Raw genomic sequence first — 140,022 nt, 5'->3', positions numbered from 1 at the left:
GCACTACACTTCTAGCCCTAATGAGATATAGGCTGAGCGGTGGGAAAAGCACCAAAAACAGAGAAAGTGAGAAAGAGAGAGAGCAAAACCACCACACCAGGATGTGGCCTGTTTTTCTTTCCTCCCTTTTCATGTGCTTTTTTTTTATTGGGCTTGAAGTTTTTTTTTCTTTTGTCATCATTTTTCTTCGTCTTATTTGTTCATGCTGTTCGCTTCTCTTTTATGATGTCCGGATGAGATGAGATGATATGAGCTCAGTCTCACCCTTATTATAATTTTTATATTGACTGACAAATGTACTCTGATATTAGATAAACAGGGGAATCCAAAGAAAGTTTTTGATAAGCGAATATGGACAAAACCGGTGACGCTAAAAGAGAGAAAAGTCCACACAAATGTTCCCATCTGCTCACTCGCTAAGCTGTTATTGGTATAAGTAAAAGAAATGGAAAGCTGAAAGCGGTTTTCCACCGCTGGTGATGTGTGTGCATAACATTAACCTCAAATCAAAACATATCACCGAAATAGTGTAAAACAACAACAGAGGGATCAAAAGCGTCACAGAACCAAATTCTTTTAGTTCAAAGTCTGCATCTTTCTGAAGTGAAAATGCTAGCCGTGGGGTTTTTACTAGCCCATGTAAAGATAAAAATGTCTTCCCTGAAACAAGTGTGAAAGTGTTTCTGTGGTTTGAGCCCACGTGCCAAAAGAAATTGTTGTCAACAACAAAACACATTGTTTGACAAGGGAGAAATGAAGGGGATTTACTGTGTTACATTTCTCTCTTTGTATCTCTGCCCACCCTTCTGCCTGTTTGGAAATTGGAAAATTAACCAGATAAAAATACGTTAACAGCTACTCTTTAAAAGGTAAAATCACATGAAAGTTCAGAGTCAGAATGAGCTTTATTTACCAAGTATCTGCAACACACAAGCCATTTTTTGTGGTTTACATGAGCATATTGACACGAGAGAACAGAAAAAAAACAATAAAAAAAAAATATATATATATATTTATATAATTGATATATATATATATATATATATATATATATATATATATATATATATATATATATATATATATATATATATATATAAATTTTTTGTTGTTATTATTATTTTAATTATAAATAATTAAAAATCGACCAAATTAATAGTGTAGAATTTTATAACAGCTTTGATGGGATTTGTATATATTTTTATTTTTTCAATATCAATAATAACTCAAAGTGAAAAGTGAATAATTTATCATTATTACTTACAAACATATACATATCGAGTATATTTTAAACACAGTTTACACAGTTATAAGCACTTGCATTTTCTCAATGAGTTATAAAGCTAACGATGATGTGCTAGAAAGGCATTATAATTGATACAGCCAGATGTGTTCAACACCTGTGTTATTAAGCTGTGTAATTCAAGTGAAGCATTTAGCTGGGGATAGTGAGGAAAAGGTGAGTGAAGGTGCATAGAGAGGAAACAGCGCTTGATTCCTGTTTGAGTTACATACGGGTGGATGTGCCGGAACATGAGGAGCAGGTATCTGCCTGTTCAGCTGCCTTAAAGACGGGATTCTGGAATCTTGGAACAGTGAGTTTGCCAAACGGCCCCATGTACAAGCTCTTCAGCAGCTGCCGGCTCTGTGAGTTTGGCGGTCAACCAGTGCACGACTCGGTCAGCGAGGTCAACAACTTTGCCTGAGGGTAGCTTTGAAAAGCTGCCAGAAAAGAGTGATTTTCCTTTTCACCTGTTTTTAACAGCTGTGGGAGAACTATGAAGATTGAAGCAAGTCCAAAAGATTAAAAAAAAAAAGTTTGACTAATTTAAAATACATTAGGAAAACACAAGGAAGAGGAGATCCTGAATCATTCTCAATGTAAACGTACTGTACACAGAGAACTGTCTACTGGGTAGACAGGCATTAGTCTATCAGATAACAAGATTAAATGAGTGATATTCTGTCCTGCAACAGTAATTGACGATTAGCTGATAACGATATATTAAGGCTTAATGGGCTGGAGCTATTTATATACCACCATTGACGATTAGGTGGGGGGATTCTGTAAGCATGCTGTAAACTGACCACCCTGATCTGTGCTGACTTACCATTCACAAGTAACAGTCTTCAGTTAGTTAGTATTAAATAAATAAATAAATATATATATATATATATATATATATATATATATATATATATATATATATATATATATATATATATATATATATATATATAATTAGTGTTTAGGAAATTAAATAAATATTAATTAATTAATAAACAAATATATATTAATTATGTTTATATTTGTATAAACAGACAGTTGTTAAGTAAAAATAAATAAATAAACAAATAAATAAATAAATAAAATGTTTGTATTTGTGTAAATAGACAATTACTTGATAAGTACATCAAATAAAAAAAATTGCCTTTATTTTTATAGAAAGACAGTTACTTTGCAAAATGTTTATATTATACAGCTTAGAGTTGTTTAGTAAATAAATAAATAAGAACCATGTTTGTATTTGTATAAATAGACAGCTGGTTAGTAAATAAATAAATACATAAATAAATTGGAACAATGTTTGTATTTGTATAAATAGACAGTTAGTAAGTAAATAAATAAATAAATTATTAAATGGTAATTAATAAATACACTTCACATACAGAAGCATTTAATTATAGGCAAAACAAATGTTTGGTTATTTTTTGTTTAAAGAAAATTGTATGTAAAAATTATATTTAAAAAAAAAAGAACATAAAATTTACATATCTGCCACATTACTACTAATATGGTACAGAAAAACATAAATGAATATACAGTATCTGTTCAGCTTAAAAGATTTAATATAACACTGAACAACATGAACTGATGTCATCATTTTTTTGCATAAGGAAAAATCATTAATCATCCATAATTTGTTTTGTAGCTTGTAAATAATTAATTCATTTGGAGAAAACCAAATGCCAAAACTGCTAGTGGTGGAAAAAGTACTGAAAATCATACTCAAGTAAAATTACCTTTACATGCCTCAAAATGTAGTGCATGTAGCGTAAAAGTACATATTGTAAAAATTACTCAAAGTATGAGTAAAAAGTAGCCCTTTTAAAAGTACTCAAGAGTAGATGAGTAGTGAGTTTTGCGCTGTAAAAAGCTGATGCATTTAAACTTAATTTGTAGGTGGGTGTAAACAGAACATACAATGTCATAAGACAATGTCATAAGACATTGTATGTAAACAGAACATACAATGTCATAAGTGTTGTCAATTCAGCCACATGTACAAGATTCTCTGTATGTCTTGTACATGTGGCTGAATTGACAATAAAGCTGACTTTGACTTTGACTTTTGACTTTGATAAGACACTAATATTAAGTCAGATTTAGGTTGTGACGTCAGGTGAACAAAATTAAATGTTCAATCAACATCTAAGGATATCATTTTGATGCACAATACACCTTCATGAAAAGACGTTGATATTTAGTTAATAATAGGTTGTTGGAAAGTGACCAAAATGCAACATCAAGCAAACATCTAAAATCAACGTCATACTGATGTCAAATACTGACATTTATTCATTAGGTATGGCAACCAAAATCTGATAGATCTCAGATAAGATCCACACAACCTCAAGCTGTAACATCATTAGATGTTGATTATTTGGTTGATTTTAGGTTGGATGTTTGCTTATCCACATAGAAAAGAAAAAATAAAGTAGTAACTGCGGGTTGAAGGAAAGTAGTGGAGTAAAAGTACTGATACAGCACTAAAATGTACTTAAGGGAAAGTAAAAGTACATATTTTTAAAACTACAAACTAAAGTACAATTCCTGAGAAAACTACTGAATTACAGTAATTTGGGTATTTGTAATTTGTGACTTTTCACCACTGGCTATATGCAACAAGTTTATGCAAAAAAATAAATAAATAAATAATAATAATAATGTTTCTGGCTCCAAATGACTTAATTACACATTTTAGATCAGATCAAACTGTGGTGCATTCATCGTCTTCTCATAGAATACATGTTCTACCTAATTAAATTTACTGTCTATTGACTTTTTTTCTATTTCTTGTCAGCTGTCACTTTCTGCACTCTCATTGGATGGCTTTGTGTGTTGTATAGTTTCAAATCTGTTTCATAAGGACAAGTAGGGTAACTGGTGGCCTTAAGTTGTTGCCATCTTGGTTAGGAGTTAGTCAAACCGATACTACTCATATGAGTTCTTGAGGGTTTTGAAGCAGTCGTTACTGAGCTCCATGAACATGAGTTGTGACACCCTCGTCCATTCATAATGCAAGTATCTGAATGAATCAGATATAGACTATGTCCATATATAGCTTAGAGGCACAGTCTAGTAGCAGGCACAATTGTAACTGTAATTTTAAGGAATGCAAATGTTTGTGAATTTAGGAAATATTCTATAATTGAATCTGATATTTTTATATTTATATGTTTTTGCTCCATTGACTTCCATTGTAACGTTTTTAATTTGCAAAGTCATGACACCAAATAATCATGTATTCTTGATTGTTGATGTTTTTCCATGTCAAACTTTTCATTTTTTAGTATATTGGATCATCAGTTGGCAGCATTAACCCTTTAGATAGGTCTGTGCACACATGTTTCTGGTTTTTATATAGAGTTCTATGGACTAAAACAGCAAATTATAGTGTTCGAGCCATAACTGCTTATTTTTTATTTTTTTCAAATATACAGTATCAAGGTAAGTGCGCAAAGATCCCTCTCACAATCTCGCACATGCCCACACACACACACATACTTCATATAACCCATAGACAGTAAAAGATACTGACGTAGTAGTATCCGTGACGTCAACCATAGGTTTCTAAAGAGAGCAAGTGAAGCTACAAGTAGGCGTGGCCAACCGTTGCCATTTTGTTTGCACGTCATTGCACCAACTGGGGGTAACCAAACAAGGGAAAAGAGGCAGAGTGTCAGTTGAGCTACAGCATTTTGCTTAGACAGGCTTTTCTTTAGGAGAGATGCTTAATACTTAATTACCTGGGATTCGTTTGTGTTCTGACCACATGTGCTTGGTTGTAAACTATCTCATTAAAGTGTTTAATTTTTTAAAAATACCTTTGTAATACACTGAGCCACTAAGCATTGTTCTTATGGCAGTTTTATACAGGAGGAAAATGCAAATGAAATACTTCATATATAGTCTGTGTTAGTAAATGCAAGACTATTTATGAAATCCAGGCATAAAACTGTATGACAACATTTCTGATGACTATTCTATAGCCAACAGCTAATCAGTCTGTCAGATTCTGGAGTGCTTTACAGGTCTAAAGAGAATTATAAATGATAAATTATCCCAAATAAAACAAATACATTTATAGATGGTATATAAGTATAAGAATTTCCCTCACCTGGGAAATGGAGGCCACTTGAATGGTTTGTGAGAACAAGTTAGTGCACATAGCATGCCATATCATCTGATAATTGTAGGAAACAATTCCAAAAGGCAATTGGCTGTGTAAAGCCAAATGAAACAAAAAAAAATAACTATGTATATGACAAGCTCAGCGGCTAATCAGCCGGAATCAGCTGAGGTGACATGACGGCGACTAGCGAGATCTGGCTGTCACTGAAGTTGCCACACCCACGCTTAATTATGCAGGCTTAATCAAGCCTAATATAAACGAAACAGATTGATTATAAAACATTTACCCCCTTCAGAGATGTCATGAAGGGTAATAATAGCTATAACCAAAACCATATTTTGTACCAAGCTGTAAACATGTATTTATCAGCTTTAAAATAGGCTAATTTAGCATGGTAGTCAGTAAACATCTGGTGTCCCTGGAGCCAGTCTCCATTGGCGAGTTGATGAAATGCAGTTCAGTTACTTCCACATTGGCTACACGAGGGAAAGTGAGAGGTTGCCGCTTGATATAACCATATTATGCAGAAACTTTTTTTGCACTGCAACTGATGATCAACAGTAAAAATTTGTAAATTATCCAACAGGCAATACCAGCAAAAATCAAGAATACATGATTATATGTCGGCATGAATTTGCAATCAAAAACTGTCACTATAATAGAAGTCAATGGGGCAAAAACAGCCACCAACATAATGAAAAGCCCCTTTCACACATACACACCTTTCCAGAAAATTACCGGCAATTTTCCAGAAAAGTGTGTATTTGTGAATAGGCCCTTTTTGAAAATACCGATAAATTTGTTCTGGCTATTTTCCGGAAAGAGAAGTTGTAACATTACCGGTAATTTGCCGGAATGCTGCGCTGGGTAAACGCAAAAGGAAGATTGCCGGAAAGAGCACGTGCATGTCTAGAACGTGCTGACATGAGACGTCTGCTTTGGCCAATCAGAACAGTCATTCACGTCCGCGTGGTTTATGAGAATAAAAGCTTTTGAATATTTTTCCAGACACATTTAGCTGCTAGAAATTAGTCAGATAACGTTTATATATTCATCTTAATGCCAACCGTGTAATTAATTATTGATAAGATGTTTATGATAAGCTGTTGTTTGTTTACTTTCAAGCTTTGCGTATGCCCATGAAACAGCCCATGAGTGCCAGCACACACCCATTTCATGTACATCTCGACATGCGAAAGTGTTTCTCTATATGTTTTCATCGAAGTTGTTCACAATACTAATCTATCCACAGAGTTTGTGATGTAGTTGAATGTTTACAAATACAATTGTAGCCATTTAGAGCTCCTTTCTGGTTAATGATGTCAGAATTTATCGGTATTTTGGAATGGATGTGTGAATGCTCTTTTCCAAAAAAATTCTGTAACGTCCTTGCCTGTATTAACAGCGTTTTTTTGAATCCACCGGTAAAGTCGTTCTGGAAATTTTCCATATATTTACCGGTATCACTGTGTGAAAGGGGCTAAAGTGTAGTCAATTTGCCCACAGTGAATTGTTGAATTTTTGAAAACCTACAAAGCATAATATGTGTCAAAATAAGATTTGTCACTCAAATAATTCCATTTGCTAACACATTGTTCTTTTCAATTGGTAACAGAACAAACTGTTGTCCAATGATTTTCCTAAATAACCTAACTCGTTAAACGAATTAACCTAATTAAACCGTTAAATATGGGAGACATAGTGGCGCAGTAGGTAGTGCGGTCGCCTTACAGCAAGAAGGTTGCTGGTTAGAGCCTCAGCTGGGTCAGTTGGAGTTCCTGTGTGAAGTTTGCATGTTCTCCCTGCGTACGCGTGAGTTTCCTCCGGGTGCTCCGGTTTCCCCCACAGTCCAAAGACATGCGGTACAGGTGAACTGGGTAGGCTAAATAGTCCATAATAAATTCCGATAATAAAATTGTTGCATTAAAAATCTGTTTTCTATATTAAACAGCCATTGGGAAATATATTTCATTTAAAAAGTTACCTTAAGGGAAATATTGGTAACACTTTATAATAACTAAACACTATAAATTATTTATTAAGCATTAGCAAATAGTGAACTCATTATCTGTTAAGCATTAACTCTACATTAATAAGTGTTAGTAAGCAGTTTACAACTGCAGCTACAAATGCTCCATTCTTGACTTATAAGCACCTATATAATGTGTTTAATGATTGTATTTTCATACTTAGTTAAGGATTTATTTTTCATTACTAAATTAAGTATTGAATTATTTACAAACTGTTTGTATTTAAGAGTAGTTGAGGGTTTTTAAGGATCATTCAGAATAAGTTAGTAAATGATTAATAAACTATTGAAATCAACATTTATATGTCTTATTATTCAGGCATATATTAATGGTTACTATATATTTTAATAAATGCTTTATTAACTCAACTTCATGCAGTTTTGTGACCTAATCTAAAGTGAGGACTATTCATGCTTTATAAATCCTTTATAAATGACAAAAATTTAATTCTAAACAGGAAAAAAATACATTATTAATTTCTCTTCATTTAAAGATACACAAATGAAACTGTACTTCAAATGAAAAATAGATATTTGCAACCTTATCTAAAATAGAATCACTGTAGAGTTTAAACATTACATCTTATTATATTGTCAAATTATAATATTGTTGTTGTTTTATCCAGTTGGATGTCGTATTTTGACTCTCCTGATATTTTGCAATGTTTAAACTTTACAGTAATTTTACTTTTTTAGAAAGATTGCATATATTATCGTTCATTTGATACTGAGCCTTTAATAGTAATTTATAAGGCATTTATAAAGCATGAATAGTCCTCAATTTAGATTAGGTCACAAAACTGCATAAAGTTGAGTTAATAAAGCATTTACTAACATATTAGTTAACTATTAGTATATGCCTGAATAATAAGACATATAAATGTTGATTTCAATAGTTTATTAATCATTTACTTACTCATTCTGAATGGTCCTGAAAACCCTCAACTACTCTTAAATACAAACGGTTTGTAAATAATTTGATTCTTAATTTAGTAATGAAAAATAAAGCATTAACAGAGCATGAAAATTAAACAAAAACAATTATTAAACACATTATATAGGTGCTTATAAGTCAAGAATAGAGCATTTGTAGCTGCAGTTATAAACTGCTTACTAACGTTTATTAATGTAGAGCTAATGCTTAACAGATAATTAATTCACTATTTGTTAATGCTTAATAAATGATTTATAGTGTGTAGTTATTATAAAGTGTTACCGAAATATTTAATATTTTTGCTCTCATGTATATCGAGTTAGCTCTTAATACACTTAGTTTGGCCCATTTTCCCAGAAAAAAAAATACTTTTTATAACATTTTGATTATCATAAAAATGTGTTTAGGTTAAAGAATACACTGTAAAACCCAACAGTCAACTGTGTTAGTTAATTCTACTCGTTCGAAAAGAGTTTTGAACTTAGTGTTGAAGGAAATACATTAAATAAATACCTCATTACTTCAACTTAAATGGAGCAAGTTCACAGTACTCATATAGATTTGTTTTTTTTTTTTAACCTAACTGGTTTGTAGCAGTTGGTTTCCTTAAAAGGTTTGCGTTGTCTTAGCTTAATGGGTTTTACAGAACTTGGTTTTTATCGGGTTTTACTGTGCTCAAATTGCAAAGTTCACAGTATTCATTAGCATTAGGTTTTAAATGGTTTGTTGCAATCGGTTTCCTCAAATGGTTTGAGTTAACTCAACTTTTGGGGTTTTTACAGTGTATTCAAATATTTGAACTGGAAAAAAGACAAAGTTTCAGTACAAAAGATTTGTCAGTGATAGTTTTAAAACACAGTAATGAGGAACTGACAAATTCTGAAGGTGATAAAAGTGACAGTTGATGAGCTGATGATGTGTGTAATCCACACCCTCCAGAGATACTGTAAACAACTAAAGAGCTATGACCATGACAAAGCAAATTCATATGAATAATTGTTCATGAAATGAGGCTGTTTGAGAATAATAAGATCATGGAAAACAAATGTATAATATATATGGCATAAAAACTTGAAAAAGAAAATCCCCATATATTCTTGCAATGGCTACAGGAGGTGCTATTTGAATCAGAGACCACTATGAGAATGATTCATCAAGTTCTGTTCCCAGCATAAGATAAGTCCTTATATTTATCTTGTTTTCACTTTCTCAAGAAATGTTTTTTATAATTTCTCACTTCATCGTATCAGCCCCTAAAATATGAGTTGAAATAACTTTTTGGAAATGAAGCTCAATAAGAAAGCATGTATCTGCATATCTATTGCAGGCTCAAGAACGGCATTCGGTTTATACAAAAATTATCTGCAGAATGATCAAGAACACACTGTACTTTAGTTCTGCTGTATTTCCTTATAAAGTGTTTGAAGGAATTACTGGATCTATAGAATTCAAAGTTGTGTGGTTTCACTTTATCACAGGCACAATACTTTAATCTCCCCTTGTGCAAGAAGATGGCTGTAACAACTTGTCGGTTGAACGTCAGGATCTAAATCAAAAGAGCTTTTTTGTAACATGTAGAGCAGGGGTGCCCAAACTTTTTCTTATGAGGATTATTTTCTTAATCACCAAACTTGATTAAGGTGGGGTAGGAAATTTATTAATTTATTAATTATGAAAAATAAATAGAAAAAAGACTTCAATTATATATATATATATATATATATATATATATATATATATATATATATATATATATATATATATATATATATATATATATATATATATATATATACTTTTTATAATGAACGTCTTACAATAAAAACATTAATAAACACATTTATAGCACAATGGTGTTCAATGCTAAATACATTAATTAAGCTGAACCTGCCTTTGCTTTGATTTGCTTGTCAATGTCTTTTGTATTGTCCTCTATCTTTGACAGACAGTATTTCATTTTTTAAAATCTAATTCATGCACAACATGTAAACAAATAAGCAAACAAAAGGTTACTTAAAATTAGAAATGACGATCTCTTTTGAAGGCATTTGCCGCAACCTTCATTCTAATTCTTCTCAGATGGGATGACTTTGGCTTGTGGGTCCTACTTTGGGCATCTCTGATGTGGAGGAATGACACCTTCCCAAGCAACATTGGTTTCTTTTCTTGTATCGATATAAATACTTTTTAGGTTTTTTAAATTATTTTATCTTTTAGCAAATGCTGAAGAACATTTTTGAACAAATGGCAATAGTGTAAAAAAAATAGGAAAATGTTGCATTTACGATGCTACATTTCACATCAAAATGTCCAAAATGAAGAAAGTGAAAGTTATTTTGAAGGACAGAAATTGTCACACAATATAAAGGTAGTTCATTTGTTAATGAGCTTATATTTTTCAGTTTTACGTGACAATTTTTACACTCTGACTTGTTAAATTGGTTTAAACGTTGCAATTAACAGTTAATAAGTAAATTGACATTTCTGTTCTTAAGTAGAATCTTTCAAATGATCCCTTTAGAGTAAGTCTCCAGTAAATAATTATTTAAATTTAAAATCTGATCCTAATGAGGTACATTTTGTTTGAAACTAATCACAATGTTGATGTAAAGTATTTTTATGATCATTAGGGGTGTGAACCTACTCTGGTCTTACGGTTCGGTTACGACAGCCGTGGTTACAGTCTATATGTGCACGATACTCAGTTATCATAGGTACAACCAGGTATAATCTATAATAGACACAGTGGAGAAAACTCGCACCTCAGCCACGCTTGTGTCTGGATCCACAAGTATCGCTTTAACAGCAAAAGAACAGGCGGAAAGGTTACCACTGTTACTCATAAACATGCCAGTGGGTCAAATGTCCAAAGTGAGAAAGAGAAAGAGAGAGAGAGAGAGAGAGAGAGAGAGAGAGGCAGAGATGGATTTTTACAGCATTTTTTCCTAGTAGTGAAGTAGCGGCTCGTGTGCTGTGCCTTCTTCAGTGTTAATGAAAGATTTTTCAGCAAACTCACAAGTGATTGAATTGTGTATAATTATCTACCTTTTACATTGTAGAAGTGTTTTATTTACTTGCCCTCGCTTCCTTCGCCATAGTTTTCTACTGCGATATTGCACATATGAGATGAATGTTGTCAGTATGTAATAACAGGTCATGATCTATTACTGAATTGATATCGAATTGTTCCCTTCTGCATCACGGTGCACCAAAGAAACAATTAATTTTGACACCCTAATAATGATGTATTTTTACTGCTGTAGACTGTAAAGAATATCTGTTTTTTTTTATTTAAGTTTGTGAATTACACTATGAGAACTTAATCTCTGCTTTGTCGAGTTTTGATGTGGAAAATTCCACTCTGCAGTTTAACAACTTGACTTTTGTTGACATTTTATTCATTCATTCTTCATCACTTTCTGTGAAGTGATGATGCCAACCATAGAGGTTCAGGTGTGTTTAATTGGGGTTGGAACTAAGGGTGCTTTCACACCTGTGAATTGATTCATTAGTTCCGAAACAGGTTTTAAAATTGTTACATTTTTGCTGTTTGTTCTTGGTGCGGCTTTCACGCAGCAAAGTTTCTAAACAGACCAAAATAGCGAAAACAAGTCATGTGTGAGTAAACTCTCTTCACGGTTTATTTTTTAGAGTCCCGCTCAGCTGTCAGGGGGGTGGTGGTTTGGTGGTGTTTGACAGGGTGCGCGCAATGTGTCTGAAGAGCGAGGAGAGATGCAGGGGGGAGGGGCTGAGAAGGGTGTGCGACGTATTTGAAGACCCGGAGCGGACAAACTTCACCAGAGAAATGTGCAATTTCCGGTAGATTATCTCTCGTTTGCTGGCTATCCAGAAGTCTTGGGATGTCTGGAATGACCTCCCACCCTACTCTTAATTCTCTCTTCATATAGCTGTATGACTATTACATGTCCACAAAACACTGTGATATAGCCAGGCTCGGATCGTATTGCTTTCCCTCTTCCTCTCCTCTCACTTTCCTCTCCAGAGTTCGTTTTAATCGAGCCGCGACCACCTCATTCAGACGATCTCGGAACAATTGTTTGGGTGCGGATCTGAATGCGATTGCTGGATTCACATATGTCAAACGAACCACACTAACTGGGCAAACGAGACGGGTTCCGAAAGAAAAGTCTAGGTGTGAAAGTACCCTAAAATATGCAGGACACCAGCCCGACAGGACCGAGTTTTGACACCCCTTTTTTAGAGGTATTCATAATCCTGGACCAGGCCGTATACTTAGCAGATGCTGTGGTGGTCATGGTGGAGTGGAGAGCATGAGACTGATTCCATGAAAGACCCCAGTGCCAGACGAGTCTCTGCATTGATCCCGTGGACCAATTGCCGGGGACCTATTCAAACTTGCAGCTTCTCCACGATGGACGTCCAGCATTCTCCAGCCTCTGCCGCCTAGACTGCAGCTCTGCACAAGAAGTTTGGGCAGAGGTGAAATGGTCATGCCCAGCTGAGCCTGGACTCTCAAGTCCAGGCTCTCAGTTCTTCTCTTTCGTCGATTAGTGAAGTTTGTTCCTCGCTACTGTCGCAACTGGCTTGCTTGGTGTGGTACTTGTGGAGCTGCTCATCAAGGGATTTCCACTTCAGTGTTTGGACTTTCAGCATCGAAAGTTAAACCACACTAAACTAAACTAAACCGAGCTTCAAACTGAAAACTGAACTGACACTTTTTCAATTTACTAGAACGTCCATGTTAAGCTGCTTCGACAAAATCTACATTCTAAAAGCGTTATATAAATAAAGATTAATGGAATTGAATTGAATTGAATTGAATATCCTGTTGTATTACATTTACATACTTGTTTATAACACTGATCAATACTGTACCTGAGTAAATAAATCTAGATAAATAGTAGATAAATCTCCCACAGATTTCCATTACTGTAAGCCTGTCTCTGTTATTGTGTTTGTGGTTTACAGGGGGAATGATTGTAAACTCATTGCCTTCTGCTTGTCATGTAAAGTAGTTATACATTACTTTAGGTCACGGTCACAAGAATGCTGACCTTGACATACCATATCATCAAACATACCGCCATAGGTCTTTAATCTGACAAGGAGAAACAATGGGAAAAACAAAATCAGATCTTACAGGGGATTGTTGCAATTTTACTAGGTAGTGATATTATACTGTATGAATGCATTCAATGTAAATACATTAAATATATAACCACCTGAATATAACCGTCAATGTAGCATGAGGAAATTGTACAAAAAATAAATTAACAAGATCATACAAATTCAATAAGTGTCATTTTGGCAAAATGTAAAACACTTACAAAATAAAAATTTATTTGTTTTGGGAAAACGTGGCATTAGTAAGAATAATTTTACTGTTACTCCACTGAACTGTAAAGTGAAATTCCAAACTGAGGAATGTCAAAGAGATCAATGAAAGACAATAGCTGGTTGGTGTAACATATCAAATCAGTATAATATATCAAATTGGTGTAATATATAATAGCATTACTTGTTTCATACTATAATGATTATATTTAATTACATATACCATATCAAACCTCAACATCCATTTTATGTACTTTCCGCTAGACACAGTAATAAACAGGTCATATAAAATACACACATATGCATGTCAGGAAATTAACAGTTTATCATATTTTGTGATTTGTTTTTTTATATATATGCTTTGAATTGCATTATGGGACTTTGATCTTTCCTTCAACAACTTTTGATGCTGATAAGTTTGTAAAAATGTATTTTATTAACATTGTAATACTTTAAAGTGATATATTACCTGGTGTTGTAAATTATCATACAAAAAGCTGATAATAAACTGCCTATACTTTTTCTGTTTTTTTTACAGACTTAATACTCAATGTTTTATTTATTATACAATGTATTGATTCAAAATACTAAAATGTTTAAAAGCACAGTTGAATTTTGAAACATCAAAAATTGACAGAGCACAGATCAAGACCACATAATTCAACACATAACTTTAAATAAACAGAAAAACCTGTAAATCACATATCATATATAAGTATTATATATTATATTATGTATAAATATTAGGGCTATAAAAATTTAACGCGTTGAAGCAAACAACGCAGTTGGAACTTTTTTTTATTTCCTGTTGTGGCCGATGTGTGTTCAGGGCCGGCGCGTCCATAGAGGCAACCTTGGCGGCTGCCTTGGACAGCAGAATAGCGAGCAAACCCCCGAGTTTCATGCAATTTCGGGTGTTTAATTTTTCATCTTTAGACTTTAACTGCAGTTCAGCAGTTCACTCTCATTCAGCATATTTTCATTCAGGATGATTTAATGGAATTTAATACCGCATGACAAACGGAAAGAAAAACCTCTGCATTCCGGGACTCGCGTGGTCATTTAAGATGATCAAAAATCGCCATTTACATGGTCAACTCTTGATCAGTATTATCTTAATCATCAAAGCTGAGTATTGGTGTCTATGTGAATGAAAGTGCCAGAAGAATTCACAAGCTGTCAAAACCTCTGCGCTTAAGCTGCATCCCTCAAATGTTTCAATAAGTTTTTATGTGTTTCCCCCCTTTTGTTAAGCGACTGCTTCACCTTCCTCTGTCAGAATCCTTGCTTGTTAAATACAGCCATACTTTAGAATGCTTCGTTTAAGCAAATTTGATGAACGCGATTGTGCGTGTTAATGAATCTGAAGGGATCCCTCTCGCTGACCAGCACTGCGCGCATTGTCTCTCTGTGTGTGTGTGTGTGTGTGTGTGCGTGCGTGCGTGTGTGTCCACTTAGTAATCCAACATGGAAAGCATTTTTGTTTGTTATTGGCATGGATTGTTTTGGAATTTAAATGGCACTTACATGCCTGTGTTTTTACTTCAGTAATAAATACGGCATTTTGTGATTAATCATGATTAATTGGAAAAAAGTGTGATTAATCACATAATTTTCTTAAGAATTTGACAGCCCTAATATATATACATACTGTATAGTATATATCGCCTCACAGCAAGAAGGTCGCTCATTCGAGCCTCGGCTGGGCCTATGTTAGGGATGTAACAATATTTTAAATACCGTCATACCGCAATAGTAATTTTTTTCAATATTACCGCAGTCGCATGACTCAATAAAACTATATTGCTGAGAAAAGTTTGCTTAGGCGAATGAAGCGAATGGGAACTACAATTCCCATCAGCCTAGGCGTGACCATCCTCATCATCCATCATCGTGACCAATGGAGTGTGTTCCTAGTAGCGGGGAAGAAAAAGAGCTAGAAATGATCGAACCTAAAGCGGGTTGTAAATCGGATGTGTGGAAGCATTTCGGTATCTTTCTAAAAAGATACGAAAAAGGAGAAAAGGTGACAGACAAAGAAAAAAACAGTATGCCGGCACTGCCAGACTGTGGTAAAATATAAGTCGGGGAATACGACTAAAAACAGTCATGGGGACAGCAGAACACAGCACACTTGTTAGACTAATGCAGACATTGACTAGTACCGCAAAGAGACCTCTATCTCACTCATGGCTTGTCCTCTCAAGTGGTGGAAAGACAATGCACAACGTCACCCGCTGCTGTCAACCTTGGCTAAATCATATCTCTCTGTTCCAGAAACCTCAGTCCCAAATGAGAGGGTTTTTTTTCTGTTGCAGGGGACATGCCCAGAGATCCCAGCTTTTACCAGATTATAGTTATGATAATTTTCCTTAAAAACCCCATCTCTATCTAAGTGAGTGAGTGATTAAATGTTGAATGTGATGAGTTTTCAACAATACTAAATTGAAACAATATATATATATATATATATATATATATATATATATATATATATATATATATATATATGGTTTAATAGTTTTTTGTTATTAAAATTGAAAAATTGAAGTTCCTGTTTCGAAACTTACAGATAGATGGCTAATTTGTATGTCATTGATATGTTCAGTGCTAAGGTAAAAAAAACTCTTTTGGCACTTTTTTCAAGTCTTTTCGTTAGTTTTGTTGTTTCCTGTAAATTATTCAATAAATACCGTACCGTGCCATTCATACCGAGGTATTATCGTACCGTGAAATTCTGATATATATTCTGATATATATATATATATATATATATATATATATATATATATATATATATATATATATATATATATATATATATATATATATATATATATATGAAGACAGAAGTAATTTTGGGCTGCTTATGAGAATTATGGTAATTATCTCCACTACAATTTTTTATTTTTTTTGTCTTATGCTTTACCCAGAGTATAAAAAAATAGAAATTTAGATAATTTAATCTATTCATTACTATTGGAATGTTGAGAGACTTTTAACCAGCACGACAAAAAATGTTTCTGAAGACAATCACCTACTGCACCTTTTAATAAACTTTAGTAGTGTGTACAGTATCTCATGGTCACTTTAAATCCAACTCCTTTGTAGAGTCATCATAGTGCAATTGACCTACCTGGCTTAATTCTGGGAAACGCGTTTTTTGGGTTCAGTAAGCTGGTAAGCTGCGGCTGAGTGCTGACTTTTGGCAGAATTCCAGTAAGGCTTCTTCTCCTTAATCCTTAAGCTTTCACAAAGAGTTTGAGGGGGGCAAAAGAACAAGAGGTGTCAGACGTGTAAACCTGCTGTCACTGCAGCACCTGTTTCATGTCACAGCTGTGTGACTGAGGGCAGCAAGGATTGAGAGTGCGGATTTCGGTTTCCCTTCAACCGGATCAGGGTTACTAAGACAAAGAGACTTCTTGCTTGTTTTTCTTTCATGTCTGACTCACTTTCTCTACCAACTGTTTTCAAACAAACCAGGACCTTGAGGGCAATTGACCGTTTCTCCGATTACATTCCCATTAGGCTGACAGGAGAAACCACTTTTCAGCTTCTGAACAGGATCTGTTTAGCATGTAATGGAACAGGTGTTTGATGTAAAGCAATGATGAGCTTTTTGAAGCTCCTTCAGGTGCTTTGACCCCAAGAGCTGAGGTGCCATTTACACTAATGCGTTTTCGTTTTAAAATGCATAAGTACTCCGGCATCTGACCTGCGAAAGCTGAACATTTAAAAAACTCGCTTTAAAAATACCCTGTTTTAGTTTGGAAACACTGCTGTGGTTCTATTTTAAAACAGAAACGCAGACTTTTGAAAACATAGGTGTAAATATATCTACAGTTGCTCAATGACTGGTCTTCAGGACTATTGCATATCGTTCCCTGATTCGTCAAGCCCCTTACATTTGACCGCTACACAATAAGCAAGCCACGGTCACACTAGTTGTTCAGCAAATGAAATTTTAACCACAATTTGATTTTTTTGATTTAGTGCACAGATTTCTTTACAATTTAATATGGCCTCTTTGGAGATCTTTTCTGCTGGAGATACTGTTGTCCTATAAAAAAACATAAAGTAAAATTTATTATCCAATTTATTGATTCAAAATACTAAAATGTCAATGAAACTGAAATTGTTAAACAACACAGTTGAGTTTTCAAACATCAAAAATTGACAGAGCACAGGTCAAGACTACATAATGCAATTCATAACTATAAATAAACAGAAAGACCTGTGATATTTTGACAAACTGAAATACTGTTAAGACTTTTTATCGATTTTCCATTCATTTCCATCTTAGACACAGTCTCCACTGTATGAACCACCATAGAAATAAAAATATGTTGATTTAGAAACATTTAAAAATATTTGTTATGCTGATCAATGAACAGAAAGTTCAAATTAGCAGAAAATATTCAATAACATTATGAATATCTTTACTGTCACTTTAGATCAATTCAGCATGTTAACTGATCTCTTGATATAATGTATATATATTTTGATTTGATTTATTAAATTTACAACAGTATTATCTCCAAATATTCCAACACAAACACATTTCATTATAATCAACAAAACTAAGTAAACTCAAAATTACAATTGATTTTAACCAGTTCGAAATAACCACTCCATCACTAGGACCAGACAGAATCTGTAGACATTTTTTGCTATTTCTACTGCTGTTAATTTTTATTTTTTATTTTTGTAAAAAAAAAAAAAATCTGTGGATTTATGCGGAATGAATTTAAGAGTATCATAGCTAAAACTTAATATGTGAAATAAAAAAGAATATATTTTTTACTTTTATTTAATGCTTACAATGCACTCCACTTGTTTAGCAAGCATAGTAAGACAGAAAATATTACTTTATAAACTGTATTGTAAATAAATGATATGAAGATTTTTTTGTTACTATTATTAATTATTGCTAATATTTATATTATTATTATTATTATTATTATTATTATTATTATTATTATTATTTAACAATAGTATTAGTGAAATATCTACAGTTGCTCACTGACTGGTCTTCAGGACTATTGCATATCATTCCCTGATTCGTCAAACCCCTTACGTGTGACCGCTACACAATCAGCAAGCCACATTCACACTATTGGTTAAGCATATGAAATTTTAACCACAATTTGTAACTTTTTTGATTTAGTGCACTGTCAACAATTCTCTGTAAAATCTACAGTAACTTACTGTAAATTAGATGCAGCAAAAACACAGTATTTACTTTCCAGCACTACTTATCTTGCTCTATGTGTATTTACAGAATTGTATGTATATTGTTATTGTAAAATATACATTATTGTCATAACGCCATTTTTTAAATACAGTAACATACTGCATAACAGTTCACATTACAGTTAAATTCTGTGTAGTTTACAAAAATCGTTAACAGTGTGGCTAATTCATATGAATTTGTTCAATCTCATTTGTACATTTTAGTACAATTTGCTCAAAAGGCAAAAGACCAGACAAAATCTGCGGACATTTTTTGCTATTTCTACGCAGAATTTTGTAAAAAAAATAAATAAATAAAATAAAAAAATCTGCAGATTTATGCAGAATGATTTTGGGATTATCATAACTAAAACTGGATATGTGAGCTTTAATTTAATGCAAATCCAGTTAGATCCACTTATTTGCTAAACAAAGCAAGTCTTTCATATAATATATATACTAAAAGACAGTAAAAATCATATGAACATTTTCAAATTAGTCAATAATATTACTGAAATTTACACACATTTACACAATAAATAGACTCAATAATGGCTAAAAATCTGTGGAAATTTGCCGATTTCTGAGCACATTGATTCCTTGTGCGGGCCTACTCATTCCCAATGAGGGGTAGGGTTAGGGATAGGGTTTGGGGACATGGCTCCTTTAATGCACATAAAATCGTATAAATTTGTCATATTTTCTTGTGAGATCGGCTTGGAAATTCCATCGGACAAGGCTATGAAACTAACCAGGTTAAAACAAGATGACGCAACACTGATAAAACAAGCTTTTGCTCCATATTTTGCCTTTCTGTACAGAGAGGTCACATTTTGATATTCCAATGATGCAAATTTGTAGATCAGAGTTCAAACGCTTAGCAACGCAATGTCATGTAAAACTTGTTAAACAAGTGGCATTTCCGGTCTGTCTCACTCGAATGTGTATGAATGGAAGTCGATTGGGCAAAAAAATGCAGCGTGACTGAGGCTTAAGTACAAATCTTAGCAAAACATACGTATGCCCAGGCAGAATGAATGGTCATGTATCATGCGTGTTATAATGTGGACAGAGATTGTTTTTCTGAAATGCTTTAAAAACATTAGTTTGGAAGAAACAACAGAGATTTTCTACCTAAAACACTGCTATCCTACACAATTGTGAAGTCCTTCCATTCACAATAAGTACTAATTCACATATTTAAACATTGTACAATCAAGAAGCATTCTTTTAGACAAGTGAAAATATTGTTTTGTTTTCTTAAATAATTATTTAACTTTTTTTTTTTTTAACAAGGAAAATTATGTGTCAATTCTGTAAGTAAAATAATATAATTTTGCCTGTTTTGACTTGTTAGGGCTTAGTGGCCACATACGTGGACAGCACATTTTAGCTCTTAAGTGGCTATTTAAAGTACTTTGAATGTTTTAAATTTTGTTACAGACATACAGTGTCATCCTGCAACTGTTTTGCAGCATATGAAATGTCCCAAACACTATTTTTAGCTGTCCAAAATGGGCAAAAAAATTATTTTTTTTATTCTCTGATAGTCAAAACATGTGCATTAAAAACTGTCAGGAAAAAAATGGTTTATGTAAATTCGGACCACAAGTCCACATATATGGACATAATTTTTCTCTAATCGTATCAAAAGATATAAACAATACATTTTTGATTAAGAAAGGTTTTTTTGTGTGTTCATCTGGTGAACAACCCTTTGTAATTTGTAATGTATTCAGTAAGTTTTTTTCCAGAAAATGTATTTTTATAATGAGGTAAATCAAATCAAATCACTTTTATTGTCACGTCATTAGCAGCACGTGAGGTATGAGTGAAAAGCTTAGGTGCTGGCTCTGGACAGTACAAAATACAGACAGCATACTCCTCAAAAAAAAAACAAAAAAAAAAAACAGGACAATGTGAAATTGACAGCGATATGTACAATGAATAGGTGTCCACATAGTTGTAGACAGTATTGTTTCAAGTATGGACTGGTTAAAGTTCAGTGCATGCTACATATTGATGGTGTGCAGTGAGCGGTATGGAAGTCTGTGTGGGGTGTGTTAAGTGTACATCAGCCTGAAAAGAAACTTTCCTTCAGCCGGCTAGTGCGTGACTGGATGCTTCGGAACCGACATTGCAGCGCAATGAAGGCTGTCTCATTAGAAAAAAAATTAAAGGCTCCTTCAAATGCAGCCTTAAACACATTCTTCGCCGGCACCAATAACCTAGTGGTTAAGTGTGCTAACATATAGCACCAATTCCCGGCTTGAGGCTTTTTGCCAACACTTCCCCTCTCTCTGTTTCAAATACTTTCCTGTCTGTAACCTCCACTATCCTATTCAAATTAAAGGTGAAAACCCCCTAAAATAACAATTATAAAACAAAATTTGTTCTTCGTTTCACAGGTAAGAAAGGACACAACAGGTGGATCCTTTGTGGCCTCGAATGTCCCAAGATACATTGCACACTGATAACAGCAGGATGTTTTTAAAACAGAACTCCGGTTTAAATGTATAAATTAAGTTTATTCCCCTTCCAATAACACATGTTAAATTACAAAAAGAGTCGACAGTTTACATTTTTATGTGTAAATTCATGGATCAAAGGAAATTTGCTTTGCCTTAAGATCGCTGAAAATAAGTTTTAAAATCACTTTGAAAAAAAAATGCATTACAATTTTTATTTCCGCTTATTATCAGCAGCTGTTATGGTTGCTTGGTGCTGAAATCTGTCCTCTCTTGGGTAGAAAACGCTCCGTTCAGCCTGTGTGGACTTCGAAGGACTCACCGTTGAAGTCCGCATCTTTCGGAGGATGCAGACTCTGAAATGAGACACAGCGAAAGTAAAGTTTAGAATAGATTGTTTGGTATTTTTAAAACGCAAATCAGCAGATATATTTTAGTGTCACTCATAGCCGTTTGATTTCCAATATTAAGTATTGGAATTAAACTTTGCTTTACATTTTTCTGATTCTCAAAAAAGTGACTATTTTTAACAGTATATTCAAATGATAAGACATAAATAGAGTATTATATATGGGTCCAAACAAACAAATAAATGCTAAAAATGTAACATTTACATACTGCAGACTATTTATAAAATGCAAATCTGACTGCATCACTCAAGAACATAGAATAACAATACACATTTCTTCTTATTAGTTTGAATTAGATATATCTGAGTATATTTATGTGCTACAAAATGTGGCAAAGACAAAGATCGCACTGGGCCACTCAAGCTGACAGCTGGTCCACCCAAAAGAATGGAAAGTAGAAAAGCCTGAATAGTAACATGCAAAAAATAAGTAATTAGATCCCGGTGGATGAGCACTGATCTTCCAGTTCTAGTTTATGGCCAATGGTAAGTGAAGACCTGCCAAGACCTGAGTGCTCAATCCAATCCCATCATATACACCCTCACTGTAAACCACTCATCTGAGATCCAGGTCCTATCCAGGTTAATCGCTGCATCATCATGACACGATCAGATGCTAATGAACTTTAGGAGAAATGTCTCAGTGTTGAGTTTCTGTTGTTTATAGGGACAGACAAGATTATTTACTCTAAATAAATACAGTAGTGAACATTTGAAGTGCAAATTTAAAACACTTTTTTTGGTTCACTTCAAATGTTGACTACTGTATATTCTGTTGTTGTCAAATTTCTGTTGTTTAAGGATAGCCAAGAACATTTGATATTAATATATACAGTAGTAAACATTCAACTAATTTCTAATAACTGATTTATTTTACTTTTATTTATTTACTTTGCCATGATGACAGTCAATAATATTTTACTAGATATTTTTCCAGACACTTCTATAGTGGCATTTAAAGGCTTAACTACAGTAAGTTATTTAGGTTAAGTAGGCAGGTTAGGGTAATAAGGCAAGTTATTGTATAATGATGGTTTGTTCTGTAGGAAAAACATGCTTTAAGGGGCTAATAATATTGACCTTAAAATGGATTTTAAAAATTAAAAACTGCTTTTATTCTAGCTGAAATAAAACAAATAAGACTTTCTCCAGAAGAAAAAATATTATCAGATATACTGTGGAAATTTCTTTGCACTGTTAAACATCATTTGGGAAATATTAAAGAAAAAGGGGGTGGCTAATAATGCTGACTTCAACTGTATAAACATATGACCATTGTAATTATCCACATTATTAGCCCCCTTAAGGAATATTTTGTTATAACAGGCTACAGAATAAAGCAATGTTATACAATAGCCCCTTTCACACAGAGATACCAGCAATTATTTTTTTTAAATTCTGAAATGACTTTACCAGTAAATTTAAAAAAGTGATGTTTACACAGGCATGGACGTTCCAGAATTTCCAGAAGAACATTCATACATCCATTCCAAAATGCAGGTGAATTCTGACATCATTAACCAAAAATGGTCTCTAAATGGCTGCACTTGTATTTGTAAACATTCAACTACATTTCAAACTCTGTGGATGGATAAGTATTCTAAACAACTTCGATAGAAACATATGAAGGAACACTTTCGCATGTCGAGATGTACATTTGTGTGTGTGCTGGGCCTCACTGGCTGCTTAACGTGTACATGCGTGAAGCAACTGAAGCATAGCTTGAAGGTAAACAAACAGCGGTTTATCATAAGCATTACGATGATCATTTTTAACACAGTTGGCATTAAGAGGGAACATAGAAACATTTTCTGACTAACATCTAGCAGCTAAATGTGTCTGGAAAAATATTTAAAGGCTTTTGTTTTCATAAACAGCGCAGATGTGAATGCATCTGAATGTTCTGATTGGCTGGTGTAGATGTCTCACTTCAGCGCCTTTTAAGGATGAATGCACTTTTTTCGGCAATTTTCCTTCTGCGTTCACCCAGAGCAGATTTCCAGCAAATTACCGGTAATGTTACAACTTCTCTTTTTGGAAAACTGCCAGAACGAATTTACCGATGTATTCAAAAAGGGCCTGTTCACACATACAGACCTTTCCGGAAAATTTCCGATAATTTTCCGGAAAGGTCAGTATGTGTGAAAGGGGTTATTGACTTGCCCTTTAAGTTGAATACTAGTTTCTTTAAAAAAAAACTACATTGTGTTCTGTCATCATGGCAAAGATAAAAGAAATCAGTTATTACAGATGAGTTATTAAAACTATTTTGTTTTAAAAATGTTTTGAAAAAATCTTATTTTTTGTTAAACAGAAATTGGATGAAAATTATTTTTATTAAATTATTATGTTATTGTTAAGTAGCTTTAAAGTTTAATAGCAACACAGTCTCATTGGAAATACATGCCTACGGCTACATTTTGTTTTTGTGAAACCACAAAAATGTGCTTCACTGTACGTTTGCCTGTAGTTTCTGGGTAAAACAAGCATTACAGGGCAGTACGACGGCAACAGCATTTGTTCCTTTTTGCACTACTGTTGTTTACAGGGACATATTATCAATTGATAAAGGATTGTTTTTGCATGGATCTTCACAAAAACAACTTATTTCCATTTGGATGATTTTTCCAGCACAGTCAGTTTGCTCGGTAACGCTAGGCATGTATTTGTAATGAGCCTGGGTTGTTTAAGAATAGAATAGGATTAAGAGATCTAACAGTCAGTGTGCTAGGTATGTGCATGCTAATAGGCAATTATTTAACAGTGACAACTGATCCCCAAACAAACAATAAATTAATATATACAGTGCTTAGCATAATTGAGTTTTTGAAAATGAATATTAGTATCCATTGAATATAGGCTGTATATTGGTGCATTTGAACAAAACAGATTTATTAAACAGATATATTTATTAAAATAATGTCATTCACTAAACATATTTAGAAATTGAAAGAGAATACAATTAATTTCAAGCTAAATATTGCAAAAAATATATAAACACAAAATTTCAACACATTCTTTCAATTTTTTGGCTTCTTTTGATTTTTCCTCTATTTTAAGATTTGTATTTAATATTTTTCTATAATATATACATTTGCCATTATCGTAACTTATTTTGTTAGATAAGCTCCAGATTTGGCTTCAGTGCTGACTAATCTAATGTATGTGCACAAATATAATATTGTATAGCTTCCTATTCAAAATTTTTATTTAAAAGATAGATTTGTGAGGGGTATATTCTGAGCCCGGGCGAGGCAGTGGCACAGTAGGTAATGCTGTCGCCTCACAGCAAGGATGTCGTTGGTTCGAACCTCGGCTGGTTCGAACCTCCTCCGGGTGCTCCGGTTTCCCCCACAGTCCAAAGACATGCGGTACAGGTAAATTGGGTAGGCTAAATTTTCTGTAGTGTATAAGTGTGTGTGTGAATGTGTGTGTTTCCCAGAGATGGGTTACGGCTGGAAGGGCATACGCTGTGTAAAAACTTGCTGAATAAGTTGGCGGTTTATTCTGCTGTGGCGACCCCGGATAAATAAAAGGGACTAAGCCGACAAGAAAAGGAAAGGAATATTCTGAGCCCTGTACATACCAACATGATAGATAAAAAAACAATGCATGCTCTAACACAATAATAAAGTTTCCTGAATTCTCAGTGTACCGTTGCATGCAGTACACTAACAGTTAATCTCACATCCTGAAACAGGTCTAACTGGCATGACTCACTCCAAAACGGCCTCCATACACCAACCGCTCAAACAGAAAAAAGTCAACTTCACTCATCTTCAATTATATCTTTCCGTTCAAGAAAATCCTTCTTCCTACACCTTTTCCCATATATGCAGTGATCCAGTGTCAATAGTTGTTTATGCGCACTGTAAAAATATCTGTTAATTCAATTGCATGATTAACAGTTTATTTTATTGATTTTCTTTTCGGCTTATTTCCTTCATTAATCAGAAGTCGCTACAGTGGAATGAACCGCCATCTTATTCAGCATATGTTCTAAGCAGCAGATGCCCTTCCAGCTGCAACCCATCTCTGGGAAACACCCATACGCATTCATTCAGACTCATACACTTCGGAAAATGTAGCTTATCTAATTCACCTGTACCGCATGTCTTTGGACTGTGGGGGAAACCAGAGCACCCAGAGGAAACACGGGGAGAACATGCAAACTCCACACAGAAACGGCAACTGACCCACCCAAGGCTCAAACCAGTGACTTTCTTGCTGTGAGGTGACAGCACTACCTATTGCACAACTGCATCGCCCCACAGTTTATGATTATGAATTGCAATATCGCTGGTTTGAATTCAGTCGAATTCGCTCGGCTCAGTTGGTGTTTCTGTGTGGATTTTGCATATTCCCTCTGCCTTCATGTAGGTTTCCTCCGGGTGCTCCAATTTCCCCCACAGTCCAAAGACATGTGGTACAGGTGAATTGGGTAGGCTAAATTGTCCGTAGTGTATGAGTGTGTGTGTGAATGTGTGTGTGGATGTTTCCCAGAGATGAGTTGCGGCTGGAAGGGCATCCACTGTGTAAAAACTTGCTGGATAAGTTGGCGGTTCATTCGGCTGTGGTGATCCCGGATTAATAAAGGGACTAAGCCGACAAGAAAATGAATGAATGAATGAATGAAAATAAAACATTATTCACAAAATGCAATCAAAATGCTATTAATTTTTGAGTCTCTTTTTTATAGTACATATTACAGGGCTGTTTACCAAAAACTGTATGCCTAACCCTCATTTGCAGTTATAAAGCATTAATATCGAGGTTTGTGGGTTGTTATTACACCTTTATTAAACAAGATTATGGGATTTGAGTATGCTGTTGCTGATTCCTCTTTATGCAACACAGGCACATTCTGAAAACATAGTCACATATACGTTTCTGGAGGCAGTGAAATACACCCCAGGAGGTACGTATTTTAGCAGTTTTTGTTTCGCGAATCTATTCACAAATTCAGCTGGTAAGGGCGAAATGGAACAGCATCATACCGCCCTGTAGCAGTCCTTTAAAAAATGAAATGCACCTATACGTACCTCTGGCTACATAATTCGTGGTGTCCAGAAACGTATATAGGACTACGTTTTCAGAATGAGCCTGTGTTGTTTTTATGACAGCATATAAAGCTAACCATGGTCATTGTAATTTAGTATTGAGCAGCATTTGTGGTAACAATTGTATATTGTTGTATAAAGAATCAATTGTATTTTGAATATATATACTTACTGTTGAAGTCAGAATGATTAGCCCCCCTGAATTATAACCCACTGTTTATTTGTTCCATGATTTCTGTTTAACGGAGAAGAGGTTTTCTTAACACATTTCTAATCATAATAGTTTTTATAACTCTTCTTTAATAGCTGATTTATTTTATCTTTGCCATGATGACAGTAAATAATATTTTACTAGATGTTTTTCAAGACACTTCTAAAAAGCTTAAAGTGACATTTAAAGGCTTAACTAGGTTAATTAGGTTAACTAGGCAGGTAAGGGTTATTAGGCAAGTTATTGTATAACGATGGTTTGACTGTAGACTATCGAAAAAAAAAAAAAACTTGCTTAAAGGGGCTAATAATTTTGTCCTTAAAATGGCTTTTTAAAAAATTAAAAACTGCTTTTATTCTAGCCAAAATAAAACATTTAAGACTTTCCCCGGAGGAAAAAAATATTATCAGACATACTGTGTAAATTTCCCTTCTCTGGAAAACATAATTCGGGAATTATTTAAAAAAAGAAATTAAAATTCAAAAGGGGGCTAATAATTCTGACTTAAACTGTATGTATTCTATTAAACTTTTTGCCAGATAATAATTACTCAACCATAGATAATAAAAAAAAAGTAAATATGAATGTTATCTTTAATCTATTAAGCTTTACTACAGGGATCTCAATCTCAAAATGACACGGGGCCATTTCAGTGACTGACATTTCATGGGAGGGTCATTTAACCATTCAAGCACAAGAAAAAAAGTGGAAACCTGACGTAATTGATGGATATTAGGACAACAGACATGACGTTTATCTTTCAAGCATTACCTGTCACCAGTGATCATGCAGCATATTTATCGTGTCACTCATCAGCTGCAGAAATATGTGGTTTTTGTGGGTACGGCTAAGCATTAAACACACATCAACAGTCATTCTTCAACAGACTATATGCAGTCAAAACTCCAGCTTTTTTCTTTGTTTTATATATTGCAGAATAGTTAAAATTACTATGAAAATGCCACAAATAATTGGCATGATTATTATTATTCTGTCCCAACCAGTTGTCCCAATAGCGCAAAAACAGCAGAAAGCAGTTTAGGTAACTTGAGTGTCTACAACTCTTCTTGTCAACATCTTTCTTTTGTTGTAAAACTACATCAAAGATTGGGAAAGTATGTACATATTCACATTTACTTTAACAAGTTAAACTCAACCAGCAGTACAATTTTACTAATGTACATAGTTTTTATGCAAACCTTAGTAAGCATTTGAGAAAAATCTAAATGAGACATTTTGAATCAAATATTAGTAAAATTATCATATTTGTTACACTACTAGCATAACGTGTAAGCCCTGAAGAGGTGTTTGTACAACAAAATAGAAGTGATATGTAATCAAACGACCCTTGAATATTTACAAAAATAAAGCTTTAGTTAAAATAAAACACTTACAAACATATACATTACATTTAAATCATCCCCAGAATTAAATGAAATGAAAGTAAAACTATACCGAATGCAGCACTATAAATAAACTAGGTGGCGGGTCAAAAGTGGCTAGATGCGACTGCACAACAATAATAGTGGTTCAAAAATCGATGTTTTGGCGAGCCGAATCGCATTGTATTTTTGGCGTCAGTTGCGGGCCAGAGGGAGGAGGAGGGTGGGTCGTAAATGACCCACAGGCAGGTAGTTTGAGACCCCTGCTTTACTGGAATGTCAGCGTGCAAAAGCAATTACATTAGTTCAAAGTAACTATCTTTATATAATATGACAACGCATCTGACTAACATGCCTGCCAACACTCCCGGGAGTCTCCCATATTTTAGACCCATTTCCCGCCACCCTCCCGTTTTGTTATTTCTCCCGGAAATTTCCCATAATTTCACCCTGCCCCCGGTCCTCAGCTTTTTAGGTCCTAGGTCGCCAACTTTACTATATTATCCGATTACAGCAGCCGCCCATAATCCAGTCCTTAGTACAATTACTAAAACCACAGTACAGTTATTAACCCGGTTTTCAAAAACAAATGTTGGCAGGTATGCTGACAAACTATCTATCTATCTATATAGAAAATGTCTTGATCTTAAAGGGGCGTTGTACCCAAAAATTAAAAATCTTTTTTTTTTTCAATTTTATTTATTTTAATTTTTAATGTAATGTCATTCTAATCCCCAGAGAACTTTGTTAATCCTCCTGACACAATTATTCAATTATTTTGGATAAATTCCAAGAGCTCCCTGACTTCACTGTGACCATACGAAGCTCCAAGAACACTTTTGTGCACCACAAAAAAAAAATGTAACTATAACCTTTTTTGGTCAATATATTCTCTCCAATGTCAGGTTGGTGTGCTACAGAGTGTACAACATAATGCCTTTAAAGTCAGCAGTACATCAAACAAATGTAGTATTGACCATAGTACTCCAATCTGATGCAAAAGACATTGGTAGACAAAGTTGGGTTTTGAGATTTTTTTGGTGCACAAAAGTGTTGTTGGAGCTTCGTATGACTAGAGTTGAACCACTGAATTCACATGAAATGTAGGGATTCCCCCACAGTCCAAAGACACACAGTATAGATAGATTGAATTAACTAAATTGGCTTAGTGTACACTGTAAAAAAAGCTAGGGTGCTGGAAAAAAATGTAAAACAATGACCGTTAAATTACAGAAATTTACCGCAGAATAACATATGGTAAATTACTGAAACGTACCGAAAATTTCAATTTAAGGAAATTTCTGTAACTTAAAGTCCGTTATTTTACGATAAATGTCTGTAATTTAGCAACATATTTTAGATTTTTTCCAGACACCCTAGCTGTCGAAAAAAAGTTAAATAACGGATATTTTTTACAATGTATGAATGCAAGAGTGTGTTTTATGATAATGGATTATGGCTGAAACGGCATTTGCTATGTAAAACATGCTAGAATAGATGGTGGTTTATTCCGCTGTGGCAACCCCTGTTAAATAAGTGGAAGGAAAATAAATGAATACATACTCTTTAAATCTATACTCTAAACATTTAGAACCGTTGTAATGTGTGGAGGATCAGAGAGCTCAGATTTCATCTAAAACATTACGTTTTTCATCTTTAGGTAATAATAACTTTAATAACTTTAATTTTAACCCGAAAATCAAAAAAAAAATTTGATGACAGTAATGCATTAGTTTGTGCCAGGAGTTCACTTTTATTTTATACACTTTTTTTGTTTATAGTCTACCTTCATTAATTATGAAAACATGAAGTCCAAATACAGTTTCATTTTTGAGTCCTAAAATTTCTGTTAACCTATAAACTCTATGTGTGCAAAATAAGTGTATAATCAGCAATTGACTGTACAGTAAGTTGAAATGACTGGGTTTTTAAAAAAAAAATTTATTTACTATTGAGCTCAGTTTTAGTTTTTACTTTAATTCCACTGACATGGGACATCCCCAAAGCTAAATAGAAAGACATCTACACACAAAGACAAGTATCGAACAATCTGAGTAATCGCCAGTCAAACAGAGAAGAAGGGGAGAGCCCTTTGCATTACAGATTACAGAGAAGAAACCTTGCTGAGAAACCTTGTAAGAACCAACTGGGAATCTGAATGAGTGTTTGCTGCTCTATTTTCTGTTTACGGAATATTTTTAGTCTGCAAAGTGTTTTCATTTTCTCACTTATGACTCTTGTTTCATGAACATTTATAATTAAACACATAGCTGTGTCTGGTTTCAGTTAAATGGAAGTTTACTGTTCTACATCTGAGGATCATCTACTTAAGATCACCTGATTCAGGCAATTTACATGTTTGTGATGTATCTCCGGAGGTGCAGTGTATATCGCAGCCATCCGTGGGTTGTACTATTCTTCAAACGGTTGGGATGGTGTGCAGGGGATGGTGGGAAAATCAGTCACCCAGTTCCACACTCCCTATCAGGTACACTGTAAACCCTAATGCTGTAACTAATTAATTGAATTGAGTACTATTAACTTAAATCATTAAAATTCGTTTATCTTAATTAACCTTGATAAGTATTTAGAACTTTTTCTTATTTTTGAGTTTGAAAAAATTTAATCTTTCAAGTAAGGTGAACAATTCTGCTGGGTTTAATTTATACAAAATGTCTCTTTAAAGTTTCATTAACTCAAAATCTGTCAGCCCAGTGATTTTGCGTCTGACGTCATCCAGGTTCACGTACGTGCTCATGCTTCATTCGTTTTTTTCAAGATGGCGGATCGGCCTCGTTTCACACTACAGTAGGTAAAATATTTACAAATCCAAGAAATATTAAATGTATGTTTTAATTAATATAATCACAGTAACAGTTCAATGTAATGTAGAGTTAATCAGGGTGCGTTTACATGTCGTACATTACAGAAAACATGTTTAGCCTCACTTGTTGCTAACTAACGTTAACATTGCTGTTTAAAAAGTTAGAATCAGTGCAACGTTAGCGTTAGTTGTTACGTGTTAACTCTGAATTTTAACAGAGTGTGATAAAGACAAAAATATTTAAAATCGGCAGATTACATTTTTCAAAAAAATTTAAATCTTGGCGCGAGTATGCCATTTCTCAGCCTGTGCTGAAGTTGTCATGGAGACGCGCGCTCTCACAACCGCATGTCATGGCGCTGCGCTGAACTCCATCCAGTCTGTGAATGTGGTATTATCTTTGCAATCTGTAGGCACTTCGGAAACGAAAGGCGCAAGAAACATAACGTTAATCATAACTCAAATGATCTCCGCCTAAACACTTAACGGTATTTTCTGATGACGCGCAAAAACGTAGTCTCAAAACTTAACTCTGTCACACGCAGCTTGTTGCTTGCTGATCCATGTATGAGGATAGCCTGACGGAGAACATTTAAGCTGCGCTCCTCACCTGAGCAGGTACAGAGCAGAGCTTCAATTTACACTACCACATTGAGATAAAGTTGGTTTTATATTCATACATTCATTTAGTAACAACTTGTGACTCGCTCCATAAATTGTTTACCATGGTACTTTGTCTATTCGTTCTGAAATCACATGCAAGTATGACATGAAAACAACATTACACTAAATGCACTATTTTTTTTGACTGAACAATGTTGTACTTTGAAAGTCATTGGCTGCTAATATGATTTCACCATTAAGAATATGCAAAAATTACCTTTCTGAAATTATATTATTAAGGAGAAAGTCTGAATGTGTAAATATAAAACTAACTTTACCTCAATCACCAGCACTGATCAACACTTAATATTTCCTCGCGCTTAAGACGACATCTCTGCATATCAATGATTACCTGATTAATGCGATCAGTTAAATGAGTTTAAATGTCATTTAGGTCAAATGTATTTTAAAGGTATGATAAAAGTTTTTTTTTTTTTTCAATCTATTTTTTAAAATGTTTACTCTGGAGAGAATATAAACAGCCTAAAAAACAAAGTATGCATATCTATAACACATTAATACAAAATTATGTTATTAAATAAAATAATAACAAAACAAAATATTCAAGATGTGGTAAACAAGACATAGTTTTCTGATGTGCAAATTTTGTAGCTTAAAATATATTTATATCTTAAAAATATAAATATTTTAGTCTATATATTTTTACATCATTAGACAATAAGGTACGTTTTGTTATTTCTAGCTTTTAAAATCAGGCCTTAAATTTCTTTGTCGTCCTATTCAGTTTTAGAAATTTCAATACTGTTTAAATTAAATCTGTGTTCATCGAATCAAAGCAACTAACATGATAATCAGCTCTATTGCTAACCGTTTTGGAGGTTAACGTTAGACATCATGCAATTGTACTACTTCCACTCTCAGCTAAATGACACTGTGACTTTGTGTACATACAGAATTGAAGGTCGGGTGTTGCTGACTACAGATAGGAACTACAAGGAAAGTGAAACTTCAGCTAGACCTTGAGTTCAGTTTACAACATGAAGATCCTGCTTTCAACATCTGATCAACACCTGATTTTCATCTGAGGTAAAAAATAGATAAGTAAATGAAACATAATAATAATATTAATACATTTTTTTCTAGAATTGTATATTTTGTGGTGTGGGTTTGTTTTATGAAATTCTCTCTTGTTTCTTTTTGCTGTTTGCAGAGTACCAACATGTTACAAATGAGAATTTTCCCCACAAATTCTTTGCACAACTGGACCACCACCTATTTCATTTGATGACAATTTCAAGGCAAACAGCATCCAAAACTGGCAAGACAGCAGATACCCTGGCTAATCTTTTAAAGGCTTATGATGAGCAGGTATGTTTGGGGTCACGTGTTAAAGTATACATTAAAATATAATTTGAATTTTTTTTTATTTTTTTTATTGATTTAAAATCATTTATTCATCATTTATTATACTTGATTTCCAGGAACTGCATGATGTCAGTTCATGACGGATTACTCTTATCAGAGGTCTTTTGGTCTTGCTGCGTGAGCGTGACTTAAGATTCTTTAGGAACACCCTGGTAAGACTTCATTCATTCTTTTCACAATTAGGCATGTTTAATAAAAAGATGAAAGTTTTGAAAACTTTTACTTAATAACATATTTGTAATCACGAATAGTTGATGAATCATATAATATTGGCTCAGTCATTTTGATACTGTCCTTACATTAATATCCTTGAATTATATTTTTAGATTGATAATCCTGCTGACTGAAGATGCTTTATTGGCCCTGCATTCACTGAGGGTCTCTGTTGTCCTGAAGAATGAATTGGACACCACCCACAGCACACTTCCAGACCTTTCTTGTCTTGTATGGATTAATGTATGCTCTTCACATAATATATAGTAAAGGACTTTGAACTTGTGCAAAAAGTTTTGCTTGGCATGGATGATGGAAAATAAAAAGTCTCGTAGCATGGAAACCTTAAAGAATGAGTTGATTTTTTTTTTTTTTTTACTTAATAAAGACTGTCTCTGGGGTAGTAACTTTAAAACATTTATTTACCTTTAATTCGTAAGGGTGCATTTTATTATATATAGGGATAGTTTGTCCAAATGTAAAATTCTGTCAGTTACTAACTCTTCACTTGTCCCAAACCTGCTTGAATTTCTTGTTTCTGTTGAACACAAAAGTTAAGTAAAGCTGACAACCTGTAACCACTGACTTTCTAATAGGAAAACAAATACTGTGGAAATCGGTGGTTACAGGTCTCAGCTTTTTTTTTTTTTGGTCAAAAATAACCTTTTAAGTGTTCAACAGAAGAAAGAAACTTAAACAGGTTTGGAATAAGTAAATGACAGAATCATAGTTCAACCAAGACTGAATATATATATATATATATATATATGCTCTCCGTCAAACAGAAATTGGGGGAAAAAATAAATGGGGGCGAATAATTCTGACTTCAACGATATATATATATATATATATATATATATATATATATATATATATACAGTTTCTGTGTAGTTTACACTAAACGAGTCACTTCACAGAATGTACACTTATTATTTTTTTAACGAATGCCTTATTTTATTTGTGAAACTGACGATGGAGAAGTTAATTTTAAAAAATGCTATCAAAATGTATGAGCTGGGTGATTTAAGTATTTAAAGTTTGGAAAAATTAAAACAATTAAGTTAATTGGTATTAAAATGTATGAGCTGGGTGACTAAGTATTTAAAGTTTGGAAAAATTAAAACAATTAAGTTAATTGCAATTAAAACGTATAAGCTGAGTAACTTGGGTATTTTAAGTTAGGTGAAGTGTCTTGCATGAGTACAACAAACTCAAAACTTAATGTTTCTGTTTACTTAAAATAGATAATTTCATAACTTAAAAAATTTGACGTAACTGATTACCTCAAATTTTTTGAGTTTTGTCAACTTATTCGGGATTACAGTGTAGGCAGGTTACTCTTGAGTGGCCATCACTCAGTTACCCATATCCTTTACCCCCCTGATATTATCTCGCAGATACACATTACTGAACAGCACCATACACACACACACACACGCACACACACTCCAGCTTGACTGTGTGGGAAGCACATTTTTGTCATTTTGGGAATAGATTTTTTCTTTATTCTTTGCGTGTGAGCGTTGTGAACAAAACAGATAAAGGCAGAAAGTAAGACGTGACAGAATGACGTTAGAAGACTTGAGGTAAAGTAAAAGAGAGACGAGCAAGACATTCAGCAAACACTCTATAAGCAGAAACCACTTCAAAAACCAGAACAGTAAAGATGCTTCTTGACCACAATAGGGGAAGTTCAGATGAGCTCTGCGAGTAATGAATCGCATTTACCTTTATAGCGCAACTTCTTCAACTTTCTTAGGAGGGCAGTGTCCATCCATGGCATGTTGTTTGAGTATTTATTTTTTTAAAGGGCACCTATGATGAAAATCATCTTTTGGGAACTGTTTGGACAGAACCATATGTAGGTAAAGTGTGTCCACAGCCATATTAGGGTGATATAAAGACAATACGTCTGTTTTTTTTTTTAATTTCCTGATATTAAAATAGGATCCAAATCCTTCCCATTTTAAGTCCCACCACAATGTGACATAATTGATTGGCAGCCCCCTATTAACATGTCTCTCTAGTAACACGTTTAATCAATCCACAAGACAGTACTTGGAGTAAAGCAACTGGGATTAAAAAAAAAAGATCTGCTCAGCTCTCTGTGATCATCAGTCATCATCAAATGCATACCTGCCAACACTCCGCGAGTCTCCCGTATTTCAGACCCATCTCCCGCCCATCTCCTGTATTGTTCTGTCTACCGAAAAACTCCCGGGATCTCTTGGATTGTATGATCAAATCAAGAATGAGTTTAAAACGTTTTCAAAACAGTGCTTGTTTCTCATGAATTACAGGGATTTTACTGTCTTTACTTCATCACCACAGTAGAGTAATCATTAGAGTAAATTTCTAGTTCAGTTGTTTTTTCATAACGTATAATTTACTGATATTTGTTAACACGTATAAATGGTGGTGATTTAGGTAGCAATAAATTCCAATAGTGCTATAATTGTTGTCACTTTTACAAATGTGTTAATTTCACAAGTTAAAAAGGAGTAAGTACACAAGCTGTGATTGTTTAAAAAAAGTTCATTTTCAGTTTTACATTTAAAAATAAAAAATTCTTATCAAAAAGTGTAAAAACTGGGTTTGTAGTACTTTTTTAAATAGTCAACTATATTTTTCATACAAATCTAAATGGACATATTTCAAATAACTTTTTGCTGACATGGCCAGTCAATTTGAGAAAACAATAATTATTTTGTATACTGCATAAAGATGTAGTTTTGAGTTGTGATTACGCAATGATGTCAGCACACAAAGTAATATGTTAATAAGAGCCTATTTATTATGCATCTGGATGTAATGTTTTAATATAATATAATATACGCCGCCTGAGAGAGTAGAGACATGACAGGCTTAAGCTTGTCAGAAACTACATGAAATTAGTGCGCGAAGTCATCTGGCAACATTTAGCTACTTGTCGGTCAGGCTTTAGCTACTTTGATTGGAAATACTTGGCAACAGGTGCATGCATGCGGACAAGCGCTGTGAAAGCTGAAGAACGCGACGGCTGCAATAATAAACACTCGCGATTGCATGCATAAAGTTTAAAGCTGCGGTGAGTGAGAATAGGGAAACACATTAGCACATCTCAGGCACACTGATGGTATGAGAAATGACTTTTTCTAAATACAAAGGACTGTCACTTACATCGCCTTATTCCTAATTATGAGCAATATAGGAGACAGCTGCTATTTTATTGCACTGTGGTTGATTATATTTGTGCATTATATTATTTTGTGCACAATATTCAGTTAATTATACAGTTCATTTATATAAATAGTTTGTGTAAAGTAAAATGCTTGCATTAATACTAGAAAAAATTATGCAAATTAACAAACACAGACAAAGTTTGTGAAGGAAATGTCTTTATTTACATTATATTGTGTTTTGTTTAAGTCAGTATTGTAAATAATGTATGTTTTATATATTTTGTTCCTTTTCTAAGGTTATTAACCTACTCCTGCTAATACTACTACTACTGTTACAACGCTACAGTATTGTATTAGTGGACAAACTGAATGCTTGTCAAATGTGACAGAATTTAAAAATACAAATGTTGAAATAAAAAAAAAAATTAATGATAAAAAAAAAATTCTTGTGTTGATAGAAGAAAAAAATATCGAATTGATATCATATTGAACTGAATTTATTTAATATAAATAAATATATATATATATATATATATATATATATATATATATATATATATATATATATATATATATATATATATATATTAGTATCCGCTGCATAAAAACTTCCTGGATAAGTTGGCGGTTCATTACGCTGTGTCGACCCCGGATTAATAAAGGGACTAAGCCAACAAGAAAATGTTTGTGTGTGTGTATATGTGTGTACATATATATATATATATATATATATATATATATATATATATATATATATATATATATATATATATATATATATATATATATTAGGGATGTAACGGTATCAGAATTTCACGGTACGGTAATACCTCGGTATGAATGTCACGGTACGGTATTTATTGAATCATTTACAGGAAAAAACAAAACTTATGAAAATACTCCAAAAAAGTGCCAAAAGTGTCAATGACATACAAATTAGTCATCTATCTGTAAGCTTTGAAACAGGAACTTCAATTTTAATAACAAAAAAATATTAAACCATGTAAAAAAATTAAGTTTCAATTTAGTAGTGTTGAAAACTCATCACATTCAACATTTAATCACTCACTCACTTAGATAGAGATGGCTTTAAAGGAAAATTATCATATAAATATAATCTGGTAAAAGCTGGTATCTCTGGGTATTTACAATGTCCCCTGCAACAGAAAAAACCCCTCTCATTTGGGACTGAGGTTTCAGGGACAACAGAGATATGACTTGGCCCAGGTTGACAGCAGTGGGTATAGTGCATTGTCTTTCCCCCACTTGAGAGGATAAACCATGAGTGAGATAGAGATCTCATGTCTGCATCAATCTGAACAGTGTGCTGTGTTTCTGCAGTCCCCATGACTGATTATTAGTCGTATTCCCCAACTTGCAGGCACGTGCACACACAGTGCTCAACCTGTGCAGTGCACATGCCCTTTTTAGTCTTGGATAGAAAGTTCCCTTCCAAAATGATCAAAAGTGCCCCCGCGACGCGACAAACCCTCCGTCCCGCTTTACAGTACGCTTTACTTTACAGTTTATCTGTAGCGACAACAGACCGCAAGGGATGATGGTCAAGCATGGGCTGATGGGAATTGTAGTTTCCGGTACCTCCCATTCGCTTCATTCGCCTGAGCAAATTTTCTCAGAAGAACTATAGTTTTACCGAGTCATGCGACTACGGTAATATCGAAAAAAATTAATATTGCGGTATGACGGTATTTACAATACTGTTACATCCCTAATATATATATATATATATATATATATATATATATATATATATATATATATATATATATATATATATATATATATATATATATATGTCTATGTATTTATAAATAGTCAATGTTACGGATGTCAAGAGGATGAGAGTTCCAGAGTTTGGGAGCAAAGCGACTGAAAGCTCTGCTCCCGGGACAGAGAGGTGGATGGAGGAAGAGGATCTAAGGGAGTGGGAATGAATAGTGAAATGAAGGTGTGAGGTTATGAATGGCCTTGAATGTATGTGAAAGGATTTTATATTCGACTCTGGGTTGGATTGGAGGCCAGTGCAGATCTTGTAAAATGGAGGTGATATGGTGAAAAGAAGGAGTTTTGGTGATGATGTGAGCAGCTGACTTCTGGACCAGTTAAAGCTTATAAAAGGATTTCTGTGGGATACCATAAAGGAGAGAATTGCAATAATCAATGTATGAAGTGACGAGTACGAGGAAAGAGGTAGAGTGGTGAGAAAGGTAAATTTATGTTAGAGATGAAAATATGCAGACTTGGTTATATTACGGTGTAAAACCCATCAGTCAACTTTATCAACTGAAATGAGTGTAGTAAATTCAAAATTGACTAAAAGTTAATTCTACTCATTTGAAAAGAGTTTTGACCTCAGTGTTGAAGGTAATGAGTTAATTAAATACCTCAATACGTCAACTTAAATGGAGTAAGTTCGCAGTACTCATCTAGATTAGTTTTTAACTCAAATGGTTTGTTGCAATCAGGTTCCTCAAACAGTTTGAGTTGGCATAACTTATTGGGTTTTACAGTACTCAGGTGGTTTGAGTTCTCTTCATTTATTGGGTTATACTGTGCTCAAGTGGCGTCGTTTACTCAAATGGATTAAGTTCACCGTAATCATTAGGTTTATTAACTTAAATGGTTTGTTGAAATCGGTTTTCTCAAATGGTCTGAGTTACCTTAAATTTTTGGGTTATACAGTGTAATATGAAACTGGGAAGAGAGTGAGGTGTGGAGGATGACACCCAAACTCTTAACCAGAGGAGAGGGGGAGACTGAAGTGCCATCTATAGTAAGGTAGTCAAATTTAGAGAGTGTAAATTTGGTGCTAACAAGAAGAATTTTAGTTTTATCACTGCTAAGGTTTAGGAAATTTGAAGTGAGCCAGCATTTTCACCGTGCCTCCCTCAATGTTTGTTTATTTTAATTTAAGCTTGAAAATAAAACTAGAAGAGAAAGAGAAATTGCCTTTTAAAGTTGCACTGAAAAAACAAATCTTGCTGCCTTATTTTTTAGTTGAATAAAACTTTTTAAGTCATCTCAACTCACACCAATTAAATTGACTAAAAATATTAAGTTAAACTTTGTATAATTTAAAAAAAAAACTGTGAACCTGATTAACTCAACAAAATGAGCGAAAAATACTATAAAATATTTGTTGTCTTGATTTTTGTCAATACATTTTTTTACAGTTTTACAGTAAAAAAAACAATAATAAACTATGTTTTTACTGAAATACAGAATAAATCAAAATACCTCAGAACGTTTTGTTCAGTTGTTTAATATGATCAGTTATTAACAGAAAAAACGAACTCCAACTCCAATTTTTTATTGTTATTATTTACTAGAGTCAATAAATCAAATAAATCAGAATTTCCAAAATCAACCAAATGAGAGACGACTATCTGATTCAGAAACTGGTTCACTGGAAAGAATCTTTGACTAAGACAGTCAAATACAGTCACAGAGGTTTTAGGATGAATTTAATTCACAATAATTTTTTATTCACTATATACTGATCTAGCATTTATCGTTCATTTTCTTTAAAGCTAAGTCCCTTGTCATTCACACTCATACACTATGGACAATTTAGCCAACCCGATTCACCTATACCGCATGCCTTTGAACTATGGGGTAAACAGGAACACCTGGAGGAAACCCACGCGAATGCAAGAAGAACATGCAAACTCCACACAGAAACGCCAACTGACCCAGCCGAGGCTCGAACCAGCGACCTTCTTGCTGTGAGATGAGCAAGATTAGGTTAACTAGGCAGGTTATTGTAATTAGGCATGCTGTTGTATAACAATGGTTTGCTCTGTAGACTATCAAAAAATATAGAGCTTCAAGGGGCTAATAATTTTGACCTTAAAATGGTATTTCAAAACTGCTTTTATCATAGCCAAAATAAAACAAATAAGAATTTCTTCAGAAGAACAAATATTATCAGACATACTGTGAAAATGTTCTTGCTCTGTTAAACACCATTTAAGAAATATTTAAAAAAGAAAAAAAATCAAAGGGGGGATAATAATTTTGACATCAACTGTATATAAAGTTGATCTTGACAATAATGAATGTGACTTTTCAACTGTTCAAGATAATTAATCACATCAGTAATTACGCTCCATCGGTGTTTAATATGGAAAAGAGAGAGTGAGAACTGTTCATTACAACCCAGTTTGTTAGAATGAATCAGACTTTCCATAAAAATACATGAAAGATGACCAATAAGTTCAAACGGTTCACTAGAACAAATTGGACTTTCCCTGCAGTGTTTACTTTTAAGCAGTTTTACTCAATTCTTCCCCAACTTAGACATGTGAAAGCAAGCATACACACTGATAAAACCCTGTGTGGGGGTTTGAGAAACAGAAAATAATTTCTTCATTTGAGAAGAGTCAAATAGAAATCAAGAATCATTTATTTAATTGATTTTATTTTGATATAACAAATACGATTGTTCATGATTCACAAATATGATGTCATTTGAAAAATTCCAAGAGTCACTAAACCTGCTGGCGGCAAATGACACATGGTATACAAAACACTTCAGATGAACACCAAAAGAAAACAGAAAAAAATGGCAACTGCACACTATAAGATTTAACATTTGCAAATACACTGAAAAGAGCAATGCAATGGCGCAGTAGGTAGTGCTGTCGCCTCACAGCAAGAAGGTCGCTGAGTCCAGCCTCGGCTCAGTTGGCGTTTCTGTTTGGATATTTTCCCTGCGTTCGCATGGGTTTCCTTCTGGTGCTCCGATTGTCCAAAGTCCAAAGACATGCAGTACAGGTGAATTGGGTAGGCTAAATTGTCCGTAGTGTATGAGTGTGTGTGAAAGAGGATGTCCGATCAAGTCCGCTCTGCACCTCAAGTCCGCCAATGTACGTGTCTAGTCTAGTTACCGGACAAACTGAGTGGTAAGCTGGTTAGCGTGAAAAAAAACGTCGTCATTACGCCCCGTAGCATTCGTTTTAAAGAAAAATTGTAGCCATTTGTACCTAACTTATAAAGTTACTAAAGGTAATTTGTTTGTTTAAATTCAACACATTTCCCAGTGACGGGTTGCGGCTGGAAGGGCATCCGCTGTGTAAAATTGTGCTGGATAAGTTGGTTGTTCATTCCCCTGTGGCGACCCCGGATTAATAAAGGGACTAACCCGAAAAGAAAATAAATGAATGAATGAAATTCAACACATTTAAATTGTTAGCAACAATTTTGCAGACATAATTTTTTTCCGTTTTCAAACTGAGCCAATGTTGACTTTTAAAGGGGTAAGTTAGCTTGTTAAAATGTTTTCTTAAAATTATTAAGTAAATTAATTATGTCCATAATTGAATTAATTAATTTGATAAAATTAAAGCCGTTTCAAGTTACAACCGATTTTCTCAATTTTTAAACTAACGTCAACTTGTTGCTTTAAAGGCAACAGGTTTACTCTTTTAAGGATAGTTAATAATCACCTTTTACAGTGTACACTGTAAAAAGTGATTCATTACCTAAAGCGAGTAAACCAATTGCCTTAAAAGCAACAAGTTGACTTTACAAAAATAATGTAGGTAAACCAATTGTAACTTGGAACTGTCAACTAAATTTTTATACTAATGCAAATTGAACTCACCTCTTTTTAATAAAAAATAAAACTAATCACTTTTTCCAGTACAACTTTATTATATTAGTTTTTTTTTTCAGCTTTTGTGTATCCAGCAAAATGACAGTAACTAAAATAAATCTGCTCTTGTAAACTTCAGTATGTGTTCTAAATTCAATGCAGGCTATAACTGTAGATTTTATAGACTTAATGAAGCACCAAATATGTTATATATGTAATTATTTGAAAACAGAAGTGCTACAATAGTCTGACACTGTAAAAAGGGATTAGTTGACTTAACAGTTCCAAGTTACAATGGGTTAACAGGATTCTGACCAGAACCAGGATATCAGAGCACATCACACCGGTCCTCAGGTCTTTGCTATGGCTGCCAATTACATTCAGAATAGATTTTAAAGTATTATTACTTGTCTAGAAATCACTGAAAGGACTAGGACCTCAATACATTACAGACATGCTCACTGAATACAAACCTAACAGATCACTCAGATCTCTAGGATTAAATAAACTAGAAATTCCAAGAGTCCAGACATGATCAGATGTGCTCCAACATTAGGCACATTCAAATCCAGACTGAAACACATCTGTTTAGCTGTGCCTTTACTGAATGAGCACCGTGCTACTACCGACAGATTGCACTGTTATGTTTTCCTTTTCTCTTTCATTCTTTTATAACACATTTTATCAGTTTTTCTTTATTTTTTATTATAATTATTATTTGTTTTTATTTTTCGTAAACTTGCTTCTTTTATTCCTGTTTATGTAAAGCACTTTGAATTGCCACTGTGTATGAAATGTGCTATATAAATAAACTTGCCTTGCCTAGTAGGCATCTTTTTTGGAGTCACCTTGTTGCTTTAAAGGCAATTGGTTTACTCGCTTTAACTAACGAATCCATTTCCACAGTGTAGTAAGCTGTTTATAAATACAGCTGTATAAAGTGTTCCCATTTATTCTTAATTAGGCAGCCAAACTACCGTATACTTCCAGTAAACCTGATTATGCAACCCATATCCTCTTTTTACATCCGTGGGTTTCTCTAGTAAGGTTCAGATTTTTAGCATTAACTGGAAAACATTGCATTTCTCAACTTGAAATGTTTGCTTAAGCAACTGGTAATGTGATAAAGAGGACAGATCCAAATTTGAGCAGATAACATTAGCTTTATCCAATAAAACAATTTTGAAACAAGCAGATGAACAATACATCTTTCACAGCAAGATTTCCAAATCCGTATCCAGGATCATGGGAAAGTTCAGATTAAATCTCATCTCACCTGTGATAAAAATCAAAGATGTGTATGAGAGCATGTTCTGAAATCACGGTGTACAGTTTTTCTGCAACGTTACACATCAGACTGTGAGCAAACTGCCTGTTTCAGGAATGAGACACTCCTGGGATAACGCTGATTAACCTAAACTGAAAATTCTCTTTACGTAAACATGCAAAGCAGATATTTCTTTAGTACAGAATGTGTATGGGTGGAGTGTGTTCTGCTTGTACAAAGACTTCAAATGAATTATAACAGGTGAGAGAGTGTTTCAAACATTTCAGTGCTTCAGGCTAAAACTGCTATGCAAAAATCCACATTCCACTGTATTTCCAAAACAGAAATAAAAGTTCAAAAAATAAATAAATCTGTTATCATTTACTCCCTCTGACATTGCTGCAAACCATTAAGACTTTTGTTTATTTTTGAAACGCAAAACAAGATATTTTAAAGAAACCTGAGATTTCAGATCTTCCTTTAAAAATTATTTCAGAGTTTAAAATTTTCAGAAAATCAGTGTAAAAGTAACTTACAAGACATCTTCTTCATTCATTTTCTTTTTGGCTTAGTCCCTTTATTAATCTGGGGTCATCACAGCGGAATGAACCGCCAACTTATCCAGCATACCCAATTCACCTGTACTATATGTCTTTGGACTTGTGGGGGAAACCGGAGCATCTGAAAGAAACCCACAAAAACACAGGGAGAATATGCAAACTCCACACAGAAACGCAAACTGACCCAGCCACGGCTCGAACCAGTAACCTTCTTGCTGTTAGGCGATCGTGCTACCCACTGCGCCACCGTGCAGCCCCTATATTTACTCAACCCAGGCTTATTCTGAAAGCGTGGTCCCCTGGATGTTTCTGGAGACCGCAAAATAAGTCTCGGGAGGTATGTATGTAATTTTTGTTTTGCAAATTCAGCGTGCACTTTTTCGTATCTCAAATATCTCTCACGAGTGCTGTTCGCGCCCGCGCTGTTTTCGCATAAACTCACTAGAGGCCGCTGTCGACTGACTGAATGGTTGACTGGGCGACCTATTAATCAACTGACCCACACTCCTTCCCTAAACCCAACCAATTTTACCGATTGACCCGCCCGCCCGCTTACTTTCCTAAACTCAACCAATGGTTTACAAACGCCATCCAGAAAAAGAAAAGCCCTCCTCTGATTTTTACCATGTTTTCGGATTTTACCACATTCTCACTCTGTTATTCACTCGTTTATTTTATTTTTTGGATTTTGTTTTTGTCTTACCTGATTTCTGGAACCGCTTCTCCCCGGATTCAAACCTGGTCGTCGTCTTCATGGTCAACTCCTCTCTGAATTTCAAGTCCGCCAACGTACACAACGAGCTAACTGGACAAACTGGTTGCCCTCCACATAGAGGTAAGCGGATAGCCGATAAGCGCCTAAAGTAACGGCGTGTTACCGCCCCGTAGTTCACTTTAAAAAAATTAAATGCAGCCATACGTACCTCTGGCTAAATAATTTGCGGTCTCCAGAAATGTCCAAGGAAATACGTTTCCAGAATGAGCCTGTGTTGCATTTACTGTATAGAATGATCCAAATGCTTTGTGCAGAAGTTCAATAAATAATTAGACTACTTATTGACAAAATATCAGAATTTCAACATAGAATTATAAAATACAACTACAACCTATATTAGTAGGAGGGTGAATCATTTTGCCCAGTGTTGTCAGGTTTTGAATTTGATTGTGTGGGTAAAAAACAGCATAGGCGGGTTGACAAAATTTGAAACGTAAAAATAAATTTTATATGCAGCTTAAACATATAAGAGGAGGTGAAGGAAAGTTGACTCCCCAGACAAATCTGCATCACACAGCAGCCACAGTTAAACGTACAACAAACATACAAGCGTTGTTTGATTGACAAGCAGCACCTACTTATGTTCAAAAACATTTAAAACGCCAATTGTGATGAATTTATACCCCATTTCGAAAGTAAAACACATTCTTAATTGGTAGTGTAATCTACACAACAGTAAGTGCAGTGTGTGGGTGAGAGGGGAGCAGTGTTCTGATGTGATCCAGTTATGTTTTGGTTCTGTGACTGCTGGTGTTGGTTGCTGTATATAAAAATATGACAGTTAAAGTAACTAGGTTAATTATGTAATTTAAATAAAGTAAAATTATATAAAATATTAATCTATCATTTGGGCTATTTTTGTGTGGATTAGGCAGGTTTTGGACAGTTTTTGAGCTGGAAAAAGTCAGCTATATCTGGCAACATTAATTTTGCCTGCAGCTGTATAGATATTCAATACATTGACCAATGAACAGTTTCTTCTTCAGATGATTACATTCAAGAAATGTACTTGTGTGTGCCACTTAAACAAAGACTCAATGTAAGGAAAAATCTCTTCCTCTGCTGCACATTTTAGGTATTATGGATATTGTGTCAATACAACACCATTTGAATTAAAATGAAGCATTATCTTTTATTTTTAACGGTGCACAAATACTTGGACTTAAAAGTCCAATTTACATTCATATGCATGTCCATAAATAACATTTAGTGTATTTATTTTTTTATTTTTTGGTCAAAAACAAAGCACACTTGATCACTTTGCATCATGTGGATTCCTTTCTGAATATGGATTTGAAGCTCAAAACGGTTAAAAAAAGAGTTTCAAATTAAAAGGTAGTTCAGAAAATTCTATAATTTGATAAAAATAAATCCTTATATGACGATTGCTAAATATACAATTAATTTATTTGTTTGTTTGTTTATTTATTTATTTATATTACATTACGTTACTTGTTTTCATATGTTCTATTTAATGTAATAATTACAAATGCTTTGGCAATATGTTTGTAAAATTTATAATACCAGTAAAGCAAGTCTGATTTGAATTAAACTGAAATTAATTGAAATCTTCATGGAATTATTAGTCTTTTGTGATACAAAGATGAATGATTTTGAAATAAAAAAAAGGCAGTAAACTTGCCCTCAGGTTGAAAACTTCAGTGCTGTGCTGGTTGTACGACACTTTGGAAGCGTATCACTAGATAACCAATCACTCTGAGAAAAAAGAAAATGGGTCAATGAATACCTATAACTTGGCATGAGCCATGCTGTTTCTGCACTGCACCACGTTATCAGTGCAAGTGCTGGCCATGCTGCCTAAGAGCGGTTCTTCCCCAGGCTTGATGCAAGAGCTCTGCAGTGGGAGATTTAGGCATGGACAATGTGAGCGATCGCCCAAGGTGGCCTCTTGCTAGGGTCGGCATGGAGACTACAACAACACCCGACCCCCCCTCTTCACTTTCATCTGGAAAGGGTGGCACAAACACTGGCATCTTCCTAGAGCATTATTTGCCTAGAACTCCAGTTAAGCTTGCGCTGCTACTGGCATGGAGGCAAGTGGTGCCACTGATGTTTTTCAGCTCCTGGGGGATATGACATCTGTAGCCACTCTAGCGCCGCTTAGATTGTTCATATGAGACCACTTCATCGCTGGTTTCACGATCGAATGCCTAGATCCATCCCACCCCCTTCTCATGTCCTCTTTGTACCTTTCGATCCACATGACTCAGTATTTTTAAGATTTACGTCCATGAAGACAGCTCTGCTGGTTGTGTCGGCATCGGTTAAGGGGATCGGGTACATCTGAGACATTTTTGGTCAGCAAATCATGTCAGGAATTTGCTATGTGACCAAGGTTCCTACCTTGCACTTTTTAGCCTAGGTAGTGAACCTGCAATCCCTTCCTATGGAGAAGGCAGACCCAGCCCCTTTCCATTGTTATGTCCTGTTCACGCACTGTACTTTGATGAGACCGCACTTGAAGCATATGCCTCTAAGCAGCTCTTTATCTGTTCTGATTGGCAGAAAGGGTGTGCAGTTTCAAAGCAAAGGTTGGCCCTCTGAATAGATGCCATCGCCCTCACTTCAGTGCCAGCCGTGTTCCCCGGGGGTTGAAAGTACACTAATAGCGAGCGCTGCATTAGCACATAACACCTCTATAACAAAGGTTTGTAGAGCTGCGAGCTTGGGGACACAGAGCGGAGATGGTTTCCTCATGTGTACTCGATTATTCTGGGCTGTAAACGGTGTCAAAACACGCTTGTTGCGCCATTCTCCCTCACCAGAAATGCAAGTGCTCATTGTGCTCTGCTTAGCGAGTTCCCCATCAGGCGAACCATAGAGAGTTCCCCCAATGCCCCCAACACCTGACTCAGCAGAGGAGCCAGGTGCCTGGCCCAATACGTACCTGTTTGGTCAGCCCACATTCTGGAAATCGGTGCCAGCTATGCATGGTCCCAGCTTGGGGATCCCATATGCATCACTTACCCAGTGTACAGTTCCTCCTTCTCAGACGGACCCGTGTCTGATATGTATCTTATCATATGTTGTGCTCCTTCTGGTTAGGGTTAGCCTACATGCTTATATTGTCACCAGGTCTTCCCAGCTGGGTAGCAGCTTCAGGACTGACATGCTTTCCCAACATACTGTTGTATTTCAAAATTCCTAATCTATATCAAGTAGGTATGAATCTCATATAACCTCCCTGAAAATGTAATCCACATTCAGGTAAGTAAAGGCCTGGTGACGTTGAAGGGCTGCACCTTTGGTGATGATTGTGCGCTCGCGTGGTGCTTGGCAAATTTCTTGCCAAAGCTTCATTTGTACAGCATTGTACTCGTACAGCATTTATTAAACATAGTTCAGCATTTACGAATGAATAATTAACATCCAAATTCATGCTTTTTAACAGCAATTATTGCACGTTGAGTTGACATGAACTAACAGTGCACAACAATATTTTCATTACCTAATGTTAACTAATATGAACAAATACTGTAATAAACGATAATAAAATAATACAACTTTAATGTAAAGTGTGAGAAAAGCTTCTGTCTTAAAGTTATTAAGCAAATGAACTGCATGCATAATTACAAAAATTAAGTTAAGTCAACTTCATATCTCCAAATTATAACAGGTTTACTCACTTTTAACTTGTTTATTTAAAGGCAATGGGGTTTCCGCCTATTTTATAGAGTAAAGTAACTAATTGCTTTTTTGTTGTTGTTGTTGAACTAATTCTTTAAGGACCCTAGATCTCTTACAAGCAGCATTCTACAAAATAAGCTTTTTTTTACATTCCCAAAGTTGCACATTTTGAAACAAGATTTCACTATTCTGAAGAAGAAAGTGCTTGAGTCATATCCACATCAGCAGGACAGTACGAGAACTCATTGGATCAAAAAGGATGTGAAACTTAACTCAGGCCTCAAATGCACAATGAAATATCCTTGAAATAGAACGTTCTTCTTATTTCTTTGTCCGGTCCTGCAACAGCTATTGCAAGATGTGAACAGAACAATACTCTAAACCATAGAATTACGCCACACAGGCTCATTGTGGATTTGTACACAGGTCTACATATTTGCAAACTGCAAAATATGTACCTAGAGGTAAGTCTTGCTGCATTTTGTCTGTAAAACAAATGCTAGGGGGGCGGTATGATGCCCGCTGACAGCCTTTGTTTCTTTTCATGCTAATGCTGACTACTTACCTCCATATAGATGACTTCTACAGTGTTACCAAATTGCTCAGGAGCTCGCCGCATACGACAATAGGCTTGGGATGCAAAGCAGAGTGGACTGTGACAATGGGGTCAAAGTCTGGCGAAGAAACGTTTTTTAAAAACAGGTCATATAAAAGCAAAAAATAAATAATAAAAAATAAATAAATAAAAGGCTGAAAATGAGACAAAATCTCAAAATGTCCTCGGCGTTATATATATATATATATATATATATATATATATATATATATATTCTTTTTTTTTTTTTTTTGTACACTAACGGTTTCTTTGAAAACACTATCGGTTAGGTTTAGAGAAGGAGGTGGGTCAGCCTGTCGACAGCAAGCTGGTTTTGCAGCCCCCGGTACATTTACACAAGAGGAGGACACACAAATGGCATGTACAAAAGAAATCCGCTTGTTAAGTGGTGACGTGTTTGTGACGTATGTATACTGTTTCCGGGTCCAAGCCGCCATTCATTTGAGTGGAGAAATCATTCGTTTATGATCACGTTTTATTCCTATCACGCATTAAAGTTAATTTTATATAAAATCATAGTGTACACAACAATCTCTGGGCTTGCTGCATAACAAATATACCAAAAATGTAACAATTTATAAAAAAAAAATTATCACATTCTGGCCATCGGATATTAGGCATGGACATATATTCTGCGATCGTGATTTTCGAAAGCATTAAATCGCTTTGTAAACGTTTATTATTACCATTTCATGAGTCTCCCCATTCAGTTGAATAGAGCGCTTGGACCCGGAAGCCACTTCGCGTGACGTCAAACTTAACAAGCGGATTGGAGATCATCAAAAAGTGTACCATCGGCTTCAGGTGGATCTGAGAAAATAAAACCTGCAAGCAGATGTACCTTGTTCTGGGTATGTATTTTGCAATCTCCAGAATTGTAGGCCTGTGTATATATCCACAATGAGCCTAAAAAATATATATTGCTAATTATTATCTCAATCAACCACATCTTCACCATCAAATAAGATCCTGTGAGTAACTTCTCTAAAATCATAAAACATTCTTTACACTGTAAAAAGCAATGAGTAAATCTGGCAGATGAAAGAGTAAATTCTTCTACTTGGTGTTTTAACTTTTTGGTGATTTACTGCCACTTCTCGCTCCAGCTAGTGACGTCGCCAATCAATCATTGGGCTGACACGAGAAACTAGCTTGATGGAAAGATGACTGCAGAAGAATTATTATTTTTTCACGTTTTGTAAATGTGGCAAAGTGCACTTAATATAGTAATTTATTGTAAATGCAGTATTTAAAATATTAAAAATACTATAGTGTTTATGAATAACACTATAGGGATGTAATGTAACACACACACACATATATATATATATATATATATATATATATATATATATATATATATATATATATATTTTTTTTTTTTTTTTTTTTTTACTGAAGTAAAAGCTAAAGTATGCTATGTTAATATTAGTTCACAATAATAATAATAATACTATATTACATATTAGAACTCATTAACAAAGTTATAAACCCAAATGATGTTTAACAGGGCAAGGACTGATTTTCAGGGCAAGGTGATTTTCACAGTATGTCTGATAATATTTTTTTCTTCTGGAGAAAGTTATGGAAAAAGTTCTGGAAAAACTTATTTGTTTTATTTTTGCAAGGATAAAAGCAGTTTAAATTTTTTCAAAACCATAGGTCATAATTATTAGCCCCTTTTAAGCTTTTTTTTTTGTTTTGTTTTTTGCGATAGTCTACAAAAAAAGAACATTGTTATACAATAACTTGCCTAATTACCCTAACCTGTCTAGTTAACCTAATTAACCTAGTTAAGCCTTTAAATGTCACTTTAAGCTGTAGAGAAGTGTCTTGAAAAATATCTAGAAAAATATTATTTACTGTCATCATGGCAAAGATAAAAAAAAATATTTTTTTTAGAAAATGAGTTATTAAAACTATTATGTTTAGAAATTTGTTGAAAAAATTCTCTGTTAAACCGAATAAACGGGGGGCTAATAAATGGGGGGGGGGGTAATATTTCTGACTTCAACTGTATATATAAACTAAGTTTACATATTACACATATTTTGGTCAGTTAGCAGGTTAGCATACCCTGATTCTTTGAGTGTAATTAAGTTACGTTTTAAGTAGAGTAACTAATAGATTAGCTCACTACATTTACCATGTAGCTTGCCCAACACTACTATACGCATAATAGGAAAAATTAAGGTACGTGAACTTAACAGTTACAAGTTACAACAGGTTTGCAAATTTTTTCAACTTGCCTCTTTTTTTAGTCAATAGGTTTACGCACATTTGAGTAAAATAACTAAGCGCATTTTACAGTGTGTGATATTAAATAAATAAAACTCTCAATCAAAGCATCATTCTTCACCTATTGTGGATGATACTAAATGTCTGCCAACATCATCTTTTTTTTTAAAACACAGGTGATGCCATTTAGCTCTTGTGAATCAGCTGCTACCGTCTTTCAACATCCTGGCAGCCTGTCATCAGCCACTCACACGTCTAATTGCAGTGAGGGAGGAAGAGAGAGAGAGACTCGGGGAAAGTTTATCTCTGAATTACTGCTCACTTAAACATGTTCTGTCATGAAAGCAAACCGCTTTAACGGATTGTTAAAAGAACTTGCTTCTTTAACCCTGTATATGCTAGCAAGAGACTGACTTCTCAAGCAATGAAGCTAGTTGCTCTTATTTGCAACAAAAAAAGAGAAAAATTTGAATGTAAGTAACTTTTTTTTAGTGTAGTATTTTATATATATATATATATATATATATATATATATATATATATATATATATATATATATATATATATATATATATATATTATAATTTTTTTAACACTTTAATTGAAATTCAGATTTACTGCTTATTTTTGAGATATTGGCTGTTTATTACATCTTATTATAATCCCACTTAATACCTAAATCCAACTTCTAACGCCTGACTATTAATAAGAGGCAAATTAGTACTTTATTGAGCAAAAAGTCCTAATGGTTTGTTATTATACCTTAAATAAAGTTACTTACCTTTTTTTGCTTGGCACTTATCTACTGTAGGCACTCAAAGCACTTTACAGATTTTGGGGGGATTTCCTCAGATTTTTTTTTCAGAATTCAGTTTCTGTCATCACTTTATTCTACGTGACTTTGTCTCTTCTGTAGAACAGAATAAGAGATATTTTGAAGAATGCAGTTTTACGAGAAATATTTTCAAGAATTGCTTTTTATTATAGCGAACAACTGCAACAAGAGTAATTTAAAGGGCTAATATGTTTTTAAGGGACATGATTATGCAAATAAAATACGTAAATGTAAGCAACTGTAGTTTTGATATACAATGATGGCCAAACTTAATTTATTAAGTTGTGTACCGAATAATGAACCGCCAACTTATCCAGCAAGTTTTTACGCAGCAGATGCCCTTCCAGCCAGCATCAACAAACACATTCACACAAACACTCACTACGGACCTGTACCGCATGTCTTTGGACTGTGGGGGAAACCGGAGCACCTGGAAGAAACCCATGCGAAGGCAGGGAGAACATACAAACTCCATACAGAAACACCAACTGAGCCGAGGTTCGAACCAGCAACCCAGCATTCTTCTTGCTGTGAGGCGACAGCACTACCTACTGCGCCACTGCCTTGCCCCAAACTTAATTTAACACCAGTATTTTCACATTTTATCTGAAAAATAGAGAAATATCTTTAAGTTAGTTATTTCTGTTTTTCTTTAGCGTATCAGTGGCAAGTATTACTTTAAATTTCCAAACATTCTTTTTTATTCATCAATAATCTGTGAGGGATGACACTTTGGTTCAGTGGGTAGCACTGTCGCCTCACAGCAAGAAGGTTGCTGGTTTGAGTCCTGGCTATGAAAGTTTGCATTTCTGTGTGAAGTTTACATGTTCTGTTTATGCTTGTTTGAATGTATGCACTATGGCTGAATTGGGTAAACAAAAATTGGCCGTAGTGTATGAGTGTATGGGTGTTTCCCAGTACTGGGCTGCAGCTGGAAGGGCATCCACTCCATAAATGCCATATGCCAGAATAGTTGGTAGTTCATTCCACTGTGGCGACCCCGGATAAATAAGGGACTAAGCCGAAGGAAAATTAATTAATGAACAATCTGTGAGATGATTTTATACAGTCTGACAGCAGTCGGTGCTCCACAGAGATCTGATCTCATCATCATCTTTCCATGTCTCAAAATTGTTTCAGAAACAAAAACTAATTACAGACTAAATTCAGAAAAACTGTGGCAAGAGAGGGCTTCCAGCAATGCTACTGCATAGTATTATTAGTATTAAGAGTAAAAATGCTGTAAAACAAGAATGCTGTCAAAAAAAGAAAGGCATATGTTTTCTTTTTGATTAGTTCCTGTAAACTAAATGACATGATTTGGGTGTGCGCATTCTTTGGGTTCAAAGCTTTTACCCTAAAATCCGGGTGTCTTCTGTCCATCCCATATCCAATGTCAAACAAAAAAAAAAAGGAAATGTAAGAAAATGTTTTGTTTTGTTTTTGTTTTTTTTTGCTCAAAAAATGGGGGGAACAAACTAGATTTTGGCTCTTTTTTTTTTTTTGGTTTAGGGTAGGAACACAGATTGACGACTTTAAAATTCATTATACACATGTAGGCGGTGCTGAAACACTTTTTCCTCTAATTAGCCAACCAAATCTGAGCTTGTGACACCACCCTCAAAATAATAGTCCTCTTATATAACTAAACAATAAAAAAACACAAAGTAAACAATATTAATTATTATTATTAGCCTATTATTATTACTATTACTATTACTATTTAGGTGTAGTAGCTCTAAAACAAGCATGCAACCCAGATGCTGCTCGGAAATGGAGAAATCTTTGCTTAGCATCAGGTGCACAGCAGTAAGACATTTGGCGGCGAATAGGCATATTAAAATTGTTATCATTAATTAATTTTCTTTTGAGCTTAATACCTTTATATTATTATTATTAGAAGTAGTAGTAGTAGTAGTAGTAGTAGTATTGTTATTAGTAATAGCAGTATTATTATTATAATTATTATTATTATGAAGGTTTGCTCAGAAGCAATCATGCAAACTAGGCAGCAAGACGTTTGGCGGCAAACTATGACCTTATTTTATTGACAAATCTGTAATAGTACTGCTAATTTACATTTTTATTTAATTTATGCATACGCAATGAATGTAGGCCTGCTAACTGATCAAATGAAAGAATATGTAAGATTAGTTTAACTGATTCGCAGAGGACTATTTTTTTAGGATGGTGTCACAAGCTCAGATTTGGTTGACCAATCAGAGGAAAAGGGGCGTTTCAGCACCGCCTACACATTTCCAGACTGACTGGCTATTGGTGCGATCAGATCTCTGTGTGAAGCACTGGCTATTCTCAGGCTCCTTGCACATAGAAAGATCTCACTGGATTACTACAATTAATTGCAAAAATAATATTTGCAAATATCCTATTGACATATACAGTATTCAGCATAATTCAGTACACCACATTTTGAAAATGAATATTTGTATCCATTTCTCAGTGAATATATGCAATGTATTTTGGTGCATTTGCTTTCACAAAGCAGGCCCACTGACAAAGGTCCAGAATTTGTCCCATACGTGAGCTCATATGTCCTATCTTGACTGCTGTGTCATCCTAACTTGTGAAAATAACTCATCGAAGAAGATCAAGTGGAATCTGACATAAGTCATCTTTAACTACTAACATACTGTATTGTTGTTAAATAGAGAATACAGTTTACAAGTTTAAACTTTTATTCTAAATTTTGCACCTTATTCTTAAATGAAAAAATGACCAAAAATATATATAAAAAAGTGATAAAAAGGAGAAAATATGAAAATATAAAAATATGATAAAAAGGAGAGAAGCTCTCAAAGGTAATTCTGAAGCATTCGTTCATTTTCTTTTCGGCTTAGTCCCTTTATTAATCTAGGGTCACCACAGCGGAATGAACTTATCCACCATGTTATACGCAGCGGATGCCGTTCCGGCTGCAACCCATCTCTGGAATACATCCTTTGCTTCGAGATGACTACTACCTATTACTACTACCTATTGTTATTATCTATGACTTTTCAAATGATCTATTTTACAGGAGAAACTACAAAAAAAGGGTTATTATTATTATGTTTTAATTTTTTTTTATTATTTAAATGGCCAAATTCAACACGGAAAGTTGAATGTGCTTTTCAAAAAAAAATAAAAATAATAAATAGACTACAGTATTTATTTAAAACTTTAACAGATTCTCTTTTTTTCTAATTATATATAATGTGATACATTTGTAATTTAAAATATTAGGTAAATAAGTTCTTTTATATATTTATTTATTTTAAAATAATTAGAAAATGTGTTTGGTAAGTTAACCTCCTACTACTTCAGTGGCCACATACATGGACAGCACATTTTAGCTCTTAAGTGGCTCTTAAAATACTTTGAACCTTTATATTTTGTTATACACATACAGTGTCATCCTACAACTGTTTTGCAGCATATGAAATGTCCCAAACTGTATTTTTAACTGTCTAAAATGGGGGAAAAAATTTGTTTTTACTGTCTGATAGTCAAAGCAAGTTCAAATAACTATCTATATGTTATATGTGGATTAAAAACAGTCAGGAAAAAGTCTTTTATCTAAATTTGGACCACAAATCCACATATATGGACATCATTTTTCCCTAAAAGTACATCATATCAAAAAATAATACTTGGATTTTTATTCTAATTATGTTCCATTAAGCCCAAATAGCAAAGGGAAATAAATGCAAGTAAAAAACCATCTTGGGCTATAAGAGGTTAAAACTTGTGGTTATGATGACCAATAGACAAGCTAAAATTGGCCTTAAAATGTCACTACAATGCAGTATTTAAACCTCAAATGAAAAGTAAATGAGGTGAATAACTGCAAAAAAAGTCCACTTTTTGAGAAAAAAAGAACCACCTCTTTCACCAGGCTGGCTACAGGCCTGCAAACTGCCAGATGGAATCTCTCCACCTAATCAGATAACTGAACCGCCACTCAACAATAAAACAAACCGCAGAACCATAAAACTTTAAACTGTTCAATATAAGAGAGAAGCGAGTGCTGTACATAAGAGTTTATTACTTTACAACCAAAAGAAAGAACAATAAGTATTTTCTTTCATCTCTTTCATGGTCTCTCATGTTCTGCTGTAAAATAGGTGGGAAGAATGAATCATTGATAAAAGCTACCAATTTGTGCAATGCAAGGACACCTCTCTACAAAGTGTGTATTGTTCTTGGACAGGTGACTGTGATTTATGTCATGTCATGAAATATGTCATACTGTAAGTGTCCATTTTTTTGTGCATAATTCATAAACAAATGCGTTTTCCATTGATGTATTGCTAGGATAGGGAAATATCTGGCCAAGATATAGTTATAAGAAAATCTGGAAGGTTAAAAAAAAATGGCAACTGTGTGGCAACAGTGTGTGTATAATGAAAGGACACTGGACAACAAAATTGGAGATCCACGTACAGTTTATTAAAGAGAAGTCAAAAACAGAAAAATTAAGGTTTTGCTAAATTTGTAGTCAAAATACAGGCTAATGGTCAGGCTAGGCAGCAAAGAATCAAAACGGTAAGCACGACAGGGATCAAAACATGGCAAAACAATCAAGGAAAAACACTTATAACTTATATTATTATAATGCTACATGAGGTAAAACAAGACTCAGCAACGTGTGTGAGAAAGTGAGTGGTTTAAATAGTCCAGCTAATCAATGATCATGAGTTTCAGCTGTGTGTGTGACCAAATGAATGTCAGCAGTGGCAGGAATGATAAGTGCAAAATGTTCTGGGTGTTGTAGTTTCAGTGGCTGAATTGTATTTCTCCAACATTCTGCAACTGTTCATAACAAAGTGAATATCGACAGCCTCTAATAGTAAAAATTAATTCTATTTTTCATAAACACAGTTAAATTGACATTTTGGCTTGTCATCAGCGGGGAAAACCCCACCCATTAGTCATGATCTTTCCCCCATTCGCATAGATAGTCCTGAGTGAGAAACAGTCATCCACCATTAATGTTTTCACTTGATGAAGATAATCTCAGCAAATAAGGGCATTATAAACAGTGAGTTTTAGGATGCACAAATGAACACCAGAGTCTATATAGACCAGTGACGTGCGGTGAGGTTTGTGGCTGGTCAGGCACTGACTTACAAATATATGCACCCAATATGTTATTAAACTACCGACTGTGTTTCATATCTCATATTAGCATTCTTTCTAAACACATAGTAGGTATATAGGCCTTTTGGGCCAAGGAAGAATGTAAAATGTATAATGATTCAATATGCCGCCCCAAAAAACAACAAGGTTGGCACAACAGACACAGGACCATGGCGGATGCGCTCTCTGTCTCTCATTCACTCACACAAACACACACATACACACAGGATTTGCACACTGGTTCTACCTTTATTTGTCTTGAAATGACTTGAATTCATTTGAAAAGATCAAGTTGTGTTCTGTCCCGTCCTTTGAAACAAGCCCTTTAGCTCTGGTATTGATCTGGCAATGACAACCTTTAGTATTGGTCATCAATTATTTATTACTTCATGATTTGATTGAAAGCGCAATTTTGATGATTTTTGAGCTGAGATATCGACGTTACATCAGCCATTTTGCTGATTTTGCTGAAAGCAAAACATAAAGGACTCCTTGAACTGTACTTGACTACTTAAGAAGAGCATCCAACCAACAAGAATAACCGTGAGCTCACGTGCGCCCCCTCCATTGCGGCAGAGCTACTGCCTGCCTCACCCCAGGTCTTTTCAGTGCGGCTGCATTTTAGATCTTAACACTAAATAAGTGATAGACATTCCTGAAATACATTACATATTATATGGAAAGTGAGGACATAAAATAAACAAATAAAAACATGAAGCATTACATTGGTAGCATACACTGAGTAAGCAAAAGGCACATTCTCAAGCCAGTGTGCAGTGTATTGCGCAATCTGACCTGAGGCACAGCTCTGTGCTGCCTCACCTCACTTTCTACGCTATAAATGATGAGGAAATATGCAGAATACAGCGATTTTGGTCATAACATGCAGATCCAAGAGTTATAAAATATTATTTGTGAGCTGAAACTTCACATACATACTCAAGGAACATAAGAGACTAAGGCCCCGTTTACACTAATACATTTTAGTTTTTAAAAAGGCATTTTAGTATGAAAACGATCCACGTCCACACTGGCGTTTTACCTAGCATTTCTGAAAAGATCTCCGTCCACACTATACTGTTGTAAATGCTGCAGCGTAGGCGTAGGTCTGAGCCCCATGCAGTCAATGGGGGCTTTGAGCACAAAACCCCAGGGTAGAGCTGCGCACGTCAGACGGTTCATTAAGGCTCTTCCTCTAGATCTAATCTCACTATTTTTATTAAACTTGATATTTAATTCATCTTGTTGTCTATATCTAACGACATACTCCCCGACTTTGGTCTTTTAAATCTATTATGCCTAGTTCAGACTGCATGATTTTAGCACCGATTTTGGTTCGCTGACAGGTTTTGAGAAATCGCCGATAAATGCCTGAAGTCACAGGCTAATCGCTGCTCGTGCACGTGAGTGACAATCACACAGTATGAACGATCAAAGACGCGATCTGAGAGAATCGCAGATGAGTCGCCGATGCCTGTGAGATATTTGGCATGCTAAATATCTGGAGCTGTCGGCGAATCAAATCATGCCGTGTGAATTGAGTTTTGACTGAAAATAACATCAGCCATCGCCTACAGCCAATGAGAGAGCAGCATTCACTTGTGTGTGCATGTGTGTGTGTATACCTGCTGCAGGCCAGCGGGAGGCTGGGGAGAAGTTAAAAGCGCTCTTTTTCGGTTTATTTGGACCCACGAAATGGAGGGAAAACTAATGGAGGTTTGACAGGACTCAGGAGCAACCGTGTCTGTTTGACGTTTTGTACAGAAAGAAATTAGTTTATTATCAACGTTGAGGAGAAATGGCTTTAAACCCAGGTGAGCAAACATGTACATGTTCTACCCCATTAAAGGCTTCTTTCTCATTATGTAGTTAATAACAAAAGATATACTACATGTTTTTGTCGGCGATTCTCCCTATAGTAAAGTCATGCAATGTGAATGTCCATGTCGCCGAACCATCTTGCAGTGTAAACAAAGCAGCGACGAAACGCTAGCCCAGATAGTCATGCAGTGTGAAAACATCTGTGACACGACTACTTTGAAAATCATGCAGTCTGAACTCGGCATTACTTGTTCTCAGGTAACGTGTTTTGGCTGAGCGCAAGGATACGTTAATCTATTAATTTATGTAACCACGCACACTGATTCAGCACATTTGACTAATTGCTTGCCTTTATTTCCTATAATGTATAAACATATTGTACGTTATACATTTATAATGGCCATTATTGATTTTTAAAACGGAAATTCAGCAAGAGACGGTGTATGTTTAGCATTTTTCATTGAAAATGAATGGAGGCCGTTATGTTATAAGCTCCATTTTGTTATAAATATGCATACAGTGAAGATGACGCTCATACAAATATATAGCTACATGACCTCTCAACATTTTAAGTATCTGTTCAGTTAATATTAAGATGAAAATAGGCAGTTTCTCATATCATGTTTTCATTTTACTGTTAAGATAGTAAAACAATTTAGCCAGAGTGATGCGAATAAGTTTATAAAGTACATTGTTCCCTTTGAAGATTTACCCGACGTGTCCTTGGAAGTTTTCTATATCGAACTTGCGAAGTCTGAACTCAAGAAAAAGATGCAAGATTGAACTTTGTGTAGGCTACTTAAGGCCCGTGCACACCGGGACGCTTTTTACTCGCGTTTTCCGTCAACGTTTAACGCCTCGTGATGAAATAAAGGGCGCCAATGTGATAATGCACCCCAACGCACAAAACGCCTGGCGCAAATACAACCTTTTTTTAAGAAACGCCTCATGCTCGTTTTTTTTTTGTTTTGACGCCCCGTGTTAAAACCTTCTCCTCCAATCAGATTGGCAATTTTGTTCACAAAAGTTACAGCAAACAGCACTTTAAGTCGCTCAAGATCAAAACTGTCAATGCGAGCACACATTGAAGAAGGTGCCAAGAGGCGATATGAACGTGGAGCTGCTTATTGCTCTGTGTACAATAATCATTTCTTCATTGCTAGAGCTGGAGCTACTACTTAAACCATCCATGCTTCTTCGAGTCACCAGTAACTTTAACAAGAAGCATGTGAACTTCCTCTCTTCCTCTTCTTCTGTGTTAAAAGCAGGGTGTCAGAAGCTTAGAGTTGTGTAGCGCCATCTAACGTCAAGGGGTGATTTTGCATACTCTTCTGCTTGACGCCAGTGAAAATCACTTGGATCTTGAATCTGAAAAAGTGTCTCGTAAAACGCTGACAATTAACGCAAACGAAAAGCGTCCTCATGTGTACAAGCCTTTAATATTGAGGGAAAAGCCTGACACCATCCAAACCGGAACGGAGCAGCAGCGTTTTAAAACCAAAACAGCCCCTACAACATATTCAAATTGCTCCGTTTTCGGGGCTCAGAAACTCCAGGGTAGTGTGGACGAAAGGCGTAACCGTACTTATGCATTTCAAAACAAAAAGGTATTAGTGTAAATGGGGCCTTATTGTACATCTTGTAAAAAGGGGCATATAGGTCCCAACTTTAAAGTTGCAATGCACATTAAAAATTGGGTTGACATATTTACAATAGGAAATTTTTATAAAAAATATTTACTTAATTTTATTTACTTATTGTTGCACAAAAGAAAAATAATTTTGATCCATTAATGTATTTTGGACTATTGCCAAAAAAATATACCCGTGCAACACACAGTAAGAACGGTTTTGAGGTTCACTTTTGACTTTCACAGACATTTATTATAGCCCTTTACCCTTTTTATCATCAGAAAATACTACACTCACTGCAACTTCACCAGTTATATGCTTCAACAATATGAGCATGTGAGGGGCTGAAGGGTGTGAAAGCATCGCTATATGGACAGATACTGTTGCAAAGACACGCTGGCTGTGCGATATTCCAGGGATGGTGATGAGGTTTTGTCAGGAATGTGTATGAAGGGGAGAGGCTGTTTAAAAAAGGACCAGCTTGACATGTTCACACGCACACACACACACATGGACACATTCGATAGCTCATGCCCCTGCCCTGATTCTGTGAAGGCTGCTGATTGACAATAAACCTACAGAAGTTGCCGGTGTCATTCAAAAATGCATGACTCAGGATATATAATGTCAGTTTACAACAAAAGAATTACATCTGAAAACAGCCAGCAAACATTTTTGTGACATCCAATAGAAATCTAAATGTAGACAGCTTGGGTTAAAAAAAGGCTAAACTTGGGCTGTCATTGAGAATCTAAAAGACATCTAAGAATAGCCCAAAAACTAGATTAGGCAGATTACACAGACTTTATATGTATAGTCATTTGTTTCTGCTTATTTGATGACTAGTCTAGTTTTGGCCTGTTCTTAGGCATCTATTAGATTTTCACCAAATTTATCCTTATTTTAGCAAAGTCGACTATGTTTAGACGTCTATTAGACATCTATTAGACATCTTTTAAAAACAAAAATGCTTGCTGGCCAGTTTTTTTATTATCCAATACAATTCACCCACCCAAAAATAAACATTTATAATTCTAAAACTACAACATACATAGAATGCAATATTTTTCAAAACGTTTGTGCATTATAAACAGTATTGTAAAATTAGAGACTTTGTGTATGTGTGCATAAAGAACACCCTGATTCAACACATTTACCTGTAGGTTTGCCTGAATGACTCTAATAGTACAATCAGGATGTGCTATATCTATATAGATACAGGTTGAATTAACACTGTCAGCTTTAATTGCACTTGCATTATACATTACAATTTAATTGCACACACACATGCACACAAACTCAACCGCTCTTTCTTCACTGACTATTAAATCATTTACTGTTGCTGCCAAGAGCACATTCCACAGCTCCAACATACATGATCAGGACATGATTCATAAAGTTTCACATTGGAATGAAACGCTAGTTTTCCTGGAAGATGGAAGTGGATCTTGTTCACAAATTCCAAGTTAAATTAACCTGGACACCAAATTCTCCCACAGGCATTTCAAACTAGATGTTTTTTGAATGGCAAGTTCTATCAGGGCAGGTGTGTCTTCCTATATATATATATATATATATATATATATATATATATATATATATATATATATATATATATATATATATATATATATATTTATATATATATATATATATATATATTAATTCATTCATTCATTCATTTTTTTATATTCACCAAAGCAAATCCTTGTATCATCCAACAAACCTGAACTCAAGCTTCTGGGATCCATTTACATACTTGAAAACTGTTTCCATGTACAGTTGAAGTCAGAATTATTAGCCCCCCTTTCAATTGTTTTTTTTTTTTTTTCTCTTTTAAATATTTCCCAAATGATGTCTAACAGAGCAAAGAAATGTTTACAGTATGTTTGATAATATTTTCTCTCATGGAGAAAGTCTTATTTGTTTTATTTCGGCTAAAATAAACGCAATTTTAAATTTTTTTAAACCCATTTTAAGGTCAAAATTATTATAAATTACTCCAACTGTTCTCTGTGGTTTTGCAGGCCAAGACCAGTTCTGTTAGGTCAGCAACAGAGCTGTATAAACCCTACTATTTAAGTAACAGGCTTTGGAGAGGGTCAAGATTTGTTTTAACATTCCTCATCCTATGCAGCTAGGGGTTTTGTGAAAGACAAGCACAGACCTATGGGTGACGTATGTGTGTATGCATGCGTGCATGTGAGGCGGCCGCTCTGTGAAACACAAGAGTCAGCCATTCGCAGCAAGCTGTTCATCCACTCATCTTTCATCAAATGACCCTTGCTGAAAAGTGATACGTCAGGAATGCGCGCCAGTCAGTCCCGGCCAATCACAGACAGGGAAGCGTAATGGAGCACCGTCAATGATGAGGAAGGTCTCATTCATCGTCTTTCTGCTCATTCACCCTTTAGTTAAATGGACCTTGCAGAGTTACAGAAATGATGATCCGACCTCCCAAAAAGTGGCATCCGCAAAGATCATTGGCACTTACTTGGAAGGTTAAGGGTGATTAATAACTGACAAAAAACATGATGTCTTTTTTTTTTAACAAAGTGTCTCATGCTCACAACAGTAGTGATTTTTTTATTGATTATATTTATTATATTTATCTATTTTAAAATGTGCAAATAGAAAGTTTTATCTAGTTTTATTATTCAAAATATTATTCATGGTCACCTTTAATGTATTATTTAGAAAAATGTAAAACATCTTTTTGTATTGTATGTAAATAAAACAATTACATTGTTTTAGTAAGATATATAATGTTAATGCAAAATATTAAAATTATTTCACAAAATCTTGTGGAAAATGGGTAAAAGTGAAGAACAGTAAAAAAGTATTAAGATATAAATGTACAATTTAATTGACTATTTTACTGCTGCATAGTTATCTTTAAATGCAGTATTTTAATAAGTCATCAATTTATTCTAAATAATTTGTATAAAATCCATTTTTTTTGTTTTATTTATTGTTTATTTATTTCTTTATTTATTTTATTATTGTATTTATTCATTTATATTTTGCCCATTTTATTGTTCTAAAATACAAGGGAAACAAAATAATATTAAAGTTGAATTATTATTTTAAGGATTGAAGACTTGTTTACACAAAACACATCTCATCTAAATATGTATGCTTTACAATGTTTTCTTTACAATTAATTGAGTTTTTATTAGCATTTTCTAAGTCCAATGTTAAACTTTCAGATACTAATAATCAAAGACTTTATAGATTACACAAGACAAGTCACTCGTATAGTTTGGAATGGGGAAAATTGTAACAGTCAAAGCTGAATGAAGCCCCGCTTCTAGTACAAGAGACTGAGGATTCTCCTGGGGAGGGGCTTAAACCAGACGTGAGTTTCTGCAGAGTTTGTGTAAGTGGAACATTTAGAAATGCAACTAAAAAGACAGTTGTTGTTAAATTTTATAGGTGATTCCTAATTTGCAATCGTAAGCTTGGCAAGCAATTTTGGAGAATTTGATGTTTCCCCATTTACACAGAATGCCCAAGCAAAGATGGCTGCTGAATAAAATGACTTGAAAAATAATTGAAAAAAAAATGTATAGAAACAAAATGCATGTTGATAATACAGCGTACAAAAGCACCAGGATTTCTTGTTCACAATTTTATTGTACACATTTTTGCGATGTTATTGCAAAATAACACAAATTTTGGTCGTATTGTTTGTTTACAGTTTTATTGCACAAAATACACATTTCTGTGACGTTATTGCGTTATGTGCATGCTACTTTGATTGAGCATTGTAATGTTTGCTTGTTTACAGTTTTATTTTACAATATACAAATAAAGGGGCTGCACGGTGGTGCAGTGGTTAGCACATTTGCCTCACAGCAAGAAGGTCGCTGGTTCGAACCTCAGCTGGGTCAGTTGGCGCTTCTGTGTGGAGTTTGCTTGCTCTCCTCGTGTTCGTGTGGGTATCCTCACTTACCCCACATGTCCCCCACATGTCCAAAGACATGCGGTACAGGTGAATTGGGTAGGCTTAATTGTCTGTAGTCTATGTGTGTGAGTAAGTGTGTATGGATGTTTCCCAGTAATGGGTTGCAGCTAGAAGGGCATTCACTGTGTAAAACATGTGCTGGATAAGTTGGCGGTTCATTCTGCTGTGGCGACCACAGAATAATAAAGCGACTAAGGCGAAAAGAAAATGAATGATTGAATGAATATACAAATGATTGACCTCTTAAAAAGTTTAACATGTTGACCTCCAGTGTGAGGTAGTTATTTATTTTTATTTAATTCACCCATTTCTCAAGTTGTGGAAAAAAAAAAAATTAACAACCATGTACCAAAAAAGGTAGAATTTTGATGAAGAGTTGTAAAATGGTCACAGTTACGTAGCTCTGAAATATGTTATGGAAAAGCAAATAAACAGAAATAAATTACATAGCAAATAATATATATATATTTATTTTTTTATATATATATATACATATATATATTTTTTTTTTTTTTGTGAAATAAATGCCCAATGTGACATATGTTCATTGATTCATTTTCTTTTCGGCTTAGATCCTTTATTTATTATGGAACGCCACAGCGGAATGAACCGCAAACTTATCCAGCACATGTTTAATGCAGCGGATGCCCTTGAAGCCACAACCCGACACTGGGACACATACAACATACAACCCATACACCTTTGCATTCACGCATGTCTTTGGACTGTGAGGGGAAACCGGAGCACCCAAAAGAAACCCACGCAAACACAGGGAGAACATGCAAACTCCACACATAAATCCCAAGTGATCCGGCCGAGGCGATTGTGCTACCAACTGCACTACAGTGCTGCCCAGATATGGGTAGTAGTAGCTCATTTGTAGCCCAGATCTGGCAAACAGAAGCGTTCCATTCTGTGTGGTGTCCGAATGTAAGTATCTGGTGTGGGCCGGATCTGGGCCAAAATAAAAACAAACTCTGGCCCAGAATAGGGTCAGTTCTGGTTCATTTGGTTGAATTCTGGCTAATATGTGATATTGCTATGGCTTAATTGTGGCCCAGATCTGGCAAACAGAAGCGGACCGCCCAAGTGCCATCATTCTATACGGTATGTGAGCCGGATGTAATTGTCGGATTTGAGCCACATGAATTTTGCTAGCTGGGCTCAGTTTATGCCAGAAAACATAGATATGCAGATATTTCTTTTTATAAAATGTAAAATCCCAGCACAGTCACAGTTTTAGTTTGTTTATATCAATAAGTCTACTTCAGTCTGTATTATTCTATTCTGGAATTCATTTGTTTATAAAACAGCAATTTGGTTGTGGCAGAAAATATTATTTAACAAAAAATGTGCAGCAGTTAAGAAAAAAAATCGAGGGCTTTTCATCTTAAATGAGTTTTAAAACATTTTATTTAAAAATAATTGTGTTAAAAATGATTGTGAATAAATCGTGAGATTAGTATCGTGAATCCTATCGAATCGAAAGTCAGTTGAATTGTTACATCCCTAATAACATTACAGATCTTTCACAAAGAGGGGCTGCATTTCAAAAACAACTGCCGAAACGTGTTATATGTGGTCCATTCGGTCTGTATTATATGCCTCATAACTTTCCAATAAGGAGAAATAGGTTATTATGGGCTAAAATTACTAATAAACAATTACAAATAATGCAAAAACGCCAGTATAAGCTGAAGTTTATAATACATATACAAATATGCTGCCTATATACCGGTTTCTGTCCGACTCCAAATACCACAGCATTCCTTACCCTTTTCCGCATCTTTATGCCATTGTGTGAAACCCAGCTGTCCGCAGTCAACAGCCGATCTTCATCTCCTTGCAGCAAAGCAGTATTGTTGACTTTGATGGCAAAGAGCTGTCAGCTCACGGGGGGCCAGAATGTGGAGGTCTTTTCCTGAAAAGTTTGGCATTCACCCCTAGCTCTGGTTTCAGGCTTCCAGCAAGAGAACGACAGGCAGGCCGGCAGCTGTTCTGAAGGTCTGTGAGGAAATGAAGTAGGCAAGTCATCAGTTTATAGGGATGAATGGGCATGACTAAGCCATAATAAAAACTGAGCATGTCCACTAATTAGGTTTCTACTATGCATTAGGGGGGAGGGACCTCTAATAGCATCTCTCGCTTAGGTGAAAGAAGCGTATACCTTTTACGATGCAAATTAGAGAGAATTTGCTTCTAAAATTACCCAACAGCTGGTTCAGCTATTTTTATTTCCACACACTTACATGCTTTTTGTGTCTTCCTGCTAGCCTTTTAACCTATCTTCAACAGTTATCGGCTAAATTATGCAGCAATTCACTCAAGATTTACCGAGGAAAAGCTAAAGTGAGCTTTTATTTAATCTTTGATCTGTTTTCCTGTAAGAACTCAGTGACCTCAAGCATTTCCTTGATTCGACTGCGCTAAATCTTGAACAGGTTTGTCGGGACTCGCTGATGCTCTCGAAATGCATTAGCACCACATTATCATATATTTAACTCATTTTAGATGTCAAGAAAAGCATGTGAACGAGGCCAAGGAGACGCACTGACTCACTAAACTCCAGCTTACTAATGGCAAGAAAAAGGAGAATATACTCTTGGGAAACAGCATGTAATTTACCATTAGAGCTTTTAAGAGCGAGTTAAACGCCAATTAAATGTTCAGTGAGTCAGAATGTCATCCTCACCTTGGAATTTCAAAACAGGTTAACACACGCTGCCATTGTTGAACTTCAGAGAGAACATGTTTAAGTGTCTGTTACGCAGTGTAGATTACGGCTTAGTCACATGTTTTGACAGACAGCACCATTTTCAAAACCAACATAATTAAGGTGGAAATCTGTAAACTAGACCTGTGAGGTGTAAATGTAATCATGGTGTGTGAACAACTTCGTTTTAACAGCTCAACAGAAAGTGATTTGTCCTAGTTCCGATTCTAGGTGAGCTGCTCAGCTGTGTGCAGCTACTGGAAGTAGAACTGCAAAGACGGCTCTTTTAAAAGATGGGGAGTCATACAGTATTTGCAGCTGCAGCCTATAAATTAGTGGCGTTAAACTTGGACAGGCATGTCGCACAACAGGTGCATTGCCTGAATAGGGCTATGATGCTCAGAGAAGTACTGAGGGGAGGTTTTTTTTTTTCTTTGCAGCAGCAGCAGACTGTGAATTCTGTATCAGATTATAGAGTATGATTATCTGATCATCACTATAGATTGTGCAGCAGCTGTAAGAAGCTGTGGTGATGTATAGGTGTTTGTGGTTTATGTATATATACACACACACATACTGTACACACTCAAACTCACACACACAAATATACAGTATATAGAGTAAAGAAAAATCAACATAGGCTCATTCTGAAAACATAGTCCTATATACATTTTAAAGTTTAAATGGCTGCATTTCATCCCTAAAATGAACGCTATATGGGGCGGTGTGATGCCGTTCCTTTTCTCGCTTACCAAGGGCCTCATGAATGAAGACATCGAATTAATACTAAAACATTGCCTATGCACAAAGCTGTAAATGTGCAAACGCAGTCAAAAATTCAGATGTATGAAACTCTGTGTATGTGGAATCCCCCGCATATTCTCTCTCAGTAATGATTTTAAATCACACTGAACTGAGCTAAACTGAACTGAATTTAAACACTAAAAACTGAACTACACTGTTCCAGTTACTTTGACCATTTATGTGAAGCTGCTTTGACACAATCCACATTGTAAAAGCGCTATACAAATAAAGCTGAATTGAATCGAATATTCTCTTTGTACATACAAATTAACGTGAAACTGAGTGCACATGCATGAGAGCAAAACCCCTACCTGGCTCCTCCCCCTTATAAATATGGTAATGACTCTACTTTGGCAAAACTAAAAGAAAAAGCAAAGGCAAAAGCAAGCCAAAAGAGAAACTTCACAGAATGTGAATGGAGGTGCTTCTATCGGAGGTAGACCGGAGAAAAACAGTGCAAGTTTGCCCTCCGCAATTATTAACAAAAGAAAAAAAAATTGAGTTTGAGAGTTTAGCTGATGCTGTTAACGCAGTGGGGTCTGAACATTGCATGAACATCAAATGAGTGAATTAAAAAAAGAAATGGTCCGATGTAATGGTGTCAATTTTTGTAGTGTCTATTTAGGCTAAGTGGAATGAACTAGTTGGGGGATTCCCGCCCATCATCAATTGATTACCAGAGACAACATAACTAAAGAGAGCAGCAAACAGCAGCGTAAGTGGCGTAGCTCGTAAAGTGCTTGTTAATATGTTTTGACACGATCGATCATGAACCCGGTTCGAATCCAGCGTCTAATGAGCTGCTCCTTTTTTTCCTCACTTACACATCAGATTTTACCTCCTCTTCATCGTGAGGAAGACAAGTAGGAATTATTAATAAGTGTGTGTATTATGTTAAGCATATTTGAGAATCACATATTATTTGCACATTTATTGAATGGAAATGTTTCTGATTCAAATATGCAAATTTGTTTTCAGATGGTGCCTTTATAGCAATGTGTGTGCAGTTGATCGCTCTGATTACAATGGGAAAACCGGCGAACGTTGCAAATTGTGCTTTAATGTTTGGCTGGTAAACTGCATGATATGGAAACCTTATATACCTGCTAGACATGCGGATGATCTCGTCCCATACAGCTGCCATTGCACGGTTCAAAGATACTTTGTAGTGTGCAATTTAACACAATTACCTCTAGAAGTTGCTATTAAAAATAAAACAAACCCACACAAGAAATACACGTACGCAAAGTTTTGCATTAATACATAAGGCCCCAGGCGATTACTGCCGCATAGACTGCTTTTCTGCTGTTACCAGTTTGTCTAGCTCGCCATGTACGTCAGTGAACTTGAGACGCAGAGAGGAGTTGACCGTGACAACAAAGTTTGAGTCCAGTAAAGAACAGTTCCAGAAAGACAAAAACAAAAGCTAAAAAATAAAATAAACAAGTAAATAACAGGGTAAAATGTGGTAAAATCTGAAAACCTGGTATAAAATCTGTCTTTTTCTGGATTTCTTTTTAAATCACTGCAGTTGTTTAGTAGTAGCTCCTGGGACGTATTCTGCTCTCTCCAGAAATGTATATACACTCTCAGAAAAAAAGGTACAGTGAAGGTACAATTTTGTTCCTAGAGGGAACAAAATATATAATTGTACCTTTAAAGGTCCCATATTGGTCCTTAGGGTACAATTTTGTACTCAAATGGGCTATAAAGGTACAAATGTCCAGATTTAGGTTTGAAAGGTACATTTTTGTACCTTTTATAGCACATTTGGATACAAAATTGTACCGTAAAGGACCAATTTGGAACCTTTAAAGGTACAATTATATATTTTGTTTCCCTATAGGAACAAAATTGCACCCTCAGCTCATGATAAGATCAAGACACTATATAACACTAATTTAAATGCATTAATACTAAACATTAATACTAAAATACATAATTTATAAATATAATAAATAAATAAATTGATTGAATTAAATATTTTAATAATTAAAATTTTTACATGTATTTAAATTTAAAAAAATCTCAAAATCGTTAATAATTTAATTTATAATTTAATGTAATTTTAATCATTAAAAACGTAAATACTGGTCTTTGCTTACTGTTTAAGACCCTATAGTATATGGGATGTAGAATAAGAACCATGCAGAGTGACAGCATCCTCATACAGGTGGTGATGTTGCTGTCTCTTTAAGAATTTGGCTTGTTGAGACGTTATAGTAGTGTTTGTTACTGAGGCGGTCGGTAGAGTATGCTGGCTATTTACACAGAACTTCGCACGCTTTTCAAAGAAAAGTCTATTTTGGAGTCCACATTTTTCAGGTAAGAATGTATTAAAGATATATTTTCAGTCTCATTTTTACATGTGAAGCCGTGTTCTGTTGATTTTGTCTGACTCTCGGGTCTCGGCTTTCCTCTGCTTTAAGTGCTCCGGGCTGGCTGGTGTACGTTGGCCTGCAGGATGGAGTTTGCTAAGATGTCTGCAGCTTATTAAAGAAGTTAATACAATATGATATCGAAGTCACCGAGGGACATAACGTTATAGAAGGTGAGTATTATATGCTGTTAGTTTTCTCGGTGTAAAAGCTCCCTTTATCGCCTACGTTACGTATTCGCGCCTTATATCTTACGTAACTGCTTTATTAATAAGTGTTGCCACGGCGGAATATAATCGCAACCCAGATAGCAAAATACACTCGGGCCAGTTGCGGCTAGATTCTCGCCTGCCCGAGTCCGTCTGCTGTATCGTTACTCGGGCCAGATGCGGCGGCAGAAGCGAGCCGACGCTGCCGTAACCGTGCACCGGAATCGGGCCGTAAGTAATGTGCGGTGTGGCCCGGAGCTGGCGCGTCTAAAGTCTTCATATACCTTGATATAAAACCTTTTGTTATTAATACTGGAATTTGTAATTATCGATAATGTTTTATATTTTGAGGCCATTTTCTAGCCACGGTTGACCGAGGAAATGTAATTTTAGACGGTTATATAAGTTACACCGCCATTTTGTGAAGAAAAATCACAATTTTGTCACCGGCAAAGCGACTGATTATGTAAACGTGGCTAGTTACAAACGTGGCGTGTGTATGCTTGTACATATCTTCGTTTCAGTGTCTAAGTTACATTAATGTTGAGGAGTGTCCACAAACTCTCATGTCCAGAATTGTTGGTGCTTTACTATCGTTTAACGTTATACTTATGTTAATGTAGAATTATTAACATACCACGTTGTATAAATCGACGTTTTAAGTTATACTTTGTTCTTTAATGTAATAATTTGTCTTATCTGTTCTGAAACTGGTAACTTACCTTGAGCTATTTTACCTATTTTATTAATATCTCAAAATAAATAAATAGTTATTGCTTTATCTTATTGCTTTCCAGAAGTTTATGAAGTTTCCAATTGTCTTTCAGGAAAAGATTGAACAACCGAATGCAGCCTAACAGCATCAGACCAATGAAGGCATGTCATATGAAAGCATGGCTCAGTTACAAGATGTAAGTATGTCTCATTATCTATACCATGGTTTGAATGGCTTACATACTATTTTAAATTTGTAGGTTTTTACTTGCAAACAACAATAAATGTACACCCACGTGTTTAAAATTATTTTCTAGGTTTTCATCGAAAGATGAGAGATCAACTGAAGAATGCTATGGACCTGACTCTAAGGTGCTCTTTCTAAACTTTCTCCACTTGATTAATATTATTAAATTCTAGCTTTGTATGGATTCCTTCATAATTGTTTGTATGCCACATTTTATGTTCCAGGAATTGATTTTACAGCAGCACTTCTCATGTTGCCAGCCTTGTTAAGCGAGACACTTCAACATTTCGTTGTGCTCCGGTGCGTATGTTGTTTTCTGTTTAGTATATGCTGTGATAAATGCATTTTATAATGCTTGATATTCTTTATATTAGGATGACGCAGTGGGTAGTGCTGTCACCTTACAGCAAGAAGGTCGCTGGTTCGAGCCTCGGCTGGGTCAGTTGGCATTTATGTGAGGAGTTTGCATATTCTTCCAGTGTTCGTGAGGGTTTCCTCCAAGTGCTCCGGTTTCCCCACAAGTCCAAAGACATGCGCTATAGCTAAATTTGGTAAGCTTATTTGTCTGTAGTGTATAAATGTGTGTGTGAATGAGTGTGTCTGTATGTTTCGTAATACTGGGTTGCAGCTAGAAGGGCATCTGCTGCATAAAACATATGCTGGATAAGTTGGTGGTTCATTCCACTGTGGCAACCCCAGATTAATAAAGGGACTAAGCCAAAAAGAAATTGAATGAATGAATGAAATTTATATTAGTCTTTTAATCTGTGATACTTTTTTTTTAAATCGGTGAATATTAATTATTTTACTTTCTATGCATGTTGATTTTCTCTTCATCAGTGATAGAGTGACTGATATTAATGTAATTATTGCTTTGTCATTTACAGTGAACCATCTTCACCACATCCAACAGTTCAAGTACAGGAGGAGGCCGCCGACTGGACAACTGTGTTAACAAGATGAGTCACGCAGTCTTCAGAGTTGATGGGATTGCGATTGGCCGGGTTAATGATGTGGACGAATATACATTTTTGACATATCCATCTTATTAGAAGAACACCTTGATGTTTCTGCAGTGGAATGTTTTGAATGAACGGTGGACGGTGACAAGCCTCGATCTACTCCAGTTACCAGAGTGATCAACTTTGTTTTTTGTTTCTCTACATGCTCTTGGGATAATCACAATCAAGTTAATCCAGCACACTGCTCTCATTCATGCATAAAGCAAATTTTTAAATAACTTGTGGTCCTAATGACTATCAAAGAACATTTTCCAGATATGAGTGCTTTACATGTCATATTTATCAAAAGCATAAACACATATTGTGTTACAACAAATTACAACTCCACTTGAGGATGATGAGGAGTAATCTACTGATGTTGAGGAAGAGGCTACTGATGTTTTTGGTTTTCTGCACTGTTGAAGCAATTTATAGAGAAACTTTGCCTTCATTCTGGAATTCAGAGAAAATGTTGATGACAAATTATTTATTATGACCGAGTATTCTGACTCAAGACAAATACTTTGGACTTTATAAAGTGCAGTACTTGATGTAGCCTGTGTAATGTGTTTATAAATCTTAAACAGTATTCTTGTGGTCTTTGTATTGAGGGTAGATTATATACTGTACAGTGAGTGAACAATTTTTATTTGTTATTTAAATTGTTCTTTTTACTGTTTTACATGTCTGCTTTATACTTACTGTGTAATTTTATTTCTTAACACATTCAGTTGTGAGTTGTAATGAAATATTTCTACATTAATAAATAAAAATAGACATCTGCGAACCAAAATATTTTATTTATTTATTTGTGCATGCAGTCACCAATGGATCAAAATGCCTGGGTCAGTACCCTGAAAATGCTATAGAATATAAAAAGGTACATTTTTGTACCTTCGGTGGGGGTACAAAATTGTCCCTTAAAGGGTACAAATGTAGAAGGTACAATTTTGTACCTTTAAATAGAGGTACAAATTTGTACCCTTAAGGGTACCACCCCAGTGACGGGCCATTTGTACCCTAAAAGGTACAATTTTGTACCTTTTTTTCTGAGAGTGTAGGGGTACATAATCAGAATGAGCCTGGGTTGATAAAAAAACTGTTAGAAAAAAAGATAGATAGACAGACAGATGAACCGATATCTATCTACAGCCTGTTATTGCCATCTAAAAAAATATTCATCAACATAAAAGTGAAATTACTGAATCTACTGTACACACAGGATATATACAGTAATATTATATATATAATGGATATATAATGTAATATTATATACAGTAATTACATATTTAACAATGATTTAATAAAATATTATACATTCAACCCAGGCTCATTCTGAAAATGTACCCCTATATCCATTTCTGGTGAGTGCCAAATGCATCCCAGGAGCTATGTTTGTTTTTTTGTTTTTTTGCAGTTTTTGTTTTCGCAAATCCACCAGAGGCTGCTTTGTACGCATTTTAAGATCTCAAGTTTCTCTAATGAGTGCCGTGCGTGCCTGCTGTTCTCATGCAAATCCACCAGTGGCCACTATTGACTGACTGAATGAATGACTGACTGATTGACTGACCCACCCTCCTTCGCTACACCATCCAATAGTGTTTTCAAAAGCCCCACCCACCAGTAGCGTAGCGCAAAATGCTGGCGGGCCTTGCACTCATGCTCAGTGGTGAGGGCTGGGGGGGTGGGGGGATGGGGGTTATGGCGGTTGCGGAAATGTGTGTGGGGGATGACGGGTTGTCACGGTCGCTGTACTAACGCTAAGTAGGGGGAGGGGGGTGTACGGGTTGTGATGTGCGCTATGCCACTGCCACCCACCCACTTCCCCTTACCCAACCAATAGTTTTACAAAGCAATCCAGCAAAAGCCCTCACGTTATTTTTTACCACATTTTCAGATTTTACCACATTCTCACCCTGCTATATACTTGTTTATTTTATAGCTTCTTTTTTTGTCTTACCCATTTTCTGGAACCATTCTTCGCCAGACTCAAACCCCATCATCGTGGTCTACACCTCTCTGCAGCTCAAGTCCTCATACTGCCGGTAGTGTTCGTTTTAAAGTTAAAATGCAGCCATACTGCGTACTTCTGGCTATATAAGTCATGATCTCCAGAAACGTATACAGGGGCACGTTTTCAGAATGAGCCTGTGTTGTATACATAGTGCATTTGTAAAATGTGCTTCACACAAGGTAGTAGGCTTGACAAACCACATGCAAAAACACTCATCTCTATTTAAAAAACTCCAGCACTTAACTCTCTAAGATCCCTTGTATCATTATGACTTTTTGTGTGTATTGCCTCTTCTTGTTGAATTGCTGAATGCCTCCTCAATTGTAAGTCGCTTTTGAAAATAATTGTCTGTTGAATGACTAAATGTACAGTATGTGTTGTTAGAAAACCGGAAAGTTTAGTTATATGCTAAAATTGCTGAGTCTGCACTGTTGCAGACATTATACATTACCTTCCTGTCACTCTCCTTTGAACTTTTGCATTCTGGGTGAAGGTGTAAAAACTGCAAAATCAACAGTTGACACACTGTAGTGTAAAAGTGTGCAATGTTTATAATGCGGTAAAATATAGAACAGTACTGGCTACACAGTATGTGTACATCTGTAGGGTTTACTGTAGGAAATGTAGTGTGTACTTGAAGTATATTGTTTTACTTGAGTTTATTTATTCAAATTTATTTCAAACAATAAAAACTATAACTGCAGATGATGGTCTGTCAAGACAGGAAATCAGTCCGACATTAACAGCAAGTTCTCTTTGGAGGATATAAAGGACAGCATTCATACAAACATGCTCACATCCTCTCTTTAATGATTGTAATGTAAATTATGACTTTTGGTGTGGCCTGGAGGAATGACATCACAGAAGAACCCTGTTGTCTATGCTAGAATCTCTGAGAGGTGATTCAAGATCCACAGGCCACGTCTCTAATCAATCCATCCATCCTCTAATTAACGGTTTCTTCGGTTCATTATAACTCTTCCTGTCATTTATGTTCGAAGCAAACCAACTGAGAGTTCAAACAGGGGACCATCACAATAGAGTCTGGCTGCAGATTTGCACTTGCACCTTCAGGCTTGCACGCTCGGACTTGCACGCTCAGGCAACCATGCTTCCTCTGCAAGTGACGTCATTTGCAATCGCCACCTGTTGCCGCTTGCATGAAAGTCCTTCAGTAACTTAACTTAAGGGTGTCCCTGAGGGGGAAAATCTGAGGTAGCATTCATTAAGATCGTTGCAACAAACTTCTTATGTTTCACCCTTACTCAAGTGCCTTTTTTCTAAGCGTTTCACCACTGTAGTTTCTGGCAACATACAACAACGGGCGCCACAGTTGCTATAGTTACGTAAACGGATCGAAACGAACCACGAATGCTTTCCTTACAACCACAGCTTTGCAGTAATGTTACACATAATCTGTGCTGTTTTCTTTCCGTTAAACGAGTCGAATCGTTCCTTTATCGAGTCTATCTCGACATAATGTTTGGAGGACCTATAAAACTGGGCTGGGATCATGTAGAGCAGGGGTTACCAACCCCTGTTCCTGGAGAGCTACCTTCCTGCAGAATTCAGTCCCAACCCTGATCAAATACACCTGAACCAATTAATAGTACCTAAGACAGCACTTGATAATTACAAACAGGTGTGTTTGGTCAGGGTTGCAACTGAAATGTGCAGGAAGGAAGCCTCTTGGTGACCCCTGATGTAGAGACTGCACTGACACTGCGATTTCATATGAATGCACTCCTGCGCAGAAGTGCTAACTTATCAACACATATTTATTAGTTTATTTATTAAACTGTTTTAATAAATTATTTATTTACATTCCAGTGAAAATTTTAATCTAAAACATTATTTTGGGTTAGAATGCTTGCATTTTGAGTGTCATTTGTTCAAGGGAGCTGATTAGGTCTTTAAATGTTTTAAGAGGAAATGGTTACTAAGGACTAAGGTGAAATAGTTAATAGCAGTCTTAAATTCCTTAAGTCAATCTTTTTTTTCTCCTTGCAAACCAACTTTTACTAAGGGTACCCTTAACCCTAAACTGATTTTTTTGACTATAAATATAATACTTTAGGAGCAAAGATGGGCCAAAGATCGCCAGTTTGCCAACAAATACATGAGAAAATGGTTGAAATGTTTAATAACAATGTTTCTCAAAGAAAGATAGGAAGACTTTTGGTTATTTGGTTTATTGTCGTTGTTTTTGATATTAATTGATGTTTCTTTTCTTTAAGGATAGATTCCGACTGTCGGCTTGATAAGTGGAAGCTGAGTGCACGTTTGGAGACTCTTTGTTTTCCAGCGCGTGTCTGACTGATCCTCCCAATCTTTACTCTGTTGAGAGCATGACTTGTACTTGCTAAGAATCTCTATGTATCTTATTGTCCTGATGAATGTCTCAGAATTCTGTGCGTGTCTTGTGCAGCCACCTCTGAGGAGCCATGCGGGTGTTGTTGCTATTTATTCAGTTCTTCGTTTATCTATGTTCTATAGATCAATTAATTGATTTAATTAATTATTTTGATTGAGTAATATTGTTAAATTAATTATCTATATTTTTGTTGCCACTCCTAGACGAGCCTTAAAAAAAATTGGGGTTCGTAACACCACAATACATAGTTACATCCACAAATGGCAGTTAAAACTGTACTGTGTCTAAAGGAAGCCCCATTTTAACAATGTCCAGTCCAGAAGTGCCAAAATGATGACTTTTCTAAACTTGGAGGAACTTGTGATGGAAATGTGTACTGTGGTCAGATGAATCAGTATTTCAGGTATGTTTTGGAGGGAAGAAACGGACGCTGTGTGTGTCTGACCAAAGAAGAAAAGAATCATCCAGACTGTTACCAGTCCGAAAAGCCAGTGTCTGTCATGACATGGGGTTGTGTCAGTAACTTGCACTTCTGTGATGGCACCATTAATGCTGAAAAGTACATAGAGATTTTGGAGGACAATATGCTGCCTTCTATTCCAGGGACACCCATGCATTTAGCAGAATGGAAAAGATAACAAGCAGGAATTCCGGTGAGAATATAAACATGCATCTTCATTTGTTGGGAGTCATGATCTTTCAAATGGTAGCACAAAATGGATTACAACCCATCCGTCTCATTGATTAACTTCCACTGTTGGCACAATGTTTGAAATCTTCCCTCCATCCTCTTGAGGACATGCCAATGAGGTTAAGAGCCAATGAGATGCACTCCACACATCGTCCTCTGAAACTGGAAGCTGAGTAGATCAGTGTTTCAGAGGAAGTAGCAGATAATGTGCCAGGTAATTTTTCACTCCGCTGCTTCCTGTCAGGATGTGTCGTCGACATAAATGATAAAACTTCTTGATTAAACTCTCCGGCTTTCCTAATTTAATCTTCCGCGAATCAAAGCAGGATCTACAGTAAGTGTTAGCAGAAGACAGATTTGTGATGTTATGATAATATATGCTAAATTGACTTCTGCTTATTTATATCTGCACATCTTGAACATTAGTAACTAGGGATGTAACGGTATTGTAAATACCGTCATACCGCAATATTAATTTTTTTCGATATTACCGTAGTCGCATGACTCGGTAAAACTATAGGTCTTCTGAGAAAATTTGCTCAGGCGAATGAAGCGAACGGGAGGTACCGGAAAACTACAATTCCCATAAGCCCAGGCTTGGCCATAATCCCTTGCGGTCTGTTGTCGCTACAGATCCAGTAATGCGGAAATGGAGTGTGCTGCTAGAAGCGGGGATCAAAAAGAGCTGTAAAACTCTAAAGCGGGTGTTGTCGCCGCGCGCGTCCTGAATAGTGGTGTTTTCGCGCGAGTTCTTATCAGCTGTGTTGTCGCGCGAGTTCTTATCAGCTGTGTTGTCGCGCGCGTACTGTAAAGCGGGGACGGAGGGTATGTCGCGTCGCGGGGGCACTTTTGATCATTTTGGAAGGGAACATTCTATCAAAGGGCATGTGCACTGCACAGGTTGAGCACTGTGTGTGCACGTGCCTGCAAGTTGGGGAATACGACTAATAATCAGTCATGGGGACTGCAGAAACACAGCACACTGTTCAGATTGATGCAGACATGAGATCTCTATCTCACTCATGGTTTGTCCTCTCAAGTGGGGGAAAGACAATGCACAACGTTACCCACTGCTGTCAACCTGGGCCAAGTCATATCTCTCTTGTCCCAGAAACCTCAGTCCCAAATGAGAGGGTTTTTTTCTGTTGCAGGGGACATTGTAAATACCCAGAGATACCAGCTTTTACCAGATTATATTTATATGATAATTTTCTTTTAAACCCATCTCTATCTAAGTGAGTGAGTGATTAAATGTTGAATGTGATGAGTTTTCAACACTACTAAATTGAAACTTTATTTTTTTACATGGTTTAATATTTTTTTGTTATTAAAATTGAAGTTCCTGTTTCAAAGCTTACAGATAGATGACTAATTTGTATGTCATTGACACTTTTGGCACTTTTTTGGAGTATTTTCATAAGTTTTGTTTTTTCCTGTAAATGATTCAATAAATACCGTACCGTGACATTCATACCGAGGTATTACCGTACCGTGAAATTCTGATACCGTTAGATCCCTATTAGTAACACATACTCCAAGTTTTTAAAAATAATGAAGAAAATATGGCCAAACTCTAAGATATGATCAGGAATTATCAGTTGATCATATGATGGGAAAGAGGTCTCATTTCATCTGTGAAATAGTATATGCTTCTTCCAGCCAACTTCAAGTTTATTAATTTCACATGCCAAGTGAATTTGTTACTACAGTCATGTCCTATATTAGCTAGAGTTCCCTTGTTTTTTTCCCATAATGCTGTAAATATTGCTTCTCATGACTGCCAGGTAAAATACAGGCTAAATCAACTTAATTTACAAATTAAAGCAACATAAGACCAATTTGGAAACTGTAGCCCAATATACATTTCTGGAGATCGTGAATTATGTAGCCAGAAGTACATATGGCTGCATTTCATCTTTAAAACGAACGCTACAGGGTAGTCCAACATCGTTCCAGCTGACTGTTTACCTTTGTATGGACGGCTTTCACTCTGTTCCGAGTTTGTCCAGTTAGCTTGCCATGTACGTCGGTGGACTTGAGACTCAGAGAGACGTTGACCAAGACAAGGGTGTTTGAGTTTGGCGAAGAATGGTTCCAGAAAGCAGCTAACAAGTAAATAACAGGGTGAGAATGTGGTCAAATCTGAAAATGTGGTGAGGGCTTTTCTTTTTCTTGATTGCTTTTTAAACACTGTTGGTTGAGTTCAGGTAAGTGGGTGGGTGCTGGTTAATTGGTGCTTTTGAAAACACTATTGGTTGGATTTAGGGAAGGAGGAGGGTGGATCAGTTGATCAATCATTCAGTGAGTCAGTGGCCTCTGGTGGATTTGTGCGAGAACAGCAGATGCGAATGGCATTCGTGAGAGAAAATTGAAATCTCAAAAATTGTACACAGTAGCTTTGGTGGATTTGCGAAAACAAAAACTTACTTTTTTTTACTGTATTTGATGTATTAAAGTATTTGGTGCTCTGGAGAAATTTATATAGCGGAATGTTTTCAGTATTAGACTGGGTAAAATTTAAGTGGATTAAACCTAAAACAATTAAGCTTCCCAAAAAAATAATCAAGAATTGTTTTTTCAGCTCGTTTTAAATAAGCACTTTGAACAAGCAGCAAAAAAGTGTGTGTTCTGAGTGTGTGATTCATGAAGCACATTTACGCAACTTCTGCTTTAATTTGATTGCTATTATTTAAGAAACAATAAATTGTCTCATTTGATCATGTAAATTAGGATACAAAAAACTGGATAAAGTACTGGGTAAGTGCAAATACTTTTTTTTCTTAATATCGTATGGATTTATCACTAGATCTGTTTCTCACAAAATAGCTTTTCACAAGAATGTCAACTAAAATGTCAACAAAAGCTATTAAATTGACAAAAAAAAAAAAAAGCAAAATTTTGAAATTTGTCAAAAAAAATTCCATAATGCTATTCAAAACCTTAAATAAACAGACAAACATGTGAATCACGGTCTGAGACCAATTGTTAATTAAATGATTTTTTTTTTTTCAGTTTAATAATATTTAACATTTTTAGCGTTTTTAATGTAAATGTGGTCAAATAAAAAAAGCTTCAAGTAGTTTATTAGACTTATTTAAAGAACAGTCTCATATTATAACAATTACAATAACTGAATAATAACTAGGTACTAACAATGACCCTTTGACCCAGTTATATAATCCATTAATATTACCTCACATTTACTCGCATTCGAGTGGTTTAAAACTTTTATCCACCCCTTTATTAAACGCAAAAAATAAATTGTGAAGAATGATATAAAAATCCATTGACATTCACATAGGACACAATTTATAAATGTGCATATTCGATACGTAAATTCGAAACCCAAATTCTAATTACGCAAATCCAATTCGTAAATTGAAAACATGATTCATAAATTCAAAATACAATTCTATTTTATAAATTCATCATTCATTCATTTATTCATTCACTTTCTTTTCGGTTTGGTCCCTTCATCAATCCGGGGTCGCCAGAGCAGAATGAACCGCCAACTTATCCAGCACATGCTTTACGCAGCAGATGCCCTTCCAGCAGCGTCCCATCTCTGGGAAACATTTTATAAATATAATTCTGTATTATATTCGACTTTCTATTATACAAATATTTTCAATTTTTACTTTTGAATTCACAAATAGTGTTTTGAGTTTACAAATTGAATTTGTGTATTTTAAAATTGCTTTGAATTCAAAAACTGGATTTACATAATGTGAAATGCACGTGTGCATGTATGACTTTTATTTTTGCAAACATAATATTTTTTAGACTGATCTAGCTCCATAACAACTTATCTCAAATACCAACCCAGGCTCATTCAAATTACGTACTCCTAAATATGTTTCTGGAGAGAGAAAAATATGTCCCTGGAGGTAAGTTTTTTTGCATTTTGTGTTTTCACTAATTCGCCAGAGGCCGATGATTACGCTTTTTGAGATCTCAAATTTCTCTCGGGAGTGACATTTGCACCAACTGTTTTCACCTAAATCCACCAGAGGCTGTTGACTGACTGACTGCCCAGCCCACCAATACCACGTTTTCAGATTTTACCACATTCTCAATCTGTTATTTACTTGTTTGTGTTTTTTTTTTTTTTTTGGCTTCTGTTTTTGTTTAACCTCCTTTTTAGAACTGTTCTTCACCGGACTCGAACCCCATTGTTGCGTAAACTCCGCTTTACATCTCAAGTCCGCCAACATACGTGTCGACAGCAAAAAAACCTGTCCACATGCAGGTAAGCAGTCAGCAGGTTAATGAGAAAAGGAACGTCATATCGTCCCTTAGTGTTTGTTAGAAAGATGAAATGCAACCATATGTAGCTCTGGCTATATAATTCACGATCTCCATAAACGTATATAGGGCTACATTTTCAGAATGAGCCTATGTTGTCAAAAAAAAAAAAGTCTTACTGACTTTTGAATGTACAATCAATAGTATATTGTATAATGACAATGTCACACTCGTCCACTACCATTTAAATTAGAAAAGCTATGCAGAATGGCAATATTTTTGTCTTCTTGGAAATTCAATAAATTAAAATAAAACCTTAATACTCATAAAAACACATAACTGAATATATATATATATATATATATATATATATATATATATATATATATATATATATATATATATATATATATATATATATATATATATATATATATATACATCAGAAAACAAAACATACAGAAGTTAGATGTCATATTTCTTGTCTTTTTAATACCACACACTGGACTATAAAAATACATCTGATTTTTGCAACACTGGGGAGTACATGGAATTCAGAGATGATGACACTACGAGACCACAGATGCTATGCTTCACTGTAGTTTTGGGATGGGCTGGGTCTCAGCGCTCTATTTAAAGTTCGTCCTGACCTCAGAACCTAGTTTGAAAGTGCTGTGCAGAATTGCATTAGACTAAAGACTTACAGTGTAAACGCTTGATTTCTGTCAGATGATTTATATCTAATACATGGGGTTCTAAGTTTTATTCACCTATTCTTTAAGAATTAAATAATCTGATGACTTCTCCTATTTCTTGTACTGTTTTCACAATCTCCAAGGGAGAGATGGGTGTCAGGGTGTGTCAGAAACAGAAAGGGTCAACAGGGTCATTATAAACTGTGTTTTGATCAGGGCAAACAGTGGAAAAGCATGAAGACAATAAACGTCTGCACAACATAGATATGAGTAATCACAATGTGATCAAATGCAGTTAAAGGGACAGTATACAATGTTACAGTATTCATGTATTTGCTGTTTGTTTACTATGAAATAAGAGTAGTGTGTGCTTTTTTCCAATCCTACAAACTCAAAATACAGAGCTCTGGTTAAAAATAGTCAAAAACACACAATTTACTGCAATTTGTATGTGAAATAAACAAAAAGAAACAGTATAATGCCAATAATTTTAGTACAAATCACAGAGCAGACTACCAATAAGTCTTATTGTAATGCAGCATTATATACAATAGCATATACAGACATCTATATGTCTTTACCTACAAGTCCTATGAGCAGGATTTGTAAACATCTACGAATCTCAAAAATCTCTGTTTGGATTCTGGAATGACATTTGACAAAATAAGCTCAAAGCTGTGTAAAAACAAGTTAAAATGGTTCGGATGCTTCAGCAAATACATTATTATGTGACAGGAACTTCAATCTCTAGAGTCCAGACTGTCCAATCATTTTCTAAGTTTAAGTAAAGAATTAAATAATAATGTGGCCACACTGAAAAAAAATTATTCAGAAATGATTTCTTGGATTTACAATTTTTTTATGTTAAGTGACTGTAAACAATTTATTTGGACAGAAAAAACAAACAAATAAACAAAAAAAGTAGAATTTTATTAAATTAAATTTATTTGTTTAATTTTAACACAAATAGATTGTTTGCATTCAATGACATTCAGTTCAGATGCAATGACATTCAGTTCAGATGTTTGTACAAATAGATTATTTTGCTTCACAATCTCTCATCTTATAGTAAATGGCTAGAGTATTAATTTTGTTGAGTCTTAAGCTGCATTCACACCAGACTGTTTTGCATCTTAAGTCCGCCAAGGTATGTGTCGAGCTACTGGACGAACTGGTAACAGTAGGTCCACGTGCAGGTAAGCGATCAGCTGGTTGGACGCGTTAAAAGAACCAAAACAAAAATAGCATTCCGGCATGTAACAGACATTTTCAAAGCAACTGGCTTCAGCATTGTTTTTCAGATAAACAAATATGTTTACTTAGCCTATCATAGCCCAAACAAGTTATGTTATTTTTTACTTTAAAGGGCCATTCACACAGACCTCTGAGTCACAAAAAAAATACTAAACTCTAAAGTTAAAGACACCTATATCTTGGAGTGAACAGTGCATTTTCATTTTTGGGTGAGCTTTATCTTTAATATAGCTTGATGAAGTTTGCATCTGCATTTCTGCTTTTGTCACAAATATTCACTACAATCATTCACCCAGAACTTGTCTCCTGTGAGCTTTGTCCAACTATTTAGAGGTGAGTACAGAGAAAATACTTCATTCATTTCTGCCGGATCCTTTGAACGCTCCCACAAGAGCACTAAATATTTACTTGAGGTGCCTATGTTTGTTTAAAAGTTGGGAGACACACCAGAGAAGCTAAAGGGGCCGGTTAGGGGGGGGGAACTTGAGACAAAACACCTCTTTAGTTGTGATGACTGCCAGACCACCAGGTTGGTCTTGCTTGTCTTCCTCTGAGCGCCATCACCTCTTTGCATCCTTTTGAGGGCATGAGGGAGTGTAGACCACAAGCTTGCACTAACACATCCCTCTCTTTTCACAGAATATTTACAGACTGAGCCTGCATGCTGTTGCAATTGTAGTAAGGTCTAAAGATTGTAAGTTTCACAATCACAGTTTGTATGGACTCCACAAGAAGGGAAGGATAAATATTGCACACATGCAAATTATGTTAGTCTTAGTTACACTTAATAGGTTCATAAGATGTGTTCACACTTGTAGTCCATTCTCTTTAATTGTTTGGTCCGCAAAAAAAGTACATTTTATATATAGTCCTGGTTCATGTCAAGTTTAGACTGTCATTTTTAAACTAAACGTTGCAACACAGGCTCATTCTGAAAAATGTACCCCTATAAACATTTCTGAAGATAGCAAAATAAATTCCAGGAGCTATGTTTTTTTGCAGTTTTTTTTGCCACCGTTGAATGACTTACTTACTGACTGACCAACTGACCGATTAACCTCCACCTACTCCCTTCACTAAACCCAACCGATAGTTTTTTAAAAAGCACAGATTGACCAACGCCCACCCACATCCCTAAACTCAACCGACAGTGATTTGAAAAGAAATCGTAAAAAAGAAAAGTCCTTGTCTGATTTTAACCACGTTTCAGATCTTACCACCTACTCACCCCGTTGTTTACTTGTTTATTTTATTTTTTGGCTTTTGTTTTACCTGCTTTCTGGACTCAAACCTCACCATCATGGTCGCCTCCTCTCTGCATCTCAAGTTCGCCGACGTACATGGCGAGCTAACTGGACAAACTGGTAACAGCGGGAAAGCCGTCCATATGGAAGTTAGCAGTCAGCTGGTAAGCACAAAAAAGAACGGCGTCATACTGCCAGGTAGCATTGTTTTTAAAGATGAAATGCAGCAATACGTTCCTTTGGCTACATAATATACGATCACCAGAAATGTATATTGGGCTACATTTTCAGAATGAGCCTATAATGAAACTTTAAGTCTGCGTGAAATGAAAATCTACAATGTTTATTTTGCTAGTGCACGTTGTTATTCTTTAGGTGAACAATTAATCTGTGCAATAGGGCTGCAACAACGCAGGTTCCTGTGTGGAGTTTGTATGTTCTCCCTGCATTCATGTGGGTTTCCTCTGGGTGCTCCGGTTTCATCCACAGTCCAAAGAAATGCGGTACAGGTGAATTGGGTAGGCTAAATTGTCCGTAGTGAATGAGTGTGTATGGATGTTACCCAGAGATGGGCTGCAGCTGGAAGGACATCTGCTGTGTAAAACATATGCTGGATAAGTTGGCGGTTCATTCCGCTGTGGCGACCTCAGATTAATAGAGGGACTAAGCCAAAAAGAAAATGAATAAATGAAATCTTAACAGTCTGAGTAAAAAAAGTAAATGGTGGGGTGAATATATTTATTTTCCTATTAAAACAGTAGTGTATCATCTTATAATAACTTCCTTTGCAAAGTGGGTTTAATTTACACCATTGTCCAGGTCTTTGTGTTATTGTCCTCTGCCTGCTTTATCAGGACTCTCAGAGCTGAGATCACTGCAATGGGACAGTTCATCAGGGACCAGCACATACTGTATAGTGATTCAGCATCAACAGAAAACTTATTCATCCCTCACTGCTCTCAAATATTTAACAGACAGTTAATCAAATATTTAGCAGACAACAACAATCTGCCAAACAAGACATGATGCTTTCCTTAACTGGTTTAGTACTGTTACAGTAATTAATGGCAGTGGTATTTACAGTATTATAACCATGTACCAAGGTACAGGCAGGGCTGGATTAAGAACATATTGGGCCTTGGGGCTATAGCAAACCCAGGGGCTCCAATTATGTAATCGCCTCACAAAAGTAGCCTTTTTTCCTATTACAATATATTTGCAAATTAATATTATTATCACATTTTTCACTATTTGATTTATATTTGGTTATAATAAACGGTTTCTATTTTAAGTTGAAAAAGCTTGTGCGAGCAAGACAGTCAACAAATCTGACTCAGTTACACCAATTCTGTCAGAAGGAATGGGCAAAAATTCCTTCAAACTATTGTGAGAAGCTTATGGAAGGATACCCAAAACATTTGACCAAAGTTATACAGTTTAAAAGCAAAGCTAAAAAAATACCAAGGAAATGTATGTAAACTTTTGACTGTCTAGAAATTACTAAAAAATTCTCAAAAAAAAAAAATTACTCTTTATTCTGGCATTTAGCGATTGTAAATCATTTAGGTAATCCTAACGGACCTAAAATAGTAAACTTTTAGTATGATTTACCATCAAACAATTTTTTAAATGGTTATGTTCCTCTTTTTAGAGTGTATGTAAACTTCTGGCTTCAACTGTATAAGTTTCTTTTTTACTGGCTCAGTCATAAACCATGTATTTTTTTTTTGCATGAGATACTCTACATTTTGATAACTTGGTGTGTAGGTTATTTGATTAGTTTCCACACTTTCTCGGTTATATTATTTGAGGGAAAGTTTGCACAGATGAGGCCAAGACTGCGGTTCAGTTATGAGTAGGAATGTAACAATTCATGATTCGATACGATTCAAGAAATCTCGATTCAGGATTTAGTCACGATTTTTTTACAAAATTATTTGAGACAAATTCTAGGTTTTTTTTTCAAATGCTGCACAATGTTTTTTTTACAAAATGAAATCACAGACTGCCATGCTGAGAAGCTCCAAATGTTTACGTCCCCTCAGTCTGTTTCTCCTCTGACCCTGGCGAGCCCCTGCTGAGGGACTTCTGACCTCCCACCTGTTACTTCCTGTCAGTGAGTCTGAAAAATGGCCTTCGGAAGTATCATCCTCAAAAAAATAGATGAAATATTTATTTATTTATCATTTTTTCCATTGATTTATTTATGTCTTACTTACATATAGATTCTTTTTAATATAAAGTGAGTAGCACGATTTCCTCACAGTAAGAAGGTCGCTGGTTCAAGCCTCGGTTGGGTCAGTTGGCATTTCTGTGTGGAGTTTGCAGTTCCTCCCTGTGTTTGCGCGGGTTAAGGTTCAGGTGACATGTGGTATAGGTGAATTGTGTAAGCTAAATTGTCCGTAGTGTATGAGTGTTAATGAGTGTGTATGGATGTGTCCCAGTGATGGGACTTCCAGTTGCAGCTGAAAGGGCATCCGCTACATATTACATATGCTGGATAAGTTGGCGGTTCATTCTGTGGCTACTCTAGATTAGGGTTGTAACAATATACCGGTATGACGGTTTACCACGATTTGAACGTGCACGATTATCATACCATGAACAATTGCATACCAACGGTTTTAACCCTTAAAGACCGAGACAGCCGCCCGCGGCTAAAAATAAGTATTGCTCTTAAATGTTTAATAACTTTTGATCCGCTGATCCGATTCATACAATTCAAAGATTGGCATAAAGAAGAGAATCTCAGCTTTCCAGTGCTGTATCACATAACATTCGCGGACTTTCAGAGGCTCCGGAATCAGTGCGGTTACGTCATCAACATTTGACAACGCTGATTTGACAAAGAAACGCTCGTCACTGTGTCTCCGGACAAATCAGACATGATACATTGATGCATTGTCCCTCCTCCATGCCCAGATTGGTTCAAACTCGCTATATCACAACCAATAAGCATAGGTTTCGCTTTTGTTTGTGGACCAAGCTTTTTGAACAACACGGAATGAGAGATAGGCATACATTTATGCGCGGCTAAATAAAACGCAAAAAAAAAAAGTTTTGCATGAAATAATTCTCATACTAAGTACTTTTGCATGCACAGCAGCACAGAAACATGACAAAACAGTGACACAGCAAAGACGAACTGCTGCTCTTGCTGTTTTCAAAAGACGCAAATGAAGATGCAGCTGTTTGTCTGCATTGCAGACAACCATATCCAAATCCATATCCACAGACAACCATATCCATGCTGGCACATAAAACCTAAGGATGTTCCATATTGAATCTAGTTTCGTTATGTAACTATTTATAGTATAGTAAATATTTATATCTATTTTTTACTGAGGATTTGCACCATGTTTATTTGGACTTTATTTGGACTTTGACACATTATTTATTATTTTCTTATTTTTATTTGTTCATTGTAAGTGGTGTTGTTTATAGTAACTAAAAATATATTATTTGGAAAAAGTCAAATTTGCTTCACTGTTCTATTATTTTGTAACATTTGTAACATACCGTATACCGCGAAACCGTCAAACCGTGGTATTGTTTTAGACGATTATCATACCGTGAAAAATTCATACCGTTACAACCCTACTCTAGATTAATAAAGGGTCTAAGCTGAACATAAAATGAATGAATGAATGAATGAATGAATGAATGAATGAATGAATGAATGAATGAATGAATGAAAACACATTTGTGTTGAAGAAGATGGCCACTAAAATTTTCTTAACTGACAGCCCTCTAAATAGCCAAACTAATCTTACTAGTCTCTTACCACTCTTGTAAACTATTCAACTATTCATACTCACACTTTCCATTTTCTTTTTTTTTTTAAGTAAGACTGAACTAGTTATTAGATTATTAGGTCACACTTTATTTTGATGGTCTGTTTGTTGAGTTCAGGTTAAAATGCCTTTGCATGCCAACTAATTCTCATTAGATTATAAGTAGACTGTTAGGTTGTGGTAAGGGATAGGGTTAACTTTTTCTATTTTAAGCATAGAAAAATCCACTTTGCGGCACAGTGCATAGTCTAACAGTGTTGAGCTTATTCTCTTAATGAGTTTCATCTCTCATTTCGTTTAAGAGTCAGTTGTGTCTCGCCATGGCACATTTGCTATTTACAAGACAAACTTTGTAAGTGAAAAAACTGAGCATTTCACTAGCAAGAAAACAGTTAAACAGAGCATCTGTGGCGCGAGAATGAGAGATGAGCCTCCTCATTCTTTACTTTCACTTTCACTCTCTTCCGTGGATAAGAAATGTGTTGTACGCACAGACATCCATTAGCCTACATAATTTAGTTTATTAAGCGCAAAGATTTGTTTCAAAACTATTTCTAAATTCAGTTCTAATTTCCAGCAAATGAATAAATGAACAATAGTAACCATGTGTGGTCAAAAAATTTCCAAATACACGCTATGCCTCATATGGTCTAAAACCTGACAAGTGGACAAATCTAAGCTTGTTTTTAATACAACAAATATAAATATGCATATAATAAATAATACTAATGATAATAATAACTTTATAAATGACAAAGTTGTCATGAATAAACTGAAAAAGCCCCCTGAGATGAAGAAGCCATGAAGGCAGTGGATTTTATATTTATGTAGAAAATAATATTTTTTGTAATATTTAATTCCTTTAATTCTTTTTTCATTTGTAAAGATATTTGCGTATTGCTGTACATTTTGTTTGAATAAAGCAATGTTTAAGCATGGCGCACAACTCACGCGCTCTGCGCTGGACTTTAGACCTCCTTTTAGCTGGTCTATTGAGCGGTCTATTTTGTTTCTTCAAAATAGCAATGAACCAGCAATGTGCCTTAACACACTTCCTTTTTTAGACCAGAACATCACGTTTTCGCCGCATAGCGCCGGGTGTATGACAGGGCTCTTAGTGTTTTTGAGGCCTGTGACTGTGTGATGGTTTAAAAAGCATTCAGGCCTAAGAAAAAGAAAATACCATTTGTAAATTTGAAAAAATATTAACGCTTAATTTTATGGAATTGTCTCTAACACAAAGTCTATGCAGTATTATTTTACAACTGATTATTCAATTACTGTATACCTGAATACATTTTGATTCTTCAAAAAACATAAAACTCTGTATTTTTAATTAGCATATTTTTCTTTATTAAATTTAATGCACGGCAAATGTGACAGAATACACATTAATATACACTGCTGTATGGATATCTGTTATGTTACTATACAACATAAACCTGATTTAAAGTCCACAATCCATGATTGAAGCGTCTTCTTTTAAAATTGTACTGACATGTGGCACTGTGGTGATTAATTACATCGAATTAACCGTCTTTATTACAAACATGCACTGTTTTAAACACACTTTAAACTTGTAAAACTCATTCTTGATCACATTTGATGATGACTGTTGGATCTGTGATGAAACTGTTTGGCAGGACCACACTTACTGTAGCATAAAATACATATCATTAGATTTTGCCACTCTACCCTTCCAGCTCTTCTTTCTCTCTGCTCTTTTCCCTTTTTGTTTCCATGCTGTTCTTCTGTCATCATAAATTATAACATAATACTGTTCAGAGTAAAGCTGTCTCCGTTGCAGGGTCAGTTTGATAGTCAAAACATAATCCTGCTTACATTAACCACCATACACAACAGCTTACATTTCATTGAATATTCCACATCAACACAGATAAATAAATCATTGCATCATCTGCAGGTTTACAGAAACAGATTGTATAACATCCAGTGGATGCATTACCGCCATTCATATTCTATAGGCAGCCCAGGCCAAACACTTGATCTGTTTACATTGAGAGCACAGATGTGACGCTCATGTAAGGATTCAGTCTGCTCTCTGTGACCTCAGGCCAGCAGGTTTCCTCCGATACATTCACGAGAATAGAAAGAGAGAGCGAGTTTCTGTGAAAGAATTAACTAGAATCCTTCCTCGGTGGAGTCCAGATAAAACAGACAGTTGTTCTTTACAGAGACGAAGAGACAGAGAGCAAGACGCAGACAGAAGGAGAAAGACAACACTATGATTCAGCAGAGACTGTCACTTCCTCCATATGGTGGCCGTTCTCCTCAGTGGGACTAATGAAAGGGGTAATAAATCCCTCTGTGGAAGCGAGAGGAGAGGGGAGTGCTGAAAGAAGCCCTCAGAGATGGGGCACATCAGAATGTGGATCTCGTCTTCATATGTCAGGCCTCAGGAAAATAGAAGGCACTGAACTCAATATGGCCTCGAGAGATTAGAGGATAATCTCGTTGAAGTGAAGGTATTGAACTTATATGTGAGAAGCACTGGTGTTTTTAAGATGGCTTTTTGGGAAGTTAATCAGCAAACATGATTGACCTAATAATGCTTGCCTTTTTCTGTAAGGCTCAGATTTGATGTTTTGCTTTGGGGAAAAAAGGTATAGAAAGACTTACAGGTTCTTACATGGCGACAGACATGTAAAGTAATTCCACAAACACCACAGTGCCAACAGTTGGCTGATTTATGTAATAATCTGCGACATCTTCTTTCCAACAAATTTGTGCTGGTGCTCTTTTGAGACTTTTCAGAACTGGCTCATATTTATCCCTTTAAAGCCAAACAAATGTACTATCTGATGGTATTACAATATTATCGGGCTCAAACATGCTTAATTATACAGGTGCTTTTAAGAACATATTGTAAATTGAGAAGGTACTAAAATCTGCCACTCCAATAGCAAGTGGCTTTAAGGTGATCAGCAGAAATATTACATGTATAATTCACAGCAGTCAATTTACATTGATTTCCTTTGATATAGAGAAGAGGAATGGAGTCATTTTGTGTACACTTGAAGCATGAATCAGGATCCATGAACCTTGATTATTACGCCACATCATTATTCCATATTTATTAATTTAAACATAAAATAAAATATACTAAAAAGCACTAAATCCATATATAAATTAAACAATTTAAGCTAAACAAAAACAGCAATAATTACAATTAATAATTATTAAATTACTAAAACATAGATGTAAAATTAAAATGTAAAAAAACTGAAAAATTTAAAATTTTTATTGTTAATACTATAATTTAAACAAAACATATTTCAATAGTATTAACTATTTATTATATAATTAAATATTAATATAAATATAAATATATATATTTTTTTAATATCACATTTCTGAAACCTAGAGCAACAAATGCAGACGGCTGACTTGCATTTACAGTAATCGAGTAACATGACTGAAGCAACTGACTTATTTAAAAGTATATAGTGCAACCGGAAAGTATTTACCGTGCTTCATTTTTTCCACATTTTTTATGTTACAGCCTTATTCCAAAATGAATTAAATTAATTTATTTCCTCAAAATTCTACACACAATACCCCATAATGACAATGTGAAAAAAGTTTTTTTTTAATTGTAATTAAAAATCAAAAACTCGGAAAAACACATGTACTTAAGTATTCACAGGCATTGCCGTGGGGTCATTATGGGGTAGAATTTTGAAGAAATAAATGAATTTAATTCTGTGAATACCTTCCAGATGCACTGTAAGTAAACAAGTTAGTTCCATTAGTATTATAATTCACAATAGTCTAGATTTTAGATTTAAAGAATAGTAAAGATGTTATTAGTATTTATAGCCAGCCTGATCTCACGGGGAAATGTAACTATTTTGCGTTTTGTCACTTTAGTGTCTAATTAGTTTAGAGTTCAGTCCTACAAAAACGTACAATTTTGGAAAGGAGGCATAGCATCCAACCCCGCCCCTAAACCCAACCATCATTGGGGGACAAGAAAATCATAATAAATTGTAAGAATAAAATCATTTCAATTCATACGGATTAGCCACTAAATCATAAAAGTTACGAATTGCTGTGATATTGTATTGTTATAACTCCTAACTCAATGAAGCAGGTTTTGTGACTATGATGAATAATTACCTGAACATTTTCATACATGAAAATTAACTTAAATGTATGCACATAACTAATGGGTTTATTTATTTTTTTCTTGGTCAATTAAAAGTACAGTGTGCAATTTTAACCACTAGAGGGTTTGTATATCACAACAAACAAAGGCAAAGTTTGATGATGCTGAGACTGAGTGAGGAATAATGGCTGCCGTCTTCATTATGTTCATTATTAGTACAGCGGTCCCTCATTAATCATGTGAGTAATGTTCTAAAAATAATCCGCAATAGGCGCAATGTTTTTTTATTATTATTATAGATGTCTTAAGGCTGTAAAATTGAATGTAACAAACTGAAGATTCATTTATTCTGCTGCATAACTTCTACCGTTATTTGGCATATCTCGAGGTTCAACTTTTTGTACAATGGACAGCATCTTACTCTGCCTTTTGGCTGCTACCGCAGGTGCCTTTGAGGATATTTATGTAAATTTAGCAAGCTGAAAGCAAGCTATTTAATAAATCCATACCCACTGAAGTAACACTCTTAAAAAGGAATTCATGCTGTAGTCTGGTTTATTACGGTGACCAGGCAAGTCCTGCCCCCTGTGACTGTTCATCTGCTCCGGTGTGAAATGGTTCTTCTTCACACCCAAACAAACAAATTAAATGAGTGCACTTAATTAACACAATGAGCTACAGGCTGCCTGGGGCTGTTGATTTAAATTCCCCCTGATGTTCAGTAGGTAAGCCAGCAAAATGAATGGCAGTGAGTATTAGAGTCTAACTGTGGGTAACTACCTGATCAGTGTTAGGTCAATACCATGACACCTATTAGCAGGATTGTTAACATTAAGAGAGGGGCTGTATTTAATCATGCATTAATCAGCTTTTTATCACACGTGTTTACTCATGAAAACCTGCAAAAATGTTTGTTTCCTTTTTTCTTTTGTTCCCTGACAATTAACAATAAACTGCATGATTTTCAAAGATGATGGTTTGCCGGAGTTTGTAAAGTATTGCAATAATGAAATTTCTTAAGATACAGCATTTCCCCTGAAAAAGTCTATTATTATAAGCTATGTTTCTAAATAATTTCTTTACTTAATGATAGTAAAACAAACAGGTACACGGTATTTTTCAGATTTAATTAATTCTAATTCAATGTCAATTAACGTGTCAATGTGCAAACATTAAGGCTGCATTCCAGTCCAAATTTGTATGCCCTTCACTTGCCATCTTGCTCCCATCTTGTTCGCTCAAATGTGATTATGCTATCCACTTCTGGTGGAGCATCTGAATTGTTTTAAATAGAATAACCTAAAACCTTGAGCACTTCAATAGTGCTGCATTCTGGGACATACAGGTGATGGAGAGAACATATCAAGTAGACTCGCTTCCTCTGTCAAAATCTAGTGATCGAGGATATGTCCATGTAAGCATTTCTCATCTGTTTAATAAAATGCAATGTGCTTTAAAAAAGTGGCGGGTATTTCCCTGAGGAAACAAGTGAAGGAAAGTTTGTGAGTGTGTGTCTAAAAGTGGACTGGGACACCATTTAGGCTTTAAAACAACTTGAATGAGTGAAAACCTCAGTAGATATTCTTACTCTGATTGTATAATGAGTTGGTTGGCGTCAAGGGTTGGATCCAGCTTTTATTAAGAATCCTCATACAGGCAAGGTGAAAACCGGGACAGACAGAAGCATGCATGTAATCCAAAGAGTAAATGGTTTGACAGGTAAAAGGTCAAGCATGTGGCAAAATGCGCATTAATAAGATAATAAACAAAGGTCAAAAACCACAGTAAGACAATGGTTTGTACAAATGCGTTGTAGTGCTCACTACAGGGAAGCAAGACTTAGAAAAGATGCGTGTGTGATATATATATAGTTCAGATAATTATTCCTGAATGGTTTAGACTGTGTGAGTGTAATCAGGGAGTGAACTGGGACTGGTGTGTGAGTGAATTACATGATGGGAGATGTAGTTCAGTTCAGTGGCAGATGTTCTACAAGATATTTTACCTGTGCAGTGTGAACATACAAAGTATTGGATTAAATCAAATTTGTCAAATATGGTCAAACCCAACAGTTGGGTTAAAAAATAGATTTAAAAAAGATTCAATTCAATTTAAAATTACCAAATGCTTAAATTTGTCCATATTTCACCCAATTTGAAACAGAGCTTTTTTAGTGTATTCAGTTATGAGGTCATCAGCTCATAAGCAGACAAAGGAGACATGCAAAACATGCAGTGATGGTGGTCCACCAGGAACATGGTTGAGATACACTGTTCTAGGTGGTATGTTACTGAAGCATGTTTCCACCATTGAATTAAAAAAAAAAAGAAAAATTGCAAGCTTCAGTTGCCTATAGTATACCAATAATAGTGTTTTTTGGTAAGTGCTGTAAGTGAGTGGGTTTTTATTTAACCCCTAATTCAATATTTAGGACTGAAGTGAAGTAATTATCATCAAGTATGGTTTTTACCCATACTCAAAAACTGCTTTTGACCTATTCAAGTGCACACACACATTATAAGTGAGAAGTGTGAGCACACCCACACACAAACAGTCCGTTCAAGCACACAGCAGTGGGCAGCTATTTCTTCCAGCATCCAGTGAGAAATTAGGGGTTAGGTGACTTGCTCAAGGGTATCAAAGATGGATAAGAGGTTGATACATTCACCCCCCACACCTTCCTGCCGGGACCAAAAACCTACCACCTTTGGAATATCCAAGTCCAAATCTCTAACCATTAGTCCACAACTCTCCCCCTGGCCTCTTTAAAATCTTTTTGTACAATCCAAAAATAAGCCAAATGAAAACGAAAAAAGCATTCAATTTCTGAGCTACCGATCAGTGCATCTCTAATTATGTTTAAATCTTGCAATTTACATGTTTTTTTTACTCAGAATTAAAGATGCACAGATTAACCTGAATGGTGATCGCATGATCCAGCTGGTCCATTTATATTGTAAGTGTACTGTTGTCCATTTATATTGTTAGTGTACTCACAGCCACCTGATAACATGTGATCACTGAGGATTCACTGTGTAAAAGCAATGCTATGTTCACTATATGCCGCTATGACTGCCCGAGTTGTTTATTTCATGTACAAATGCAGCTTGATTCAAGCCAATCTCATACGTGAAACCCAGACGAAGAATACCCCATTCGTCTGGAAAGGAATCTACAGAGCAAAGCTCTCCACTCACCTCTAGAGTCTGAGCTCCCCAGCAGCAGAAATGAATAACACGTGGACATACTGCACTGTAGTATCAACAGAGATTTGTCCCTTTGCTAGTGTTGACCTCTAGATTAAATGACAGCAAAATGTATCAGGTTTTTAAATGTCGTTTAAGACAATGTTAATTTTTTTTTTCTCTCGTTCAAGCTAAACATACATTGGTCAAAGATTCAGGCTAAATATACATGAATCAAATTTGCTTTCTGAGAGAGAGAGAAATCATGTTGTCAGTAAAAAAAATTTAAATACAAATATATTGCATAAAAATCCAAACATAATTCATAAGAAGGGCTGGGTAATTTGGCCTAAAATCAAAATCTCGATGAATTGAACATCTTAACTCGATTACAATTAATGAATAGTGGCACAGGACGTTAACATGACGTCATATCGACGTTGTACCCCAACGTCATGGGGACGTTGGATTTTGTTTGGAAATGAAAATCAGGTTAACGGTGGGGTATATTATCTTTCCTTAAAGAATCTGTGATTGTAAATTTTGGTTTCGGGACTGGTAAAATAGTTTTTTCTATGTAATTGTGTCTTATGATAATCATCTTTTGTAAGCAGTTTGAACAGAACTGTGTGTAGGTATAGTCTGTTCACTGTCATAATGTAATAAAAGAAACTCAAATAGGGGCCGATTACACTGAACACGATTGTTGCATTGAGATGCGCCTTTTTGAATGATTTATTAATGTTCACAAGCTTTTTGTTTGCTGCTTATGCGCCCTGTGCGTTTTGCACTATGTCATTTGCGTCTTTTTCATTCTCCAATCAAATGAAAGCAGAGGCGGGGTTTCCGTTGAGGTGCCTGCTGTGTTTGCGTAATCAAGACAACTATGGAGACTTTTGAAGATGGAGGAGGGACTAGAGGCTGGTATTTTGAATTATCCAGGGCTGTGTGACTTGAACAAATGTTAAATATCACAATATTATCAACAGCAACACTTTTGCACAAAACACAGCTGATTCAGTCGTTGCCTTGCAACATAAAAAGTGCACAGCAATCCTTTTTTTCTTGTCAACAAAAAGACAGCGTGATACGCCTCACATTTTTGGAATGTAAAAGCATGATCGGTGTAATCGGCCCCTAAGTCTCTCTTTTTTTTATTTTCTGACTTTAAAATAGGTCCCAAATCCTTCCCATTTTGAGTTCAGTTTCCCCGCCCACCAAATTATTGACAGCCACCTAATAGCATGTCTACATAGAAACACATATAATCATATCAACAAGACAGGACATGTGCAAAGCAACTGGGATTAAAAGATCTGTTCAGCTCTCTGAGATCATCAGTCATCATCAAATGTGATCAAGAATGAGTTTTACAAGTTTAAAACTTTTTTAAAACAGTGCATGTTTGTAATTATACAATTACTAAAAAAGATGCTTCAATCTCTGTTTTTGGCCGTTAAATAAAGTTTAATTTGTAAATTAACATCATGGATATCCATACAGCAGTGTATATTGTATTATATGTGCAAAAACAGTGCAAAGTTAAACGCACACGCTTGTCTGTGTGCGTAAGCATTGAAACAACATAGTGTGTGACTCATCGTAGCAGAAAGGCTTGAATTAACTCGACAAGTATTATGTGAGATCTGCTTCCTTCACGTCTGTCACTGTTCTGTTTATCTGATGCAGCAAAAGATGGAGACAACATGGGAGACACACATCAGAGCCATAGTAAGCCATCTCTGTGGCTCTGACAGGCCTGTGCGAGTGGTGGGAGGGGATATCTAGCTCAATTTACATTAAAGGCACAGGCAACTAAACAGCCACAATGTAATCAGAGCTAAAAATTACAATGTTAAGAAAAATATATTAATTAATCTGATTGGTAATTTGAGCTGAAACTTTACAGACACATTCTGGAGATACAAAAAACTCGTAAATCTTGAAAAAGGGTAAAATAGATGCCCTTTAAACATTTGTAAACTTTGTAATGTATTTATTTGTATTTATTTATATGTACATTCTGTATATCTGTATTTTATGTATAAGTACCCCCCTGGCAAGTACTTTATTCATAGAAGTTTTTGTAAAAACATAAGACCAAATAGTGTACATCTATATATCTGTTAACAAAATTATCTTAGTGTGACTACCTGGTACTAACTAGAACATGCACCAAAACCCTAGCAAACAATACAGTAATTATACAGCACCATAAATAATAATAAAAAAAAACATTTAAAAAAAAGTCTCAGCCAGATTAATGGAATAAGAAACAACATAGAATGACATGTAAAAAGAGAGAAGAGAAGAGAAAAAGAAAAAAATATTAACAAAAATAAATTATTACAAAAACATTATTAACTTATACATCTAATGAAGGGGCCCCATATTTTGGCATACAACTTCTGTTTGCTAAATCTAGAGTAACGTAACCTTTCCAGCTTAAGGGCAGAAATAATTTCAGCTAACCATTTAAAAAAATGTGGAGGTGTCAAGGATTTTCACTCCATCTCAATCCCTCTCTTGGCCAGCACCATGCCAAACATGGGAGAGTTGTTGATGTTTAGGCCAAGTTAGAACTTGGTCTGAACTAGGATTGTGCCGATAAACGATTGCATCAACCATCGTCGATGGCCGACAAACTTCACGATGCTAGGCCGGCATCGCGATCCATCGCCCCGCCCCACATTTATATTGATGTATAACTTATTATTTGCATCTCATCTTAACAGCAATAGTGGTCTTTTCATGAGCTGTGTTAAATGTTACATATAGCTGCCACTTGTACAGGTGACAGCATTGTGAGGATTAAATGAAGGTTTATACAGTTCCTCTCACGCTTAAAATGTGTAGATTCAGTGGTAAACGCTGTTACCTGCAAACTCACAGACTTTACAATGAATGGCTTTAGTCATTTTCATAGCGGACTTAAACTGGAAGTCTTTTATCCACTTTTGGAAAAGTGTAAATGGTGGATCAACATTCAGCACATGAATAAGATGTGCCATTATTAGTAACTGTAGGTAAATCTGTCAGTGTTATTTTTATTCTCTCATCTTCAGCGCTTCACATTTTCACGGTTGCAGCTCCTGTCATCTGAAGGCAGAAGGCATTGACTGAGTGATTGACAGCTGATATTAACCAATCATTCGCGTTCAGTTCAAAAGAAGTGAGCCAATAAGAAAAGCACAAAGGCGGGGCAAGCACTGCAGGCATTTTTACTTCAGAAAGTTCACATAACTGTTTTAATCTGTTTCTGAGTGCTGCGTTTGGCATTTTTAGGTGCTAGGATGCAATCTGCATAAATGTCTCCTAAATCCGTGCACACGGTGAGGATTTTGGCGAGAAAACAATGATAATGTATGCACTACAGTGAACTCCAACCGAAATCTCGTCTCCTCCACCAGCAGTGGGAAAAGCCATTAGAACGTGGAAAAAAAGTGATTGACAGGTGAAATTTGTTTGTAACTTGTTTGTAAGGTTATGGGTAAAGCAAAGACCATGTGGGTCAGTTAGTGAAAACTGTAGGCTGCAATAATTAATTCACTATGAATTAATTGAAAATTAAAAAACCAACCCACCCCCCGCCTACGACGACGATGGCTTCGTCCATCGCGATGTTTCACATTAGACAACGTACGATGCCAAATTGGTCAACATCGCCCAACCCTAGTCTGAACATCCAAACAGTGCTATGTCCACATAAATTTTAATTTTCATGTCAAAAGCCTGGGAGTAAAGTCCTAAGATACTTCTCCAAAATTCAGATCCTTCTGGACAGGACCAGAATATATGACCACAGGTCCCAACTAAGCCTTTGCACTTATCACACAGAGAAGAGATGGTCGGATACAGCAAGTTTGGCTTTAGTATAGTGTAATCTATGCATCACTTTAAAATGTATGAGCTGCAGACTTACATTTATAGAACAAGAATGAATACGACTCAGTCACTCCTCCTAAATAAAAAATAAATAACATAACAACTGGTCGGCTACATGAGCTTACAAAGCGGTATCGCCAACTAGTGGGCTAGCATCATAACACAGTGTTTTTATTATTTGTTTGGAATTTTAATGTGAAAGACGATGGCTTTGACATGCTTGTGGTTTGACTTCAAAAACTTGAAATAAAAAAAGGTTAATCACTATGAAAATTAATATAATTTCTTTAACAAGCAACACACTCATTAATTTCCAAATGATCATAGGCTTAGTAATAGGGGTAAGTTTAAATGCTTGAGCAATACCAGCAGTAATAGCAAACACAATTTAAAGGTTTATTGGCCGTCAGAAAAGTACACAACATACCGCAACCATTCTGTTACATAACAACCAAACAATGTTATAAATATATATATATATATATATATATATATATATATATATATATATATATATATATATATATATATATATATATATATATATATATATATATATATATATATATATAAATATTTATATAAATGGCCACTTGTTTTATATCTGATCATTCCAACTGGATAAATGCTCAGATATCCTGTTAAACAGCCCTCCTCTTTAGCGTGCCTATTATGTAGGTCAGTTGTACAGTTTGGATTTGAATAACCCTTTAGTTTAAAACTGCGTGTGTGTGTCAGAGTGTAGTTCATTGTCCATTAGTGTCTGTTGTCCTGGCATGCGGTGTGTTGGCAGGCAAGCAAACACACTGTTTGTAGTAGCAATGACTCACACATTAACAGAAGCTGGAAAATGGGCCAATGAGACCAGCCCATCATCCATCTATGGCTTTTTCAATCCATCCCTTTTCACCCTCCACAGCTGCTGACATTCAACTGGTTTGACTCACACTTTCAATCTGAGTAATACTCAATCCTTAAAGATGTAAGCAGTGTGCTACTGTGTGCTTATGGTCTATCTGAATAGAACAGGCTATTCGTTGTATTTGAAGTCATACCATTTGATATCAAACCATATCATTGTCTTTCATTACTTTTTTTTCCTCAAACTACAAACATAACGCAAGGTGGTTTGATGACAACTCAAAGATGGACTTTGAAGGCTCAAGGTCCCATTTTCTTTGTTGTCATCAGAGGCTTGTCAGTTGTAGCTTTCATTACCTTTGCAAATTACATCACCATGACACGCCTCTACTATGGGAACTGTCCGGACAGTGAGAATTAACCTTAGGCTAAATCCTGTTGACACGCAGGTGAGTGAATGGAGAGAGAGATTTGTAGATTAGGTGATGAGTTTGAACTTGACTTTGTGTGTCAAAGGGTGTGAGAAAGGACGGATATCTGCCTAGGGCAATGTTATCTCACAAATTCAAAGATCAATTTTAAAAGAGGAAGAAAGAACGCATTCAAAATTCAGAGCATATTCAGAAGCTGTTTCAAAAATGTGGCTCTTGTTAACAAGTAAATGTCAGGTTTGCTCCTAAACTTGAAAAGTACTGAGATGGGAAGCATAATAAATTCATAATATATTGCATATATACAAAACATTATAGGGATATAATTCTCAAAATAATAAATACACTGAATGGCCACTTTATTAGGAACACTTGTCCAACTACACATTAAGAGTTCACACTTAAATAATGCTTGACTATTTAAGCAAGTTTGGCATGCTGTCCCGGGAGAGAACCCTGAGCTCAGTGATAGATGAGCCCAAGGCTCCCACCTGGTCAGTAAGCATTAGGAGGGATATGAGATCAGGTAGTTCTCGATAGCTTTCCAAATAGACCACTAACTGCGCTAATTTGTAGTAAGTGCTTGTACTTTAACTTTTGTTGCATGGTTTTTGAGTGTGGGAGGAAACCGGAGTACCCAGGGAAAACCCACGCAAACACAGGGAGAATATGCAAACTGCGCACATAGAGTATCGGTTGGCTCAGGTAGTGTTAAACCAATGACCTCCTTGCTGTGGGGCAACTGTGCTAGCCACCGAGCCACCGTGTCGCCCGAACAGAGGAGGAGGGAGAAGGGATGGATGGGGGGGGGTTTCCAAAACAAAGATGAGTAATGAAGTTTAGGCTGGATATCTATATTGAATTTAGAGTGATCCGATTGGCTAGTTAGTGATTAGTGATAGGGATCAGCTGTAGTCAATCCTATCACGTGCTCCTCTCGAAATTAGTTTAATAAACTTAACGCAAATTTCTAATCAGCCAATCACATGGCAGCAACTCAATGCATTTAGGCATGTAGACATAGTCGAGACGATCTGCTACACTTCAAACAGAGCATCAGAATAGGAAAGAAAGGTGATTTAAGTGACTTTGAACTTGGCATGGTTGCTGGTGCCAGGCAAGCTGGTGTAAGTATTTAAGAAACTGCTGATCTACTGAGATTTTCACGCACAACTATCTCATATCTAATCAGCAGCAGTTCTGTGGGCGCAAATATTTTGTTGATGCCAGAGGTCAGAGGAGAATGACCAGACTGGTTTCAGCTGATAGAAAGGCAATGGTCCCTCATTCGACCATTCATTACAACTGATGTATGCAGAAGAGCATCTCTGAATGAACAACACATCCAACCTTGAGGCAGATGGGTTACAGCCGCAGAGGGCCAAAACGGGTGCCACTCCCAACCCCCAGTGACATCACTTGTAGAAAAAGTGCAAGGAAGGAGGAGCTGGAGCTCAAGCTCCCAAGTGGCTCTGCAGTAAGTATTAATGGTCTAACTTGATACTACTGTAGTAAGGTGTACCTAATAAAGTGCCCGATGAGTGTATATTACAAAAATACATTGCTTTTTTCAGTAGTTAAAGTACTTTACACATTTGGAGAGGGAAATCACCGCAATCACCACCTGTGTACAAAACCAACCTGGATGACACAACAGCAGCAGAACTGCGATCGGAGCACACAACAGATGTGTCACACAGTGTTTACAACAATTATTGGATAAAGATATGGTAAGAAGGCCATGATAAATGTGTGTGTGTGTGTGTGTGTGTGTGTGTGTGTGTGTGTGTGTGTGTGTGTGTGTGCGTGCGTGTGTATATATATATATATATATATATATATATATATATATATATATATAGAACCACTGAGATTCAGCATCTCAACATCCAAAATGGTGCTGTTGCCAATAGTTTCCTTAGCACTTACTGTGTTACAGGATCAACACAGAAAGCAGGTTAAACACCCCATTTTGGCCTCACAATCACCTCTTCCCGCAGCACTTTAGTTTTCAATCCAGGTGCTGACCAAGCTCAATCCTATTTATAGTAGCCAACTAGAACAGAACTACAGAGGGATGAGATTACTGTTATTGAGTACTGTTATTTTATGCATTCTAAGAAGTAGGTTTCTTAAGTACAAAATACCCAGTGTCATTTAGACTATATATTGAGGTTTTATGAAGAGAAACAATTGGTTTATTTGAGAAAAACTATTTACAATAAGAAAATTATTACTATAGCCTCAGCAAATGCTCCTGACAACAGTTCAAAAGTAGCTTGAGTATTGAGAAAAGACTATTTTGTTGAACTGTCAATATTAGTATTCATCTGCTTAAAAAAACAACAACAACACACTGTTTAGCAGTTAATGTAAAGTTACAAGTAAATTACACATCAAGTCTGTATTCTTATTAATGACACTTTTCTGATTAGGGATGCAAGATATATAGAAATACAACTGAAATAACGGTATTATTAGATTGCAAAAGTTAAGTAAATGCAACTTTCATATTCAGAAACCATTTTAAACCAATATGCGTATTTTTTGGTTTAATATGAACAAATTAAAAACAAAATAGACCAAAAAAATGCTTTGAATTTGCTTGCAGTGTAAAAGCATGTCTTAGTCAATACATGTAAAGCTCAGGTCACGTATAGCTAAAACTAATCCCTCAGTGTTTACAAGCAGGTCATCCCAGGTCAGGTACACTATGGCATCAGACGGCTGCCTATTCTTCAAAATCTAGTTGCTGTGTTCATATTAAGAGCAACTGGTAAAGTGCAAATATATTTAAATAAGAGGCTTTTGTTTACCCAAATTCAAACGCAATCGCAAATAAAATGATTCGTCCAATCACTATGCCGGTTATTTCCTGACTCTGTTTCTCAATGAGCTGAAAGTAAATCAAATAATTTACTTAACTCAGCACAAATGCTGAATTGTTGCTTTTGTGTGTGTGTGTGTGTGTGTGTGTGTGTGTGTGTGTGTGTGTGTGTGTGTGTGTGTGTGTGTGTGTGTGTGTGTGTGTGTGTGTGTGTGTGTGTGTGTGTGTTTTGAGTGTTTGAGTCTGTCTGAGCTGCTTACATACTGTCACAATCGCTAGTCTATACTAAGTCTTTAGCAGCTTACATTCAACAGTCATCCCTTACACTGAGGTACCTATTGCATATACAAATACCCTTTCATTTAAGCCCGAGACAGACATAAATAGTCTCTACTGCTGAGTACTGACACATCACAGAGCACATAGTAGAGAGTATATAACCGTAATTCAGTCTATAATTCTGAAAACAATCTTGTTTTTGGAATAGAGCGTCTAACATAGGCTCTGACATCACAGACTTTTTCCCTCAACAGCTGTTTGAGACGACAGGCGTGTGCATTCGCGCGTGTTCGCCTCTGTGTGTTTGTCTTGGGGAGGTCTGCTTAAATATTCACAGAGGTGCCCTGCGCTCCAGAGACTGTAAATGAGCAGGATTACAGCGGGAGTCCTGATCTTTGGTGGTCCGAACATGTCTCTTTAAGTGTGTAAATTTGGATGGCTTAGTTTTCCAGCGCTGCTTTTTATGCCTAGAATGCACTCAGTGAACGCCAGCTTTCGCAGAGCTAACACGGGCGAGAAAAAGCAGAAAGCTACTTGGCAAGCTGACAGCCCAGGGTCAGCAGGGCCAGGAAAACACAGACGCCGCACCAACGTCACTGCTGTCTGATGGAAAGAGTGAGAGATAGGAAAGAGAAACTGAAGAAAAAGAAGTGAGAGAGAGCATGTTTGAAACGTAATCAATTAAAATGATTTGCTGATGATAAAATTTGCAATATAACAATTATTTTAATGAACATAACATTTCTTGCAGAGGCTGAAAATTGCAACAGTCCTCACTGCAGCCTGTATTTCAGTGCACTACGTCATGGACATTGATGTGCACATTGGCAATGTGACATGTGTAACGGAGGTCAGCTAGCAAGTGCTGTGCAGGTAAACCTCACTCCTCTGACCTCTAAAGGTGCTCTAGCGACAGACGCTAGGGGCCATGGTCTTTAGCCGCCTTGGTAGAGCAACTGACTTTGATGGGGACGGTTACCGGTTCAATCCTAGTTTGAAGGGGGTTGGGTAGTGTAGGACCGGTGGGTTTACATTGGTGCCGTTACCTGGATGGGAGTGAGGTTTAAGGGGTGAGTGTAGCGGAGGCCAGCTACTAAGTACTGTGCAGGTAAACCTCACTCCATTGATCTCTAAAGGTGCTCTAGTGACAGACGCTAGGGGCCATGGTTTTTAGCCTCCTTGGTAGAGCAATCGACTCCCATTTGTAAAGGCGCCCTTTTGATCCCAGCTCGGAGTGGGTTTGGTTGTTTAGGACAGGTGGGGTTACATTGGTGCTATGACTCGGATGGGAGTGAGGTTTAGGGGTTGAGTGTAACAGAGGCCAGCTAGTAAGTGCTTTGCAGGCAAACCTTACTCCTCTGACCTCTAAAGGTGCTCTAGTGACAAACGCTAGGGGTCATGGTCTTTAGCCTCGTTGGTTGAGCAACCGACTCCCATGCAGAAGGTCGCTGGCTCAATCCTTATTCGAAGCGGGTTGGGTGGTGTAGGAACGGCGGGTTTACATTGGTGCTGTGATCTGGAAGGGAGTAAGGTTTAGGGGTTGAGTGTAACGAAGGCCAGCTAGTAAGTACTGTGCAGGTAAACCTTACTCCTCTGACCTCTAAAGGTGCCCTAGTGACAGACGCTAGTGGCCATGGTCTTTAGCCTCCTTGGTAGAGCAATCGACTCCCATTTGTGAAGTTACCGGTTTGATCCCAGCTCGGAGCGGGTTGAGTTGTGTAGGACTGTTGGGGTTACATTGGTGCTGTGACCCGGATGGGAGTGAGGTTTAGGGGTTGAGTGTAACGGAGACCAGCTAGTAAGTGCTTTGCAGGTAAACCTCACTCCTCTGAGCTCTAAAGGTGGTCTAGCGACAAACGCTAGGGGTCATGGACTTTAGCCTCCTTGGTTGACCAACCGACTCCCATGCAGAAGGTTGCTGGGTTATGTTGTGTAGGACTGGCATGTGTTTAAACCATGCATGTTCACAATTTGTCCATTATATAGTAGATGCTGTAATGCGCATGCTGAATGTTAAGTTTAGGGTTGGGTAGACGTTAATAACAGTGAGGGGTAGACAATGTAATGTGTAATTTAATAACTAATACAAATAATTCTCCTTTATAGCAACAACCAAACATATGCACAGCGACATATTGGATGTAACTGCTCTACACCCATTTATTTGTGTGGTTTATTTATAGACTAATTTTGAGAGGATCATGGCTGGTCCCGCATCAGCTTCATATATTGCACCAATCAGATGAATCTGATTGATGCATTAATTAACTCACTATAAACAAGTTTTTCACTTCAGTCATCTTTGTCTTGAAGAATCCTCACGTCCACTTCCATTTCCACCCCTTCCACTCAATATTTGAATTCCATCGGCATTTAAGAAACAGAAGCTGTCAGGGGCGTCATAATGCCCCATAGGATACATTTTACAGATGAAATTCAGCCAGATGTACCTCTAGGTACATAATTCGTGGTTTCCAGAAATGTAGACCTGGATACATATCCACAATGATCTTGTGTTGGTCATTTCAACTACGGTGATCCCATAGATCCTTGTTAAAAAAAAGTCTTCAGACACCAGCACAAATTCCATCTTGGTCCAAGGCTAGTTTATGATTGGAGCTGGTATAGAGATGGTCTAGTTAGTGAACCAGCATTCTCAACATAATCTCAAAACCAAGCTGATATAGCAATCACACCTTCCATACCAGGAACTACAAACCACTAGCATCTCATGTCAGTCCCATCATGCAAAACATGCCTTGTGCTGGTGGAAAGCATGGCTGGATTTTTCACCAGTGATCTCAAACTTTTGAAGGTACACATTGATATATATAATATGTTGCAGCATTATGTGAGCAAATGACAACAAGCAGTAGAGAGAGCCTGTGGTTATAAACAGAGTGATATCAGCAGGAAGTGATGTTGTTGGTAACAGAGGCCAACGTTGGGGGAAAGAGTTTAAAAAAAAAGAGACGATGAAGACAAAGACAGGCAGTCCTGCACTGTGCTCAGATCTTGCCGCGGAATGGGGACCTCCATTACAAACTAAGGGAGGGATTACATAACACATGGAAAAGCATCCAAAGAACTAAAACAGTCCGGTCTCTGTGTTGCCAAAGGAACCTGTTCCACCCTCTGTCACAGCCTATAACACAACTGATGGATCCAATTTGTCTAAAGTGCAGTTCAACAGAGTTCTTGGAGTCTGCTCTCAGAAGTCAAATACCAAAAGTTATACACAGAACAATGTTTAATAGACTTTGTTCCCTGAAACTGAAGATCTAATAAATATCAGATGAAGGTTTGTTAAAAGGGCACTACACAAAGTTAAACTGAGCTGCCAAAGTGCAGGAGTTTTGTTTCCAAAACCCTGTTTCGATTAGATTTTTTTTCTCCAGTTTTGCTTGACGTGATGTTTCATGGGGATTCGCAAATGACAAATGAGCATTGGGAGGCACAATTTTGAAGTATAGGTAGATTGTGATAAATTTGGTCATTGCGAATTTGTATTATATGTAAACACTTTCTAGATGCTTTCCTCTCAACATTAAATAAACACAAAAAAACTGTGGTCAGAAAACAGCCATATAAAAACACTTTGCACCAGCTTTGCAATTCTACACTCTGGATAAAGGGATAGTTCACCCAAAACTGAAAATTCGGCCATCATTTACTTGTCACAAACCTTGTTTGAGCTGTGTTTTTCTTTTGAACAGAAATTTAGTTATTTAGAAAAATGATAAAAACCTCTAAACGTTAGCTATGTTTCCATCCACCTATTTTTATGCTCATTTTGGATATGCCCATAAAAATATGGATTATGGAAACCCCAAGATGCACATAAATTTGCACATACGTAACATAATGTATGTGCATAACTGAAGAAGGATAAACTTTTTATTCGATAAGAAAAAATCCACATAAACTATGATGGAAACACTTCCACCAAACAAATTCCAGTATGCGCATTAAAAATTCTTGTGATTTTGTTATAAGAGATCATGTGATGGTAAAAAACCATGTGAATGGACAAACCAGCAAGCTGACACACTGTAAAACATCTGAAATGTAGTTTTGGCCATTCTAAAATGCCTTACCTTACTGTTAATATTTAATAAATTATCTCTACGTCTGACGCCTTTAAATGCCACCACACATTCATTTCGTGTCGGCATACTGTCTTCTGAGGTGCAAGTCATTTAATAAGTAAAGAAAAAAATACATGCAGCTTCTCCTACTGTAGCAAATTCCGTATTTAGTGCGAGATAATCAGAAAGTGACGATTTTGTTCTCTTTGACTTCTTGGGTGGAAACACTGCTTTATTCACATGTCTTATATGTGATATTCCAGTTTTGCCCATATATTTATTTCACGACTTGGGATGGTAATGGGTAATGGTATGGTAATATATGGTAATTTCACGACATACAGTATGGTAATTTCACGACAACGGTAATGGGTTTCGAACATATGTTCTTTTGTGTTAAAGGTATGGAACCATCACTTTAATTAACGTCATATTTACTTGTATGTGATTTTTACAACAAACTGTTTAAAACAGCTTTATAGCATCAAATATGAAAATCAGTGTATCAGTTGCTTACATTTCAACTGACAACTTCAAAATCTACTATAAAGCATACTATACAGGTTTCTATTGGTTTCATATTTTTATTCGGTGCTGACCTAGGGTGACCAACTGTCTAACAGTCTGAATGACATTCCCAACATTGGGAGCTTTGTCCCAGGTTTTGAGTACTGGGAGCTTTGACAAGATGTGAGCAGTGTCCCACATTAAAATTTTATCTGTAGCCTGTTTTTCTGCCCTGAAATAAAATTAACACAATAAAAACACCTTTTTACTGGGTTAAAATTGCTGCACAATATATTGTTACAGCATTGATATCACAATGTGTGCACTCGCAATATTCATTCATTCATTTTCTTTTCAGCTTAGTCCTTTTTTTTAATCTGGGTTCACCATAACGAAATTAACTAAAAACTTATCCAGCATGTGATTTACCCTGTGGATGCCCTTCCAGCTGCAACCCATTACTGCGAAACACCCATACATACTCATTCGCACACATACGCTACAGACAACTTAGCTTACCCAATTCACCTATACGGCATATCTTTGGACTGTTTAGGAAAACCAAAGCAACCGGATGAAAATCCATGCCAACTAAGGGAGAACATGCAAACTCTTTGTTTTCTTGCTTTTCTTACTTTGTTTTTTTCTCATTTCTAGTCCAAATATCCAAAAAAAATCTTATACCAAGTAAAAATATTGTTTTATTTGTGGAAAAGGCATCCACATGTGCCACATTGTCCTGCAAAATCTGATTATTGTCCTGCAACAGAAAAGTAACCAGATGGTCATGCTTTAGCTTGATCTTAGAAGAGATAAACCAGAGAAGACGTTCACATCAAATTTTTCTATGATGTGCATTCGACAAGCTATTTTCAAACAACCAAAATAAATTTGAAAATTACATCACAACAGCTTTTACCTTAGTTCAGGGTTCGTACACATTTTTACTTCAAAATTCCTTCACTTTTTCAGGACTTTTAAGTCAATTTTGATGACCTAATGTTTCATGTTATGTCTACATATACAGTTGAGGTCAGAATTATTAGACCCCCTTTGAATTATTTTAGTTTTTTTATATATTTTATAATATTACCCTAACCTGCCGAGTTAACCTAATTAACCTAGTTAAGCCTTTAAATGTCACTTTAAGCTGTATAGAAGTGTCATAAAAATATCTGGTAAAATATAATTTAATGTCATCATGGCAAAGACAAAATAAATCAGTTATTAGAAATAAGTTATTAAAACTATTATATTTAGAAATGTGCTGAAGAAATCTTCTCTCCGTTAAACAGAAATTGGGGGGAAAAAAATAAACAAGGGGTCTAACAATTCATGGGGGCTAATAATTCTGATATCATTTGTACGTGGTAAATCATGAGAAATGTTTCAATTTATTACAGCATATCACAAAACATGCAGTAGTCTCAATTTATTTTTATATTTATGTAAAATAAATGATGCTTACACATGTGAGAGCATGTTTTTGGCCAAGAAAAGAAAAGAAGTCAAATCAACTAACCTCCATTCCAATATACAGATATTTGTCAAACCAATTTTAGATAAACTTAATAGTTTGTTAAACTAGTAATAGTTGGTAAAAACGACTTCTATTATAAAGCCGTGATCACACTGCACTTTTCGCTCCATAGACTTCCATTTATAGGCATGCGAATGCAGAACAGAAACGCAAGCACGTCTTTCGCATTTCACTGCACTTCGAAAGTTCAAGCTTGGTGAATTCTTACCAGCAAAATCACATCAGGTGATTGCGTGAGACCAAAAAAGATTATTTAAAACAAGTAATTTTAAATATGGAGCAATCGCTCACTTTTATTAATGAATAAACATATTGTTTAACCCCGTCTCTTTTCGCAGAATTTTGCAAGGTGTGACTCAGCTTAAGTCACTTTGAACAAAATGTCTGCCAAATGATTAAATGTAAATGTAATTTCCATGACTTTTCCAAAACCTTGTGGGTTTTTCTGTTTTTCCAAAACTTTCCAGGTCTGGAAAATGCCGTCAAAATTCCATGACTTTTCCAGGTTTTCTGTTAACCCTGTTAGTTTTACTTGATAGTTCAACCAAAACTGAAGAATCTGTCATCATTACTTGTTCCAAACGTGTTTGACTTTTTTCAGATGAACAGAAAGAAGATATTTTGAAAAAAGCTGAAAACATGTATCCACCCAGCTAGCCTATTTTGTTTTTAAAAGATGTTTAATAGATGTCTAATAAACATAGTCATCTTGGGTAAAACAAAGCTAAAAGTTTAGCTTCGTTTCAGCCAAGCTGTCTAGGTTTAGCTGTCTATTAGACGCCAAATTAATAAACACAAAGTTGTTTGCTGGGCATTCCATAATACTTTTTTTGTTTAACTATGGAAGTCGAATATTAAAGTTTTTCAGCTTTCTTTATAATAACTTCTTTTGTGTTTATCAAAAGAAAGAAACACATAAAGGTTTGGAACAACTTGAAGGTGAGTCAATTTTGATTTTATTAAATAAATAAATTTAATAGGCGGTTCATTCCACTGGGGCGACTCCGGATTGATAGGGGGAATGAGCCGACAAGAAAATGAATGAATGAATGAATGAATCAAATTTAATAAATATATTTATTTTTAACTATTCTATTGGTCCATCAAGTGACACTCACAAGGCACTTAAAAATTAAAGTTTCCTTAAAAAGGCTGAGACTTTATCATTCATTCCTAAAGCACAAAGTGCCAAAGTTTAATACATCCACTTAAGATGTTGTTCAAAGTTTGAGCAACAGCAAAAGTGCAATCACTGATGTTTGTCATGTTTAATCTGCTACATAAACTTAAGCGAGTTCAATAAGACAAGAAGGTATAAATAACGCACCAACATATACTAAATGCGCCAAGTGCAGGTCTGTTAAGAGAACAAAGTGTATCATCTACTGCTTGCTTATTAATATCACTCATTGATTCAATTTGTGGCTTGCAAATAATAAACACAAGCTTTATCATTTCAGGCCACCTGTATTTACTTTTATATACACCTATTATATGCTGTTAAACAGGGTTTTAAGACTGCAATTTGTGTCTGTGTTTCAGACTAACCCCAAGGCCAGGACAGACCTCGACTGTGTATTAGTGTGTGGTCTACCTCCCTCAGTCAGACGTATTCTGCCATTGCCAAAGGGAATCATGTGACCCTAGAGAAGGATGAGCCAGAGAAACCAGTTTCTTTTCTGCTTACAAGTCACTGCTAACATTTGCTGTGATGTATTTTTAAGAGCATAAAGTAATTAATTGTGTTTCTCTTGCTTGCTGTTTTCATACTAGGCGTTTACTGTTACAGACTAAAACGTGAAGCTGTACATCAAAATCTGTGCACCACACCTGTACACTTTTGCAAGGTTTCTGCATACATATGTCAGCTGACAATATACAGAAAATAAAAAATGATTGTATTTTTAAGTCCATATGAACATTTAAAGCACACATGTTTAAAATCAAATCAAAAACAAGAGAACGCAATGGATATTCCGTGCATGGAAACAATAAATGCATGCTGTATGGTCGATTATAACCTTGTTGGTGAGGAATCATGCTTAATTAATATGGAATATGAACGTATTAATGCAGAATACTTTTAAACATTTATTAGAACACCTAATATACTTAATAGCCGTTATATGTTGCAGCTTACTGAGACACAAAAACAATATTTTAATGCAGGAGCAATCATTTATATATATATATATATATATATATATATATATATATATATATATATATATATATATATATATACAATTTTATTTAAAACAGTGAAGATGTTGTGGTGCAATGTGGCTGCAATACTTATCTGATAGACAAAAGGAGCTCAATCAAAGCAAACACATTGCAAATGCTTACTTAAGAACCGTTTGATTTTGCTTTTTTTGTCATATATTAAACATTATTAAGTATATGTGTGATCTGAGGTGTTCATACATTCTCTTATATTGGTTTGGTACACATAACAGCATAAAACAAAGAACATAAAAGATAATAGTCTATAAGTGTTACAATGACACAATCAAATCTTAGATAGGCAGTAATAATAGATACATAAAACATTATGAAAACTGGAAATAATGTGAATAAACATTATGAAACGGCTAACGTCTGAATACATATAATAACAAGCACATATGTCTATTGTCAAAGCATCAGTTTGTGCAGCATGAACACGTGAGGCTCTAAAACAAAATTATAACGCACAGTATTGGAAAAGAATACAGCACCTACCCTCTTTTGTTCCAGAATTGATTCGGTTTCTGCAGATATTCCCTTTCAGGTGTGGAGTTATTCTTTGGATACTTCGTCTCGAGCCCTCTTCCATGTGCTCAGAGCACGCGCTCCGCGGCACGCGCTGCGTACAGTCATACAGTCGATGACGTCACGCAGACCCAATACAGCGGAGTCGGGGAAAAATCACAGCTTTGTGTAGTCAGTGTGGAAGTATCGTCATGCAGGAGACAAACACTGAGCGTTTAAAGAAGGGACAAAGCAGGAGCCTTGCTGCGACAATCATGCTCATTGATTAGCTTCTCATATTGATACATGATATTTATATTTTTATGGATATGAAAACACTATAATCATTTCAATCACCATGTGTCCACACATGGTGAGAATTATGGGACAATATAGATGGTGGCGTCTGACCACTTCATTAAAATAATGGTTGTGGTTAGCTTTAGTAGTAAGCACAGTAGCAGTGGTTATTTCTTGTGTTTACATTTTGCCAGTGTTGGGGAAAAAAAGTAATATATTACAATTTTAGGTCAACCTTATCTCTTTAAAAAAAAGAAAAAAAATATTACCATAAAACAACATAGCACATTTATATTCACATTAGGCCTTAAAAAGTCATTAAAATATTTAGTTAAGTTTTATTTATTTTAGTTAAATAAAATATTTTATTTATTTTATTTAGTTTTTATTTATTTTTTAAGTGACAACAGATTGTAATATATTACTTTTTGCAGAAGGCTAAATTTGTCAATCAGGAACTGAAATAGCTTGCGTACATGTAATAAACATTTAACGCTTGTACTGCTTATTAATTTATATATTAAATAAATAGAAGATCTGAAAAGCTTGCTTAAGCTGAACCACAACATATAGTTTTAAAATGTGTTTAAAGAAATCAAGGCTATAATTCTCACACTGTTTAATTATGTCTCCATAGCTGCTGCACTGATTTCTGAGTGGTTTGCAGCTCAGACTGCATTAACAGAGCTTTGCCACATCCATAGCAGATGCTCTGAGCCTTGCTTCTAGACATGATTGAGAGATCTTAATGACTCAGCTTCGTTAAATCACCTGAAAGGGACTTCTCCTGCAGGCAAAACGGTCCACAACATACATTTCAATAGCTTTCATTTTTGACTTCTGAATGCCAAATCAGAGGGGGGTCAAGTTCATCTTGATGCAGGGATGCAAGTATTTATATTCTTTAATCATGCTTTTAAGTATTGTCTGTGTATTTCATGCAGCAATCCCACATAACATTTTGGACAGGCATCTTTTCGTTGTAAACAAAATGCAGTATTATACATTACTTAGCTATTTTTTCTGAATAAACACTCTACAAACATTTCAATAGTGTCTAATCTGTGTGTATAATGAGACCAAGAGAGTCAAGTTCAGAAAGAAATTCCTTTATGATTGAGTGAAAACATTGAAAACGAATATGGTTTATGAGAACACATAGCTAATACAGGTTCAAAAATATTTTTCTTAGGAAATATTAATTCGTTATATACAAAAACTTACAAAAACATTTTAATCTAGGGCTGCGCAGCCCTATATTTTTCTTATTTTATTAATAAAAATAAATCCCTTAAATACAAATTACTTGAACAAACTTGTAGTTTCCAACCAAACTGGCAGTTTCAAACATGAAAAAAGTTGACAATATTCAAAAGGAAAAAAAAAAATGCATTTGACATGCAACGTTCAAACTATACACAGCAACAGTCTTGCATAAAAAAGCAGGGGGTGGGAGTTCTTGGAAAGTCTTTTCGCTTGTGACACAGATTCATTAATGTGAACTCCGCAGCTGCTGAAGCCTGTGTTTTAACTGTTCGCTCTTTCGCCTCAGCTGTTCTTTGATGGACAGCAGCCTCTGCTCGTCCAACTGCATGCTGTGGATGCACTCTGTCGCCTTCTTTAGGATAACCACTTTAGCAGCTTTCTCGTTATTCGCGACCTCAGGGATCTCATCCCGTAGCGCGAAAAAGCTGAGTTTGAGTTCATTCCTGCGCTGTCGCTCCAGCACATTGTGAGTCCTGCGTTTGTCATTGTCCTCAGAATCCGATGTCCGAGGACTCGCACACTTGCGCTGCTTCACATGCCTGTTGCTGCTGCTGCTGCTGTTGATGCTGTGATTGTTGCTAGCCTCAAGTCGTAGCCTCTTGACAGCAGGCTGGTCATGCCGCGTTGACGGATGGGCGGCGTAGTTGTGCTGGTGGGTGGAGACGTGACAGCGCTTCAAAACTAGGGGACTGGGGTACCTCGACTCTGAAGCATCCGTCTCGTGCCTTTTCTGTCGCTTTTCCACAGTCACCACATCAATTTCTTCCTCCTCTTCCTCCTCTTCTTCCTCCTCCTCTTCTTCTTCCTCCTCCTCATCCTCTTCTTCTTCATCTTCTGCAATTGAATTTTAAAAAATGTTAATTATTATTACCTTGCAAAAAACGTCCCAACATTACACAGCAGAGTGAATACAACGGAATTTGGCAAGTGGCTTTCCACAATGGGTGGGGTAAGGGGGGGTGTGAAATCTCTGCATTCCAGTCCCCGCCCACTTTCCTCATCAGCTGATATTTGAACATTGCAGCCTTTCCTACAGAACTGACTCGGGTCGAACAGGGGGAGGTGGAGGGATCTTACGCAACTACCACTTGCATCAAGGGTACAAGGATAAAGTCCCGTGACCGGCACGCTCCACCTCAGCGGTGACAAGTAGAGGTCACTTACAAACGCGAGCATGCATTACATCAGGATGTGGGGAGATCTAAATGACATAACATACCTGAATCGCTGCCACTGCTGCTGGAGCTGTTAGGTGGAGTGTCCAGGACCAGCATGGGCTGTGGTGATGCAACCTTGCCGGCTTTCCCACACTCTGTCAGAGGATATGGGAAGACCACAGAGGGATCGATGCATTCTGATGCAGAGGTGCTCAGATCCTGCAAATAGCTCGCGTTTAGTCGATTTGAGTTGCTGTCAGACATCAGTTCCTTCCTTTCCGCGTGCAAAGACGCCAGTCTCTCTGAAACCACTTTCTCCAACTTGGCAGCGGCAGAAAAGCCGCTCCACATGCAGTCCTGGATGATGATGGACTTGATGAAGGACTGGGAGTAGTCCGCATCATCGCAGATGAAGCTCTGGCTGACCACGTCGTCTCCCAGGAACTCGCTGACCATCTCCAGCTGTTCCGCGGTGGAGAGCGACTGTCTCCGGCTGGGCGAGAGGGGCGGTGTGGGCAGCAGTTCGAATTTCTTCCAAATGTCCTCGCTGGGGGCTGAAGGTTGAGTCTGTCCTTGCTGATGGTGATAAAAATCCTCATCGTCGTTGTCGAAGTAGAAGTAGGGCTGGATGGAGTCGTAGTCGTAATCGTAGTTTTTACACGCCAAACTCGCACTCACCAGCATTTTGACACTTGAGGAAGGAGATAAAAAAAAACAAATATGAATCACTACGGTGCAGAGGCAACGTCTAACTAAACACACAACACAAAAGCTTCACCAAAAAAACTGCACATATAAAGATATTCAAGCGTGTAAATAACACAAGCAACTGACAGCGTGTGTAAAAACAGCGAGTGAAGCCCAAAGCGGCGGTTACTTCTACCAAAACATCCTCGAGCATCTCTGCTTGTGGTGCTTTATTCGAGCGCACATCCGAACCAAACTTACTGTCAAACAACACTTCAAGTCAAAAACACGCGTGAAACGTCCAATTGTCAGATCCTTACCTTGTATTTAACGAATGCCGTTCCAGAATTGTTTCTTTCGAGACGCAATGCAATGAAAAGAGAGCAAAAAAGAAGGAGCGAGAAGTAAAATCCAACAGTTTTTGCTCCGGTCACTTGCAGCATAAGTGGCGTCAGAGTCACGGTCAAGTGGGAAGGAAAGTGATGGAAAATATAAACAACCCTGCGCGCTCGTGCAGCTCTCAGATGCTGGACAGACTGATAGTCTGAGTGTCAGGGGCAGGATGAATAAGCTCCCGCGAGCTGATTCTGAAGCAACGCCCCCTGACGTATGGCTGTGCTAGTAATGTTTCCCGCCAAACCAATACACGGTAGTTTGCGAATTACATTCAAGCGTTGAGCTCAAAAAATACAGCTACTGTTTGAAATCATATATTTACTTCACAGGCGTGTTGCTATAAGATATGAATGTGAAAAATACGGGACTATACTCGCGGAAGGAAAACAGTACGCAGACTGGGGGCTTGACGTCACCGCTCGATCAAGCAGTGACAGCTCACTTTTTACAACGAGGGTGTATTTTTATATTTTCGTAAACAAGAGTCCAAGCAACTCCCGCATGTCATGCGTTTAAACACCACACAGAAAATATGAAAAAAATGGCTTGAAAGAATTCAAAAAGAAATGCAGCATCATTTTAGACATAAGAAACATAACAAAAAACACAAAATTGTTATTTTAAATATTTATTCTTTTATATGCATGCTTCATATTCATCTGCTGTTTCATTATAATTTTAATTGCTTCGAGAATTTGTATATTTATTAAATATGATATTAATGCAAAATATAAAATAAAATTATGATATTCCTGCAAAATAGTTACAAGGAAACCGTCACTAGTTTACACGTAATGCCCATTGACTAAAATAAGTAATACCATCATCAGCTAACGTCAAAATGGTCAAAGTAATTCAGAATGGGTTTGAAGTCCACTAGGGGGCTTTATAAAACATCCAAAGATGTTGCAAAATGACTTTAATTGTTGCATTATAATGAAGGGATTAATGATTACAAGAATATATATATATATATATATATATATATATATATATATATATATATATCATCTCCAAGGTTTCCTTATTCCTTAGACAGGAACCAGCATGGAAAGATAAATACAGCCTAAATGATAAGGTAAAGCTTTGTGGCTTAGAAAACCATTAAACAAGATGGGTAAGATAATTGTAGGGGTGAAAAAAATTTATTAGTTGAGAAGAACAAGCCCTGATGTTGAAGGACGGTTATGAAAAGAGCGTCATGTTTTAAATTTCACCAGGTATTGTGTCTTTAAACATAATCTTTAAAAGTAATCAATTATAATTAGATAACTAGAAAACTGGTTAGACTCTTGCTCTTGAGGAATGAACTGAATATGAAGGTACTGTAGAGATTTCACTGACTCTACGATAGGACAGTTTGAAAAAGCGTTGGTATGCGGCGCCCTCTGCTGTTAACTCTTATAGTGGCAACATCATATTTTATTTTAATTTAAATAAATCTTAATTAAGCAAATAAATGGCTTAAAAGTAGGGCCAGACGGAATCTGTGGACGTTTTTTGCTATTTCTGCGGAGAATTTTGGTAAAAGTCTGCGATTTTTTGCAGAATTATTTTGGGAATATCATAACTAAAACTTTAATATATGAAAAAAATGTGTGTGTATATATATATATATATATATATATATATATATATATATATATATATATATATATATATATATATATATATATATATATATATATATATAATATCTGGATTTTTTTTTACCTTTTATCAAGGTCTTGGACATGTGAAACAACATTGCCTTGGATCTATAGTTTTTTAAATAATTTTTTTTTTCTCTACTGTTGGTGACTGTTTTAACCCCAGTGACTTTCGTTTTACCACATTACCACATTTTTACCACATTTAAAACCCTTTAAATTGGCCTGTGCAAAATAAGCTTAGCTTCTGGATTTTATATGGAGTATAACTGCAAAGTAAATTGTGTGTGTGTGTGTGTGTGTGTGTGTGTGTGTGTGTGTGTGTGTGTGTGTGTGTGTGTGTGTGTGTGTGTGTGAGAGAGTGACCTTTATGCACTTACCTTGATGTGTCTGAGAAAATCAAAATATGCAATTCAGCTTTCAGAACTACATGGAGTACATAAAAACATAAAGACTGCATATTTATACACCATCAAATAAGGTTATAAGTCAACGGAGCAAAAACAGCCACCAACAGAACATTAGGGAGAACATCTTTTAAATCTAACAATTAATCAAAGCCAATGTTGTTACTAATCACTCACATGTCCAAGACAGTGGTAAAAAGTTTTGTTTTTTTTAATCCAGTCCACAACTCCCTTTTTATTAAAAAATACATAATTGTGTGTGTCTTTTACTAAATCAGTGACATCAATAGTGAACTTGTGAATTCTGTAATTTTCTAAACTTACAAATTACATTTTTTGATTAAAATTTAGTAGTTTTAATCAGGACTGAGGATGATCAACAGAATCATGCAAAAAAAATTATTAATTAATAATAATAATAATTATATATATATATATATATATATATATATATATATATATATATATATATATATATATATATATATATATATATATATATATATATATATATAGTTGAAGTCGAAGTATTAGCCCAGTTGAATTTTTATTTTTTTTTAAATATTTCCCAAATGACGTTTATCAGAGCAAGGAAATTTTCACAGTATTTCTGATAATATTTTTTTCTTCTGTAGAAAGTCTTTTTTGTTTTATTTCAGCTAGAATAAAAGCAGTTTTTAATTTTTTAAACACCATTTTAAGGTCAAAATTATTAGCACCTTTATACACCAACTTGCCTAATTACCTTATCCTGCATAGTTAACCTATAACCTAGTTAAGCCTTAAAATGTCAGCTTTTAAGCTGTATAGAATTGTCTTTAAAATATCTCGTAAAATATTATCATCATGGCAAAGATAATATAAATCATTAATTAGAAATTAGTTAATAAAACTATTATGTTTCTGCTGAAAAAAAAAACTTCTCTCTGTTAAACAGAAATTGGAGAAAAATAAACAGGAGGGGCTAATAACTCTGACTTCAACTGTATATGAAAAGATTGGTTGCTTCTTCAAGTGGAAATACAGACATTACTTTGATTTCATTGAGCGTAAAAACTAAAATATTGCTGTGAGACTCAGTCTAAAGAACTTTCGACTGCTTAACCAGCAACTTGTTCAAGCACTTGAATAGAAAGCAATCTAAGAAAATACTCATCACCAAGGAGGACACCGGCGCCCAAAAACACAATGACCCAACTCAGCCTACGTGTACGCTTGATGCAGAAGTATAGATCAGCCTTAAAGAAACAGGATAGTGACAGAAGTGAGGATCCAAATGCAGTTTATTTAGTAAATGATTATTTTTGAAGTCACAAGTAATTAGTCGGGACGGGCAGCAAAGCAACATGAACAATAAACAAAGCGAGGGTCAAAAACACAGCTTGTATTTCATTGCAGACAATAGAACAAACATTACTTAATATGTTACTGTGTAATTTTTATTTATTTATTTTTCAAGATAAACACATATTCCATTATTGGTTCTTGCAGGGCATTTTTTTTAAAAGTTGGAACAGTAAAGCATTTACCACTTTGTAATGTTGTCTTTCTTTCTCACAACACTTTAAGAGACTGAAGACATTGTTTTCCCACAAAAAAAAATACCTAAAATACTGATTCATCTGACCACAGTACACATTTCCACTGTGCCGACGACACAATTAACATAGGTGTCCATATTTACATTATACCTATCCCATATTTGTGGATGCAGCTACTTATTTTGGTACTTGACAAACGATTGTCAAAGTAGTCCTGAGCCCATGTGCTGATATCATTTACAGATGAATGTTGACTCTTGATGCAGTGCTGCCTGAGAGATCAGAGATCACAATAGTTCCCTTTAGACTAACGCCATTGTCCTTCAAGCACTGACATTTCTCCAGATTGATTGAATCTTTTTATTATGTAATGTTTCCTAGGGACGGGTTGCAGCTGAAAGAGCATCCGCTGTGTAAAACATGTGCTGGATAAGTTGGCGGTTCTTCTGCTGTGGCGACCCCAGTTTACTAAAGGGACTAAGCCAAAAAGAAAATGAATGAATGACTTATGAAATGCTATCTTATGCTGTTGAAGGTGAAATGTACAACTGTCTTCCTTTTTTTCCCTTGAGGAACATTGTTCTTAAACATTTCAATAACTTTCTTACGTATTTGTTGGCAAACTGGCGATCCTCAGCCCATTTTTGCTCCTAAAGGATTAGACCTTTCTTGGATGCCGCCTTTCTACCAAATCGTAATTGTAATCATCTGTTGACATCACCTGTTTCAAATCACATCACTATTTACACGATTACTATCTTCGTACTATCTACGATTACTAATTGCTCCTATCCCAAACTTCTAATACATGTTTGTTTGTTTTTTTAATGTTAATAAAAATAATCAGAAACACATTAAACAATGTTTGTTGTACTGTCTGCAATAAATTACAAGTCAAAGTAAATTTGGAAATCCCTTCTTTTTTATGTGCATTTTCCATACTCTCCCAACCTTTTCTGATTTGGGGTTGTAATATAAAAAAATCAATATTTTGGAATATAAATTGCATATATGTACATAAGTACAGTTGAAATCAATTTATTCTAGTTTTTTCTAATATATCCCAAATGATGTTTAACAGAGCAAGGACTTTTTCGCAGTATTTCCAATTTCTTTTCTTTCAGGGATTTTTTGCTTCTTATTTGTTTTGTTTCAGCTAGAATAAAAGCAGTTTTATAAAACATTTTAAGATAAATATTGTTATACCTTTTATTTTTATTCTTTCATTTTCTACAGAACAAACCACCTTTATACAATGACTTGCCTACTTACTCTAAATTGCCTAATTAATTAAGCCTTTAAAATGGACACTAGCATCTTGAAAAATATCTAGTACATTATGTGCTGTCATGATGGCAAAGATAAAATAAATCAGTTAGAAATTAATTATTAAAGCTATTATGCTTAGAAATGTGTTAAAAAAGTATTTCCGTTAAATAGAAATTGGGTGAAAATATACAGGCGTCTAATAACTCAAGAAGGCTAATAACTTCAGCTGTATACAGTTTTATGCAAAGGTTTGGGCACCCCTCTGTGGCTGCATAGTAATGTGCTCTTTCTTTATAAGAGAAGATTGGAGTGATATGCCATTCGGCTTTTACACTTTAAAGCCCAACAGTCCACTTTATCAAATGAAATGAGTGAAGTTATATGATTTGAAAAGAGTTTTGAACTTAGTGTTGAAGGTAATGAGTTAATTAAATACCTCTTTACTTTAACTTAAATGGAGCAAGTTCACAGTAGTCATATAGATTAGTTTCTGAACTTAAAATGGTTTGTTGCAATCGGTTTTCCTCAAATGGTTTGAGTTGCCTTAGCTTATTGAGTTTTACAGTACTCAGTTGGTTTGAGTTCTGTTCATTTATTGGGTTTACTTTGCTCAAATTGCTTCATTTAATCAAATGGATGAAGTTCACCATACTCATTAGGAATGGATTTTGTACTTAAATGGTTTGTTGCAATCCGTTTCCTCAAATGGTTTGAGTTACCTTAACTTTTGGCGTTTTACAGTGTAGCGAAAGCTAGATATTATCATGTGTAGTAGTATCGAGATTTGTGAAATTAAATTAAACTGAATAATAGTCTGTGCAAAAGTTTGTCCACCCTCTCTTTTGTGTGAATTTGAAAATCCCTGAATGAATTTTGTATTACGTAACAAATGTTGTACTGCTGTGATTTATTAATTTGCTTATCTAACTTGATTTCTTTTTTAATCATGTAATTTGTTATAGGTCCCCTCCTTGACCCAGCAGTACAAGTTGTTGGAGAAACTGTTAAAGGACTCACACCTCAACCTCTGACTTCCAATGTTCTTAATGATTTCTCTGAACTGTGTTTGGTGGACTCGATTTGGTCCTGTGCTCAGAGGCTATGTGCTCTCCAACCAGTGCCCTAATGTCATCTCCAGAAATGAGGTAAAACTGATGCTCCCTGATGCTGATGCTCCTTTGTTCCCAAAACTCCCAATTGATGGTGATGCGTTTCCAAGGATCCTGCACTTTGTCCCACATTGCCATAAGTTCCTTCATTTGGAGTCTCACAGGAGTTGGCATCTTAAATAGAAGAGCAAACTGAGACCAGTCTGACTGTCTGTTGTGGATAGACATGCGCAGCCCAAGAGTCACAGCTAGCAGATTTCCTGAGGTTTGTCACGTGTGAGGGAAGACATCAGTCCTGGCACTGGCAAGGCGAATACTCATGGGTGCAAAGCAAACAAAGGCTATGAAAAGAGGCCTTGATAAGGAATCTGAGGTTCTTCTACGTTACTCAAATTTGTTTAATGCTAATGTGTTACCTTGTGGTTTTGTGGTACATCCAGATGCCCCTTACCTTGGAGCCAGTCCTGATGCCGGAGTTTATGATCCTAATTTAGATCCCTGTTTTGGCCTTGTTGAGGTGCAATGTCCAGATGTGCTTAGAGTTTTAGAAGCTAAGCATATTAAGTTTGTTAATGGACAGGCAACCCTGAAAAATCCTATAAATACTACTGGCAGGTTCAAGGTCAGCGTGGTATAACTGGACTCAGCTGGTATGACTTCATTACTGACACAAAAGAGGACATTACAGTGGAAAGAGTGTGGAGGACCAATGACATCATAACTCAGATAAGAGGGAACCTGGACCTTTATTATTTCTTTAAGTACATTAGGGGAGTAAGGGGAGGCAACAGGTCTCATTTGACATTGCACTGTGTAAATGTATAAAATGGTAATACTGCTTAAATAAGTCAGTCTGGAATTGGTTGTACATATGTTATTTATTCAATGTATTTTTTTCAAGATTTATATAATACATTTAAAAATATACATTTGTTGACATTTATACACGAGTATATGCATTATGCGTATATATGTATATCAGTTTGTATAGTTGTATATGTATGTACATGAAATATATATATATATATACATACATACATACATACATACATACATACACACAGTATTCAACATTTTACAAGAATGGATGTTGTTTAATAGTTTTAGAACAACTTTGATGAAAGGTTGTAATCCACTCAGCTGTGGACAATCATAAGCACTTGATCCTCTCAAAATTTGTTTATAAATAAACTTGACTTAATATCAAGCGGCCACTGAAAATTATTCATCAGGCAGCAGTTAGTCCACAGCTGGATAACTGTTCCAGACATGGTCAAGGTTACAGGGGTGTCGCAGATGCGAAGCTCTTTCACTCTTCTGATGGCTCTCTCAACAAGAATTTGAAGGCGTGCTATGGCTTGCGTTCTCTCAGCATCTTCTTTGCTGTACTGAGTTGCTGTTTGGAAAGATGGTATGATGAGTTTGGCCCCTCGCTCCACCAGAATGTTCTCAATGGTGAATCCTTTGTTAGCCATGCAAGCATCCCCTGGTTCCAACAGCTTGAGTGTGCCTGACTGTTTTGTCAACTCTTAATCTGAAATGGAACCAGTGAACGAACTGGAAACAAATGTGATGGTGGTGGTGTTTTTTATACGAGGAACTCACCTCAGACTGGAGTGTGAGGGAAGATGGATTCTGGCACCTTATCTCTATGCAGTCGATGATGACCTGCACCTCTGGACAGAACTACCTAAACTTCTCAGGCATTGTGGAATTCACTTGCTTTCTGCTCATCCATACTGGCAAAGATCCAAAGATCAGGTAAAGATAATTAGCCCAGGTTATGATGACACGACTTACTGTGGAGAGACTAATCTTGAAAATGTCTGCTAACATTTTCTCTTTAAGACCTGCAGAAACATGACAGCAGTATAGGAAAAACTCATCAATCAGTGGCAGGCTTCGCTGATGGCTTTGAGAAGCTTCCATTCCAGCTGTATGTCCCTTCTTCTGGGCCAGAGACCAATAGACCATCATGGACGCAGAGGGCTCAATTGCTTTCCAGAATGCTAGGAAGACTTTTTCAGATGGAAAACTTGTGTAAAAACGTATGTCTTCATCTGAAGCACAAAATCTCTGAAACTGTGACAGAGATTGGTTTATTTTCAGCTGCCCCAGCTCAGTTTCCAGTCTTCTGACTTCAGCTTCAAGTTCCTGTATACGTGCTGCTGCTGCATCCTGTGCACCTACATTCACAAAAATGAGTACATTAAAAATAGGGCAAAAAAAGAATCTAACTTGTCTGAAGTCTGACAAACGTGCAGAATTGACCCTTCGCTAAGCCACACACAAAAACCGCCCCACACCAATCATGGTTTAGCAACCTAGCAGGAGGCCTGTCAAGCTTTTGAGTGAGCAAAACAAGCCAAAGCGTTGTGCATATGAATTGTGCAAATCTGATACTTGGTTATCCTAAAAGTTTGGCTGGAGTGGTGACATTTTTTCCCCAAAGGGAGAAATGCCAGAATGGATCAAGCTCTGTGAGGGGCACTGAAGGAACGGAGTTAAGTTGGTCTGTTTTCGATATTTCTGGAACATTCAGTGATAGACTGCAATAACTCACACACCTCTTTTACCCTAAACAGATCTAAACTGTTTCCTAAAATAAATAAAAAAATACAAAAGCAGGTTATGTTTCACAGCTGTCTTTTTCTTTCTTTTTTTCTCGCTCGATATTATGAGCTGCGTTTAAGCATTCACAACAGTAGTATTAATACTAATAGCAATCGTAATCCCATCTGTTTCAAGCTGCAAATATTTGAAATTACATATCAAGAGAACAAAAACCGAGATATGATCACAATCTGAGCACTTATGATCAATATACTTGATCATACAATATATCCGAAGCTGTTTTTGAGTAATTTATAATCCTCGATGTCCATGTCAGAGCTACAATTCACTGATGTTTTCATCAGTCTTTTGGAGATTTAGTCATTGGTGACGACGTTATAGCGAGTTGGTGTCTGCTTTTATATTTGATGTCGGAATATTTGCTGGTAGGGAAAATTTATTTGTTCACTTCTGCTATGTATACTTTGATTTGATTTCAATTTACTTATTTTTTTCCACCTAACTACAAATTAGAATAGAAATGGATAAACAGCACACAAACATACTGATAGTTATGGGTATTGTACATTGTTATTTGTCAATGATGCTAATATTTGGCACAAATCCATCAATTTCCCCTTACTGGTTGTTCTTTGTATGAACGAACTATGTAGAAGCACTGTCCATGCTTGTTTCCTCGTCAGTTAGTAACGCTGTATCTCATTGCACAACAACTCGTCTATCAGCAGGGCTCGAAATTAAGCTCTTTTTCTAGGTAGCACCGGTGCTCCTGAATTCACAAATGTTTGCGCACCGAAGAAAAATGAGCACCGTTACTACTACACGTTTTATATTAACAGATTCTATTATAAATTAACACTCTAATCACATCTAACAAATAAAATAAAAATCTGCATGTGCTCACCGGCCCTGCACACACTGCTTGACGTGAATGTTCTCACTGTGCTGTTCTCACGGGCGGAGTCTGATATTGCAAAGATGATATGGACATATAACTTATTATTTGCATACGTCATCTTAATAGCAATAACAATCTTTTCATGAGCTGCAATATTAGTTTCATCTCAGTGAATTTATGCTCTTGAGGGATGGTGAATGGGGTGTCAGTCACACGACTCACAGCATTGTGACGATTAAATGAAGCATTAAATAACGTTAACACTGTTAACTAAAAACTCCATCCCACTGGCTTTACTGTGATTGGCTTTAGCCATTTTTATAGCCGACTTTAAACACAGGAAGCCCTTTATCTTTTCTTCAAAAAGTGTAAATGCTGGATTGACATTCAGCACATGATCACTAATCAGATGTGTCATTATTTGTAACTTTAGGTGGTTTCTAAAACTAAATCTGTCAGTGTTGTTTTTATTCTCTCGTATCCAGACCTTTACATTTTCACGGCTGTAGCTCCCTGTAATTAGAACTGAGTGATTAAAAGCTGATATTAACCAATCCATTCGCGTTCTGTTCTAGCGCAGTGGGCCAATAAGAAGAGCTTGAAGGCGGAGCAAGCATTGTGGGCTTTGTTTACTGCATCAAGTTGACATGTCAACTGTTTTAAATCATTCCTGAGCTCTGGATTTGGTGTTTTTAGGTGCAAAGATGCTTAATGTGTGAATGCCTCCTAAATTTACGCAAGTGGTGAACATTTTGCTGTGAAAACTGGTCGCACCACATCAATTTTATGCACTCGCACAAATGCTCCCAAATATATTTTGAGGTTGCATAGATAAAATTTCGGGTGCATATGCGCCAAAAACAGTCGCAATTTTGAGCCCTGTATCAGGTTTTTTGGCTAAGAAAAAAAAATCGTGGTTTAATTTGTTATTATTAGATTATTTTTAAAATTCACCTCTCCTGCTGTGCATACATATTGTAATAGACGTGCCAGGCACGAAAGCTTGACAAGCGTAGCAACAGTAACTAGGGAGGGCAAGGCTTAGCAAAGGGCTAATTGTGACATGCTATGCAGTATCGTAGATATATACATTGGCTGTTGCCTACCCTGATGTTGTCTATTAGAAGGAATGCGTCAAGAGCCGTATGCAGGGCCGGCACGTGGCATAGGCAGTATAGGCAAATGCTAAGGGCGCTGTACATCCAGGGGGCACCAGAAATGAGCGGGGGTAAGTTAATTTTGTTTTTAATATTCCTGACACACATTCAGTGATAGATGGCATAAACTCAAAAACCTCTTACCCTAAAAAGATCTAAAGTGTGTTTCCTACAAAAAGACAAAGCTGGTTATGTTTCACAGCTGTCTTTTTCTTTTTTTTCGCTCGATATTACGAGCACTGCTCTGTTTAGCCTGGCATATGCGTTTAGCCGGGAGAGCTGTGAGCGGAGCTCTCCGTAAGGGGCCGTCGGAAAAGTGCTTCTTTTTTTCGTTTTATTTTTTTTTTGCTCTATCCTGCTTGTTTTATTTTAAACACAACTAATTTTCTCTTAAATGAGCACAACAGTTACTAAAGTAGTCAAATGCTTCATTCATTCATTCATTATAGATCGGTGCATTCTTACATTAACACCTCTGTTATCAAACAAAACACAATGAGAGATTCATTTGCTGCTCTTCACTAAATAACTATAGTAATTTTAATCAATATGCTAATACAATTAAAAGTTAAATAGATTTTATAGCTTTATTTAATTTCTGTATAGGCCATTGATTTTAATAGGATAAACATTTTATTTTATTGTCAATATTTTCTATTGTTTGCTATGTATTCTATCATTTGAATCTATTTGTTGTCCCATATTTTAACACCCCAATGTTGATAGATATGACATAACATTGCTAATCATTAAATAGCTATAGAATACAATGTTAATGTTACAATACTAATGTTATGGAAGGGCATAGATGTTTTGGAAAATAGTAAAATTAATGTAACTACCCCATCATTCCTTCCTCAAGCAAATGTGTAAATATTAGATCTATTCAGCAATAATGTTAATTGCATTGGCATATTTATCTGACATTTTCCCAGCTTGTTGTAGTCGATCAAAAAGCTGTTTAGTTTCTTATGACTTTACACTAGCAGTGGAATTTACTGCAATGTGACGGGGCGCCACCTGAAATCTTGCCAAGGGCGCCAAATTGGTTAGGGCCGGGCCTGGCCATATGTATTTGTGTATTACCTCTTTGCCTGTTTAATTTGATCTAATTTGTGTTCTGAAACAGCCTCTCTTCTGCTTTCACTTCTCATTGTGACAGAGGGAGTGATTCGTTTGTGAATGAATCTGTCATGAATGACTCGTTCACTTATCTGACAATAATACAAGTTTCTGGCAACGCAGCGTCTTCTTGTCATATTTCTTTTACATTGTTTGCTTATTTTATTCAACAAAACTAGCATACGCATACAATTTAGTGTGAGTTGGTGCTCCTTTGCCTTATAGTGAATGCAGTAGGTGACAGTATTATCATTAATAACGTTAATTGTTGAGCACAAAAGTTCACAACATACAAAATTGCAAAAAACTAAATCTTACCTATGAAATGTTCTGCCTTTGTTTGCTCGTCATTACACCCGTACCCTGCGCTAAAGTTCAGCATCTTCACATTGACTTTGGTCTTGACTAGTAGGGCTGTGCAATTAATCGAAAATCCGATTTCGATTTTGGCCTCTAACGATTATGAAAAACTATAAATCGAGATAAACGATTATTCCATTATTTACCGCCCCCTTTCTAGTTCCAAACGTTTTGCTCTTAAAGGCGCGAACTAAACCGCATACTCCTGTGTGTGAAGCATGCGGTTTTGCTTCTCACAGTGTGCAGTGCGGGCTGCAGACGGTTGTGCTCATTCACACAGTGTGACGAGCAGAGCATCTAAAGTCATCTTAATGTGAGCGCTTTAATGGTCAAATAGGTGTCAAAATGCAGTTTAGTGATTATTCATATTAACCCTCATTTGTGTAATAAACAAACGAGTTGAGGATCAAAAGAAATGTGAAAGCGAAACCATTAAAGTGGCAGCGCGCAATTCCTACTCCCACCTGTTTCGATCATTATTAATTAAATAAGAAAAGGAGAAAATCCCTCGCTGCTCTTGACTGGACTTTTGTAGCTTAAGTGTTTTTCTTCCAGTGAAGATGCTTAAAGCACCGTTTGTTTCATATTTTTATTCAATTGTATTTATTTGTCTTTCCTTTTTCTTTGCAGGGAGGAAAATAACTGTATATATACAGTTCAAGTCAGAATTATTAGCTCTCCTGAATATTAGCAACCCATTTCTCCCAATTTCTGTTTAATGGAAAGAAGATTTTTTTCAACACATTTCCAATAGTTTTAATAACTCATTTCTAATAACTGATTTCTTTTATCTTTGCTTTGACAGCACATAATATTTGACTAAATATTTTTCAAAATACAACCATTCAAATTTTTTTCACCACATTTCCAATAACAACTCATTTCTAATGACTGATTTCTTTTATCTTTGCTTTGACAGCACATAATATTTGACTAGATATTTTTCAAAATACAAGCATTCAAAGGCTTAATTAGTGTAATTAGGCAGGTCATTGTATAACAGTAGTTTCTTCTGCAGACAATAAAAAATATATATTGCCTAAAGGGGCTAATAATATTCACCTTAAAATGGGTTTCAAAATATTTAAACATGCTTTTACTCTAGCCGAAATAAAACAAATATGACTTTCTCCAGAAGAAAAAAAAAATATTATAGGAAATACTGTTAAAATTCCTTGCTCTGTTAAACATCATTTGGGAAAAAAATTAAATAAAAAAAAAAAAAAAAAATATATATATATATATATATATATATATATATATATATATATATATATATATATATATATATATATATATATATCAGGGCTCGAAATTGCGACCATTTTGGTCGCATATGCGCCCGAAAATTAATCGATGCGACCTCATAATATATTTGGCCGCATTAGTGCGACCTGTTTTGATTTTTTTTTAAAAACGTGCTGAATCGCTCTTCCCTGCCGCTATATTGGTTCATATTAGCTGTCATTCACTCAAGGCTTTTCACTGTTAGATGACAGGGAGGGAGCTTTTATGTCCACGGGAAATGCAAACGGCTAAAGAGTGAAAACTTAAAGCACGCAGGTTTGCAAAGTGCAAACCCCACCTAAAGTTGAGGCGCAGATGAGAGCGATCATGACACGTCACGTGGTGAATATTGATCCGCCAGCTGAGATCAATAGAGTACGCGCTTCTTGGAGAAGGTGTCCGAATCTCCATGTGTTGCATTCACTGCGTGTTTAGCACAAATGTCCGCTAAAAGTCAAATCTAATACTGTATCATCGCCAAAGAAGCTCGCCTTTACTAAGTTTACACTGAAACTGCGTCTCATAACAAACAGCGGTATTGCGCCGATGCTCAACCTGCTCATAAATTGGGCCGGCTGACTCGCCTGCTTTTCCACAAACACAGAAAAATGAAGATCAGCTCAGACGGAACATTTAAATTGACACAAACTGAAACCAAAACTTTTAAAGAGTGATAGAAGTGAGACTTTACTTCCTTTCTTTTGCCTATTCTTTCTTGAGGTGTATATTATTATTTTTTATTTAGTTACTGATGACTGTTTTGCAGCTTTCAGCCTTGAATTTAATATTTTATTATAATCTTTTGTTTGTTTTGCAGCAGAAATATTTATTAAACTGACATGCATATATATGCTGTTTAGCAGTACAAAATAAATATTTCTTACTGCAATGCTTAATTTTTGTTTGATGCAAACTATACATTTATTTTTCATAAAGTAACAGACTTTTTATAGCAGATAACTTGCATTCAAGCACATTCAAGGCAGCATGATGATGACAAATGTAATTCATTGTTACTATTATTGTCATTTTCATCATCATTAATATTCTAGAATTATAATACATACACATTTTGGAATTATTGCACACAAATATCAATGTCATCTCAGCATTAGTTAGATGTCCTAATTGATGTTGTTTTAAAATACAATAAGTCCCTTAAAATACAATTTGCAGCGGTGCTCAATCATTTTTGGTGGGTGCTCCTAAATTTTTTCTGGTGCTCCTAAATTTTTTCTGGTGCTCCTAAATTTTTGAAGTTGGGAGCACCGGTGCTACCAAACAAAAAAGTTAATTTCGAGCCCTGTATATATATATATATATATATATATATATATATATATATATATATATATATATATATATATATATATATATTTATTTTTATTCTCAGAAGCGCTAATAATTTTGGCTTCAACAGTAATCGTTTTGAATAATCGTGATTACTATTATCACCAAAATAATCGTGATTATGATTTTTTCCAAAATCGAGCAGCCCTATTGACTAGTGCGGTTAAATGACACTTGACCTGGAAGCACTGTATAATTGTGGCAGCGCTATTGATGCATGCTCAGGGTCCGTATGCGATATCTAGTGTAACTATTTATTTATTTATTTATTGTCTAACGTTAATGTAAATATCTATGGTGCAGTAAAACAAAAGCTGACCTTATCCACAATCTATTGCAAAATTAGCAATAGTGTAAAATCTGTAAAAATGCAACTTACTATAGTAAACATTTAAGTTACTTTAACACACTTGTGTTAATCTGAATGTTGACTCCTTATTTATAGAAGCCTTTAAAATTAGACAATATACAGTATTTTTTTCCCTGAAACGTTAAATTATGTTTTGAATAAAATGGAAACTATGATTAGGTATGAAACATTTTTTTAGAAATACATTTTATTAAACATTAAAGGAAAATGTCCATCAAGAAATTCTTTTCAGGAATAAACATAAGTCACCTGGAAGAGGAGCGACTGCATAGTCGTGGTCTGCTCCAGCTTTTGGTGGTACTTCAGGAACGATGTCGCCGTTTTGAGAAGGGTCAAGTCCCCGTCGATCTACTCCTCCGTCGTACACCGTCAGTCGTGATGAATCTCCCCAGTTATTCCAGTGGAATCGGGATGGAACGGCCCCTTTTCTGAGGCGCTTTCGGCCTGTGGCGGCAGTGTAATCCGCCTCAATGAAGTGCCGGCTGCAAACATATGTGCTGCCTCTGAGGATGTTAAAAGTCAGAGACTCATCGCGTCGAATGACATGCACCCACTTCTTCCTGTCATATTTACAGCTGGGAAACGCGTGAAAACTCAGATATGGTTGACGACGCTTATTGCTAGAGCAATAAGGGACGCTACAGTGACACCTCGACGTTGCTTCAGCCATTGTTGTTTAGACCGGAAACCGCTTTACGCAACTAAAGGTTCTTCCGCATTCCAATCCCGCATGCGTGAAAACGGCCCGTTATGATAACTATCAGGTGTGGCCAAGTTTTGCATAATTAAAACAAAGAAAGGGTAAAGGGTATAATTTTAGTAGCTAAATCTGAAGGTTTATCAAGGTTAACATACGCTGTTCTCTCTTTAAATGTTGATTCAACCGGAAGAATAAAACTAATTTTATTTGGAAATCTGTACTCATGAATATTGTAGATAAAGGTGGCTTAAACTTTCTTGATTTCACAACTTTAAACCATACCTTTAAAATAAATTGTATAAAGAACTGTCTTAATAACCCATTGTCTATATGAAATCTGATCCCTAATGTATTTTTTTCCAAATTAGGTGGATTAAAAATTGTATTAATTATATTATAATATTATGAAAATCCTCATAAAATTGTCCCATTTTCATAGGCAAATGTTATTAGCTTGATCCCTCATATTTGAACCAAAGTCCCTTTGTATTCTATAGTCTTTGTTTAAACACAATTTTACACCTGATTCATACTGTATATCATTTGGAATAATAATAACATCTTGCATAAAACAAATCTCTATTCTTCAATAACTGCTTTAAAACTGATATAATTTTTGTGTCTCTACTTTTCAATGATAGGGGTTTACTTTGTAACTACTCTGACTTTTTAGTTAAGCTTTGAATTCCTATAAGCCCAACAGACTTTGCTATTTGTTGCTGATGCTATCCCACAAGGTGTTTTTATGCTTTTAAATTCATTTCCAATTACTTATCATTCAGTGGACCTTTAGAAAACATTTATTGGTAAATACGCGCCTTTCTTTATCTTAATCAAAATGTAATAAGAAAATAAGAGCCCTGTTTCAGGAAGATTCTGTTACTGTGCCTTATGTAATGTCATCTTGGAATGGTTTTGTGAATGATTTTTTTCTGGAAGAAAGTTTGGTCATTACTCCGCAAACTTTTTATAACAAACAAAATAAGAGAAGTTACCTTTTAACTGATTCATAGATGCTATCCAGACAAGTGTAATCTTAAAAGGCTTTAGAATGATATTAACACCAAGTGCTCTTTTTTTTTAGTGAATCCTGAAACTTCTGTTCATTTATTTTGGAATTGCTCTCATTCCATGACATTTTGGTGTGATGTTCTTGATTTTATAAAAGATTATGTGAAGGCAGATTTTTTATTTACATGTAAGAATGTTATCTTTGGTTTCCATGAATACAAAAAGCAAAATAATACTTATTTCATAAACCTTTTCTTTTTTTTTTTGTTGGCCAAATTTCATATTCACAAGAGCAAGTTTTGTAAGTGTAAACCTTATTTTTTCCTAAATTTAAAATTAAAATGTATTTTAAGTGTATTGAGGGATCAACAAACTTTAAAGCAATACGAACAAGGACTTTGATGAAGGACTTGGCACTTATCTTGGACTAAATGACTGAAAACCCCTGGATTGTTGTTGTTTGATTGATGGCATTTGTTGTTAATGTTTTTCAAGCATTCAATAATAAAAAAAATGATGACAGTATTATCAAAATTGTCAAAATTAACATGACAGAATCAATATATTTTCTCAGAAAGTCATAGTTGGACAATTACCAAAATATTTTTTTACAGCCTAAATAAATTTGTAGTAATCCCGTAGTCAGGGGGGTTTATGCGGTTCGAAAGACCCCAAACCCCCACTGATGAAGTCCAGAATTTGGCCCCTATAAGCTCATTTGTCCCATTTTAAATAGTATGCCATCATGTATTGTTAAAATAATCAATAGGAGAAATCATTAAGACTAAATAAATTTTTAATTATTCAAATGGACAAATTCAAAATCAAGGAAATGAGCTGTCCAGCTTGTTAATTGGCTATAGGGTACAGTTTTTTTTAAACAAGTTTTAACAGATTTCTAATAAGTTGCTTTAATGATGAATGATAATAAATTAGTATTTTAAAAATAAGTATTTTTCATATTTCTTTATTCAAAATTATTAATTTGAAATTCTAATTTCAAAACAATTTTTTATAAAACGAATAGCTTACAGTTAAAATGTACATTTGTAAATAAACACCTTGTGGTAAAATTGTACGGTAAGCACTTTGACAAAATTGTAGGAAATATTTTTCTTGCGTCAGAAAGTATGGTTATGATGATCATCATCTGACAAGATTAAAATGTTTTAAATAGTAGTAGTAGTAAACTTTATTGTCCTTGACAGGAAATGTGTTATGGGCATCACCATTGCTGCCGACATTCCATAAAAACAAGCAATAAAAGCAATACAAAAATACCGTAATTAGAAAATTTATAATGCTAATTAAGATAAACTCTTATTAAATAAACCCATTAAAACTGGAACGATTTCTTATCACAGTTCAACCTACAATTTGAGACTCTATATTTCCTACCAGAGGGAAACAGTTCATAATGTGAAAACAAAAAATGAGTTGGATCCTTTAGAATCCTTTCCACCTGATTGAGGACACAATTCTCATATAAAACTTGAGGATTAAAATATTCATCATGCCCAACAATTTTCCATCCTGTCTTTAAGAGATGCATAAACTTAGATTTACACTGAAAAGATTGCCAAACCACACTGTCATACCATACCTGACAATGCTTTCAAGAACAGCTTTATAAAACAACATCATGAGCTTCTTGTCAACTCCAAAAAGACAAAACCTCCGTTCTTAAAATCTCTGGTGTAAACGAGAACAAACCCACTCTATGTATTCCATGTAAAAGAACTGTCTATATCAATGCCTAAGTACTTATAGGTTTCTGACTGAAGATGGTTGTGTACAACCACTTGATGATTGTCACATATGGGTCAAATACCATCTCTTCTGTTTTCTTAGTATTTATTTTTAACTTATTGTTATCACACCAATCGAACCGGCTAATTTCCGACTGGTAGATAACACTAATATCATAATTTACATAAAGTACACTTAGTATGGCTATGTCATCTGAATATTTAAAAATGTTTTATAAAAAAATTCCTAAAAAGTCACTAAAATTTTGTATTTTAACCTCATGATTTAATAGAAACTTAAGCAAAAGGTCCACTTTTTGAGAAAAAAAGACCCACACCTTTTAACAGTCTGGCTCTGACCCTGCTAAACAGTAACAAGGTGTAGTCACTGATGACTCTAAAAGCCTATAGAGCTTCTATTTAACATAAATGGCTTATAACAGTACCCCCAGACATTGTATTATATTGATTTATGCGATTTATAAACTAATATTTCAAGTAATTGCACATAATTGTGTTTCCATGTTGATTCATTGAGTTGCCCTGTCAATTTCTTTAAATAGCCTCCAGTAGAGGGCAGCATATATTTAAAAAACAAAATAAACATAACTTTCCATTCCAACTCACTAACGCATTTTCTTATTCTAACCCCATTGCTCTAAAACAGATACAAAATAAACTGAAAAATATGTATAAAAATAAAATCAACTTTTAAGATTAATAGCACAGCGTAGGTCAGTAGACTGACGTGAACAGCTGGGGAAGGATTGGTGTTGTGACGCCCCACGTGTGTTCTGCACAAGAATAAATAACAGACACGCGCGAACACACGCAGCCACCAGCTCTTCAGCCTGATGGAAGCTAAAACGCCGCTTTCCGACATCAGCACTTCATGACAGTGAGATTTAATTCGCGGGCGAAACACATCATGATATAATGCGAAATGTTTGGATGACCTTCTCATCTTATCAGGAAGGGTACCGAAAATGTCTCCAGTTTCTCCTGTTTTAGTTCAGGCAGCAGGAAGCCACCAGCCATAAGCAAATCTTCAGTGCAGCCTGCCGGGGACGAATGCCTTAATTATTATCATCACCATCATTTTCATCATGAAGGACTGTTTATCAGAAACTGCGTACTGGCCCCTTATTCGCTTTTTGCTGCCACTGGCCATAACTAATATAGCCATCGACTTCGGGGAACAGGTGAGATATGATGACATTGAACTTGTCCACTTTGCTATTTTGACATTTAACAGCTTTTTTAACGACACAAACAACATTGGAGTAGGTAAATAAACACGTTGGACTTTAATTTTTAGATCCGCAAAGTTCAGTTTGGGTCATTTGATTGATATTACTTAAAGGTCGTCTATTGTGTTTGTCATCTCTTTTGGTTCTCAAAGATTAGTGTCGAAGTTAAAACTTGTTTTATGTGATTTGCTTTAGTACCCTTGAACAGTGAACTTTTATGAGGATAGTTGATCCGTGATGTTTGTGTCATTTGCTTTCTATTATCAAAACCAAAACAATTGGTGTTTATAAATGAGTTTTATTTTGTGCATTTTTTGTTGTTGTTATTTTGTGAATTATTTATGTTAGATTCCTCTTTCAACATTGTTTAAGCCTAGACTATTGCAATTTACTTTAAACGTTTGACTGTTTTAGCATGTGTTGTAAATCTCTGCACTACGTGGTGATCACAGTTTTGGCCTCAAGAAACTATATTATGAAGATAGATTTTACTACTGCTACTAACATTTTAGAAGTGGGATTTTTAACTTTAATTATGAAAATCAGAGTTATTCAGAATACAGAATTAGAAAGGGCTTTATTGCTTAGTGGGCTTGCACACACAAGGAATTTGTCTTTGTGATGGGTGCTTCCAGTATAAAATACAAACATAGTGAGTGCAGACTTTAATAGAAAAATCAGAACATGAATACATAACAATATCATTGTTATGTACAGTTAATAATTTTGTTATTTTTGTTATTGTTATGTAACTTAAAAAAAAGTTTTAAAGTCATTGGTGTGCTATAAAACGTTGTCAAATGTACATAAACATCTCTGAAAACATTAAAAAAAACTATATTGTCATTTAAAGTTTTTTGTTTATTTTTTATGTGTACCCTATCGAATACATCATTTAGATAACGTTTTAACCTAAGCATGGCAAAAACAGCAACATTTGGTTGTGGAAACCTTATTTTCAACCATAACAAATTAAAACATTTATTATTCTGACCAACTTCATAACCACTTGAGTGTGAGTAAATGGTTTAGTTATGCTAGGTAATGCTAGGTTTTTGTCAATTATTTAATGGATAACATTGTTTTAATAATTGACTTCTGCAGTTAAGACCATTCTTGAGGATGTTTGTACAGTATATGAGTATTTGCATTATGTATCAACACTACCACTACCACCTACACTTCCAACCTAAGATTTTGTTAGAACCAGGGAAACTTCATCATGCATCGGGTTTATTAAATAATGGAATAAATAAATGAATAAACAAAGAATGTATCATAACAATCCAGTTTAAATCAAATCACTTTTATTGTCACATCATCAGCAGCACATGTGCTCTGATGAGTGAAAAGCTTAGGTGCTGGCTCCAGAAAGTACAAAATACAGATGGTGCAAATACAGCGGCATTGCAAAATACAGACAGTGCAAATACAACAGCATAACACCCCCCCCTCCCCCCAAAAATATATAAATAAATAAAAATAAAAAAAGACAATGTAAAATTGGAATTTCACATTGATAGCAGCGGTTTAACCAACTAGTCGACTTTAATGCTCTGCCGTGACGTTTTTTGATCGATGTCAACTATTCACATTATGCAGAACACAGTGTTATTTTTCTTATGTCAGCACCAAAGATTCATGTGAACTTTAAATCATCAAACAGATGGCAGTTAGGCCACTTTGCAATTACCCTAGAGCAGATGCTGGCCGATCACACAATAAATGTAACCCTTGAAAAGTCGTGATTGGGTGTTGTCCTCTGCGAAGTGTAGATGCTGACATATTTGGTGAATGAACTGTGAAGCGCTCAGAACAGTGTAGTATGCAGCTGCCGGAGGTGTGGCAAACTTCATAGTGTGTGTGTTCATAGTGTTTATCGGTACTATGGTAGTATTGTGATACTTTGGCTCCAAAATACTGGCGGTGCCACTGCAGTTTGTAAACGGTAGTATTCAACGCCATTAACTGTGTACAATACATAATGTTGCATGTGGAAAAGTCACTAAAATTCTCACACGTTTGTGCAAAAATAGACAATTTATTTTAATAGTCTATGGACTCCTTTTAAGGTTGCAAATCTTTGTAGAGTTTGCACCTTTTATAGTAGACTATTGCACGCTTTGACGCTTCTGTTCAAATCTGAATTAGTTCTGCTCCTTTTAATAAATTCAAATCAAATTCAAAATTCAAATTTTTGAAAATTCAAAGTTTAGTGTCATCTTTTACATAAGAGGAGAACCCATAGTACACCACTTGGAGATGTTTCTTTAAAATTGATTTTTTTTTCTCTATATGATACAAAAATGTATTTTCTGTATATTAGATTATATTAGTCAGTACCAGTAGTTTGATATCTATTTTATGCTGTACGATATATTCCATTAAAAAAGGCGTGACTAACCCTGTTCCTGGAGATCGACCTTCCTGCAGATTTCAGTTGCAACCCATATCAAACACACCTGCCTGAAATCATAAAGTGCTGTTCAGGTCCTAATTAATTGGTTCAGGGGTCCGTTCTTCGTACGTGGATTACTCAGTTAGCTGGATTTGGATGTTGACGATTTGACACGATCCAGGATCGTTTCGTTCTTCAAAGCTGATCCCAGAGTTGTTGTCATGGCAACAGTTCTGCTAGGTCAAACCTGATCGGGAGCAGGTTTAATTCATATAAACAGGATTAGATCGGCTCAGTTCAAGCAAAGATAATACAGAAAGTATGTTCCGAATTCTGATATTTTCTTACAGTAGTA

General features: G+C 35.6%; 3 protein-coding genes and 3 long non-coding RNA genes across 11 annotated transcripts in view; 3 read left to right on the top strand and 3 right to left on the bottom strand.

Annotated features, from left to right (window-relative positions):
* Positions 1-19,712: 19,712 nt before the first annotated feature.
* On the bottom strand, positions 19,713-113,752 carry si:ch211-69l10.2. The gene is made up of 3 exons (XR_223045.6): positions 113,653-113,752; positions 66,594-66,825; positions 19,713-21,752 (listed from the first exon to the last, which is right to left on the bottom strand). It is a non-coding gene; the product is annotated as a si:ch211-69l10.2 (long non-coding RNA).
* LOC137489211 (uncharacterized) lies at positions 31,222-33,891 on the top strand. Of its 2 annotated transcripts, none has more exons than XR_011008585.2 (5): positions 31,222-31,266; positions 32,860-32,992; positions 33,117-33,274; positions 33,388-33,483; positions 33,658-33,891. It is a non-coding gene; the product is annotated as an uncharacterized lncRNA (long non-coding RNA). The 2 variants fall into 2 exon arrangements; XR_011008584.2 differs by having other exon boundaries at positions 31,222-31,900.
* LOC137489210 (uncharacterized) lies at positions 70,556-73,945 on the top strand. The gene is made up of 7 exons (XR_011008583.2): positions 70,556-70,661; positions 70,766-70,887; positions 71,751-71,834; positions 71,955-72,009; positions 72,109-72,184; positions 72,259-72,435; positions 72,772-73,945. It is a non-coding gene; the product is annotated as an uncharacterized lncRNA (long non-coding RNA).
* Positions 113,753-115,054: 1,302 nt separating the features above from the next.
* myca (MYC proto-oncogene, bHLH transcription factor a) lies at positions 115,055-117,595 on the bottom strand. The gene is given in 3 exon segments (NM_131412.1): positions 115,055-116,061; positions 116,447-117,075; positions 117,392-117,595. Coding segments are annotated over 3 exon segments (1,263 nt in total). The 5' UTR covers positions 117,418-117,595; the 3' UTR covers positions 115,055-115,453.
* Positions 117,596-120,789: 3,194 nt separating this feature from the next.
* On the bottom strand, positions 120,790-133,238 carry si:ch211-69l10.4. Of its 3 annotated transcripts, none has more exons than XR_012399720.1 (3): positions 132,810-133,238; positions 125,048-125,628; positions 120,790-121,541 (listed from the first exon to the last, which is right to left on the bottom strand). XR_012399720.1 is itself a non-coding variant. In XM_005162600.6 (2 exons), exons 1-2 carry the CDS (start codon positions 133,228-133,230, stop codon positions 125,129-125,131), a joined length of 921 nt encoding a protein of 306 aa, XP_005162657.1. In that variant the 5' UTR covers positions 133,231-133,238; the 3' UTR covers positions 122,218-125,128. The 3 variants fall into 3 exon arrangements, 1 of the variants encoding a protein (XP_005162657.1); XR_012399719.1 differs by lacking the exon at positions 120,790-121,541 and adding an exon at positions 124,172-124,976; XM_005162600.6 differs by lacking the exon at positions 120,790-121,541 and having other exon boundaries at positions 122,218-125,628.
* Positions 133,239-136,817: 3,579 nt separating this feature from the next.
* Positions 136,818-140,022, top strand: part of ankha (ANKH inorganic pyrophosphate transport regulator a) — a 46,152-nt gene continuing 42,947 nt past the window's right edge. For 2 of the 3 annotated variants that reach the window (XM_021470216.2, XM_068217103.2), the window contains exon 1: positions 136,853-137,221. In XM_021470216.2, the coding sequence (XP_021325891.1) occupies positions 137,126-137,221 (96 nt within the window). In that variant the 5' untranslated portion in view covers positions 136,853-137,125. Of the gene's footprint in view, positions 137,222-140,022 lie in introns of all 3 variants that reach the window. The other variant, NM_001030259.2, reaches the window with a different exon arrangement.

Source organism: Danio rerio, chromosome 24 (genome assembly GCF_049306965.1).
Source record: "Danio rerio strain Tuebingen ecotype United States chromosome 24, GRCz12tu, whole genome shotgun sequence".
Lineage (NCBI taxonomy): Eukaryota > Metazoa > Chordata > Actinopteri > Cypriniformes > Danionidae > Danio > Danio rerio.
The sequence above is the reverse complement of the archived record's forward strand: the minus strand, read 5'-3'. Positions and strand labels throughout refer to the sequence as shown.

Bases quoted from the DNA above. Each gene is read 5' to 3' on its own strand.
- si:ch211-69l10.4 (XM_005162600.6), bottom strand. From the start codon at position 133,230: ATGGCTGAAGCAACGTCGAGGTGTCACTGTAGCGTCCCTTATTGCTCT. The intron at 125,629-132,809 runs GTGACTTATGTT...TTGTGAATGTAG, and splicing joins TGCAGTCGCTCCTCTTCCAG to GTGCACAGGATGCAGCAGCA.